Source organism: Erinaceus europaeus, chromosome 15 (genome assembly GCF_950295315.1).
Source record: "Erinaceus europaeus chromosome 15, mEriEur2.1, whole genome shotgun sequence".
Classification (NCBI taxonomy): Eukaryota; Metazoa; Chordata; class Mammalia; order Eulipotyphla; family Erinaceidae; genus Erinaceus; species Erinaceus europaeus.
In genome coordinates this window covers 23,204,982-23,339,568 of record NC_080176.1, presented here as the reverse complement: position 1 = coordinate 23,339,568, position 134,587 = coordinate 23,204,982, and the positions used below count along the sequence as shown (strand labels likewise).

Sequence of the window (134,587 nt, the reverse complement as noted above, 5' to 3'; positions counted from 1 at the left end):
GAGAGGAGGGAAGACAGAGAGGGGGAGAGAAAGACAGACACCTGCAGACCTGCTTCACCACCTGTGAAGCGACTCCCCTGCAGGTGGGGAGCCAGGGGCTCGAACCGGGATCCTTATGCCGGTCATTGCGCTTTGCACCACGTGCGCTTAATCCACTGCGCTCTGCCTGATTCCCAAATCAATAAAGTTAAAAATAATTTTTTAAAAAAGTTTTCAAAGGGGGCTGGTTCTGCAGGTGTCTGTCTTTCTCTCCCCCTCTCTGTCTTCCCCTCTTCTCTTGCTTTTTTTTTTTCTGTGTTCTATCCAACAACAGCAATAACAACAACAATAACAAGGGCAATAAAAGTTTTCAGAAAACTGTCACAATAGTGAGCAACTGACTGACTGATGGGAAGAAAAGGTCTATGTGATTATGTGATGACAATGTCCCAGGCAGGGTTGGTGGGAATGAGAACTGGTCAGTCCCTTACGGGAAAGCAATGCACCGTGTACAGAGACTTAAAAAACTCGGGGGAGATAGCACAACAGACTGAAACACAAGGCTGCTTGAGGGCTCAGAGATGCCTGGTCCAGTCAGCACCACCACCATAAGCCAAGATTTTGCAGCCCTCCTTAATTTCTGTCTCTCTCATCTAAAGAGATAAATAAAATGGGGCCAGGTGGTGGCGCACCTGGTTGAGCGCACATGTTGCAACGTGTGAGGACCCGGGTTCAGATCCCTGGTCCCCACCTGCAGCAGGGGAAGCTTCACAAGTGATGAAACAGGTCTGCTGCTTTCTCTCTGTCTCTCTCCCTATGTCCCCCTCCCCTCTCTCGATATCTGGTTGTCTCTGCCCAATAAATATAATTTAAAAAATAAAATAAGTGGTTTGGGAGGTGGTGCGGTGAATAAAGCATTGAATTCTCAAGCATGAAGTCATGAGTTCAATCCTTAGCAGCACATGTACCAGAGTAATGTTTGGTTCTTTCTCATGAATAAATAAATTCTTAAAAAATTAATAAAATTAAAAAAGAGAGAAATCTTAAACGGAAACAAAAATGTGGTGGTGGGGGGGTCACGCAGTAACACAGCTGGTTAAACCAGGTCCTTGTGAGGGTCTCCTTGTGCTCTGCTCTGCACTATGTGCGTTTAACCTGGCGTGCCACTGCCCGGCCCCTGGATTTCTTTCTTAATCCATTTCTCCATATTAAATCGACAGTTTTGTAGTTCTTCAAATTTCATGACCATGTAACTCTTAGACAAATTTTCCTCTCGATTTGACTCACTAACTGCCTGTCCATCTTGATTTCCCAGCTTGGAGCTTTCCCTAGGTAGGCCCGTCTGCTTTTGTCTCTGTTATTGGTCTGTATTTGGTGCTGGGTTCTGCTTTGAGTTATGGGTGGACAGGAGACATGATGCAGAACTGTGATTGCCTGATAGTCCTTAAACATGGCCCATGGCTGCGGGGAGGAGGGCCCAGAGCCTCTCTTCCCAGACCCCTTCCTGCAGGAAACTCTGCTGTGAGGTCACAGTCAGTCCCTTTTCCAGCTGCAGAGCCGTCTGACCTCGATCACCAGGCTCTCTATGGCAGCAGAACACTTGTGAGTTTGGTTTGTTCTCCAGCTGCCTCAAGGGTACTGTTTCCAAATTCTTAGCTAGTATCCCACAAACGCTAGAAGAAGAAGCTAGTATCCCTGAAGTTCCCCTAAAAAGTTGCTTCAGCTCTAAACAGCAGTCTCCCTCCCCTCCCTGTTTTTTGTTATTATTATTGTTGTTGTTGTTGGATAGGACAGAGAGCAATGGAGAGAGGAGGGGAAGACAAAGAGGGGGAGAGAAAGAGAGACACCTGCAGACCTGCTTCACCGCTTGTGAAGTGACTCCCCTGCAGGTGGGGAGCCAGAGGTGGGGAGGCTCGAACCAGGATACTTAGGCTTCGCGCCACGTGCGCTTAACCTGCTGTGCCACCACTGGACTCCCCCTTCCCTGCTTTTTAAGCCTCTGATGATTGCAAAGGCAGTGCTGTTATTTATTTATTTATTTATTACACTAGAGCAATGCTCAAGTCTGGCTTATGGTGGTGTGAGGTATTGAACCTGAGACCTTGGAGCCTCAGGCAGGAAAATCTCTTTACATAACCATTGAGCTATCTTCCCTACCTCAGTGCTGTGTTTCTACATGAGTCCTTTTCTCCCTCCCTTCCAGCTTCCATTGCTGACATGTAATCTCCAACCTTCAGATAATGGCTTTTTTTTTTTTACCTTTACCAGAAATCCCAGCTGTTCTCTGATGAAATTTGTTGAGTTATTTTGCTGTAATCAATACTTCATTATTTAAAAACTCAGTACAGGGAGTTGTGCGGTAGCACGGAAGGTTAAGCACAGTTGGTACAAAGCGCAAGGACCGGCATAAGGATCCCGGTTTGAGCCCCGGGCTTCCCACCTGTAAGGGAGGAGTCACTTCACAGGAGGTGAAGCAGGTCTGCAGGTGTCTATCTTTCTCTCCCCCTCTCTGTCTTCCCCTCCTCTCTCTATTTCTCTCTGTCCTATCCAACAATGAACGACATCAACAACAACAATAACCACAAGACTACAACAAGGGCAACAAAAGGGGAAAAAAAAAGGCCTCCAGGAGCAGTAGATTCATAGTGCAGGCACTGAGCTCCAGCAATAACCCTGGAGGCAAAAAAAAAAAAAGAATATTAAAACATGTCAAACACCGGAGAATGTTCAATGCATGTTTGGCTGAACTGTTACTGTAAAAGGCAGTAGCCTTGAAATTCCCTTTTTATGCAGTTGTTTGTTAAGTGCTTTTAGTATGAGTTGCTTGTAGTATGAGGTGTAAAATTCCTTGCCCCTTCCCCCTTGAATAAGCAGGACCTAATCAGTTAAGGCCACCCATTGTTCAAAGGACCCTGCCTGAGGACAAGCCTTATCAGGACCTTATCAGTGAAGGCCACCCATTGTTCGAAGGACCCTACATGGGGACAAGCCTTATCAGGACCTTTGAACAGACTTTGTGGTATGCTGCCTACCAGATGGGTGGTCATAGCCGATGGCAGGAGGATGTGGCGACCCTGCCTGGTTGAATTCTATTGGTTGTGTGATCTTACTATATTTGAAACTAGCCCGCGCTTTGCTTTGAATGGATCATGCTTTTGCTAAGTTTGAAATGATTGGATCTTGTGTTTGCTATAGCCTGTTATTGGATGTAGGTTGATAAGGTGATGTGCTCCCCCTCCCTGAGTGTAGTCTGAATTCCTATAAATTGTATGGTTTGAGCCCTGTTCGGGGCCGAGCTTGGTAGACTAACACCAGTCACCATCTCGGCCCGGATTGCAATTCGTCAATAAACATCTTTGCTTCCTTACAGTGGATGGTGGTTTGATTTATGCTCGCTAGCAGTTACCATTTCTCTTAAAAGTGGTAAGTTAGTAGCGGGTTAAGCCCAGGGTGGCTCAAAGCACAAGGACTGGTGTAAGGATCCCAGTTCGAGCCCCCGGCTCCCCACCTGCAGGGACGTCACTTTACAGGCAGTTAAGCAGGTCTGCAGTTGTCTTTCTCTCCCCCTCTGTCTTCCCATCCTCTCTCCATTTCTCTCAGTCGTATCCAACAGCAACAACATCAACAACAATAAAACAAGGGCAACAAAAAGGGAATAAATATTTTTTAAAAAAGTGGTAAGTTAGAAGTGACCCCTCCCTCCCTTCCTTCCTTCCTTCCTTCCTTCCTTCCTTCCTTCCTAGATAGGCATTGAGAAGGGGAGGTGGAGATAGAGAACAACAGAGACACCTGCAGCCCTGCTCCACCACTCCTGAAGCTTTCCCCCTACAGGTGGAGAACAGGAGCTTGAACCTGGCTCCTTGGGCACTGTAATGTGAGTGCTTAACCAGGTTAAGTGCCAAGGCCTGCCTCCCTTTTTTCCTTTTTTTTTCTTTTTAACTTCCTTTTTAACTCTTGTACAAATTTATTATTAGGTTTTGTTTGTTGTTGTTTTTAACCATAACACTAGTCATCTCTGGCTTATAGTGATGTTGAGGTCTGAACCTGGGACTTTCATTTTTTATTTTTTTGTATAACCACTTTGCTACTTCCCTAGCCCTAGATGTGATTATGGTGGTGCGAGGGATTGAACTTGGGACTTTGGAGCCTCAGGCATGAGAGCCTCTTTGCAGAACCATTATGCCCCTAGATGTGATTTTTTAAAAATAATTTTTGATGGCGTATTGCACCAAAGTAAAAGACTCTGGGGTGGATGGGGCGTGGGGGAGAATACAGGTCCAAGAATGATAACAGAGGACCTAGTGGGGGTTGTATTGTTATATGGAAAACTGGGAAATGTTACGCATGTACAAACTATTGTATTTACTGTCCAATGTAAAACAATTCCTCAATAAAGATATTAAAAGCCAAAACCTGGAAGCAACCCAGGTGTCCAACAACAGATGAGTGGCTGAGCAAGTTGTGGTCTATATACACAATGGAATACTACTCAGCTGTAAAAAATGGTGACTTCACCGTTTTCAGCCGATCTTGGATGGACTTTGAAAAATTCATGTTGAGTGAAATAAGTCAGAAACAGAAGAATGAATATGGGATGATCTCACTCTCAGGCAGAAGTTGAAAAACAAGATCAGAAAAGAAAACACAAGTAGAACCTGAAATGGATTTGGCATATTGCACCAAAGTAAGACTCTGGGGTGGGTGGGTGGTGAGAATACAGGTCCATGAAGGATGATAGATAACATAGTGGGGGTTGTGTTGTTATATGGGAAACTGAGGAATGTTATGCATGTACAAACTATTGTATTTACTGTTGAATGTAAAACATTAATTCCCCGATAAAGAAATAAAAAAAGAAATAAAAAAATTGGGATCAGGGGCAGATAGCATAATGGTGATGCAGAGACTCTCATGCCTGAGCCTCCAAAGTCCCAGGTTCAATCCCCAGCACCATCATGAGCCAGAGCTGAGCAGGGCTCTGGGGAAAAATTAAATAATAATTATTATTATTTTGTGGTCGGGTTAAAAAACTAATTTCAGGGTTCAGCTTTTCAAGCAGGTTCACGTCAATACGTAAGCTACGATGAGCAGGTGGAGAATGACAGACGACAAGGAGCTGGTGGGGACGCAGGAGGATGGCGCCAAGGCCCAGGGCACATCCCTTGGGGAACCCGGCCCCGGCGCCATAGAGGAACACCAAGATGGCGGCCGGCGCGCCCTCAGCCGGAGCCGAGCGCGGCCGAAGGTTCCCGAGCGCTCCCGAGAGTTGCCGAGCGCGCGCGAGCGTTCCCGAAGTCGTGCTTCCCCCCCCCCCCAAACCCCGCCCTGAGCCTGGGAGCGCCGCGCGCGCGCACGCGTGCGGGGGTGGAGGGGCGGCCGGATGTGAGTGGAGCGGCCATTTCCTGTTTCTCCGCAGTTCTCCTCAGCCCTGGGTGGTGGCCGCCGCTGGGCTCCGGCTTCGCGTCGGCCGAGGCAGGGCGAGGCGTCGTGGACAGCGGCCCCGGCTCCCCGCGCCCCGTCCCAGACCCCGGCCCCGGCCCCGTCCCCGGCCCCGCGCCCGGCTGCCGGCGCGACCCCGAGCGGCCCGATGCAGGCCATCAAGTGTGTGGTGGTGGGCGACGGGTGAGTGCCGAGCGGGGCCTAGGCCGCGCCGAAGCCGCGGGCTCGCGTGGGGCGGGTGGCCGGGCCGGGCGGGCCGGGCGGCGGGCGGGCTTCTCCTTCTCCCGCCTGCCCTGAGTGGGCCGGCTCCACCCCGGCACCCCCGTTTCTGCGCTGGGGCGGCGGCGACGGCGATGGCAACAATAATGGGCATAATAATACTGCCCTGACCGCCCCGCCCTGCCTTCCCGGGATCCCCGGGCGCCCCTGGCGTCTCTCCGTCTCTCTGTCTCTTTGTTCTCTGTCTCACTGTTCTGTCTCTGTTTTCTCACGCTGCCTCTGTCTCTGTTCTGTCTCACTGTTCTGTCCTCAGTCTCTGTCTCTTGTTATCTCTCACGTTCTCTGTCTCTGTTCTCTCTCCCACTGTCTCTGTCTCTCTGTTCACTCACTCTGTCTCACTGTTCTCACTGTCTCTCACTGTTCTCTCATTGTCTCTGTTTTCTCTGTCTCGCTGTTCTGCCCTCTCAGTCTCTGTCTCTGTTCACTCTGCACTGTCTCACTGTTCTCTCCTCACGGACTCGCTGTTCTGTCCTCTCACTGTCTCTGTTCTCTCACTGTCTCTGCCTCACTGCTCTCACTGTTCTCTCTGTCTCTGTCCTTTCTGTTTCGCTGTCACTGTTTCTCTGATTCTGGTTGTGCCCATCTTTTCTGGCTTTCTCTGTTTCTGTCTGGATATCTCTGTCTCTCTCCGTTTCTGGTTCTGGTTGTCTCTGTCTCTGTCTCTGTCTCTGGTTCTCTGGAGGAGAAACTGCCCGGGTCTCAGCAGGCCAGGCGGGGAGGAGGAGCCGACAGTGTCAGCCGGCGCCTGCCACGGCGGGTGGCGGGGTGGCACCTGCGTCTGAAGCGCGGCGCGTGGCGGGCCTCCCGCGGACTGTTAGCCTCCCAGGGTGCCCAGCTTGTGCCGGGTGTGGGGTGCCCAGCCGGCCCCCTAGCTGGTGCCCTCTCTCTCTCACGGGGGGCTTGACTCCCGCAGCTGCGTCAGGGGTGACAAGCAGGTCCGCCTGGTGCCTGGTTCCCACTGGTCCGCACCCGGAGCAAGCTCCCCCTCCCTTACCTCTCCCCCTCCCTCTCCCTCTCCCCCTCCCCCTTCCCCCCTCCCCTTGGGGGCCTGGCCACAGTTGCTTATAGGGAGCTGAGAGGAGGGGTCTGGCTTCTGGAATTGCTTCTCCGTGAAGGACATTTATTTTTTGTTTGGGCTTCTGTGACTTAAAATTGTTGAAAGGTTTCAGTCGGGGGATAAGGGTGCACAGCGAGCGTCTGCTGGCTGGGTGTAGACTGTCTCTGAGCCCCCGCCCGCTGCGGGCTCCTGGACCCGAGCCCCCCAGCGCCCTTCCTCGCCCAGGTGTCCAGGGCTGAGCCCCAGCCGGCCACCTCCTGCTCCGAGCCCTGGAGAGGAAGCAGGGCTGAAGGCGGGCTGGTGGACGGGAGGAGCTTTCCCCTGAAGCTAATGGAAACTAGGCGCCTCCCACGAAGCGAAGTTCTCCTCTCCCTTCCCACAGAGCCTTGTTGGGCTGGGGCTTACTGGGAAGCTGGGGCTGAACCCGGGGCCTTTGGAGCCCCCAGGGAAGTTCTGGGCCTTTTGTAGGAGAGTGGACGTGCACATGGTGTCCCCGCAACATTAAATCACCTGAGTTTCCCTTCAGAGCTGAACGTGCTGAGTCAGTTAAGCATCTGTAACTGCTTTTTGATTTTTATTTCTCTATTGGGGGATTGATTAATGGTTTACAGTCGACAGTAAATAGAGTAATTCATACGTGGGTGACATTTCCCGGTCTCCACATGACAATTCAGTCCCCACTAGCTCGTCCTCCACCATCCTGTTCCAGGACCTGAACCTCCCCCACCCCAGAGTCTTTTACTTTGGTGCAGTACACCATTTATTTTAAAATGTTTTTTTAAACTGTATTTGACAGGACAGAAAATTGAAAAGGAAGGGAGAGACAGAGGGAGAGAGACACCTGCAGCCCTGCTTCACGGCTCCTGAAGCTTCCCCCTGCAGGCGGAGACCGGGGCTCCAAGGACAAGGACTTGTCCTTGTCCATGCTAACACCAGCACTCAGCCAGGTGCGCCACCACCTGGCCCCTGATAGTTTCTGTAAAGTTGTGGTAACTTGGTATCCAACTTCAGCAACTATTTTTGAACTTACACAGAGGGACTTAAGCACTGGCCGGCGATTTGGGGGCACTTGTTGGCATTGAGACGCGTCAGACACCTGCGTGGCGGGCCACCCTCTGGGTCCTTCTCCTGACCCGTGTCCAGCACCTCCCTCTCCTGGCTGGGCAGGCGGGTACTGCAGCAGGTGCCTCTGCCAGCACTGTCCCTACTGCGGCTGCTTCCCCACACGCACGGAAGGGTCTGGCTGAGGAGCGCTTTTTGTTTTGTAATCAGCGGTGAGGTGAAGGGCCAGAGCTCTGACGTGGCTGCTGGGACCTTGGCGCACAGAGCCCGAGGCAGGGCTTCTGCACAGCCCTCAGGGACACTTTTGACCTGAGCGCATGGGTGTGGCCTGGGTTTTTTGGTCCTTCCTTTTTGCTCTCTGCAGACACAGGGAGAGAGTCCACAGCGATGCTCCACCCTGGGAGGTTCTCATTGCGGAGTTCCTTGGGTGCTGGGGGCTCGAGCCCGGGCCCTTGGGGATGTTGGGATGTGTGTGGCCCCCCACTTTAGTGTTGTGTTGCTACTGTATCTGACACGGGTGGTGGAAGTGAGAGGTATCTTCTTCTGTTTCTTTTTTTCAATATATTTGTTACTGCATGGAAACAAATTGAGAGGAGAGGGGGAGACTGAGAGGGAGAGAGACAGAGAAACACCTGCAGCCCTGCTGCACCACTTGTGAAGCTTCCCCCCTGTAGGTAGGGACTGGGGACTCGAACCCAGGTCCTTGCGCACTGTAGCATGTGAGCTTAACCGGGTACACAACCACCAGGCCTGTGCCTCCCATTTCTGTCTTTTTTTTTTTTTTTTTAATAGTTTATTTACTTATGAGAAAGATAGGAGAGAGAAAGAACCAGATATCACTCTGGCACATGTGCTGCCGGGGATCGAGCTAGGGACCTCATGCTTGAGAGTCCAAAACTTTACCACTGCACCACCTCCCGGACCACCTCCCATTTCTTAAGCTGTGTGCAGGGAGTTGGGCGGTAGCGCAGGTGGCGCAAAGCGCAAGGACCGGTGTAAGGATCCCAGTTTGAACCTCCCGGCTCCCAACCTGCAGGGGAGTAGCTTCACAGGCGGTGAAGCAGGTCTGCAGGTGTCTATCTTTCTCTCCCCCTCTCTGTCTTCCCCTCCTCTCTCCATTTCTCTCTGTCCTAACAATGATGATGTTAATAATAACAATAACTACAACAACAATAAAAAACAAGGGCAACAAAAGGGAAAATAAATAAATAAAAAAATTTTTTTTAAAAGAAGCTCGTGGTCCAGGATGTGGCGCAGTGGTTAAGGAACTAGACTCTCAAGCATGAGGTCTTGAGTTCAAGGCCCGGCAATACATGTACCAGAATGATGTCTGGCTCTTTCTCTCCTTTATTTCTCATTAATAAAATAAATAACATCTTTAAAAAAAAAAGAAGCTGCATGCAGCATCGGGGAGAAGGAGCCCTAGACCCTGCCCCGGGGTGACTGGCACTTAAGCTTGTTAAGCACCCTGCCCCTAGTGGCTGGCACTGGGCTCACTCTCTGATAGTTGTGAATGCCTCTGCTTTGGCTCTGGTTCCCTGGGGCCTGCCCAGCCGTGGGAGAGGTGACTGCCACAGTGCTGTCCTCTGCTGCACCTGAGTTAGTGGAGGCAGCCTGTGAGTGTGCCATCCGGGCTCAGCCCCAGCTGGCCCAGGTGGCACACCCTGGGAGCTCGGACCTTGGGACCCGGGAGCCTCAGGTCTCTGTCTCCCCTGCACCAGGAGCTTTGGGTGTAAAGTGAGGTCTGTGTGCTCCGCAGCGGGGCTGGGGGGGGGGGTCAGTGGCCGTGCCTGTTGACTCAGGTGCTGGCCGCTGTGCAGGCTCTGCTTGGGCGGCTCTGCGCTGGGGCCCAGCCCGAGTAACCTGCCTGTTCGGCGCCAGTCCTTTCTGCACTTCTGCTTTTTTCCTCTCGCATCAGAGTTCCCCGCGGGTGTGTCCTCTGACTTGGCGCGTGTAGTCCGAGGGCAGTTTCCCAGCACTTGCTGCGTGCCATAGATGTTGTCCTCGCAGGGTGGTGCCGGGACCTCGTGATGCAGAGGGTGGCAGAGGGTCCACGCCAAAGGGGAGTGGGGCGTTGGGTAGCCCAGGGTGGGACCTGCCGGCTTCTAGGGTCTTGGGAGTGAAAGCTGCCTCAGGCTGGGACACAACCTGAGTTTGAGAAGCTTTCCACAGAAACCCGGCTTACTGAGGGCTGGGCGCCGATGCCAGCAGGCTGGGTGACCCCTGAGTGGCACGTTTCCCACCCCCCATCCTACTGTGGAGTGAAACTTGAGTGAGTACAAGCACACCTGGCACTTCCGAGCTCACGTTCCACTGATGGGGTGTGTGTGTGTGTGTGTGTCCGTCTGTCCATACATCCATGTGTCCGTCCGCTTGCCCACCTGCCAGAGAGCCCTGGTGGTCCAGGGGTTGACCCTGAGCAGCCTCAGGCATTCAAGTCTTGCAGAACCACTGTGCTGTCTCCCCCCCATTCTGCTGTCTTGGGGTCCCATCTGGGCTTTATCTGGCTGGACAATTCTAGGGGAGAAGTCTGGTCTTTTTTCTTTTTTTTGCCTCCAGGGTTATTTTGGGGCTTGGTGCCTGCACTGTGAATCCACTGCTCCTGGAGGCCTATCACCTCACCACTGAGTTGCATCTTGGCTAGATTTAAAAAAATACATGCATGTGACTTTTGCTAGACTTTTTTTTTCCCCCCTTCTGTTGCCCTTGTTGTTTGTCCTTGTTGTTGTTGTTGTTAGAGAGGACAGAGAGAAATGGAGAGAGGAGGGTGGGTGGGTGGGGAGAATACAGATCCAAGAAGGATGACAGAGGACCTAGTGGGGGTTGTATTGTTACATGGAAAACTGGGAAATGTTATGCATGTACAAACTATTGTATTTACTGTTGAATGTAAAACATTAATTCCCCAATAAAGAAATTTTAAAAAATAAGCAAAACAAACGAACAAAAAAATAAAAATAAAAAAGAAATGGAGAGAGGAGGGGAAGACAGAAAGGGGGAGCAAGAGTTTACCGCTGCGCGCAGAGAAAAATCTTTGGAAGTTGTTTTCTGGGCTAAGGTACATTTTAGATTTTTAAAGAAACAAATAATTAAATTTCTATCAAAAGTGAAAAAAAAAGAAAGGGAGAGAAAGACACTTGCAGACCTGCTTCACTGCTTGTGAAGTGACCCCCTTGTAAGTGGGGAGCTGGGGGCTCAGAGATCCTTGAGCCGGTCCTTGCGCTTTGCACTATGTGTGCTTAACCCGCTGCACTACCGCCCAGCACCGCCCCCTTTTTTAAAGAATTATGACATCTTGCAAAGAGGTTCAACTAAGTAAACACTGGGAATTCCAGAGCACATGGTAACTTCCAGAGACTTGCAGCAGCAGCAGCCAAAGCTGCTCCCACTTATGCTCTGGGCAGAAGCATCGCTGGGGCTTGGGGCCGGCACTATGAATTCACTGCTCCTGGAAGCCATTTTTCCCATTTTTGTTGCCCTTGTTGTTGTCGTTGCTGTTGTTGGATAGGACAGAGAGAAATGGAGAGAGGGTGAGAGAAAGATAGACACCTGCAGACCTGCTTCACTTGTGAAGCAAATCCCCCTGCAGGGATCCTTGAGCAGGTCCTTGCACTTAACCATCCAGCCCCCTTAAAGTGCTTTCTACAGAACATAGATACTAAGCAAGTTCTTCTTCTAGCATTTGCCATTAAGCAAGTAAGTGTTGCTGACAAAATATCAGTCCGGCAAGCTGGGAGATGACTCCCACCTGGACTCAAACCCCCAGCACTAATATGGGTACCAGGCACAGGTGGTGAAGCATTGCTGGGCAGGCTCACCTTCCCTCCTCTCCCTCCCCTCTCACTTCCTCTCTGTCTCATGGTCTATGGGGGTGTGTGCTAGGAGCAGTATAACAGTTCGGATCCCTGCAAGAGCCCTAGTGGTACACACACAACCCCGGTCACTATCAGATTTTCCAGTCTCTTGAATTGCTTTGCAGTTCATAAACGTCAAAAAACCAAAATTGAAGTTAAAAAAAAAAAAAAGATTTATTGGACAGAGACAGAAGTCAAGAGGGAAGGTGGGAGATTAGAGAGAGAGAAACACCTGCAGCCCTGCTTCACCACTTGTGAAGCTTCCTCCCTACAGGTAGGGACTGGGGGCTCAAACCCGGGTCCTTGTGAATGGTGATGTGCACCCCCACTCGGCCCCTGAAGTGTGAAGTTGTAGGAACCGAGCTTTTAGAGCATTTAAGATAAGGTTGGGTCCAGGAGGTGGCACAGTGGATAAAGCACTGGACTCTGAAGCATGAGGCCCTGAGTCCAATCCCCGGCAGGACCTGTACCAGAGTGATGTCTGGTTCTCTCTCTCGCTTATCTTTCTCATGAATAAATAATAAATAAATTATTTTTTTATAAATATTTTTTTAAATTTATTTTTATTTATTCCCTTTTGTTGCCCTTGTTGTTTTATTGTTGTAGTTATTATTGTTGTCATTGTTGTTGGATAGGACAGAGAGAAATGGAGAGGGGAGGGGGAAGACAGAGAGAGGGAGAGAAAGATAGACACCTGCAGACCTGTTTCACCGCTTGTGAAGCGACACCCCTGCAGGTGGGGAGCCAGGGCTTGAACCAGGATCCATATGCGGGTCCTTGTGCTTAGTGCCACCTGCGCTTAACCCGCTGCGCTACAGCCCGACTCCCAAATAAATTCTTTTAAAAAATATTTACTTATTTATAATCCCTTTTGTGGCTAATATTGTTATTGATGTCATTGTTGGATAGGACAGAGAAATGGAGAGAGGAGGGGAAGACGGGGAGAGAAAGATAGACACCTGCAGACTGCTTCACCACCTGTGAAGTGACGCCCCTGCAGGTGGGGAGTCAGGGGCTCGAACCAGGATCCTTACGCTGGCAGTTGAGCTTTGTGCCACCTGTGCTTAACCTGCCGTGCTACCGCCTGACTCCCAATAAATAATTCTTTTTTTTTTTTAAGATGTTATTTTTCTATTTTTTATCTTTATTTATTGGATAGAGAACCAGAAACTGAGAAGGTATGGGAAAATAGAGAAGTAGAGAGAAAGAGAGACACCTGCAGACCTGCCTCACCGCTTGCAAAGCTTTCCTCCTGCAGGTGGGGACTGGGGGCTCAAACCTGGGTCCTTGTGCACTGTAACATGTGCACTCAACCAGGTAGGTGCGCCACCACCTGACCCTAATAAATTCTTTAAAAAAGGGAGTCAGGCTGTAGCGCAGCGGGTTAAGCGCAGGTGGCGCTAAGCTCAAGGACCGGCGTCAGGATCCCGGTTCGAGCCCCTGGCTCCCCACCTGCAGGCAGGTCCCTTCACAGGCGGTGAAGCAGGTCTGCAGGTGTCTGTCTTTCTCTCCCCCTCTCTGTCTTCCCCTCCTCTCTCCATTTCTCTCTGTCCTATCCAACAACAACAACATCAATAATAACTACAACAATAAAACTACAAGTGCAACAAAAGGGAATAAATAAATAAAATAAATAAAAATTCTTAAAAAAAAAAAAAGATGGATTCATTACCATGGCGCTGCTTCTCTCGCACATGGAAAGGAGATTGGAGCAGGGCCTCACGGGAAATGCAGGTTCTTGACCAGCCAGAACCTTGAGGGCATCTTCGGTAACTTCAGTAATCAGTGCTTGGGACCTGCTGCTGCTGCGCAAGGCTCGCTTGCGGCACCCCTGCACCTCAGCCTCCTCGACCCCTCCACATCCCTGGCCTGGCCAGCTCTGCCTCTGTCTAAGACCAGTCAGTTTATTTTGTTCCTTAAAGATAAATTTTGCTTATGACAGATGATAAACTCACACAAGACAGAAAGATGGGAGCACTGTTTCCAGTCTCTGTTGCATGTGATGCCAAGGATCAAACTCAGGACCTCAGGCCTCCAAGTGCCCTGGGCCAGGTCTCTGTAACAGCAGCTGCAGGCCCCGCCCAAACAGAAGCTTCCAAGTAGGCACCCTGTCCTGAGAGGAGCACGAGGTGCGAGTTGAGCTCACGGGCTTGCCTGGGGCCACACAGCCTCTCCCAGAGCTGAGGCTCCAAGCCAGCTGCTCCCAAGAACCTGCAGCTTTCTCCACTCTCAAACTTAGACAGATCAACAAAGCAGAGAACCAACAAATACCAGAGAAACAAAGAAGACATGGAATGTATCCTCAGTGGAGTACTACTCAGAAGTTAAAGACTGTTGTGTCCTTTGGAACAAGATGGATGAAATGGGCTGTAATTCTGCTTAGTGAAATACAGAAGGGGGTGAGAGACAACCAAGGGGTGGTCTGACTCACGTGGAGTACAGAGACTGGAAACACATGACCCTGAAAAAAAAGAACTATGGTCAGCCAGTCCCTGACTGGGAGTCGTGGGGGTTCAGCATGGGGGTAGTGGAGAGTCACAGCCCACGGGCCTGTGGTTTTGGAAGCGGCTCCTGTCACTCATTAGCATGCACATCAAGAACTGCTTGTCTTGTCCTTCTGTCCTTTCATTCCTTGGTGACTGTGCTGAGGCCACCCGTGTGCTGGCCCGAACTGGGGCTTTGAGGGGTGCTGTCGGTGATTCTCTTTAAATGGGGGGGCTACCTGGTGGAGGAGGGTCAGACCTTCCTGCACGGGCCCCGCCTGTCTCAAGCGATAGGCTCTGCTCCTGTGTGAGAAGATTGAAAGCATCCTTAAAGCATCTGGGAAGCCAGCCACAGAAGGGGCTTGTCTTCGATGCTAAGCTTTTGGTGTACATGGCTGGATCTACCCCTTGAGTCTTTAATAGAATAATGCAAGTTGGATATTGGTGTTGACACCTCTCTCTCTCTCTTTCTGTCTGCAGAGCGGTAGGTAAGACATGCCTGCTGATCAGCTACACGACCAATGCGTTCCCCGGAGAGTACATCCCCACCGTGTGAGTACCTGCGCTTCAGAGGGGCACCGTCTGCAGCCCCAGCTTCATGGATAAGCTTGGAGTTTGTCTCTAAATACCTGCTGGGAGGGCAGTGAGGAATCGGGGCTGTGAAGCGCCTGGTCCTGTTCTGTCTGCTGTCAAGTCTCCAGGTCCATCGGGCCCAGTCAGTTCTGCGTGTGTGGAGGCTGACGAGCCCCTGACCCGCATTGTGCTCTGAGGAATTCCTTACCTGCCTACTTGTCTCCCTGCCCCGGACTTCACCGCGTCCTCATCGACCTCCTTTGGGGAGTGCTCACTGACCCCACGAGGCTGCTGAGTTAGGACTTTGAGCAGGGGTGTGGTGCGGGGCGGACCGTAGGCAGAGTGGAATCACTGCTGAGATGCCTACCCCTGCTGGCCGCAGCCCCATAGGCTTCGGGATGCTCAGCCTTGCTGCTGTCACCCCGGCCGTCACCAAGGGCAGAGCCCTGTTTCATTGCTTACAAAGCTTCGCCACTGCAGGTGGGGACTGGGGGCTTGAACTTGGGTCATTACGCACTGGGATGTGTGTGCTCAACCAGGTCGCCGCCTCCTGGCCCTGGCTGTTTCCCATCTTGAGAGACAGGCCACTTGCTGGGGAGCTGTGTCCTCCGCTCTTGCTGAGAAAAGCTGTTTGTCACTTATATCTCGGGTTTCCAGGGAGGGGACTTTTATTTCTGGATGTTTACTGTCCACTTTTAGTCTTCTGTGCATTGTCTGTTAACACTTCGCTTTTGGAACTGAAAATTTCCCTCCTGATAAAATTCTCGTGTGTAAGAAATAGTGATTCCTGGCTCATTGTCTTCAACCACTGTCAGGGTGTGTGCTGCCTTAAAGAAGCTTAACATTTTTTTTAAATGTTTATTTATTTCTTTTTGTTGCCCTTGTTTTTTATTGTTGTAGTTATTATTGTTGTCGTCGTTGTTGGATGGGACAGAGAGAAATGGAGAGGGGGAGAGAAAGATAGACACCTGCAGACCTGCTTCACCATAGGTGAAGCAACTCTCCTGCAGGTGGGGAGCAGGGGGCTCAAACTGGGATCCTTACGCCAGTTGTTGCTCTTTGCGCCACCTGCGCTTAACCTGCTGTGCTACTGCCTGACTCCCTTTTTTAAAAAAAAAAAATCTATTTTCCGTTTTGTTGCCCTTTTTTGTTGTTGTAGTTGTTGTTGCTGTTGATGTTGTTAGATAGGACACAGAGAAATGGAGAGGAGGGAAAGTCACGGGGGGAGATAGACACCTGCTGATGTGCTTCATCGACTATAAAGCGACTCCCCTGCAGGTGGGGAGCTGGGGGCTCAAACCGGGATCCTCACACCAGTCCTTGCGATCTGTGCCATGTGCACTTAACCCACTGCACTACTGCCTGACCCCCCCCCCCTTTTTTTTTTTTACCAGAACCCTGCTCAGCTCTGGTTTATGGTGGTACAGGGGATAGAACCTGGGACCTTGGAGCCTCAGACATGAGAGTGTCTTTATATAACTATCATGTTTTCTCCCCGCCCTAGAACATTATTGTTGTTATTATTATTAATATTATTGTCTGATATGAGAGACATCTGACTGCTTTTTTCAGATGGAATAAGGGGGTCACAATAGCATTTGTTGAGTAATGAGGCCTTTTCCAATGGAAGCAGAACCACAAAACACAAACACCAGATGCAGCTAACTTGGTCAGTAGACCTACCAATGTCCACGTTGACATCTCGGTTAGTCCTTGGCTTTCACGCTGTGGTGCAACCCTCAGCCTTGGTCTTGAAGAGTAGCACGTGCAGATGCATTCAGGAATAAGCCTGGAAGCCCAGCACTGTCCAGTGCGGGCTTTCCTTTTCAACAGCTGCCCAAGGTCATGCAGCCACGCAGCCGGGCCTCCTGCAAGCAGCCAGTGTGCACGGGCTCCTGCCGGCCTGTTCTCCAAGAACGCTGCCTGAGCTGGCTTCTGAGACCAGGTTTGCTCTCTGTCTCTGCTGCACCATGGCCACAGGCCCCTGCACTCAGGACAGGTGTCATCTGTGCCTGGAAACTCAACAGGTGGTTTTCAGATTCACTTTCAGTTCTGGGGAGGAATTTTTTTTTTTTTACTATTTATTTATTTATTTATTATTTTTTTTTATTAAAATCCCATTTAACAATACAACCCCCACTATGTCATTCATCATCTTTCATGGACCTGTATTCCTGGGGAGGAATTTTTAATTTAGGTTTTTTTTTTTCTTTTCTTGCCTCCAGAGTTATTGCTGGGGTTTGGTGCCTGCATTAAGAATCCACTGCTCCTGGAGGCTATTTCTCATTTTTATTGGATAGGACAGAGAAATTGAGAGAGATGGGGAGGTAGGGAAAGAAAGAGACACCTGCAGACCTACTTTAACACCTGTGAGGCCTCCCCCCCCCGCAGGTGGAGAGCTGGGAACTCTAACCCGGATCTTTGTGTGAATCCTTGAGCTTGTTCTGTGTGCGCTTAACTGGGTGTGCCACCACCAGGCCCCCAACTTTGAGTTTTTTTAAAGCAGAGCACTGCTGAGTTCTGTCTTACTCAGTGCCTGCCAGGGATTGAATCTCTGGCCCCAGGCATGGAAGTCTGTGGCATAGCCAGCACCATCCCCCACCCCTGCAGATGAAAACCCTGACTCCAGCCTGTGCCAGAGGAGCACAGAGCGACCTCCTTGTTTGGGTTACGTCGCTTATCCTGAGCTGCTGTGGCCTTTTCCTCCACTCGCACCTTGGTTTCCCTCCCACTGAGTAGTTGGGGCTGTGCTTGCCCCCAGCTCCTCTGCAGCCCCTTCTCGGGGAGCCTAACCTTGTCTTTCCCTCTGCAGCTTTGACAACTACTCTGCCAATGTGATGGTAGATGGAAAACCAGTGAACCTGGGCCTGTGGGACACGGCTGGCCAAGAAGACTACGACAGGTTGCGCCCCCTGTCCTACCCGCAAACAGTAAGGATCGCGGCTGTGTTCATGTCCTCGGGACAACTGTCTACACGTCGTCTCTGTAGCTTACTTACCGCCACCCTGGTCGTGAGGGAGAGCAGAGCAGGTGGGGTGACCCAGTTAGAAAACATGGCATTGTGCATTTTGGGAGAGCTACTGAGAGAAAGCCCAGAGCATGGCTCAGCTCTGGTTTACAGTGGGGCTGGGGATTGAGCCTGGGACCTTTGGGGTCTCAGCATGTAAGTTGTTTTGCAGAGCCATTATGCTGTCCCCAGCCCTGGAGTCTTCCTTTTTTTAAAGATCGATACACATCTGTCGATGGGAGATGGTGTGGTGGATTAGGCGCTGGGCTTCCAGGCATCAGGTCCCAAGTTCAGTCTGCAGCACTGAATGGACCCGAGTGATGCCCTCTCACTGAGTAACACATCTTTTCAAGGATTTTCTATTTCACGCAAAAAAAAGTCAGAGCTCAGCTCTGGCATGAAGTGGTCTCAGATGGAAGCTGGAGCCTGGCGCCATGACTGAGCTCTTCTGCACCCTTTATTTTTTAGACAGTCCTGTGAGACAGGCACCATCAGAAGATGGGAACAGCATTTTCAGGATGTGTGCTCTGTATCAGACATGTAAAGCATCTGTTAGCTTGAATCTGGATATTTGGACAGCGATGACTGGAAGCCAGTGTTCTTTTGTTCCTTTTTCTTTTTTTTTTTTTTTTTTCCCTTTACCAGAGCCCTGCTCAGATCTGACTTATGGTGGTGCAGGGGATTGAACCTGAGACTTTGGAGCCTCAGGCCTGAGAGTCTCTTTGCATAACCATTATGCTCTCTACTCCCTCAGGAAGCCAATTTTCTTTAAGCAGCTGTTTGATAGTTTTTCCTTGTCTCCATACACCTTTGTTTGTGTCAAAAGTAAACTCGTTGATGACTTGGGGGCTCATGGAGGAGCACTGTGCTGGTTCCCGGGTGGGGTAGAGGGGCACATGGCAGTATGAGCTTCTGTCAAGAGCTGCACCCCCCCCCCCATACTTCTGTCGGTTTATGGATAAATCCAAGGGGCGCTCAAGCTGTGTCCAGAGAAGTTTCTCTCCCTTTTGGGCTCCAGTGGGGAGGCAGGGCCAGGAGACACCCCAGGAACTTACCTGGCACTTTGTCTTGGGGGAGCCGTGAAAATAATGAATTGCTTCCAGTCTACTTGGGTTTGATTTTCTTTCCCCCGTTTATTTACTTAATTTTTGTTTTTCCCAGAGCACTGCTCAACTCTGGCTTATGGTGGTGCTGGGAATTGAACCTGGGGCTTTGGAGCCTCAAGGCAGGAGAGTCTCTTTGCAAGCAACTTTCTCTCTTTTTAATTATCTTTATTAATTGGATAGCGACAGCCAGAAATCGAGAGGTAAGGGGGTGCTAGGGAGAGAGAGACACCTGGAGCCCTGCTTCAGCATTTGCAAAGCTTCCCCCTTGCAGGTGGGGCCCAGGAAAGCTATGCAAGTGGTGAAGCAGGGCTCTAGGTGCCTTTCTGTCTCCCTGTCTCCCCCTTCCCTCTCGATTTCTGACAGTCTCTATCCAATAAGTAAACAGCAAAAAAGAGAGAAAGCCACCAGAACTAGACACAAAGACAGTGCACAGGTTCCGCCCCCAGTGCCACCATAGCAGGTCAATCCGTGCCCTGATCTGAAGCCAGAGGCTGGACTGTGAAGCAGGCGGCTTGAGTGCAGCGTCTGCTCGTTCAACTCAGCTGTCAGCCACTCGCCAGCACTCATTCTGAACCTATGTAGGACACTGTAGGGTGGGGGGTGTTTATCTGGATTGCCAGTGGGTCTGCAAACACCGGTGGTAGAGTGGCAGCCCCCCCCCCCCCAGGGTGTGGCATCACTTCTGAGAAAGGAGACTCACCTCCGTGACTCAAGGGTCCAGGGTGTGGCCTCCTCTGAGCGAGTCACTCAGTAAGTCAAAGGTGAATTGGCAAGTTTGTGCTGAGTGCTGAGGAGACGGTGCCCAGGTGGGAGGCCTGGACCCGGGGCCTCTGTCCCTCCAGGGCCAGGCTGTCAGCTCCCTATCCCCTTGGAGGTGGGAGCGACTTCCACCACACCTTCAGTGCTGTGCCAGGTCTAGTGCGGCTGGCTAGGTGCTGAGGGCAGAGGACACCCCCCCACAGACCTGCTTGCTGGGCCCCTGTGGCGGGGACATTGGCACAGCCAGGCAGGCTGAATGCCCATCCTGGTGTCCTGTCTCGACTTCTGTGCACCAGAGTGGGCTCTGGACTTGGCACTTGGGGGCCGTGGACTCCAGGTGTTGGTGCTGTGGACCCCGTGGCTCCTCCATTCCTGTTCAGCCCCACGGGAGCTTTCCCTGTGGCCATTTATACCAGAGTACTACTCCAGAGTACGACTAAGCTCTGGATTTTGGTGGTGCAGGGGATTGGACCTGGGACATCAGAGTCTTGGGCACTAAAGTCATTTTGCAGAACCATTATGCCATCTCCCCAGCATCCCTGTGGCCATTTAATACTGGTGTTCTCTGCAGGGTGATTCCATGTAGTTGGGTTGAATCCACTTAAATCATCTGTTTAAATTGAGAGGGGAGGAGGAGACAGATGTAGAAAGACAGACACCTGCAGACCTACTTCACCATTTGTGAAGCATCCCCTTGCAGGTGGGGGACGGGAGGGCTCAAGCCCTTGTGCAGGTCCTTGCACATAGAGCTGTGTGCGCTTAACCAGGTATGCCGCCGCCCGGCCCCTGTAGTCACAGTTTTTATGATGAATCGCCCAACAGGATTAAGACTCTTCTGTCTTTTTTTATCAGTCACTGGCGTGTATAGTTTGTAAGGTTGGCGTGGCCGTCTTGGGTGGAGTGGGGGTGGCAGCACTGAGAAGCAGCACAGTGGGCACAGCCTGCAACTGCAGGTGCCAAAGTGCCCACACCCATTGGGAGCCCGGCTGGGCTCAGCCCATGGAGGTGAGGGGGCACCTGCGCCTTTGTGGTGAGGTCTGCTCTTTCTTCAGATGGTTGAGGGCTGGGGAAGTGGGGTTTGCTCTGGATGTTGGCAGGAAGCTGGGTCCCATGGTGGGCGGCGGGGGCGGGGGGTGAGATTTGCAGAGCTCCTGGGGAGAAGGGGAGATGGAGGGGGCTCATGGTCATCCCCCAGCCAGGGCGGAGGGCAGCTTGGCTTGCTTGTCAGCTGTGTTCACATCACGGCCCGTCCCTCCCTCTGCCTGCACTTGGGAGAGAAATGCCTCTGCTTTCTAGCTCACCTCTGCCTTCCAGCTCCTTGGGCTTGGGGGTACAGGGAGAGGGGACCCTGGGGCCTGGGGTGGGGGGTTACCCTCTGGGTCTGGGTGAGAGTGCCCTGCCCTCATTGCAGCCTTGTTCAGCCAGGGGGGCCAGGAGCCTGTGTCTTCTCGTGGGAGCAGGGGCATGGCTGGTAGCTGTGCTTCGAGGTCCCGGAGCATCTAGTTCCTGGGCAGAGCCCGGGGAGTCTTCAGAACAGCAGGAGTTCGCCTGGATAGCTGGGGAGCTGGGAGAGCCTCGCTGAGTGAGAAGAGATGAAGACAGACAGAGAAATGCTGTCACTCTGGGTCCTGTGCGGGGCTTGGGTGTGGGCTCCCCTGTGGCTCACCCTCCTCTTCCAGAGCTGGGGAGGCAGGACCAAGACAGAATTCTGATGAGGACTACCCGGTTGTCTGTTTCTCATCCTATTTTCAAGTCACTCAACTCAAACCGCGTTCTCATGCCTTGCTAGGTTGGGGTCGCGCACGGTAAGGATAAGCCTTCCGGGGGCAGAGACGAGCCACTAGCCGTATGTAACCTTCAGCCTCCTCGGCCCGGCTCCCCCCCTTCCCCCCCAGTCAGGGTGTGGCCTCGCTTGACAACAGGAGCTTCCAGGGGCCTGAGCCGGAGCCTGTGGCCTGAGCCTGCCTGGGACTGAGCGGCCGCTGGCCTCTCCCGCCCCCGGGTGTCTAGCTATGTGCTGAGCTCACCCCACTGCTGCCGCCGGTGATCTGGACAAGCTGTGCATGGGTGTCCCCTCAGGTGTGCGGTGCGGCTGGCAGCTGTGTGCAGCTCGCTGACTCGCTTAAGGCCTTTTTCTGGGGAGCGGTCTAGAGACCCAGCAGTCTAGAGGCCCCTGGGCGTTTGTCACTAAAAATATCCGAGTCTGGCCTTTTACTCAGTGTTAGTCATATCCAGCCGCGAGGTTTGCCAGGTGTCTCTTCTGCACTCAGTGACGGCAGCCCGTGCGGTGTCCCAGAGGTCCCTGGGTTGGCAGACGAGGACCAACACAGCCCGTCTCTGCTGGGGACAGACCGTGGGCTCACACCGCAGTGCTTAGTTATGGCAGAGGGCTTCTAGCCCCAAGTCCCCTCCCCAGTCAGGCCTCCTCACGTGACCACCTCATGCCGCTTCTGCTCGGGGCCACCTGTGTGCTCGGGTGCATTGGCTGTTAAGGCCATTTTCTGAGCGTCTCTGCGTTTCATTTTTACAGGACGTTTTCTTGATCTGCTTCTCTCTTGTGAGTCCCGCATCGTTTGAAAATGTCCGGGCAAAGGTAAGTGCGTCTTCACCACTTGTCACTCAGGAGGAAGCGTCACTGTGTTTAGGGACTGTCTGTCACTGAGGTGGATGTTGGCAGCTCTGCTTTTGAGGTGGGCTGTCGTGCAGTAATACCACTTGCGGCAGACTTTGCAAGTCTTCAGCCCCGGAGTCCTGTGCTGCTTCTCACTAAGCAGTGAAGCACTTTGGGTGCTAGCAAACATGGCTGTTGGCTTCTGTGTCCTCGGAACACTTTAGGGCGAGAGTGAGTGAGCAGGGACGGGTGGGGAGTCTGCCTGGGAGACAACCTGCTCGGTTTGACCAGTGGTGGTGATGGGGGAGGGAGGGGGAGGGACTGCAGGAATCCCCTCTTCCTCTGCTTTTTCCCCTTATCTTCCAGAGCACAGTTCAGCTCTGGTTGTCGGTGGTCTGCCAGGCCTGTCACTGTCTCTGACACTTACTCTTACAGACCCACAGGCAGTGGAGGTTGTGGGCCGGGGCCTGGTCCTACAGTGGTGGGGGTGTGTGTGTGTTTGTGTGTGTGTGTGTGTGTGTGTGGTGACTGTCCCCCTTTCTTCACACCCAGTGGTATCCTGAGGTGCGACACCATTGTCCCAACACTCCCATCATCCTAGTGGGCACTAAGCTCGATCTGAGGGATGATAAAGACACGATCGAGAAGCTGAAGGAGAAGAAGCTGACGCCCATCACCTACCCGCAGGGCCTGGCCATGGCCAAGGAGATCGGTAGGGATGGCTCCTGCATGGGGAACAGCCGTGGGGAGGGCGGCCCGCATGGGGCAGGGTTCCTCAGAGGCGCATGTCTCCCGACAGGTGCCGTAAAATACCTGGAGTGCTCTGCGCTCACGCAGCGGGGCCTCAAGACCGTGTTTGACGAAGCGATCCGAGCGGTGCTCTGCCCCCCGCCTGTCAAGAAGAGGAAGAGGAAGTGCCTGCTGCTGTGAGCCACTCCTGTGCGGCCTGGGCCTGGGCTACTCCACCCGCTCAACGGAGCCTGGAGCCCTTGCACTCAATGCCAAGTTTTTGTTACAGATTAGTTTTTCCATGAAGCCATTTTTGAACCAATCAGTAATTTTCAGGTTTTGTTTAAAGTGTAAGAGTCTAAACTTTCACATTCTATTAAAATTTAGCCCTAAACGACACGCTTTCTTAAAGCCTTATTTTTCAAAAGCCCCATTCCTGCTCGCATTTCAGAGTTGCCAAATGACCTTGTAAACTAAATCGCATTGTCGTGCTAATAACACTAAGCACTGAACTGTCAAAAGACCTTTTTCTTAAGCTTCTGCAGCTAGAAACTGCAGGCACCTAACTGGATGTAAGAGCAGAACTCTGTTCTCCCCAGATGTTGCCACTGTTCTCCCCAGATGTTGACGCACGGCCACCGCGGGCGGAGCAGAGCAGCTCTGCTCTCTGGAGTTTTTATTTTTGGTTTCATAGTGAGAATTTTTTTTCCTTTTTAAATCGAGTGTAGTTGCTTTTGCGGAGAATTTGGACAGAACTCTTCCCCGAGCAGCCCTCCCTCCTGCCTTCTGCTACCGCGGGGTGTGGTCGGGATGAAGACAGTATTCTCAGCATCTGGAGAGATTAACTCGCACTGCATCGCACATCCAACGGTTAACCGAATACAGACGTCCCTCCCGGTGACAGTGATGCTGCGCAAGGGCCGACCGGGGTCAGGTCAGCAGCGTCCTCTTCCCTTTTCCTTACCTTGCCGCTCCACCCACCCAAGTTGGACGCTTCTAACTGGTCACCCAGCTGGTCGGCCACGTAGTTCTAACCCAGTTAGTGCTCTTCTATGTGACGGGCCCTTCCTAACGAGCAGTGTGTCCTGTGCTGCGAGAGCTCGGGTGATGCCCCAGGCTGCCTTTCCACGGGGAGAAGCGCACCCGACCTCATAGCTCAGGGCGCTCTAGCTACCCAGTGTAATACTAGGTGTAAAAATCACGTGTTGCAGCTTTACAGTTTTTAAAGTATTTTAGCTATTCTGAATCAATGAGCCTTCTAACCTCGCTGTCTTGCCAGATGACGCTGTCCCTGACTAATACTGCTCTTCGCCTCCACCTCCGGGCGGCTTTTCCGGTGCCCGCGGCCAGTGCCGGTGGACCTTTTCTAATTGACAGATGCAAATTGTGGAGTGTTTTTACATTGATCTTTTGCTAATGCTGTTAGCAGTCTGTTTTGCATGTATGACTTAATAAACCCTTGAATCACGTGACTGGCGGGACTGAATTCTTGAGAGCTGGGCGGGTGCCCTCCCGCCGTCCCCATTTGGCGCACAGTGCTGCCTGGCGTGTGAGCGGTGAGCTGGTGTGGACATGTGGCTCCAGGCCCACCTCCGGATCCTCCTGCGGCCCAGAATGGCACTAGGAAGCCTCAGCTTGCGCTCCAGATGGCCCGGTGGGAACCGAGCTCTTAACCACCTCCCACTATCACAAGCCATGTGCCTCTTTCCCGTACCAGGTGACCCTGTTGTGTGAGACGGACCTAGGAAACAGCATGGGACACTGAGGGCAGGTAGGATGTGTAGCTCCCGTCTAGCCTATTGCCCTGAGAGACTTCCAACTTTGATTCCCCAGGCTTCGGCCCTCATATCCTGCCCCTCCGAGAGCAGGGCTCTGCTTATGGGGAGAGGTTCTGAACGCTTAGTGTGCTCAGTGACTTCCCAGACACTCCTGGCTGTGCCGTATCATTTCCTTAGTCCTCCGAGGCGAGGAGGCAAGGCTTGTACTCTACCCACTGAACTATCTCCTGTCCCGGTTATTTCCTGGAGCCCTGCTTGGCCCCGGCTTCTGGAGGTGTGGGGCTGGACTCTGAGCCTTAGACAGAAAGCCCTCTTGCACAGTCATTACACTCTGCTTTGTTCACATATTTTTGTGGTGTCAGAGCTTGAACCCAGGGCCTCACATGTACAAGGCTTTGCTCGCTGAGCTGCCTCCCTTGCCTGCCCCCACTAGCTCAGCAGATGGTCTGAAGGCTTCCAGGTGTGGCAGAGGAGGGTGCCTGAGGCCTCCTTTGAGAATGCCTTTAGGCTGATACTGTTCAGCTGCATCTAGAACCAGGTGGGAAGGGGCAGGTCTCCCCGTTACCCTGCTGTGCGGAAAGGAGGTGCTGGAGTCCAGGCCGCCTATCAGGTTTCTTTCCTCCCAGTCATCATGGGCTCAGTGCTGGCACTACCAAGCCGCTGCTCCTGGAGGCCTTTTATTCCTCCTCGGCTAGAACGGACCTGCGTAAATTGCCACTTGTGAAGCATCCCCTGGCAGGTGGGGAGCCAGGGGCTTGAACCCAGATCCTTTTGCTTCACAGTATGTGCACCAGCACCCAGCCCCTCCCACACACTTAAGTGCACACCTGCCAGGCAGCTATCCTAGACACAACCATTACCGTGACGGCCTGTTGCCTACAGAATGTGCAGACACAAGATTCCAGGGGAAGACACTCAAGTTTATTCTCCGCCCTGAGCCAGAACCTCGCTGGGGTTCAACAGTCACCGTCCGACCGCATGGCGGCTGCCTCCTCTCCGGCCAGCCCGCGCCACGCCCCACTCTTCTGGGACCGGACCCGTGGGAAAAGGCTCTCTGTTCCCCAGAGCACTTCCGCCTTCTGGCTGCACTAACCGAGGGGTGTCACTTCCCAGCTGGCGGCCACCACGGTGTCTCTAGGGCTTCGGTCAGTTTAAGGGGCTCCAGGAGCCTGGTCAGACCGAGGCCAGGCCGGGGCCTCCCTGAGCAGGGACTCGGGCAGCCACCACACTGTCCAGCGCCCTCAGCAGCACGTCTGGCATGTGGTCCGTCAGCATCTTGGGGCTGATGAGGATCTTGCTGAAGCGAGCCTCGTGGGACCAGGTCGCCCGGTACCGAGCCGCAGAGCAGTCGCACAACCTGGGGGGGCATGGTGCTGTAGCCCACCCACGGGGCCCAGCGTGAGGGGCCCGCCCCGCGCCACTACGCACCTCCCAGGGGCACCGTCCTCCTCCAGGTGGATGATGCGGCCAGGAGGGTAGAGGGGCGGGTACTTGGGGGACTCCAGGGGGGAGTCGCCACAGTTGTAGGTGGGGGACCAGTGCGTCAGCAGGCTCTGCTCCCCGAGAAGCGGCTGTGTCAGGCCTTCCTGCTCACCGCCATCCAGTTCTGTCGGGAAGTTGTCAGGGCTCCCTCCAAACAGCTCGTACCAGCAGCCATGCAGCAGGATCTGGTACTGGGGGGTGTGGGGGGGCGTCAGTCCGGGCCCAAGGAGTGCCGGGAGAGCCACCCCTCGCTCAGGAGACAAGTACAGAGTGAACACAGAACCTGGAGGGTGTTCCTACTTGGGGGTTCTGGGGATTTGCAGCCTCCACTGTCAGGAGAGCCAGGCCCTCCCCCTGCCCTGCAGCCAGGGTCTTGGGCCACATGCACCCACTCACTGCACCGTGGCTCATTTTATTGCAGAGATCAGTCTGGGGTCCGGGCAGTGGGCACACCTGGCTAAGCGCACGCATTACAGTGCATTAGGACCTGGGTTCAAGCCCCCGGCACCACCTGCAGGGGGAAAGCCTCACAAGCGGCAAAGCAGGGCTGCAGGTGTCCGTCTCCCTCTACATTTTTCTATCTGATCAAGGTTTTTTTGTTGTTTTAAAGACCCAATTTGTGCTACTGCATTCCTTGCCTGCCCTGCTCAGCTCTGGCTAAACCCTGGGGTCTGGCAGAGCCCTGACGCCGTCTCCGCAGCCCGGCTGCCTAGTTCTTACAGTGGCCTCATCTGCCGCCCACCCAGCTTTCGTTGGGAGAGCAGGGCAGCCGGGCAGCTCTCTACTCCAGGCGGCCAGGAGCTGTCTCAGAGCCTAAGTCTAATCCCCAGCATCAGGAGCTTACAGGCACAAGACCGAATAGCCCGTCTGTGCGCTCTGCCATCTTCTGCCCGGGGCATCTTGGCTAGACGGTGGACGGCAGCGCTCCCTGTGCCCCCGCCCCACCCACCTTGGGCTTGTTGCAGTGGGCGATCACGCGCAGAATCCTCCTCTTGAGGTCCTCCAGGTTGGGCATGCTCAGCCTGCGGGGCAGAGGCTGAGTTGGGCTCCGTGCTCCAGGCCCCACCGAGGGCACGGCCTCCACTCACCTGGGGATGACGTCCTTGCCGAGCACGAGGGACACAACGAAGCTCTTGGAGTACTCGTGAAGGGACTTGCTGAAACAGAAGGCGCCGGCAGGGGCTCAGGGAGAGAGAGCAGGAGCGCGAGGTTGGGTGCATGTCCCGCCCCCGGCGCTGCCTCACGCACAAACATCTGCGTCGGGCGTTAAAGTCTGGTGCAGAACCACCGTGCCACCTCCCCAGCCGACATTTCATGCCCACTCGGGAGCCATTTAAACGGGCAGAACGTAAAGGAGCGGCCCAGGAGGTGGCACAGTGGGTAAAGTTAGCAGCATGTGCAGGACCTGGGTTCAAGCCCCCGGCTCCCACCTGCAGGGGGGAAGCTTCACAACCAGTGAAGCAGGTCTGTAGGTGTCTTGTTCTCCCTATCTCCTCCCCTCTCAATTTCTCTGTCCTGTCCAACAAGAAAAGATCAGGGGGAACAAAAGGTGGGGAGATAGCCCAACCCGGGGTAGGGGCAGCAGTTAGACTAGAGCTGCGAGCCGTGGTGAGGGGAGGCCCCAAATGAGTTCCCAGCACCGTGCTATGAGAGCAATGCTCCTCCCTGCCCGCCCCTTCTGTCTCCTGCCAGAATCTTTAAAAGCGAGACAGCATCAGGGTTCTGCAGAGACTCCAAGGCCCCTGAGCGGGCTCGGGAGTGTGGGGGAGCTGGTGCCTCACCTGAGCAGCCCCCGGGGCGGGGAGAAGGCATAGCACCGCAGCTCGGGGTGGGTATCCCTGAGCATGAGGGCCAGCAGGGCCGCGGCGCCCGCCCCCAGGCTATGTCCCACCAGCACCAGCCGGTACTCCTAGGAGACAGACGGATGGACAGACAGACAGTGAGTGCTGCCCACGGCCCCGGCAGAGCCCAGGTGAGGCGTGGGACGATTCTCACAGGAGCAACGCTGAACGCCTGGCTCAGGATCCCATCGCTGATCAGTCGCCGGTGGATGTATCTGGCGGCCTGAGCGATGCCCTGGGGGGGGGGGGCGGGGGGTCAGGCATCACGGCAAGGCTCTCACCACCCACGGCACAGCTGCTGGCCCGCGGGCAGCAGCACAGCACACACATCTTCACGTCCATCTACCGCGAGCAAGCGGGAAACTTGTTTTAATTCCACAATGCAATAAGCTTCCTGACAATATGGTCCCACAGGGCAGGAGACAGTGTCGCCAAGAACAGAACCCTGGGTTCGAGCCGAGCTCCCACACAGCAGCACTCCCACACTGCTGGCCACTGCATGTTCTAGGCAGGTGATCCGGTGCAGCCGGCCTGCTGCGATCATCTGGGGGACCAGCGACCGTGGTGCTGGCAATCCTAAGGAGCCCTCCACCTGGCCTGCCTGTGCAGCCCGGGCACCCACCTTGTGGGCTGAGCAGTCCTGCACCTCACACGCCAGATCCAGGGGCTCGCTCTCCGCTGACAGGTCCGTCAAGATGTCCTGAGGGAGGGGTGAAGTGGGGTGGGCACACAGGGGCCCCAGCACATAGGGGACACAGGTCTCATGCCCTGCAGCGAGGTTTTCCAGGGCTGAGCAGGGCAGGGAAGCTTCTTGGAGAAGTGGCTTTCAGGAAGCAGAGGGGCCTGAGCTCCCAGGTGCAAACCCTGGACCCCAAGGACCCCCAAGGCTCAGGAGCACAAGGAAGCAGGTGTGAGGCACGCCGCCGCTCGAGGAGGCTTTGCCCCTTGTTCTGGAAGGTCCTGTGCATGGCAGGGAGCACACACTGGGAGGGTAAGGGCCAGAGACCCCACACAGCCAGCTGCCGTGGGCCGGACAGGCCCATGTGGCCACGGTCACTTCAGCCGTGTGGTGACCATGAACAGGAGAGCAGCCCAGAAGCGGGGGTGAGAGGAACAGTGCTGGTTCAGCAGGAACCCAGGAAACACCCAGAGGAAGTTCAGGGGAGGGGCCCCTGGGGATGGAAGGGGGGCTCCCCAGCTGGCAGGAGTGGCCACGAGCTGGGCTAGGCTGGTGACCACAGCGGCTTTAGTCTGGTGGACGGAGCCCAGGCCTCACAGTGCCTCCAGTGGATGGGACACCATACCTGCCAAGGACCAGAGTTCAAGCCCCCGCCTGCCAAAGCTTCTCCTATCTGCTGCCCTCCATCAAAAAGGGACAAACAGACACCACAACACCCCCACACACACACATAGAGCTGCCAGTTGTTGCTCCAGCAACAGGGAACTCCTTGTCCCACTCCCACTCCAGGACAGAAACAGAGCGCTGGGGCCTGTGGGCGTGTCGAGGGAGCCGCATGGGGGCCGCGGGCAGCCCCTGGAGCAGGGCCCAGCCCTGCAGGAAACACTGGTTCTGACTTCCTAGATGAGATGGGACCTCTTCCCTCTGGGCTGCAAGTATTTCTCAACCTGCACTCACTTCCTCATACAGCTCCCGGGCAGGCACCCTGTGTTGGGGCTGGAGCCTGGGAGGATCCCCTACCCAGTCGCAAGGCCTCCCTGCAGCCTCCCCCCCCTCCCCCCCTCCCCCCCCCCCCGCTCCTACCTGGAGGGACATGGTTCCTCGCACAGCCACCACCACCGCCTCCTTTCTGTGGTCCAGCGCCACCAGGAAGGGTAGCTCATACACCTGGGGGAGGCGGCAAATGGGGCTCAGCCCCCTCCCCTTGGGGTGACCCCTGCCCACCTCGACATTCTGACTTGACGGCCCTCAGCGACCCAGGAGACTGCAGTGGCCCCCAGAACTGTCAGTGCTTGGGAAAACTCCTGGGGGCTCTGCCTGGGTGACCGGGGTAACCTTGGGGTGGAGAGCCCTCAGTGCCTAGGCCAGAGCCCCCAGAGCCTCCACCCCTCATCACACACACACACACAGTGTAGCCAGAGCTCAGGGCGCTACCAGGGTGATACCAAGCAGGGGTCAGTGCCGCTGGCTGGCCACAAGGGTGCTGCCTGAGGCTCCCACCCACACGCCGTGGGGTTGACGTGGCCCACATGGCCCCACCTTGTCGTGGAAGCTGACGTGGATGAAGTCTCTGTACTGCAGGCCCGTTGTGTGCAGGATGGAGCCCAAGTGGCAGTGCAGCTGGTCACCTCCCACCAGGTCGTACTCCGGCGCCTGGCTCCTGCAACTGGTAAGCGGGAAAGGCTCTCGTCATCAGTGTCTGTGGGGTGCCTGCCAAGGGACACTTGGCAGCAAGAGCACAGGCTGTAGTCTGGCAACGCCCAGGAGACGGGCTTCGTTTCCGTCTGTCAAGAGCCGAGGCCCTGCGTCTGCATGTGCCATGGCTGCCAGGATGCTCTTTCATTCACAGACAAGAGGCAGAGACAGAGAGAAAGAAAGGTCAGGGAGACAGCACAACGGCCACCAAGAAGTCTCTCTGGCCTGAGGCTCTGAGGTCCCAGGTTCAGTCCCTGACACTGTCATGAGGCAGAGCTAAGCAGGGCCCTAGGAAATGAAAAAAGGAGGGAAAAAAGAAAAGATGATTTCCTACTGACAGGAGGAAGAGGGGGAACCAGAGCAGCGGCGCCGGGGACACAGCTCCCTTGTGACGGTGCCCCGACGGGGGCACAGTGCCCGCCCGTGACTAGGGGAGCCGGGTGAGGGATGCAGACACTGGCACTGCCTCTCCGGGTCCAGACCTACCAGTCCCCGCCGACCCTGCAGAGCCCCGTGAAGGGATTCCGGTAGACGAACAGGGGCCACCCGTAGGCGGCCGCCGCAAACTGCATGAAGTGCTGGCAGTTCTCCAGCTCCGCATCCAGGTCGGCCTCCTGCAGGAGGAGAAGCCCTCCGTCAGGGACTCCGCAGGCCGGTGGGGCCTGTGTGATGGGATGTGGCACCTGGGGCCAGCCGCCTGGGCGGGTGTGGGAGAAGGCACCGTGGCATTCAAACAGACCCCCGTGCCTGAGGCTCCCAGGTCCCAGGTTCAATCCCCTGCACCACCCAAAGCCACAGCAGATCAGAACTTTGGTTAAAATAGAAGCTCAAACAGATGAGCCACTATAGTCTGGGAGGTGGCACAGGGGATAAGGCACTGGACTCTCAAGCAGGAGGCCCCAAGTTCTATCCCTGGCAGCACATGTACCAGGGTGATGTCTGGTTCTCCCTCCCTCTCTACATCTTTCTCATTAGTAATAATAATGAGGTAAATAATAATGAATAGAAGCTAGGGCCTCCGCCAGAGGGTGTGCAGTGGGCAGGGCCACCCCAGTCAGAGCGATGCCCTGGGGAGGTCTGGTTCTCTCACCAAACACTGAAAAGCAAGAAAATCTGGCAGGAAAACCTCTGGGATGAGGGCGGGGGGAGGCCAACCACGAGTGAGGGCCCCGCTCCGCAAGGTGGCTTCCCGAGTGGGGGACACCACAGTTCATCTCTTTCTCTTCCAGAGGCAGAGAGAACGAGAGACCACCACACCAGGGCTCCCTTCAGCGCAGTGGGGCTGGGCTTGAACACGGTGGAGCACGTTCCAAGGCGGTGTGCACTGCCCGAGCGAGCTATTCCAGGGCCCCAGCTTATCAAGTGAGGGTGCCTGAGGACACACAGGGCCGTGGGACGTACCTGGGAGGGTCCGGGACAGTGGCTGGCCACCTCATCTGGCTCCTGGGTGGCACCGACGTCCTGCTGCTGGTGGAGGAGGGCAAGGCCGGCTGCGATGTCGCTGGGCACCAGGTCCGTGTCCTGAGGGGAGCACGGCCCGTGTGAGCCGCACACTCCTCTCAGGACCCTGCGTGTGTGAGCTCCTCGGCCAGACGCGCCTGCACCACGGCACGGCCGGGCAACGGTTGGCACCAGGGAGGGAGCCCAGGACCCCGAACACTGCTCGTGCCCAGCCCAAGCTGGCGTGGAAGTTGGGCTGACCGGGGAGCGAGGGCCTGGAGGTGAGGGCCCAGGGTGACTTCCTCAGGGCCCAGGGTGGCTTCCTCGGCACCCTCTTGAAGTTAACTGAATGGATCTCTTTTTTTTTTTTTCCCTCCAGGGTTATTGCTGGGCTCGGTGCCTGCACCATGAATCCACCGCTCCTGGAGGCCATTTTTCCCCCTTTTTTGTTGCCCTAGTTGTTGCAGCCTCGTTGTGGTTATTATTGCCATTGTTGACGTTGCTTTGTTATTGGATAGGACAGAGAGAAATGGAGAGAGGAGGGGAAGACAGAGAGAGAGGGGGAGAGAAAGATAGACACCTGCATACCTGCTTCACTGCCTGTGAAGCAACTCCCCTGCAGGTGGGGAGCCGGGGGCTCGAACCGGGATCCTTACGCCGGTCCCTGCGCTTTGCGCCACGTGCGCTTAACCCACTGCGCCACCACCTGACCCCCTGAATGGATCTCTAAAGCAGTGCTGGTCTTGACCCTCAACCTCACACCAGGGTTCAGCTCTCTCTAGGCTTTATCCGCTGTGAATCGGAGGGTGCGTGTGGCGTGAGCACATGGGGCGCTGCCAGGGCGGCAGGCGGCGGGCCAGGCCAGGTGGCGCGGGGTCCTAGCTCTGCTTCTCTCCCACCCCCACCCCCCCAATCACAGGCCCAGTGGCACGGCCACTTACTGAGAAGTACGTGGAGAACAACTCGGCCGAGCTGGAGAAAGCCGCTCGGGCATGGACATCGCTGCCCACGCAGCAGCACAGCAGCTTCACTCGTGTCTCCCACACGCTTGTGGCCGCCGTCTGTAACCCGCTGAGCAGCTGGCCCCGGTCCTGGGCGTCCAGGTGGCTGGGCCCGGCCGAGGGGTGGGGAGCCTTCCCCCCCAGGGGGTCAAAGACCACCAGGATGGTGACCGCGGCGGAGACGATGATGATCCAACTGTCAGGGAAGGGACAGACAGACAGACTGACGGATGAGGCGCGGTGAGCATGGGCATGACACCCCCAGGCTCCGAAGCCGGCCCTCCTGGTCTCGGCTCCAGCATCCACATGGCACTGGCTTGATTGATGCCGGGACCTGGGGTCTCCTCCAGAAGCTACGGCCGGCAGGCAGCTCATTGCTTCCCGGTTCTTAGGAGTCCATGGAAGACACGTAGCGAGACAGCTCTCCCCGGAAGGGGCCTGCCTGGCCACTGCTGTGACCCAGGGTCAGTCCCTCTTGCACCAGGGCAAGCTTTGGTGCTCAACTGTCTCTCCCTCTCCACTCCTGTCTGCCTCTCCAGTTCTTTTCTTTCTTTTTTTTTTTTTTTGCCTCCAGGGTTATTGCTGGGGCTCAGTGCCGGCACTACAAATCCACTGCTCCTGGAGGCCATTTTTCCCATTTTATCGGACATGACAGAGAGAAATTGAGAGAGGAGGGGGAGACAGAGGGAGAAAGACACCTGCAGGCATGAACCCAGGTCCTTGCGTGCTATAATATGCCCTGTCTCTCTAAAGAAGTCAGCCTAGAGTGGTGAAACCCTGCTGGCAGCCATGTGGTGGGCTCCCTGGTCGTCACTTGGGCCCCAATTCCTTCCGGCTTCAGGGTTCTTGGTAAACCTCCAATAATGCTGGGAGCTGTCATTATGCTATCTACTCCCACTACATAGAATGGTTTCCAACAGCTGTCAGGGAAACTCCCTAGGTGGAGAGAGGATTGCAAAAGAAAGGGGGCGGTGGCGCAGTGGGTTAAGCGCACATGGAGCAAAGCCCAAGGACCGGCGTAAGGATCCCAGTTTGAGCCCCCGGCTCCCCACTTGCAGGGGAGTCGCTTCACAGGCGGTGAAGCAGGTCTGCAGGTGTCTATCTTTCTCTCCCCCTCTGTCTTCCCCTCCTCTCTCCATTTCTCTCTGGCCTATCCAACAACGAACAGCATCAACAATGGTAATGATAATACCCGGTAGAGTGCACATCCTCCTGTCCCCAAAGCCCTGGCTTCTAGCTCTCAGAGCACATGGGAGCCCTGTAGGCACAGAGTAGTGCAGTGGGCTCTCCCGTTGTCTGTCTGTCATCTGGAGTGGGGAGTGGTGGAAGACTCAAAGTCCTGGAAAGATGCCCTGAGTGCTGCCACGACTGTCTGAAAGTTTCCAACAGCTTGGGGTGTGTGTGTGTGGTGCTGTGTGTGCACAGGAGGAGGGCAGGGAGGATGGGAAGGTGGAAGGGGCTTGGGACAGGCAGCCCATCCATCTGTCCATACATCCGCTTCCTTCCATGAAACCCGATTAGGCCAAGCATCACCTGGACAAGGCCCAGCCCTCTGTCTAGCGGCTCAGCCACTCTGCGGCCCTGACACTGTCCCTCTACTGGCTTGTTAATGAGGAGGGGAAGGGCTGAGAAACATGTGATGCCAGAGGCAGCCAGCGCCTCCCCCACTGGACCCCGCTCCCAATTTCTCTCAAGCAAAAAAGGGGAAAAAGAAGCCGCCAAGAGAGGGTGGGCAGCGGGGCCTCACCTGACAACGACGGTGGCGAGGATGCCGTTCATGACAGTCCTGTCACACTGCATGTCATTGGCCACCCAGACGGCTCCCACGGAGGCCCAGACCGTTTCGGGCAGGAAGAGTGCCAGGCGCACGTACAGCAGCTTGGGCATGGCCTTCCGCGGCCCTGGGTTGCAGATGGTTCCTGGGAGATGGGCAGTGGGAGGGGCTGAGAGGAGCCCAGGTTCAGGCCCCAGCCCTGGGGGGCTCCCTCCTGCCCCCGCAGAAAGCCAAAGTGGCCTGGACTCACAGGGAGGACCATCTGAACTAGATTACTAGCGAGTGACACTGGCTGCCGCCAGCACCAGGTCAGGACAGCTCCAGAATGACGGACAGCCTGAGGGCAGGAGGCACCATGTTGGAGCGCAACCCAGAGCCAGGCTGGCACTGAGTGTTCCCAGGAGAACTGAGACCTGACATGTGGATCAACAACCATCTACTGTAAGCCATTAACCCCCAGTTAAAAGGGGGGAAAAAAAAGGCTCCCAGGTGGACGGCGCCCTCAGTCCAGCGGACACAGCTGAGAACAGTCCTGGTCCTGGACCCACAGGACTCTGTCGAAACCCTCCACTCCACTGCTCATTCTTTTTTTCTTTCCTTTTTTATCCTGCTCTGGAGTATGGTAGTGCTGGGGATTGAACCTGGGACTTTGAAGCCTCAGGCATGAAAGGCTTTTTGCAGAACCATTATGCTGTCTTCTCCTGTCCCTATTTTTAAGATTTTATTGATGGTGGGAGACTGAAAGAGACAACTAGAACATCTCTCTAACACATACCAGGAATCAAACCTGGAACTTCCTGCTTGAGAGTCCGATGGTTCATCTACTGTGCCACCTCTTGGGCTACTGTTCAGAGACAGAGAGGGATATTCATCTGCGAATGAAAGACAGGTCCAGAGCCTCCCTCCTGCACAGGTAGTGCTCGGGCTGGAACTCGGGGCTGTGGCCACAGCGCCCTCTCCTGGGCCACACAGCCCATTTCTGAAACTATAACCCAGGGCTGGGGAGACAGCATCATGGTTCTGCAGACAGACTCCTGCCTAAGGCCCTGAGGTCCCAGGTTCAATCCCAGCACCACTATCAGCCAGAGCTCAGCAGGGCTCTGGGGAATAAAATCAAACATCTTGGCAATGAGATACTTAAAATAAAAAATTAAAAAAAAATCTCCATTGGAATTAGTCACATTTTAAAATCAAAGGAATAGGGGTCAGGTGGTGGCCCATTCAGTTGAGTACAAAAGTTACATCTGCAAGGAACCAGGTTCAAGTCCTGTTCCCCACCTACAGGGCTCCCTGTCTCCCTCTTCCCTCTGTGTTACTTAACAGCAAACAAAAATAAAGAAAAAAGATGTGAAGTGCCAAGGACCGGCGTAAGGATCCCGGTTCGAGCCCCCTGGCTCCCCACCTGCAGGGAGGTCACTTCACAGGTGGTGAAGCAGGTCTGCAGGTGTCTATCTTTCTCTCCCCCTTTCTGTCTTTCCCTCCTCTCTCCATTTCTGTTTTATCCAAGAACAATGATATCAATAATAGTAACCAAAACAACAATAAAACAAGGGCAACAAAGGGAAAAAAAATGGCCTCCAGGAGCAGTGGATTCATGGTGCAGGTGCCGAGCCCAGCAATAACCCTGGAGGCAAAATAAAATTAAAATAGTTACATTTAAAGAAAAAAAAAGAAGGGAGTCGGGTGGTAGTGCAGCGGGTTAAGGGCATGTGGCGTGAAGAGCAAGAACCAGTATAAGGATCCTGGTTCAAGCCCTCGGCTCCCCATCTGCAGGGAAGTCACTTCACAGGCGGTGAAGCCGGTCTGCAGGTGTCTCTCTTTCTCTCTCCCTCCCTGTCTTTCCCTCCTCTCTGTCCTCTCCAACAACGACGACAAAAACAATAATAACTACAACATCAATAAAACAAGGGCAACAAAAGGGAAAATAAGTAATAAAAAAAAATTAAAAAAAAAAAAAAAACCATATCAGGAGACAGCACACAGCACAGTGGTTCTGCAAAGAGACTCTCAGGCCTGAGGCTGAGGTCCTAGGTTCAATCCCCTGCACCACCATCAGCCAGAACTGAGCAGGGCTCTGGGAAACAAAGAAACCAGCTCTCAGGCACTGGGATGGTGGCTGTGCCGATATGCTGGGGGGGGACACACAGCCCTTCTGGGACGTCACACACATCCCTGCTAACGCTCTAAGGCACTGTCTGGATGGCTGAAAAGCAAAGACCCCTGGGTAGCGCAGCCATGGGGAGAGCAAGGAGGGGACACCCTGCATGAGCTGAGCCCCGTGCCGTGCCCCTCACCTCTCATGCTGACACACACGATGGCCGACACGGTGCAGATGACGACGGCCAGGAGGAGCAGGAGGACGATGAGGTAGCTGCCCAGCCGGCCCCCGGCGCAGTCGAGCTTGTCTCTGTGCACGGCGTACAGTGTGAGGATGCCAAGCCACCTGCCGGGAGACATGGGCGGGTCACAGGCTCGAACCCGGCTCCCCCCCAAATGGGCAGCTCTGCTCTGGACCAGAACCCTCAGCCACAGACGAGCAGGGCAGCCTCTTGGGCATGGGGCCCTGAGTTTGATCCCCAGCACCGCATGTGCCAGCATGATGCTCTGGTCTCCTCTCTTAGTGATAAGTAAATCAGTCTTTTTTTAAAGTTCTCATTACATTTATTTATTTATTTATTTTCCCTTTTGTTGCCCTTGTTTTTAGTTATTATTGTTGTTATTGATGTTGTCACTGCCAGACAGGACAGAGAGAAATGGAGAGAGGAGGGGAAGACAGAGAGGGGGAGAGAAAGATAGACACTGCAGACCTGCTTCACCGCCTGTGAAGAGACTCCCCTGCAGGTGGGGAGCTGCGGGTTCGAACCAGGATCCTTACACTGGTCCTTGCGCTTTGCGTCACGTGCGCTTAACCCGCTGCGCTACCACCTGACTCCCACATTTACTATTTTTTTATATTTAATTTTTTTTCTTTTTATTTTCCCTTTTATTGCCCTTGTTTTTTTATTATTGTTGTAGTTATTGACGTCATCACTGTTAGATAGGACAAAAAGATATGGAGAGAGGAGAGGGAAGACAGAGAGGGGGAGAGAAAGATAGACACCTGCAGACCTGCTTCACCACCTGTGAAGCGACTCCCCTGCAGGTGGAGAGCTGGGGGCTTGAACTGGGATCTTTAAGCCGGCTTTTCGCTTTGCGCCACATGCGCTTAACCCGCTGTGCTACTGCCTGACTCCCATATTTTATTTTATTGAGAGAGGGAGTGATAGAGAAAAACACAGAGAGAAGACCAGAGCACTGCTCAGCTCTGGCTTATGGGAGGGCTGGGAACCTGGCACTTTGGAGCCTCAGGCATGGGAGTCTATTTGTTTGCATAACCATTATGCTGTCTCCTCAGCCCATAATAAAATCTTAAAAAAAAAAAAAAAAAGGACCAGGAGGTGGCATACCAGGTGCCACAAGGCTCCGGGTTCTAGCCCCTGATCCCCACCTGCAGGGGGAAAGCTTCATGAGTGTGAATCAGGTCTATAGGTGTCTCTCTCCCTCCTACCTCTCAATTCTACTCTGTCTCTATCCAATAATAAATAAATAAAAATATTATAAAAATATGAACTGGGAAGCCCAGGTGGCTGTGGGGTGTGTGTGTGAAACACTAGACCCTAAGCGAGAGTCTGCAGGCTCAGTTCCCAGCATCCCGTGTGCCAAGGTCACACTCTTTGTTCTCTTATTAAATCTCAGACAAAACAGACGGCCATAAACCTGGAGCTGGGAGCCACGTTAGCCTGTCAGAGCAGGCTGAAGCTTCAGTCCCCAATTCCTCCTCAAGCAAAAGCTGAGAAGAGCTCTGGTCTTCTCTCTCCATCTCTCGTCCTCAAATAGAAAGTAAGCAGAAGGGTGGTGTTCCCGCCTGCCTTGGCATAGCAGGTGTGGCTGAGGTTCGAGTCCCCCGGTCCCCTCTCTCTGAATGGAAAGGGGCCCGACAGCAGTGAAGTCAGTCCATTAGAGAGTGTGACCTGTCTTCCCGGATGTGATTTTTAGATGTTTTGCACTTGGCCGGTGCTGGCCGTGGTACCCGAGAGGTATTTTCCAGCCGTCCACAATCGTCTCCCCTTCGTGAGCATGGGCCTCTGGTCCTGCGGCCCAGCCAACACAGGCACCCTGCACCCACACAGTTGGAGAGGTGGCTGCGGCCACTGGCCCCTGGGGTCTCAGGGCTGGAGAAGCCACGGGCTCACAGCTCACCCAGTGGAGTGCAGGACCTGCAGCCTAAGGTTCCTGGTTCAATGCTTGGCGCAGCAGGTAGCAGATGATGCTCTGACCCCCCCCCCCCCCCAATGTAGCATGTGAAGTGACTCCAAAATGGCACTTATTCCACAGAGCGGCGAGGGGGCCCGGTACCTGCGAGCCAGGAGGTGGGCAGGAAGCTCTGAGCTTTCAGATTCATTTGACTTGAAAGCCCGCCTTCTCCAGCAAGGCACCACCCCTCCGGTCTTGGGGTTCAGTCACCAAGCAAAGGTCACCCGGGAGAGTCCAAGTCCCGCGCTTCCTGGGTGCTGTGGGGTGTCCCGGGGTGCCGGCCAAGCAGGGGTGCAGCTGTGTGTGTGGGTGGGGGACTGCAGGACCCCGACGAACCTGAGGGGGCTCGGTGGGTGACTCCGGGCTCCCCGCGCCAGCGCGGCCCAGGTGTGCACCACGGACCCAGGTGTGCGCTCTCGCATGCACCTGCGCGGCCCTGGGCCCAGCTCTGCACCCCGCAGGCCCAGGTGTGACCCCGAGGACCCCAGGGGTGGGACCCCAAATGCACCTGTGCGAACCCGATCTGCACCCCCCTCCGGCCCAGTGTGAGCGCCCCCGAAGCCGGCGCTCGGGCCTTGGTTCCCCTCCGTGCAAAGGAGTCGGGGTCAGGGTCAAAGTGGGGGGTTCGGTGCCCCCTCACCGATGACAACGCCCCCCGGCCCCGCGCTCACCACAGCACCCGCAGGAACAACTCAAAGAAGCCCGGGAAGACCAGATCATCGCTGGCGATAGCCCAGCGCCGGCCGAACAGCACCATGCCCGGCATGGTGAACGCGAAGGCGATGGCCCGCGCCGTGCACGCCCGGACGCCGTCAAAGGCCCGGCGCAGGTGTGATTGACGTTCCGCGCAGGCGCAGGAATGTGACGATTCCCTCAGCCGCAGGAATGTGACGCTATGTGCAGGGCGTGGCCGCCAGCGGGGCGTTTGCGCCTGCGCGGACCCTGTACCCGGAAGTCGCTGTCTGGCGGCCGCGCGCGTCTGTGCAGGTGTGTAGTCGGGGTGCCAGTTGTGGACGTGGCGGGCACGGGGACGGGCAGGCTTGCGGTTAACATCTGGATGTGTGGACCCATGCGTCTCGGAAGGGGCATTTCTGTGCCCCGCGCGGCCAGTGTATCCCCCACCCCGTCTGCCGCGCCCCGGGTCCAAGCTGCCCACCTGCCCGTTGCCTGCACCCCTGCTCGGTGCACCGCCCCCAGGCCTGCGGCAGACCTGCCCGGTCCCTCCACGTTCGATCCTGGGCAAGATTAGGGAGACAGCACAGGAGTCTGCCCAAGACTATCCTGCTTGAACCCCCAACACCACCATCAGCCAGAGCTGAGCAGCGCTCTGGTATTTCTCTCGGTATCTCTCATTAAAATAATGTTTATTAAATAAAGAGCAGGGGAGACAGCACAGGGTTCTGCTGAAGACTACTTCTTGAAGCTCTAAGGCCCCGGGTTCAACCCCCAGTACCACCATCAGCCAAAGCTGAGCAGGGCTCTGGCCTTTCTCTCTGTGTCTCATTAAAATTAATAAAATATTAATGTTTCCTACTCGGAGGCTGCAATGGTGGCGCACCTGGTTGAGCACACACATTACAGTACGCAAATACCCAGGTTCAAGCCCTCAGTCCCACCTGTAGGGGGAAAGCTTCATGAGCGGTGAAGCAGGGCTGCAGGTGTCTCTCTCCCAGTTTCTCTGTCCTATTCAATAATGAGAGAGAAAAGATCCCTACCCTCGCAGATACATACTCCCTTTTGCTGCCCTTGTTTTATTGTTGTAATTATTGTTACTGATATCATCATTGTTGGGTAGGGCAGAGAGAAATGAAGAGGGGAAGACGGAGAGAAAGACACCTGCAGACCTGCTTCACCGCCTGTGAAGCGACCCCCCTGCAGGTGGGGAGTGGGTAGCTTGAACCGGTGCAAGGATCCGGGTTCAAGCCCTGGCTCCCACCTGCAGGTGGCTATCTTTCTCTCTCCCTATCTTCCCCTCCTCTCAACTTCTCTGTCCTATCCAAAAAAATGGCTTCCAGAAGCAGTGGATTCATAGCATAGGCATTGAGCCCCAGGGATAACCCTGGAGACAAGAAAGAAAACTACTAAGCAACTTAGTAGTAGCTGGGTTTGTTTGTTTTTTAGTTTAGCACTGGGATTCACTGTCTGTGTGATTAATCCACCGCTCCTGGAAGCCATCTTATCCCCCCCTTTTTTCTCCTTTCTTTTTTATTTGATAGAACAGGAATTTTGAGAAGGGGGGGTGATAGAGAAACAGAGCCACCTGCATCTCAGCTTCACCAATTGTGGAGGTTCTCCTCTGCAGCTGGACGCTGGGCTTGAACACAGGTGTCTGCTTTTGGTAACACGTGATCTCAGTCAGGCGTACCACAGTCCATCCCGTATGTTGAAGTGGAGCCCAGGAGAGATGGCCTGAGGTAACAGGTCGTTGGCTCAAAGTTCAGCACCACTTTCTGCCGAGCAGAGTAGTGCTCTGGTCCTCTGACAGTAATGTTTTCGATCTGTCTATCCCCTGGGGGAGTTGCACACGAGACAGACAGGAGTTAAGCCACAGCACTGCTGGTTGGTACACACAGCGATGGAGATCCAAGCAGGAGCCTCAGACATGCAAGTCCAGCACTCTACCATTTCATAAATCTCCCAGCCACATCATTTTATTTCTACCCCATTTTCATTTATTTTTTAACATAGAGGGTACCTTTTTTAATATTAATTTATTCCCTTTTGTTGTCCTTGTTTTATTGTTGTAGTTATTAACTGTTATTGTTATTGATGTTATTGCTGTTGGACAGGACAGATATGGAGAGAGGAGGGGAAGACAGAGAGGAGGAGAGAAAGATAGACACCTGCAGACCTGCTTCACCGCCTGTAAAACAATCTCCCCTGTAGTTGGGGAGCCGGGGGCTCGAACTGGGATCCTTACACCAGTCTCTGCTTTGCGCAACCTGCATTTAGCCTGCTGTGCTACACCCGACTTCCCTATTTATTTTTTTTAACATGTAAACATGGGCAGGTAGATGGCTCACCAGGAAGAGTGCCCACTTGACCATGCTTGAGCCTTGGGCAGACCAGAGCACCAGGTTCACGGGCCAGTGGAGTGGTGCTGTGTCTCCCTGCTCTGTCTGTGACGGAAAGTAACAGCCGGCCAGGAATAGTGGAATCGCACAGGTACGATGCCCAGTGGCAGAAAGAAGCAAACGTGCTCAGTATGGTTCCTGTCACTCCTGGTCCACTCAGCCTTGTGCTATGGTGTGTCACTGCACTGGGCTAGGTCGGCTTGCGCCTCAGAAGCTGGCAGCGATGTTCTGCCGGAGCTAACGATGGTACCACGGAAATGGACTCCGGGGCACCTTTCAGAACCACCCGAGGCGGGCCCAGCTGCCACTGTAGCCTCTCAGAAAGGCGGGCCCAGGTCAGGGCTCAATTCGGGCAGAAGCCAATACCAGGCAGGGCAGCTGCCCTGGCGATTCCACTTTTAGCCGTTGGAGGGAGAAGCGCGCACCAGGGACTGATGAGGGGCTCACCTCTGTAGTACCTCTCCTAAAAGGCTCAGATAGGCCAGTGGGAGCCAAGAGGGATTCTTGCCAGGGCTCATTCATAGCCAGCCCTTGAGACACCTGTCCAAACCTAGCGGGGGGGGGGGGGGGGGGAGGGGGGGAGACCGGGCCACTGAGGCTCAATGCTGTCGCCAGCCTTGCTTCAGAGGTTCACAGACCTGCATGAGTCCCATGGCGAGAGTCCGAGGGGAGGGAGAATGGACTCCTACTAAACCCAAGGGCAGAGCTGGCGAGTGGGGACACAAACTTGCCGGAAGTCTGCCCCGAAGCTCGTGCTTCTTTACACGAGGCTCCACAAAGCTCTAGATCTTGGCTCCATCTTCCCAAGGGGCTGTCCTGCCCCACGGCCTCTGCTGGGCCAGCTGTGAACCATTTCTGCAAGAGTTTTCTCGCACAAACTGACTGTGGCCTCCCCTCTCAGGAGGCGGCAGGGAGCAGAACTGCGCGCAGCTCACCTGCATGGGGAGCCAACTGGCATCCACACAGCCAAGAGCCTTTTTGGGACCTGAGCCCCGAGGTGCCGACTTGCTGACCTCACTTCATGGACTTTCTCTTCATGGCTCATGTTAAAAAGATTCACACAGGGGCTGGGCGGTAGCACAGCAGGTTAAGCGCACATGGCGCGAAGCACAAGGACCGGCGTAAGGATCCCGGTTCGAGCCCCTAGTTCCCCACCTGCAGGGGAGTCACTTCACAGGCGGTGAAGCAGGTCTGCAGGTGTCTATCTTTCTCTCCTCCTCTCTATCTTCCCCTCCTCTCTCCATTTCTCTCTGTCCTATCCAACAACGACATCAATAATAATAAAACAGGGCAACAAAAGGGAAAATAAGTAAATATAAACAAATAAAAACTCACACGGGGTCAGGTGGTGGTGCACCTGGTTGAGCGCACACGTTGCAATGCTCAAGGCCCTGGGTTTGAGCCCCTGGTCCCCACTTGCAGGGGGAAAGCTTCCTGAGTGGTGAAGCAGGGCTGTGGGTCTCTGTCTCTCTCTCCCCCTTCCTCTCAATTTCTGGCTGTGTCTATCCAATAAATAAAGATATATATTTTTAAAACCTGAAAAAAAATATTCACACAAATCAAACAGCTCAGTAAGAAATATTAATTACCTGATAATCTTTATTCAGGAAGTGAAAGTAACTCAAAACAGTGCTTCATAAGTCGGGTCACACAAGGCCTTTGCTTCCCACATGTGCCAGGGCTCTGCCTGGCACAGCACCCCACCGGACACCCTGGCCACAGGGTGGCGGCTCAGTCCTGGCCACAGGGCTGAAGCCTGGCAGGAGCTCAGGTCCTGGGTCCTCGTCGTAGGAACAGTGCCCTCCGGGGAGTGCCCCAGCCTGTATTTGATTACATGCGCAGAAACAGCTGTATGCCCCCCACCCACCCCGTGCAGGCAGGCAGCAAGCAGTCTGCACACTCACGATGGGACCCGTGGCCTTTCTCTACACTCTTCGGGTCTTCTGAGGAGCCACACCAAGACTGGGGTGCGGAGAAGACAGATACTGAAACAGTGGCTGGATCATGGGGCGTGGGGCAAAGCGAGGTGAGGGAGAGGCAGCGCTGCTAGCAGAGAAGCAGCCCCAAGATGCCCCAGATGCCAGCAGAGCCCACAGCTCCCTCCCACACTGTCTGAGTGCAGCAAGCAAGCACCATGCCCTTCCTGTGGGTAGCACTGCTAGGCTCCAACACTCAATGGTGACAGCACAGCGTACACAAGCAAAGCGCTATGCTTCCACAGGAATCGCAAAATGTAGTCAGTCACTAGAATGAAACTCATGTGGAAAAATTCCAAAGCTGACACTCGATAAGGAGTTTGAGGCTGGAGTTAAGTGGATACAGCTTGCAGCCCACTCACTATAGCTTTCATTGCCAGGTGGTTAAAAAGAAGTCCTGGCAGAGGCTGTTTCAAAAGTCTAATTTAAAAGAAGAAAATGTATTCTATGTTTACTGAATTGTTTACTTAAGATAGTAACAAAAATAAACCATAAAGAGCTCAATCAAAAAAGAAAAAGTATATTAAAAAATTAAAAAAAAAAAAAAAGTATAAGATGACTGGGGGCCGGGCAGTGGTGCAGCGGGTTAAGCGCACATAGTACAAAGCACAAGGACCCTCACAAGATCCCAGCTGAAACTCCAGCTCCCCACCTGCAGGAGGGGTTGCTTCACAAGCAGTGAAGCAGGTCTACAGGCGTCTTTCACTCCCCCTGTCTGTCTGCCTGTCCTCTCTCAATTTCTCTGTTCTGTCCAATAAGAAAAAGAAAAGAAAGAAAAAATAGCCCCAGGAGCAGTAGATTTGTAGTGCAGGCACCGAGCCCCAGCGATAACCCTGGAGGCAAAAAAAGAAAGAAAGAAAAAGAAAAAAAAAAGAATGAGCATTGGTGCTGCCGATTAAGGAAAGACGGAATCACTCACTACCCAAAAGTCATGCGAGAGAGATTTGGAAGCTGAGAGCAGACATGGTTGTGGTACTCTTCCAGAATCTAAAGCCAAGGTCCCAGGTGACTTCTTTATTTCTGTTCCTCGGAGGAGCACAGCCCCCATCGCAAGCCACAACCATCGGTGTCCCTCCAGCAGCAGCCTGGGACCGGCTCCCGGGACTCTCCTGAGCAGGGAAGAGGGCAGGCACCTTTGGTGACTCTTACAGGAGACTCCATCTACATTCACAATCTGGATTTTGGTGACGAAAACTGTAAGACTCGGAAGCCATCCTCACCGGCCTCATGCGTAGTGTCGTGATATCCAAGGGAGGATTCCCACTTCAGGTGGGGAAAAAATCTGAACAGATCTGCTGAACTGAACGTAGTGTCTCGGATTTTAAACCAATACAACACAACTTTTGGCAAAGAAAAATAATAATAAAATAAATATAATGGAATGCAGATCTGATAGATGGAAGAATATATAATCTACCAACTTTCAAGGAGTACAATTTCACTGCAGATACACATACCAAAAAAAAAAAATCAATTTCAAAGAATTAAAAAAAAGGTTGCACATATTCCTCACCAAGTCTTACTTTGAGAACTACCCCAATTGAAGCTACACATTGGATTTATTAATACGGCATTAAGTTTCTTTGTGTAAAAAAATCTTTGTACATAGTAATAAAAAAAGGTAAGGCGAGATGCGATAAACAGAAACCTTCTGGGCCTTTCCCCGGGTCCCCCGGAGCTGGGGTGGCCATCTGCAACCAAAGGGAGTTTCTGCCCCTCCGCATCAAGCATCTCGGGCCTCTGCTCGGGGAGAGCTCTGTCCGAGCACCTGAAGGACAGAGGCTGGTGACGCGTGGCACTTACGCCGGCAGACTGAGCTTCTTTCCCTTGAGTACTGCGGGGGAGAGCGGGAGAGAGCCGGTCAGGTTTGCCTGGGCAGGCCGCCCGTCCTCCTCGCCCTCGCCCTCACCCCCACCTGTCAGACAAGGCGCACGGCGAGCAGGCAGGCCGCATGCAGCCCCACATACCTTTTGTGACGTACAAGTAGAAAAAGTCGCAGTAGAGGATGGTCTGGACCACACCGGCCACCACGGCGATGAGGTCGAAGAAGCCCTCGAAGTAGAAGCGCCAGACCCAGTTGACAAGATAGAGAGCACGGTAGAGGCCCAGGAAGAACAGGTAGTGAGTGGTGATGGTCTCTGCTTCACCGGTCTTGCTGATCATGAAGAGCTGTGGCAGGATGGCCACCGACTCCAGGTAGATGGAGAAGGTCCACAAGATCTGTGGGAGAGATGCTGGGTTGGCGTGGCGACAGATGTGCCTGCCTCCCCAGCGTCTGGGCACCCGGCACATACGAGGGCTGCCTGGGAGGGAGGCTGACAGCGGGGACTGGACGGCCGCTCCTCTTTGATCCCGGGAGCGATTTCTGTGGACCTACACCGCTGCCCCTGCACCTGCCCAGCCCACCCGGAATCTGGCTTGATTTCCAGTCCTTGGCTCCTTCCACACCCCAACCCTTGAGGCACTTCCCTCCAGGCAACCGACACAGCCTCAAAACATGGGTCTCCACTGCACCTTCTCCCAGCCCACCACTCCTGTAGCCTCAGGTCTCTGCACTGGGGGTGAACCAAAGGCATCAGACGGAGGGGCTGTGGTCACACCACCTCTGCCCGGTCAGATACTTGCTGCTGCAGACAGAGCCCTGGCATGTGTCCTGGGAGCGCTCTCTACACGGCACAGTGCTGAAGGCTGGGGAGCCACACAGATCACTTCTGCCAAGTGCAGCAGCTCTGCTCAGGAACCCGAGATGTAGCTCAGGGGGTGATGCGCATGCCTAGAGACAACTGAGTCCTGTGAGCAACTGGCCAGGCAGGGCGCTCAGAAGCCCCTTTTCATTCCCTGGCCACAATACTGTCATGTTGCCCCAGAAGCTGGCTAGCGTGAAACAAAAGATAAAAGAAAGAGAACTGGCCCGCGTTACCTGCCAATTGGGGAGACTGACCGTGACCACTACACGGACGCCTAACTAACCTCGAGGGGGGAGAAGTCGTGGTTGACCAGAAAGGACAGGCCCCCCACGGGGACCACCAGGAACTCCACTCGGAAGGTGTCGTGGTTCCCGTCGTAGGTGGCCTTGAACTTCATGTAGATGAGGTACACGGTGGCGTATGAGCAGGCAATGTAGATGAGCTGAGAACAGAGGTCGGGCTAAGTCACCAGGGCCGCCACCCCTCCAGGTCACCCGAGCCCCCTGCAGTGTTCCTTACACGTCACACACGCACGGACGCTAAGGCCAGGTGGCAGCACACCTGGCTGAGCGCCTTCACTGCAGTGCACGATGACCTGGGTTTAAGCCCCTCGACTTATTTTCCTTTGTGTTGCCCTTGGCTGTTTTTGTTCGTTTGTTTTACCTGCAGGGAGAGAGCTTCACGAGTTGGGAAGTAGAGCTGCAGGTGTTTCTCTCCCTATCTTCCCCTTCACTCTCAATCTTTCTGTCTCTATCCAGTAATAAATAATTTTTAAAAACAGACACTTTATGGGGGTCAGGAGGTAGCGCAGCAGGTTAAGTGCACGTGGCGTCAAGCGCAAGGACTGGCATAAGGATCCCGGTTCGAGCCCCTGGCTCCCCACCTGCAGGGGAGTCGTTTTACAGGTGGTGAAGCAGGTCTGCAGGTGTCTATCTTTCTCTCCCCCTCTCTCGATTTCTCTCTCTGTCCTATCCAACAACAAACGACATCAACAACAACAATAATAACCACAACAAGGCTACAACAAGGACAACAAAAGGGGGGAAAAATGGCCTCTAGGAGCAGTGGATTCAAGGTGCAGGCACTGAACCCCAGCAATAACCCTGGAGGCAAAAAAAAAAAAGACTATATAATACATATTATAAAGCTTAAAATTTAGATATAGAAAAATTCACTTTTTTTGGGGGGGAGGATATAGTTCTGAGTCATAATTCCAATCAAAACACAGAGGATCCTAACAGCCCCAATGCCCGTCCCACTGCCCGTCTGTGCCCAAGACTTCTCCTGGCCAGGCCCCCTGGCAGCCACCAATCTGCCCGTGGTTGCTCAGGCTGGCCCTCCCTCCCAGAGTGCTAGAGAAATGAGATCACATGGCAGGCTGCCTCTGAGGCGGCTTCTCAGTCAGCATGAGGCGTCAGCCTTCAGTATCTGTGACCGCTGTTGGGGCAGCGTGCTGACGCTCTCCCCAGGGAAGGGCTGGCTGCCTCTGCTCAGGGCTGCCTGGACACCTGCACAGCTCAGTGTGAAGGGGAATGTTCACTTCTCTTGGATAATCCGCCTGTTGACAGGAATGCCAGCATGCTGAGTGAGACAGCCGGAGAGAAAGACCGGCCCTGAGTCATCTCGCTAAGAGGAAGAATAAAGGACAAGAGGGGAGACACAAGGTGAGACTTGGACTGGGGTGGCCATCACACCAAAGCAAAGGACTCTGGGGGAGCTGGGAGAGGGCCAGGATAAGGGGACACTGGGATCCTGGTGTGTCCCTAGATGCTAGTCAAGGGGAGATGAGAGTCTGTTGGGTCCCTGTCTATGGTAATGTGTGTTCTCAACTGGGATTGGCACCACCCGGTCCCCTCAATTTTTTTTTTACCAGAGCACTGGTTTATGTGGTGCGGTAGATTGAAGCTGGGACTTCAGAGCCTCATCCAAAACCATTTTGCTATCTATCCCCACTCACCCCACCCTCAGCTGCTCCTCTTGACCTGAGAGAGCTACGCAGTATCTGTCAGCTCACCAAAGTGGTGAGTCATACCACTACCAAACTGTCAACTACTGTCAGTACCCAGACATAAAGAACACCCCTCTAAGAGGTCACTTGTCCACACATGTATTGTGCATGTGTCTATGAAGAAGAGAACACGTGACCAGCGTGTAAGTAGAAGAACACAAATATACAGGACTATACACAGTCTCCCTCAAGGGAACACGTGGCCCTTGGTTAGTGAGACTGCAGCCACCGAGGCCGAGGCCAGCAGCCGGGGAGAGGGCCCGCTCACCTCCCCTCAGCACTGCAAACCTTGCTCTCGCCAGATGTTCAAGACTTTCTGCCTAGAAACTGGAGCTCAGCAGGGACTCCTCTGGGAGCCAGGAGTCCTGGGATGCCCCCCACACACATGCCTGATGCCCACATTCTAACATGCCCAGGCGACAGCAGGGACCAGCTGTGTGAAGCGAGCTGGTACAAGGCTTCTGTCATGCAGCACCAGGGTGCCCAGAGGCAAGTGCCCACAACAGTACCTGGTCGGCATTTGTGGAAGAAACAAAAGACCCAGGACACACAGCCACAGAACCCTTCACAGCACCTGCCCCAAGCTCAGTCCTTGTGGTTTAATCCTCAGAACATGTATGTTCATGTGCTTTAAAAAATAAGGCCTCCAGAGAGAGAGCACAGTGGGTTAAGCACACATGGTGCAAAGTGCAAGGACCTGCATGAGGATCCTGGTTCGAGCCCCCAGGTCCCCACCTGCAGGGAGTCACTTCAGAGGCAGTGATGCAGGTGTGCAGGTGTCTGTTTCTTTCCCCGTCTGTCTTCCTCTCCTCTCTCCATTTTTCTCTGTCCTAGCCAACAATGATGACATCAATAACAATAATAACTGTAACAATAAAAAAATAGCAATGGCAAAAAAAGGGAATAAAGAAAGAAAGACCAAGAAGTTAAAAAACAAAACAAAACACAGTTGCCTACGTGGAGTACAGCAGATGCGCAGTGTAAGGAAATGTATGAGGCCCACACATGCCCTCACACAGCAGCCAGGAGCCCCCTTCCTTCCTGGTTCTGAACCGACTTGCTGGGCTTGTGGGGAGTCTGTGATTTCTATTGCTTGGCATCATCATCAGCCCTGCTGTTTCTCCCAGGGCTGCCACGCACTTCAGAAGTTAATCTTACTCAAGAAACTTAAGGTTTTAAAATCTCTAAGCATGAAGTACTTTAATTAAACAGATACTGCTTTGAAAAAGAAGAAACAAGCTTGATGATAACCTAACCCTGTCCCAGTTCTGGGTGGTCTTGAAGTGCCAATGTCAGGAACGGCATGTTTGGATATTCTTCCTTTTTTAAAAAATTATTTATTTATTGAATAGAGGAGGCCAGAAATTGACAGGGAAGGGGGTGATAGGGAGGGAGGGAGACAGACACCTGCAGCCCCGCTTCACCACCCGTGAAGCTTTCCCCCTGTGGGTGGGGACGGGGGGGGGGGGGCTTAAACCCGGGTCCTTGCACACTCAGCCAGGTGTACCACCATGCAGTCCCTGGATATTATTCTCGAGCTGTCCAACTGGACAGCTGACATGAACCCACAGACTGGACATGTCCCCAGGGTGCCGCCGTACCTTCATCGAGGTGTTGTATAATGAGATAAAGGACGTAAAGAGATCCAGGTAACGAGTTGTGAAGACCAGTGCAAACAGAAGCTGGCTTTTACCAGAAATACCTGAGGGGAGAAAAAAGGAGAGGGTCAGAGAAGCCTGGAAGTTTATGCTCAGTGCTGACAGATCACATGGCAGAACGTGCAGACGCAGAAGGTAGGACAGAGCCAGCCTGGGGAGGTTCTGGCAAGGCCTCTCCTGGATTCACACGCTTTTACTACAGCACCAGGAAGCATACATTCAAATGAACTTCTGTCTCTCAACTACATCCCTCTGAGAAAGAACACAGTTCTTTCAGGTCTCCTGCTGGTCACTGTTGTAACTGGACATACAACATTCACCATCTTTCTTTCCATTCTGAACTAGCGCTTTACAGGGACGGCATGGGGCCAGAAGTCCACTAGGTGAGGAACAGACTCAGACTCCTACTCGGACCAGCAGTCGCCCCCCCCCCCCCCCAACAGTGACAAGACAGCCCCAGGTGACTTCTCCTGTGAGGGCAGTACTCACTCACATGTTCCTGGGTGCCAGACTTCAAAGCAGCGGGCTCTGCCTCGGCCACCTCCAGGCACCAGCCAGCCCCTGGAGCGTGAGAGAACCCCCAGAACGGGAGGACTGCCCAGATGCCTGAACCTGCCTAGCTCCCCAGCTCCCCCAGTGGGGAGCTTCACCCCACTAGACACTAAGTGGGAAGTCAGCAAAACGGGGCTGCCCTGCCGGGACAGCAGTCACTGGCCTTTGATGGCCCTCTCCACAGCAGTTCACAGCATGCTGGAATGCCGCTTCCTTGGGCTGTTCCAGACTGTTCCCACGCAAGGGACCCCGGGTCCGTTAAGCAACAGTCACCGAAGAACAGTCAGGCCGATCCTTCAGCCTTTGCGCCACCAGTGGAGATTCCTTCTTCCTTCCTTCCTATTTTTTGCTATCAAAGATCAGTGTTCTGTTGCTGACAGAGAACGTGAGGGAAGACAAGGTGGGGCAGAAAGACCACCACTTGACATTCACACTGGTTATTTGTCGAGGCCTCCAGAGACCATTCCATTTTCTTTGTGGTTCTTTCCACATTTTAGGTTAAAAGCTCAAAGGTGCAGAGCTGGAGAGACAGTAAGTGGTTCTGCAAAAGGCCTTCAGGCCTGAGGCTCGGAGGCCCCACCCCAGTCATAAACTGCAGCTGACCAGTATTCTGGTAAAAGACAAAACAGAACTATGGCATACGTATGAGCCGACTTTGTTAGAGGCTTTATTGAATGATACCTTTGAAAATATTTATTTACTTATTTAGGAGAGACTAGAGCACCACTCTGGCTCATGCAACACCAGGGACAGAGTGCAGAGTCCATGCTTGGAGACCCAGTGCTCTGGCCACCTCGTCACAAACCAGGGCTGTGCCAGCAGGGTCTTGTCCTCTCCGATGCCGGAGGTCGGGGGCCATCCCGTCGCTGTTCCTCCCAGCCCTCTCGGCAGCCCAACCTTCTCTGGGAAGTCCTCTTTGAAGACAGCCTCCCCTGGTGCCCATCCCTTCAGCGAGCGTCAGCCTCTCAGGAGCTGCGCCGCCAGCTGTTACAGGGCCTATAAAAGCACCCCTGCCCGCCTTGCCTTCTGCTCTGAGCCACTACTGGGCCAGACAGGCAGCAGGGCTAAGAAAGTGTGTGCGGGCAGGGCAGTGGCGACACAGGGCTGCAGGTCTCCCTCCCCCTCTCAACTTCTGTCTCTATCTAAAATAAATAAGACATATTAAAATATATGTATATTTGCTGAATGAATGAACTCATGGACAAAAGTAAATGGAATTCATTGTAACTGCCTGTCAAGGGGTGAATCCCATTCTGTGATGTTTTGGGGCAGCACTTCTCAAGCGACCCAAGTCACATTGCCTCCCTGTGACTGTAAGTGACAGAAGTAACATGAGCTCTGGGCTATGCCCTGACTCGCAACCAGCAGAGCCTGGGCACAGGAGCAGGACAGCCAGCCTGGCGTTTGCCACGGGGGCCGCCACTCGGGGAGTCTGAGGTGCGCAACCGCCTGGACCTCCCTTCCTCCCTTCAAACATCTGCATATCGCACACGACTTTTCCCCAAATAATCTCACTGGGGGCCATACTTATGGTGTGACTGGCACATGGGTGCAGCTTTCCGTGTCCCTGTGACAGGTGTCTGGCAAACATACTCCACCCCAACTTAGTACTTTTTGTTTTTTTTCCGTACTTTTTGTTTTTTTTCCCCAGAGCCCTGCTCAGCTCTGGCTGATGGTGGTGCGGGGGATTGAACCTGGGACTTTAGAGTCTCAGGCCTGAGTCTCCTTGCAGAACCATTATGCTACCCACCCCTGCCCAACTTAGTACTTTTTCCAACACCATCAAGAGGACCCCAACGTCTCTCCCCCCACCCTGTCCCCAGAGTCTAGCAAAAGGCTGCCAGTTCTTCTTTGAGAAGGAAACGACTGCTCCCTGCTGCTTGGCACAGCAGGCCAGGGACAGGAGGGTGGAGAGGGCAGCAAAGGGAGAGACAGACAGACACCTGCAGCCCTGACTCGCCTCTGGAAGCTTCCCTCTGCAGGTGGAGGCCAGGCATGGTAATGTGTGCCCTATCGGGTGCGCCCCGCCCTCCCCGCCCCTTGGTGCGGTTTCCATCTCCAGGGTTTCCAGAGCACAGCACCAGCCGCTTCCATGACTACTCGCAGGGCCACCACCACCTCCCCGCAGGCAGGAACTGCCACCCCGACCGACCGACCCCTCGACATCTGGAGGAGACACGTGCACAGGAGAGGTCCTGACACACTCTACCGGACCCTCACACACACAGTGCCCGGCGAGCAGGCCCTGCCCACACCCTGCCCACAGCAGAGGCTGCAGACCTCTTGCCTGACTGCAGCTGGAGCCCAAGCCCTGCATCCAGAGAGGCCAGCAGCCTCGCCTACCTGCTCCACTCTGCTCTCCCTACCTGCCCTCCCCTCCCAGCAGATTGAGGCCTTGCTGGCCCTGTTCACTCCAGCTGCTCACCATGTGGCTCAGCCATGTATGTGCGCTTTCACCTTGCCGACACCGATGAGTTAGGCACCGGGAGAGGCGTCCTGCCTATCACCCGCAGGGTGACACCGAGACCACACCGAGACCTCGGGCAGAGCATAGCCAACTAGGCTGTGTCCAGTGGATTCTGATGTTCCGCTCTGCAGGGTACTCACTCCCTGGCAGGAGGTCCAGGGCTTTCCTGGGGCCTCCCTGTCACATCCAGACTTTTTATTTTTATTTTGTTTTTTATTATCTTTATTTATTGGATAGAGACAGCCAGGAATCAAGAGGGAAGGGGGTGATAAAGAGAGAGAGACTTGCAGCCCTGCTTCACCACTCGTAAAGCTTTCCCCATGCAGGTGGGGACCGGGGACTAGAACCCAGGTCCTTGTGCATTGCAATACATGCGCTTAACCAGGTGCACCACCACCCAGCCCCTTTACACTGCCCACGCTCATTGGGGCCCGGATGTTGACCTTTCCACACAAGTCTTGTTACGCCCACTAAAATACAGCCTGTTTGACAGCAGGACCAGGACAGGCTCCGAGCTGTGCCCCGGGGCTGCAGAGAACCATGCTGGGTGATCAATAAACAGAGAAAGGGACAGAGGTGAAGCGCTGCAGACAAGGAGCCAGGGAGGGATGGGGACAGGGAGGCAGCCAAGAGTCCACTCTGGATCTCAGCACAGTTCACCTAGCTTACTAATGACTGCTGGCCTCCAGGAAAACGGAGAAAAGCTACTCGTCCAGACCAAGGCTACTTCTCTGAGCCCACCCAAGGCGTGCGGAGGACAGCCACCTGAGCACGCCACGTCATGCCATACCACGCCACAGAGGCAGGAGACGGGCAGCCCACCCGTCTGCACATTCTGCCAGAATGAGGGTGGAGGAGGGACACAGCTAAACAAGGCCAAGTCCTGTAAGGCAGTCGTTCTCAGATCAGTCAGGAAAACACAATCTCCATTTTCCCCAACAAAAAGGAAGGTCTGCCTCTTCCCTTATGCCGAGGGGAAACAGACCCACACCACAGCTGCAGGTGTTCAAATCAGGTGTCCATTAGTGCAGCCTGGAAGGTTCCTAGCCATGACCACAGAACGCCAGCTAAGACCCACAGGGATGCAGGGGTTACACAGGCTCCTGTGCTGACTATGGGCCCCAGGTCAGGTCGATGGGGTTTACAGTTAACAATATTTATACACTTTTCTCATATTTGGGAGCTACTCTCTTCCCTGAGCCAGCTTTCTAGTCTTTTTTCCAACTCTGACACCATCTCCCCGGGCAATAGCTTGGGTTCACCTGCAAATTAGCTGTCAGACTCAGGCAAAAACTAGTAAAGTCATGGGCCCTTGGAATATACCTAAAATAGGGGGTTGGGCAGTAGTGCAGTGGGTTAAGCGCATGTGGCACAAAGTGCAAGGACCAGCGTTAGGATCCCAGTTTGAGCCCTGAGCTCCCTACCTGCAGTCGAGTGGCTTCACAGGCGATGAAGCAGGTCTGCAGGTGTCTATCTTTCTCTCCCCCTTGTCTTCCCGTCCTCTCTCCATTTCACTCTGTCCTATCCAACAATGACAACAGCAATAACAACAACAATAATAACCACAACAACAATAAAAAAACCCAAGGTCAACAAAAAGGAAAATAAATATTAGAAAAAAAAAAAGGAATATACCTCAAATTTTCAGTTTGTTTGACTCTATATGTTAACTTTGTTTTTCGGCCACCAGGTTCCAGATGCCAGCATGATGCCAACCCGACTTCCCTGGGCAAACGACCCCACCATGTGTCCTGGAGCCCCGCTTTCCCAGAGCTCTGCCCCATTAGGGAAAGAGACAGGCTGGAGTATGGATCCACCTGCCAATGCCCATGTTCAGCGGGGAAGCAATTACAGAAGCCAGACCTTCCACCTTCTGCACCCCATAATGACCCTGGGTCCATGCTCCCAGAGGGATAAAGAATAGGAAAGCTATCAGGAAAGGGGATGGGATACGGAGCTCTGGTGGTGGGAACTGAGTGGAATTGTACCCCTACCCCTCTTATCCTATGATCTTGTCAGTGTTTCCATTTTATAAATAAAAATAAAACTCTAAATAAATAAATAAATAAATAAATAAGCTGGTGTCTAAGCCCTAGCCTGCGGCGTTTCCGGGGAGAATGCAGCCTGCACACCAGAATCTCCTGTGCCAGTTATCTGAGCAACTCCTATCCAGTTCTTACTCTTTCCAAAATCTCTAAACAACTTCTATAATTTAGAGTGGAAAACAAGGTGGCTAGTCAGATTCAGCACTTCATTCTGCATCAATGACCTTGGTGACTTTGACATTTAAAAGCTTAAGAAACGATTCATAGTCTGGACATGAGAGCAAGCTAAGAGTGTTCTGTGACCTTACGTTAGCTGTAGGAATACTTGGCAAACACAAACTCAGCTCCTGCGTTTAGTCCTACTCAAGTGTTATATACTCTCTTACTGCCACTACCCAGGACTCCCTTAAGGATCCTATTTTGTGTTCCGGGAGGTGGCACAGTGGATAAAGCACTGGATTCTCAAGCATGAGGCCCCGAGTTCAATCCCCGGCAGCACATGTACTAGAGTGATGTCTGGTTCTTTCTCTCTCTGCCTATCTTTCTCATTAACAAATTCTTTTAAAAAAAAAAAAAAAAGAATCCTATTTCCAGGGGAGGGGGGCGGTATAACTATTATACAAAAAGATCTTAACACCTGAGATTCCCAGGTTCCAGGTTCAATCCCTGTAAGCATCATTATTAAGAGCTGAGTAGTACTCAGGTAAAAACAAACAAGAGGAGAAACACAGATCCAGGGGCTGCAACGTAACTACAGCTGACAAAATCACACTGAGCAGTGGGCAGTTGCTAGAAAGGGGCTGGACAGTGGCGCACCTGGCTGAGCACACACATTATAGTGTACAAGGATCCAGGTTCAAGCCCCTGGTCCCCACCTACAGGAGGGAAGCTTCTGCAGGTGTCTCTCTCCCAATCTCCCTTCCCCCTCTCACTTTTGCTCTGTCTCTATCCAATAATGAATGATGAAATAAATAAATAATAAAGTAAATAATTTTTTTAAAAAACCACTACCCAAACCAAGAGACCCCTCACAGAATGGAAGAAGATCTATACATGCCATACATCAGATAAGAGTTTAATAACCAACATATATAAAGAGCTTGCCAGACTCAACAACAAGACAACAAATAACCCCACCCCAAAATGGGGGGAGGACATGCACAGAATATTCACCACAGAAGAGATCCAAAAGGCCAAGAAACACATGAAAAAATGCTCCAAGTCTCTGATTGTCAGAGAAATGCAAATCAAGACAACAAGGAGATATCACTTCACTCCTGTGACAATGTCATACATCAGAAAAGGTAACAGCAGCAAATGCTGGAGAGGGTGTGGGGTCAAAGGAACCCTCCTGCACTGCTGGTGGGAATGTCAATTAGTCCAATCTCTGTGAAGAACAGTCTGGAGAACTCTCAGAAGGCTAGAAATGGACCTACCCTATGACCCTGCAATTCCCCTCCTGGGGATAGATCCTAAGGAACCCAACACATCCATCCAAAAAGATCTGTGTACACATATGTTCTTGGCAGCACAATTTGTAATAGCCAAAACCTGGAAGCAACCCAGGTGTCCAACAACACATAGAGTGGCTGAGCAAGTTGCGGTATATATACACAATGGAATACCACTCAGCTATAAAAAATGGTGACTTCACCATTTTCAGCCGATCTTGGATGGACCTTGAAAAATTCATGTTAAATGAAATAAGTCAGAAACAGAAGGATGAATATGGGATGATCTCACTCTCAGGCCGAAGTTGAAAAACAAGATCAGAAACGAAAACACAAGTAGAACCTGAAATGTAATTGGCGTATTGCACCAAAGTAAAAGACTCTGGGGTGGGTGGGTGGGGAGAATACAGGTCCATGAAGGATGATAAATGACATAGTGGGGGTTGTATTGTTAAATGGGAAACTGGGGAATGTTATGCATGTACAACTATTGTATTTACTGTTGAATGTAAAACATTAATTCCCCAATAAAGAATTAAAAAAAAAGAAGAAAGTTGCTAGAAAGTTGACCTTAGGGTCTTCGGAGGTAGCACATGGTTCTGCAAAAAGACTTTCATGTCTGAGGTTTCAAGGTCCCAAGTTCAACTCCCAGCACCACCAGAAGCCAGAGCTGAGCTGAGCAGTGCTCTGGTCTCTTTCTCCCTGTGTGTCTTTCTGCTTCTCTCTCTCTCATGTTAAAATAAAATAAAGGACTTTTTAGTGGTAGGTCTCAAAAGTTCTCATGGCAGGAGAAACGCTGGCACCAATGGGGGGGGGGCGGTTAAGAGGAAGAGGTGTGGGGCTGGGCGCTGCGGGTGAAGCGCTTGTTGTGCAAAGCACAAGGGCCAGAGGAAGGATCCCAGTTCGAGCCCCCGGCTCCCCACCTGCAGGGGAATCGATTCACAAGCGTCTTTCTCTCCCCCTTTCTGTCTTCCCCTCCTCTCTCCATTTCTCTCTGTCCTATTCAACAACGAAAACAATTATAGTAACAACAACACCAATAAACAAGGGCAACAAAAAGGAAAAAATGGCCTCCAGGAGCAGTGGATTGGTAGTGCAGGCACTGAGCCCCACCAATAACCCTGGAGGCAAAAAAAAAAAAAAAGAGGAAGAGGTGGCCTACACTCTGTGGAAACTAGAGGATTGAAACACACCACACGAACGTGCAAACAAGCAGAAGCCAGTGAACTTTTTAAAAGACGTGGTGAGAACCACCATGGTTATCATGGTGGGAGGTGGGGAGAAGCACAAAAAGGCAGTGGGGGGGCAGCTCGGAACTATTCCCTGGAATCTACAATCCTGCAAACTACTGTTAACCACAAATAAACAATGCCTGGACCAAAAAAACAAAAAAACACAAACCAAATCCGATATCCTTTTCGATTTTCTGGCAAGGTTTAAGGTCACAGCGCCTCACACGCAGCACAGACCAAACCCAGGAGCCCAGGAGCTGGGATCCGGCGCTCTACCCGCCACCTGGCTGGCAGCAAACACTAAAGTGTAACTGTGCCTGCAGCCCCCTGCCACTTGGCCCCCAGGGCTCGATCCCCTCCACCTGGAAGGCCATCTGGACCCTCAGCCAGACTTCCCGGCCTGGCGCTGGGACTTTGGAACATCTGCCCTGATGCTCAAAGTCCTGCCTGGTTCCCGGATCTCACGGCTGCTAGGGATCCAGAGGTCAGCCGTGGGCGAGGCCTCTGCTCCGGGCCCTCTGAGTGGGGGACACACCTCTGCTCCGCGGGCAGCAGAAAACCAACTTCTCCAACTCGTCAGAAGTCTGCCCCAGGGAGGCAAGTGAGCAAGGCCAGACCCAGAAGGACGATCGGCAGTCTGTCCATCTGCACCCGAGGAGGGAAGCCAGGGCCTTCCGGTGGCCGGTGGCCCTCGTGAAGTGGAGCCAGAATCACGGGGACCGCTGAGGCCATGGGGCTGGGCCTCCAGCCGCTGGAGCTGCAACGCCCCCATGTCACTCAGCCCCCGGACCAGGCGGGCGAGGCCACTCCTGGGTGACGGGAGCACGACAGCCCTGGACGCGCACCCTACCCGGGGCCTCCGGGCGGCGGGGTGAGAGGCTCCCCACCTGCAAGCGGGTCGGCCGCCACGTCAGGCCGCCCGGGCCGCCCACCCGTAGATTCTTGCGCAGGCCCAGCCCGGCTCCCCCGGGCGGCGCCCGGGACCCACTCCGACTCCGATCCCGCGGGACCCAGCCCCGCGCCGCAGACCAGGACCCATTTCCCCGGCCCCTAGCTCTCCACACACCCTGCGCCCCAGGCCCCGAACCCCCGTTTCTGGAACTCCGCGTTCAAACTCCTGAGCCCTGCACCCTCTCCCCGGCCGCCTGTCCGGGCCCGGGCCCCACTTCTTAGCTCCCGTCCAGGCCCTGGGCCCCCACCCCCGGCCCCCACCGCTCCAGCTTGTTAGACACAGCGGGGCCGCAGGCTGTGCGCCCAGGAGCGCCTCCCCCGCTGGGGGGGTGCAGATATGGGTGCAGACAGGTTGCAGGCCGGGGTGTAGACGAGGGTGCCGAGTCGGGGATGCAGACCCGGGTGTAGACGGGGGTGCAGACGGGGGTGTAGACCGGGGGTACCAAGCTGGGGGTGCAGGCCGGGTGTGCAGGCTGGGGTGTAGAGGGCGGTGCAGACCCCGGTGTAGACGGGGATAGCAAAGCCAGGGGGTGTAGACGGGGTACCGAGCCGGGGGTGCAGACCGCGGTGTAGACAGGGTGCCGCGCCGCTCCCCCGCCCCCCGCGGCCTCCCCCGCGCTCACCGGCGCAGGAGCGCGTCTTCCAGATCTTCAGCAGCAGGATGACGATGGCCGCCAGGTGGGACAGGTCCCCGGTCAGCCGGAAGACGTTCATGGCGGCGAGACTGCAGCTGGACGGCGGCGGCGCCTGAGGAAGCGGCGAAGATGGCGAGGCGGCGCGACGTGGCCGCGGACGTGGCCGAACTGCCGGCGCGCGCGCGAGGCAGCCTGGGAGAACGCTGAAGCCACGCCCCCAGGGCACGCCCCTTAAAGGCGCCGATCCGCCCGCGCAGCCTCCTGAGCGCCTCTCAGTGCATCCCGAGTCCGCGCCCACTTCCCGCGGACAGGTTTCCGGCTCCCCCTCCCGGGTGCCAGCGATTTCCTTCGGGGAGCGAGGACACTTCGTGGCAGGGACTCGTGCCCCCTCCCACTGCGCCTGGAGACTGCGCGAAGCCAATCAGAACGGTGGATTGGGGCCTGGGGGAGCCAAAAGGGGGTGTCCGGAGACCCTACCCTCCTGGGGACAATCTGGGCAAGAAAGTGCAAAATGGGGAGTCGGGTGGGAGCGCAGTAGGTTAAGCGCACGTGACGAAAAGCACAAGGACCGACGTAAGGATCCCAGTTCGACACCCCCCCCCCCGGCTCCCCACCTGCAGGGGAGTCGCTTCACAAGCGGTGAGGCAGGTCTGCAGGTGTCTGTCTTTCTCCCCCCCTGTCTTCTCCTCCTCTCTCCATTTCTCTCTGTCCTATCTAACAACGACGACATCAATAACGACAATAACTACACAATAAAACAACGAGGGCAACAAAAGTGAATAAATATTAAAAAAAGAAAAAGTTTTTAAAAAATGCAAAATGAGCTAGAAAGGGGAGCCCGTCTTCAGGAGGAGAAGAAATCACAGGAGGTGGCAAGCTCAAAGGATGCTCACTTGGCGAAGACCCCTAAAAAGTGGCATCCTGGGTCCAAAGCCCACGCGGGGGGGGGGGACGGGTGGTGACATTGGAGGGGCGGACATAGGAGAGCTCTCCACCTTTCTTTTTTTTTTCCTCCAGGGTTATTGCTGGGCTCCGTGCCTGCACCATGAATCCACCGCTCCTGGAGGCCATTTTCCCCCCTTTTGCTGCCCTTGTTGTTGTAGCCTCGTTGTAGTTATTATTATTACCATTGTTGATGTTGTTCGTTGTTGGACAGGCCAGAGAGAAATGGAGAGAGGAGGGGAAGACAGGGGGAGAGAAAGACAGACACCTGCAGACCTGCTTCACTGCCTGTGAAGCGACTCCCTGCAGGTGGGGAGCCAGGGGCTCAAACTGGGATCCTTACACCGGTCCTTGGGCTTTGCGCCATGTGCGCTTAACCCACTGCGCCACCGCCCCCTTTCTTGTGCAATCCTCTCTCCACCTAGGGAGTTACCCTGACAGCTGTTGGAAACCATTCTATGTAGTGGGAGTAGATAGCATAATGGTTAGGCAGACAGACAGACTCTCATGCCTAAGGCCTCAAGGTCCCAGGTTCAAACCCTCCCCCCCACCATCAGCCAGAGCTGAGCAGTGCTCTGGTAAGAAGGAGGAGGAGGAGGAGGAGGAGGAGGTGGAGGAAGAGGTGGAGGAGGAGGTGGAGGAGGAGGAGGAGAGGAAAGAAAGAATAACGTTGAAAGTGACGGTGAATCTGACATAAGGCAATGCAAAGGTATTTATTTGTTTGTTTAATATTTTATTTACTTGAATGAGAGAGATACAGAGAAAGACACAGACTGAGAAAAACGACCAGAGGATGGGGATTGAACCTGCGCTCTCAAAACTGTTCCACCCCCCCACCCCCACCCCGTTTGCTTTTTTTGTTTGTTTTTTGTTACCAGAGCAGTGCTCAGCTCTGGCTTATGGTGATGCAGGGGATTGATTGCACCTGGGACTTTGGAACCTCAGGCATGAGAGTCTCTTTTCATAATCATTATGCTGTCTACCCCTGCCCATTGTTTGCTTTCTCAAAGATGTATTTTGGGGACCAGGTGGTGGCACACCTGGTTGAACGCATATGTTACAATGCACAAAGACCTAGGTCTGAGCCCCACACGCAGGGGGAAAGCTTCACGAGTGGTGAAGCAGGGCTGCAACTGTTTCTCTGTCTGTCTCCCTCTTTTTTTTTTGCCTCCAAGGTTATTGCTGGGGCTCAGTGTCTGCACTAGGAATCCACTGCTCCTGGAGGCTATTCTTTCCCTTTTGTTGCCGTTGTTGTCTATCGTTGTTGTTAATATTATTGTTGTCGTTGTTGTTTGATAGGACAGAGAGAAATGGAGAGAGGAGGGGAAGACAGAGAGGGAGATAGAAAGACACCTGCAGACCTGCTTTACCGCCTGTGAAGCGACTCCCATGCAGGTGGGGAGCCGGGGGCTCGAACCGGGGTCCTTATGCTGGTCCTTGAGCTTTGCACCACTTGTGCTTAACCTGCTGCGCTACCGCTGGGCCCCCTCTCTCTCCCTCTTTGCCTCCCCCATCCTCTCAATTTCTGGCTGTCTCTATCCAATAAGCAAATAAAGATAAAAAATGTATTTTGTGGGGGGAGGGCAGTGATGCACTTAACATAAGTCCACATATTACCAAGCACAAGCTTCTGCACAGAGACCCAGGTTCAAGCCCCCCAGCTCCCCACCTGCAGGGGGGAAGCTTCACAAGTGGTGACACAGATCTGCAGATGTCTCTCTGTCTCTCTCCCTTTTTATCTCCCCCTCCTCTTTCAATTTCTCTCTGCCCTATCCAATAAAATGGGGGGGGGGTGAATTCATAGTGCCGTGCCGGCACCGAGCCCCAGCAATAACCCTGGAGGAAACATAGATTATTTTGTGGGTTTCACGTGGAAGACAGAGTGAGAAAGTTGCCTATGCAGGTAAGAGCAGAGTTAGTGCTAGGCAGTAGTTACTAGTAGTCAGTGGGCTAGTACGCCTCTGCCTCTGGGATGTAGCCTCAGGCATGCAAGCTCTGGGCTCCCCCAGATGAGCTGTGCCCCCACCCAGCGCACCTCACAGCCATGCTATAATTCCAGGAGCACTTGCTTGCTTTTTTTCTTAGCACAAGCTAGAGAGGGGGAGAAAGAAAACAAGAGCATCATGGCACATGGCACATGGGATCGAACTCAGGACCTTGAGTACCAAGTCCCAGCGATAACCCTGGAGGTAAAAAAAAAAAAAAAAAAAAAGGTGGAGCGGAGGGTAGATAGCATAATTGTTATGCAAACAGACTCTTGTGCCTGGGGCTCCAAATTCCCAGGTTCAATACCCCGCACCACCAGAAGTCAGAGCTGAGCAGTGCTCTGGTTAAGAATAAATAAATAAATAAAAAGGTGGTCTGGTAGGTGGCACAGTGGATAAAGCACTGGACTCTCAAGCATGAGGTCCTGAGTTCAATCCTCAGTGCACATGTACCAAAGTGATGTCTAGTTCTCTCTTTTTTCTCATCAATAAATAAAGTCCTTAAATAAAAAAATAAAGAGAGAGAGAGAGACATCTTCAACCCTGCTTTACCACCCGTGAAGCTTTCCCCCTGCAGGTGGAGAGCAGCGGCTTGAACCTGGGTCCTTAGCCAGGTACATCACCTCTTGGCCCCTGTTGCTCTGCCTTTCAGCCATCTGCAGACACCGCCAGTTCTCTCCTCCGTCCATTTCGATCTGTGTTCTTGCACCCTGACCTCTAGTGCAGCGACTGCCTCCAAGAGACTGCCCTTTGACTCCTGTAAGTGGCTGGGGTAGGGCTGTGCCGTGACTGACCTCTGGCCCTGCACCTGCACCAGGTGAGTTAGCACAGACACTGCTGGAGCTGCACGTGCTGGCTGTGAGCCTGGTACTAGAGCAGCTGCTCTAGTTACTTTTTTTTTCTTTTAATTTTACTTTATTAGTGATTTAATAATGATCAACAACATTGTGGGACAAGACGGGTACGATTCCGCACAATGCCCACCACCAGAGTTCCGTATCCCATCCACTCCACTGGAAACTTTTCTATGCTTTACCCCTCTGGGAGAATGGATCTTTATGGGGTGCAGAAGGTGAGAGGTCTGGCTTCTGTAACTGCTTTCCTGCTGGACATGGGCATTGACAGGTTGATCTATATCCCCAGCCTGTTTCTAGCTTTCCCTAGTGGGGCAGGGCTCTGGAGAGGTGGCGTTCCAGGACACCTTGATGAGGTTTTCTGCCCAGAAAATTCACGTTGGCATCATGGTAGCATCTGCAACTTGGTGGCAAGTGCAACTCTGAGTCTCCATTGCTACTGCCCTCAGAATCTGGAGCAGCGGCAGGGAGGGACACCGGGGGACAGACATCTAACCAGGAAACTCTCTAGTTACTTTTTAATATACTTTTAATATTTTATTTATCTACTCATTTGTTTATTGGATAGAGATAGAGAAATTGAGAGGGGCTTGGGAGAGAGAGACAGAGAGACACCCACAGCCCTGCTTCACCACTTGTGATGCTTCCCCCATGCAGGTGGAGACCTGGGGCTTGAACTGGGGTCCTTGTGCAAGGTATCGGGTGTGCTCAGCCAGGTACACCTCCACCTGGCCTCGTGTTTATTGTGCCCTGCACAATTCCACTGCTCCCAGTATATTTTTTTCTCTCTTCTTCTTCTTCTTCTTCTTTTTTTTTTTTTTTACCAGAGCACTGCTTGGTGGCTCTGGCTGAAGGTGGTGCGGGGGATTGAACCCATTGTGCCGCTGCCCGACTCATACACTTTTTTTTTTTTTAAGGTAAGAGGGTGAGAGACAGGAGGCACTAGACCACAGCACAGCTCCTCTGCCCTTGAAGTTCCCACTGGGACAGATGTTCCCATGTGACAACTGGGGGACTTGGACCCACATCCTTGCACAGGACAAAGTACATGCTCCTGCAAAGTACTTTTTTTTTTTAATATTTTATTTGGGCAGGGGTAGATAGCATAATGGTTATGCAAAGACACTTTCATGCCTGAGGCGCCAAAGCCCCAGATTCAATTCCCTGCACCATCATAAACCAGAGCTGAGCAGTGCTCTGGTTGAAAAAAGAAAAAAAAGAGGTCCGGGAAGTGGCACAGTGATAAAGCATTGGACTTTCAAGCATGAGTTCAATCCCCAGCAGCACATGTGCCAGAGTGATATCTGGTTCTTTCTCTCTCCTCCTATCTTCCTCATTAATAAATAAAATATATTTTTATAAAAAATTTTAAAAAATGGGAGTCGGGTGGTAGCGCAGCTGGTTAAGTGCAGGTGGTGCGAAGCACCAAGGACCGGCTTAAGGATCCTGGTTCGAGCCCCTGGCTCCCCACCTGCAGGGGAGTCGCTTCACAGGCGGTGAAGCAGGTCTGCAGGTTTATATCTTTCTCTCCCCCTCTCTGTCTTCCCCTCCTCTCTTCATTTCTCTCTGTCCTATCCAACAACGATGACATCAATAACAATAATAGGGAATCGGGCGGTAGCGCAGCGGGTTAAGTGCAGGTGGCGCAAAGCTCAAGGACCGGCTTAAGTATCCTGGTTTGAGCCCCAGGCTCCCCGGCTCCCCACCTGCAGGGGAGTCACTTCACAGGCAATCACTTCACAAGCAGGTCTGCAGGCGTCTTTCTGTCTCTCTTCCTATCTCCCCCTTCTATCTCCATTTCTCTCTGCCTCTATCCAATAACAAGTTAAAAAAATTTAAATAACAATAATAGCTACAATAATAAAACAACAAAGGCAAAAAAAGGGAATAAATATTTAAAAAAAGAAATAAAACCTACCATTATTTAAAAAAAATATATATATATAGAGAGAGATATAGATATTTATTTATTCATGAGAAAGATAGGAGGAGAGAAAGAACCAGACATCACTCTGGTACATGTGCTGCCAGGGACTAAACTCTGGACTTCATGCTTGCAGTCCACGATTTACCCACTGCGCCACCTCCTGGACCATCCAACTTTTTACTACTCATTTTTTGGGAAGTGAGAGAGAGAGGAAGAGACAGACACAGAGAGACAGTACTACTCCATCACTCCTGGGACTGCATGCAGTGCCAGGCCAGAAACCAGGACCTCAGGCGTGACAAGGTGTGCACCCTTGGGCCCCCATCTTGGCTGCTTCTGAGGACTCCCAGGAGCAGCCCAGCGCCTCATGGAGGGTGTGTGTCCGAGCGTGCTTACTCCTCATTTCCTTGCAATCGTGGGGGACCTGTCCCACCGGAGTGAGGATGCCCAGATGGTTTGTGGGTGACAGCGACCCTATGACTGGGGGAAGTCTGGCCTTGCTCCTGGGCTTCCCTCACCCAGGAGCCTCTGGGGGTCCCTAAGGGCTATGGATTCTGCCCTCAGCGGGATTCCCTGCCCTGAGTCAACACTTCATCCACTAAACCAATTCCCTCCTCCTCCTGTTTTTTCCCCCCTTTCTTTCTCTTTTAGATTCATTTATGTTACAGCCAAGGAGGAGAGCACCAGACTTGCATTCTGAGCTCTACCCCTGGTATCAGAGTGCCAGTGTGATGATCTGGTGTTCTCTCTCTCTCTCTCTCACTCTCTCATATTAATAAAAATCAGTCTTGGGCTTCAGAGATAACATAGGGGTTATGCAAAAAGATTTTCATGCCTCAGGCTCCAAAGTCCTAGGTTCAATCTCTGCACCATCATAAGCCAGAGCTGAGCAGTGCTCTGGTAATAATAATAGTAATAATGATGATGACATAAATAAATAAATAAATCCTGGAGTCCAGGTGGTGACGCACCTGGTTGAACGCACCTGTTACAATGTGCAAGGACCCAGGTTTGAGCCCCCGGTCCCCACCTGCAGAGGGAAAACTTTGTGAGTGGTGAAGCAGGGCTGCAGGTGTCTCTCTTTTTCTCTTCCCCTCTACCTCCCCTTACCCTCTCAATTTCTGGTTGTCTCTATCCAATAAATAAAGATAATTTAAAAATCCATTTAAAGACATATAGCTACCATTTTTTGCTGCCACAGTTTTGTGCTCTCACAACTCTACCATGTCTTACCCTAACAATCATGAAACTTCCTCTTTGCCGTGCTCCCCTGTTCAGAGGGCTTGAACCTGGGTCCGTGAGCATAAGGTGTGTGCTCTACTGGTGAGGCCTTCTCCCCCCCCCACCAGTCCACTTTTCTTCTCCTTTTTTTTTTAAATATTTATTTATATATTTCTTTCCTTTTTGTTGCCCTTGTTGTTTTCTATTGTTGTAGTTATTGTTGATGTCGTTATTAGATAGGACAGAGAGAAATGGAGAGAGGAGGGGAAGACAGGGAGAGAGAGAGAGAGACACCTGCAGACCTGCTTCACCACCTGTGAAGCGACTCCCCTGCAGGTGGGGAGCCGGGGGCTCCAACCGGGATTCTTACGCCAGTGCTTGAGCTTTACACCATCTGCACTTAACCCGCTGTGCTGCCGCCGACTCCCTCTTCTCCTTCTTTATTCTAGATTTATTTGAGAGGCACACGGGGTAGCGTGCCTGCCTGCCACACATGAGGCCCTCCATTCCAATTTCAGTACCACATGGGAGCTTCGTGGACAGAGAGCTGCTGCTTTACCCTCCCTTTCTAACATAAAAGAACAAGAGAGTTGGTTTGGGGAGGGTTTCTTGGTGTGAGAATAGCATCTGTGTGAGGCTCTGAAGTCACATTAAACTCCCTTTGTTTTATGAGCAGGGAGGGTGGGTCAAGTGCTGGCTCTGAGCTCTCGGCCCAGAGCTGGATCCCCACCACCACACGCACAGTGTGCTTACTGCTCTGGCGTTTTGCTTTGCTTTTTCTCCCACCATCTCATTGATAAATTTTCTTTTTATATATATATAAGATTTTATTTATTAATGAGAAAGTAGGAGGAGAGAGAGAAAGAACCAGACATCACTCTAGTACGTGTACTGCCGGGAATTGAACTCAGGACCTCATGCTTGAGAGTCCAATGCTTTATCCACTGTGCCACCAGGACCATGATAGTTTCTTTAAAGAGGGAAGTGGGTGGTAGTGCAGCGGGTTAAGTTTACATGGCGTGAAGCTCAAGGACCGGTTTAAGAATCCTGGTTTGAGCCCCCGGCTCCCCACCTGCAGGGGGGTGGCTTCACAAGCGGTGAAGCAGGTCTGCAGGTATCTATCTTTCTCTCCCTCCTCTCTCCATTTCTCTCTGTCCTATCTAACAATGATGACATCAGTAACAACAACAATAATAGCTACAACAACAATAAAAAAACAAGGGCAACAAAAGGGAAAATAAATAAATATTTTTAAAAAAATTTTTAAAATGGTGACTTCACCGTTTTCAGCCGATCTTCGATGGACCTTGAAAAAATCATGTTAAGTGAAATAAGTCAGAAACAGAAGGATGAATATGGGATGATCTCACTCTCAGGCCGAAGTTGAAAAACAAGATTAGAAAAGAAAACACAAGTCGAACCTGAAATGGAATTGGAGTATTACACCAAAGTAAAAGACTCTGGGGTGGGTGGGTGGGTGGGGAGAATACAGGTCCATGAAAGATGATGAATGACATAGTGGGGGTTGTATTGTTAAATGGGAAACTGGGGAATGTTATGCATGTACAAACTATTGTATTTACTGTTGAATGTAAAACATTAATTCCCCAATAAAGAAATAAATTATTTTTAAAAAATTTTTTTAAAGTTTCTTTAAATGTATTTCATGGGGGGGGGGGCATGTGTGGTTCCAAAGATCTAACCTGGGACCTCAGAAATGCACATCATTTCATTTTATTTTTATTTTTGCCACCAGGGTTATTCCTAGGGCTCAGTGACTACCTGACAAATCCACTGCTTTTTTTTTTTTTTTGTCTCCAGGGTTATCACTATCAGGGCTCAGTGCCTGCACTACAAATCCACTGCTCCTGGAGGCTATTTTTCCCTTTTGTTGCCCTTGTTCTTTATCATTGTTGTTGTTGTTATTGCTGTGTTGTTGTTGGATAGGACAGAGAGAAATGGAGAGAGGAAGGAAAGACAGAGAAGGGGGAGAGAAAGACACCTACACACTTGCTTCACCACTTGTGAAGTGACTCCCCTGCAGGTGGGGAACCGGGGACTTGAACCAGGATCCTTATGCTTTGTGCCATGTGTGCTTAACCTGGTGCACTACTGCCCAGTCCCTTTCCTCTTCTTTTTTTAAAAAATAAATACAGACAGACAAAAGGGAAAGGGATAGTGAGAGAGACAGAGAAACCTGCAGCACTGTTTCCCCAAGTGTGAAGCTTCCCCCATGCAGGTGGGGACCAGGAACTTGAACCCAGGCCTTTGCTCACCGCCGGGCATCTGGAACGCAAGTCTCGCATTCTGCCCAGTGTGATTCCCCCCTGTTGAGTGTTGGCACCATACAGGCTCACAGCCAGAGGGAGAGGTGCCAGCATGGCCACATGGCGCTGGACTCAAACCCGGGGCCTCAAACATGGTGAGGCGTGCACTGTGCCAGCCGAGCCACCTCCAGGGTCTCAGGACTTGTGCTTTCCTTGAGTGCCTGCCCCACGGGCTTGATCCAGGAACACTGCTGACCCTGTATGGGGTGCGGGGTGAAGGGCTGGCCAGGTTGGGCCAGTGGGGAGCACCAGGGGCTCCGAGCGGGGACCCACACAGGTGGCTGCTGCAGTGGGCAAGTGAGCATTTGCCAAGGGAGGGTACTTGGCTGAAAGGCTGGGCCAGGGAGATAAGGACTAAGGACAGGGATGCTGGGGGTGACAGCAGGTGCCTTTGGGGCGGGAAGGGCAGGAAGGCCCAGGGCAGCAAAGCCCACTCAGGCTGGGCTCCACTTGGCATAGACAGAGCCCAGCTCCCTGTCCCCTTCCAGGGCTTCCACCTTAGACTGTAAGAGGGAGCTCACAAAGCCCACCCTGGGGACCCTCATCAGGTGGCCATGGAGGCCAGCAGGGTTGTGGGGGTCCTGCCTGTGGCTCCCAGAGAGCTGGGACCCCAGGAAGCCGAGCTAAGGCGGCTGCACCAGCACCTTGCCCGGCACCAGTGGCCAGCAGGACCACAGCTCTGGGGCGTTGTCTCATCAACCTCCTCGATGCCACCAGGGACAGAAGCCTGTTCAAACCAGTCCAAACCAAAGTGCGATTAAAATAAACTCTGACAGTTTACAAATGGGGGTAGGGTGGGGGTGGGGCTTGGAAACAAATCCAGAATCTGCTTCAGGAGCAGCTGGATGCAGGGCCCGAGGACAGTAAGGAGGGGCCCCTCTTCTTGTTCGGTGTGGGCTTTCCACCTGGACATGCCCTCCACGGGGCGGTGCTGGCTTCCTGCCCCTGCCGGCACAGAGGGCCTCCCTTTCCAAACAGTGCTGAGCTGTCGCCTGAGTCACCCAGCCAGGGTGGGGCTGGGAGAAAAGGCCAAGAGAGTTTCCCTGGGGAGACTCGGGGAGCCCGCAGCCCCGGCCTGGGTGCCTCTGGCAGAGTCAGCTCGTGGGGATGTGGCAGGAGAAGGCAGAAAGGGGAGGCGGGGGGGGGGGGGGCGCTCCCCCTGATGGTCACTGAGTGTCTTCATAGGTGGGACTTTGCACCCAGAACCAGGGCATGGGCGTGTGCTGGTCGAGCCCGGGATCCCCGCCCCAGCAGCCACGTCCTCAGCAGGGGGACCCTGCCCACACCTTGTCACCTCCTGGTGAGGTGAGGCTGCCAGGCTACTCTGGTCTCACTGTGCACCCTCCTGTGAGGCTGGGCACGGGGAGCCCCAAGAAGCCCCCTCTGGCCTGGCCTGGGGACACTGGGCTCCATGGGCTGAAGTGGGGGCACATAGGCACTGGGGGGGGGGCTACTGGAACCTGGTGGGTGGGCCAGCTGCTCCCAGGCCTGGGCAGGTCTTGCAGGAGGGGGTATCTGCTGTCAGAACACCCCCCCCAACCACGTGAGGCTGGGGTGCTGTAGATGTCACATGGAGCTGGCCTTTGGGGACTTGGGGGCTGCACAAAGCCAGCCTCCTCGGGACACCCCCTTCCCCCCCCAAACTGCAGGCTCTGTTTTGCTTCTTTATTGACTATTTGGTGGTGGTGGTAAGACAGAACATGCAGAAAGGGCGGGTGGGAGGCTGGGAACAGGGAGGGATCCCCAGGGGCCGGGAGGTGGCTCACTAGGTAAAGCACATGCTTTACTATGCACAAGGACCTGGGTTCGAGCCCCTGGCCTCCACATGGGAGCACCTGCACCAGGGAAGCTTCAGGGATGATGGAGCCCTGCTATAGTGTTTCTCCTCTCTCTCCTTCTCTTTCTGTCTGAAAAAGAAAGAAAGAAAGAAAGAGAGAAAAGAAAAGAAGAGCCCCAGCAGTGGAATCCTGCAGTCTCAGAGCCCCAGCAGTAACCATGGTGGCAAAAGAGAAGGGGGGGGTAGCCCCAAGCCCTGCCCTGGAGCCATGTCAACCACCTGCTCTGGAGACAGAGTCCTGGAGGTGGGGGCCAAGCCTGTCCCTCCCAGACTCTTCAGCAAGGGAAGGGGTGATGGTGGGAGAGGTAGCAGAGCAGACAGCAACAGGGTGAGACAAGGTGCCCGCCCTCACCTGTCTGTCTCCCCCCACCCCCCGTCTGCTCTGCCAAGCCCCCATGCGAGGGACTGTCCTTCCAGCCATCCAGGGCTGGAAGGACAGCCACAGAAGCTGTCCCCTCATAGGTCCCCTCAAACACAGCTGCAGTTCCGTCCAGCGCGAAGGTCCAGGCTGCCCCCCAGGTCCCGCTGGGCCCCCCAGGCCTGACCTTGCCTGGTGGCTCTGAGTTCCAGGGGGCCTGTCTCCTCCTGCAGGGTCCCGGGGCTGGAAGTAGGTGCCCTGGAGGCGCTGTGCGGCTCCAGAGGGAGGTTCAGGTGTCCTTGTGTCAGTCTCCACAGTATCAGACAAGCCACCCAGGGGTTGGAAGCAGTCTGAGACCCCCAGGGAGGCCACCTCAGCCTCCACCTGCTGGCGGCTGTACCTTGAAGTCCGTGAAGGCTGGTGCAGGGCCACGCCCCAGGGAGGGAGCCCCCTACAGGTAGCCGGAGACGCACACCCCACTTCTTGAACCTGGGAGCCTCAAGGTTCCTTGGGTCTGTTGTCCAGGGTGCTCAGGGTGCAGGGAGTGCAGGGCTACCTGTGTCACCAAGCCAGGGGTGACACCATCCCGGAGCTGCGCAGACCCTCCCCAGCCTGCAGGTCGCTGAGTGATCGCTGGGGAGTAAGGGGTGAGGGGCGTGAGTGTCCCCCGCCTCCCCCCTCCATCCCAGGAGCCAGCCAGAGTGTCCCCACTCCTGGGACAGTGGTTCACGGAGGCCCTGTGGCCCCTTGGGCTCACCTCAAACTTGCTCATGAACTCTGCAAAGATGCCGAAGAAGGCCTCGGATGTGGTGGCCTTGGAGTCCTCCCCGAAGAAGGCCAGAGCCCTGCCCAGCTCATCCACTGCCTGCCGCTGTAGCCCGTCCAGTGTCCGCAGCACCGGCTGTGCTGACTCCAGGAAGGACTGAGGGGCCTCAGCTAAGGGAGCTGCTTCTCACAGTGACCTCCACCCCGCAGAGGCCCCTTACCTCCTGACACCTGACGCATCCAGCCCCACCCCACCCAACCCAGCCTCAGGCTGCCTCCTCTGGGGTCACCCCGACCCAACTGCTCCAGGTGTCTCACTCAGCCCCACCTGGGGTCACCCCCACCCGGCTGCTCCAGGCGTCTCACTCCCTGTGCTTGTGGCCAGGGTCTCCTCTCCTGCCTGGACTCTACAGGGACCCTGCTCTTAGCTTTGCTGTTTTTTTTTTAAATATTTATTTATTTCCTTTTTGTTGCCCTTGTTGTTTTTATTGTTGTTGTAGTTATCGTGTTGTTGATGATGTCGTTGTTGGATAGGACAGAGAGAAATGGAGAGAGGAGGGGAAGACAGAGGAGGAGAGAAAGACACCTGCAGACCTGCTTCACTGCCTATGAAGCGACTCCCCTGCAGGTGGGGAGCCGGGGGCTCAAACCGGGATCCTTCAGCTGGTCCTTGTGCTTTGTGCCACATGCACTTAACCCACGGTGCTACCGCCCAACTCCCATCTTTGCTGTTTTTTAAACAGAGACAGAAAGGCAGAGTAGTGCATCTGATTAAACGTACACATCACAGTGCGCAAGGACCTGGGTTCATGCTCCCAGCCCCCACCTGCAGGAAGGAAGCTTCACCGGTGGTAAAGCAGGGCTGCAGGTGTCTCTCACTTCTCTACTTCTCTAGGTCCCCTTCCCCCTCTCAATTTCTGTCTCTATGCAAAATTAATTAAATGTCTTTAAAAGAGAGAGAGAGAGAGAGAGAGAGATAGACCTAGGCACCAAGGCTTCCTTCAGTGTGGTGGAGGGTGGGCTAAAACCTGAGTCAAGCACATGGCAGGACAGTGCACTGAGCTACCTTGCTGGCCCTGTCTCTCACCCAGGGACTGCAATCCAGGCTTGCGGTCCACAAGGACAGAAGGACCGTGCAGTGATTTTGGAATAAGCCCTTGCCTTCCCATACACAGACTCAGCCCAAGCTCAGGGATTCTGAAGGCCCCATGTGGGACCCTTCCCTGGACCCCATGACTCTGCCTGGAAATGAGGCCGCAGTGGCCTCTGAGCTCAGCCTGAGGACCGCGGTGCCCACTGGGGACAGACTGTGGGAGGATACAGCCATGACCACAGCGAACTTGTCCTCGCCTGAGGGTGCCATGACCTGGCAGGCGGCCTGGATCTCGGCGATGGTGCCATGGAGCTCAGCCAACTCGCTGCTCAGAGCCCTCTGGTTCACTGCGGGCCAGGGACAGATGCCTGGGTGCTGCCCACCTCTCAGGCCCTGCCCACAGTTCCCCTGCTATCCAATGCCCTCTCCTACCTTTGGCCGCCAGGGGCACGGTGGGCAGGTCCTGCGAGAAGCCCAGCAGCTCTGGGAAGTGCTGGCTCAGCGACTTGGCCAGGATGTGCAGGAAGGTGGACTTCCCATCCACTGTCTTGGTGGAGTTGAGCTGCAAGGAAGCCCAACACAGGCCCTCCTCTGGGTCCACCCCATAGGAGAGCCCCCAGCAGACCACTCCTCCAACCCAGGGATGTTCTAACAGGGTGCCCTGGACCTCCTAAAGCTTGGAGGGCCTTGGCCCAGATCTCAGAGACCCCCAGAAACCAGACCCATGGCCTCCTGCTAGCAGAACCCCCCAGCCTTTTCTGTCCTGCAAGTTTGTGGTGGGCAGGCTGTGAGTCCAGGGGCAGGCCGTGGTGTTTCATTCTCTCTGTCACACTGTCTCTCTCTGAATGAAAAGGTTGGTCTAGAAGCAGTGAAAGCTCTCACACACAAAGCCTCAACTCCCCTAAAAAATAAAAATTAAGAAAATGAATAAAGCAACACAAGGGACCCAAGAGGTGACACCACTGGACTCTTGAGTCATAGGTCTCCTGTTCGAGCCCCAACACCCCATGTGTCTGAGTGATGGTCTGATCGATCTCTTTCTTGTTTGTTAACAAATAAATATATATTTTTAAAAGAAATAAGCTGGGTGGAGTCGGGCGGTAGCACAGCGGGTTAAGCGCAAGGACCGACATAAGGATCCCAGTTCGATCCCCCAGCTCTCCACCTGCAGGGGAGTCGCTTCACAGGTGGTGAAGCAGGTCTGCAGGTGTCTATCTTTCTCTCCCCCTCTTTGTCTTCCCCTCCTCTTTCCATTTCTCTCTGTCCTATCCAGCAACGATGACATCAGTAACAACAACAATAATAACTACAACAATAAAAAACAACAAGGACAACAAAAGGGAAAATAAATAAATAAATAAATAAATATATTTTAAAAAAGGGAACAAGCCGGGGCCCTCACAGCATATTGAAGGAAACTTCAGTGCTGTGGTTTCTCTTACTCTCTCTTTGCATTTCTGCCTCTGCATGCTGTCTCTTCCTAAAATAAATAAACAATGGGCCAGGTGGTGGCACACCTGGCAGAGGACACACATTATAGTGCATAGAGATTCAGGTTCAAGCCCCCAGTCCCCACCTGCAGGGCAGGAAGGTTCATAAGCAGTGAAGCAGGGCTGCAGGTGTCTGTCGCTCTCTCCCTGTCTCCCTCTTTCCTCTTAGTTTCTGTCTCTATCCACTATAAATAAATAAAATATTAAATAGGCAAGTGAGTAATAGAAGGTACCACGAGGATATGTTCCAGAAGTACTGAGGAAGGCCAACTATCTGACCCATCCTTTCTCTGACCTTAGATCCCCTGGGGGGGGACGGGGACGGTAAGATGCCTCACCACGCTGGTAGAGGAACTGCTCGGTTAAGTCTCCTTGTCCTTCTGGAATCTTCTTTCTCTGCCCCATTGTAAGGGTCAGGGCCCTCCATCACTGCGGCCTCTCCTCTCTACTACAGCTGGGGCCAGGCCTCCCCAGCCCAGGGACAGAGCAGGCCCGTACACACCTGCTGCCCGCCCCCCTCACCTCGGTTAGGAAGTTGATCTTGAAGCCCGTAGTCTTGTTGGTTTTGGGCTGCCCATCGTTGAGGTAGTTGCCCATAGCCAACACGAACTGTAGAGAGGAGGGTGCCAGTGGGTATCTGCCTCTGGGGCTCCCCACTCTGGGGTGGGGGGCTGACCTCCAGGATCTTGGCCCACTCTGGGGTGGGGGCCGGGGCGGGGGGCTGACCTCCAGGATCTTGGCCAGCTTTCGGCTGTTCCTGAGCTCCAGAGAGGCCTGGCGCAGGCACTCCAGGCTGGCATGGATCTCCTCTGTCTTCTCCTGCAGGGTGGCCTGGAAGTGGAGGCTGCGTAGACGGGTCTTGTACTCGGGGACTGACAGCATCTGCCGTGGAGACAGGGTGGGGTTTCTCCATGCCCCCCACACCCACCTGGAGACCCCCACTGCACTGCCCCCCTTCCCCTCAGGAGAAGTAAGCACCACAGACCAGGTGGCAGCCCAGGTAGCAACCCGGGACCTTCAGTGGTGCATTTGGTAGAGTACAGATGTCATCATGAGCAAGGACCTGAACCCAAGTCCCTGCCTCCATCTGCATGGGGGGGGGAGCTTTGTGAATGGTGAAGCGGTGCTGCAGCTGTCTCTCCTCCTTGACTCTCTCCCTCTGTCTCTTGCCTTTCATCCTCTGAAACAATCAAACAAAACTGGGTGGTACAACCAGTATAATGCATGTTACCATGCTTGAGGACCTGGGTTCAAACTTTCGGTCCCCAAATTCAGGGGGGGAAGCTTCACGAGTGGTGGAGCAGTGCTGCGGGTGTCTCTGTCTCTCAGTCCCTGGCTACGTCTCTCCGTCTCTATTGGACACTTTACTAATTATTATTAGCAGATCAATGCGAGGCTCTGGCTTATGTTGGTGCTGGGAACTGAACCTGGGCCCTTTAGTTCCTCAGATATGGAAGACTTTTTTGCATAACCATGGTGTTGTCTCTCCAGACCTCTATTAGAAAAACAAATAGCGGGGATAGGATAAAGTCGTGCAAACACCATGCCCCAAGGATAGCCGCGGTGGCAGGAAAAAGAAGTCAAACTGGGACTCAGAGCTGGGGAGCTAACTCAGCTGGCTCAGCCCCCGGCACCACAAGTGCAGAAGCCACCGGCTTTTCGTAGGTGGAGTCGACGGGCGGGCAGGCACCTGCAGGACGAACTGGTCGGGCTCGCTGAGGCGGCCGGGCGCCTCGCGGAAGGCCTGGTAGCGCTGCTCCTCGTCGGCGTCGGGCGCGAAGAGCAGCAGCTGCGCCAGGTGCGCGGGCTCCAGGCGCCGGGGCTCCATGCTCATGAGCACCTGCCGCAGCTCGGCCGGGCTCAGCTTCAGGTGCGCCAGCAGGATGGCTGCGGGCGGGGCCGCCAGGTGAGCCCGACCAAGGCTCCAGCTGGGAGGTGGGCGGGGCCCAACGGGAAGAGTCACCCCCGCCAGGTGGGCGGGGCCGGGAGGAACTGGGTGGTGCCTCCAGGTGAGCTGGGGCGGGGCCTGGCATAGGGGGCGGGGCCTCCAGGAGAGCCAGGGGCGGGGCCTAAGAGGGGAGGGATCCAGGCAGGAAGCGGGTGGGTCCGCTAGGTTAGCCAAGAAGGAAGTGGGCGTGGCCCAGATGGAGGGGGCAGTCCCCAGACAGATTGACGTGTCCCAGACAGGAAGTGGAGGGGAAATTCAGCGAGCCGGGGGCAGGGCCCAGGTGTGACTGGGCGTGGCCTCCAGGTGAGGCGGGGTGGGACCGAGAGGAGTGTGCTTGAGACTGGGCAGGTGGTGGGGCCTCCAGGTAAAGCAGGGACGGGACCCGAGCAGAGGTAAATGGAGGGGTATCCAAAAGAGGGGGCGGGGCCCAACTGGGAGGAGGGCGGACCCGGACAGGAAGTGTGTGGAACCCCCCCCAGGTGAGCTGTGGGTGGGGCCTAAAAGTGAGGTGGGCGTGGCCTCCAGCTATCCTGGGGCGGGTCCTGATCGGAGTGTGACAGGGACTCGGGGACCCTCTCTGGGGGAGGGTCTCAGATGGGCTGGGGGCGGGGCTCCAGGTGGCCCGGGGTGGGCTCGGGCGGGCAGGGGCGGGGCTCTGTGCTGCTCCCCGGCTACCGGAGAGAAGAGCTGGGGCGGGCCAGGAGGCGGCTCAAGGACGGGGAGGGTCCTCCTCGCGACCGATTGAAAGGCGAAGGGGCCCTGGAGGCGGGGAGCCTAGACTCGGGCGGGGCCAGCGGGGGTTGGGACAGGGAACTGGGTAGGGTCCGGCGAGGGGCGCCAGAGCTGGGGAGACGGCAGAGCTGGGGCGGGGCCGGGCCGAGGGGGCTGGAGCCAAGGCCAGCACCTGCGCCCGGGGGCGCTCGGCCTGGCTGCGCGGCCTGGGAGGGGGTCTTCACCCAGCCGGGCGGCAGGTGCCGGGGCCCCCGCGGCCTGGGTTCCGGCATCCACCAGGGCGGCTCGGAGGCCCTGCGGCCCAGAGGGAGGGTTGTCTCCTGCCCCCCACAACCCCTCGGCCTCCCCGGGCCCTCACAGGTGTTGTAGGCCTTCTTGTGGGACAGGATCTCCACCACCTCTTTCTTCCTGAAGGGCTCGGGCCGGGGCACCGGCTCTGGAAGGGGGACGCAGGGATGAGGCCACCCACCCAACAACCTCGACAGTCCCGCCACCCCCACCCCCTAAGAGCTTGAGCAGACTCAGCCCTGGGGCCTGTCCATCCCCCACCCTCTCTGCCCTAGGATGGAGCTGGACCGGCAGGGGGCCCAACCACCTGTCACCCTCCCCCGCCCCTCCCCGCAGTGCGGCTGCTGCAGGGTCATCCCCAGAGAAGGGAGGCTTGGTGAGGGAGAGACCGAGGGATGCGGAGAGACTGTTGGGGCCTCCCGACCTCCAGCCGCTGGCTTGGAGCAAAGGGCTCGGCTTGTGTGGATATCCCCCTCCCAACCAACCTCCAGGGAACTGGGTGCTCAAGGTCCCTTCCTCAGACTTGTCACAGGGGAACTTTTGAAACGGGGGGTGGGGGGAGTCTGGCCTTTGTTCAGCATTGTCACCATCACCTTCGTCTCCAGGCTCTGAACCATGGCTAGTGCCAGCCTGGGGATTTGGGGTGGGGTGGCCCAGAGGTCGGTAGAGGCCCTCCAGGGCCCGCAGGCCACTCACTGGCAGGTTTCTGGGTGCCAAAGTGCAGCTCCAGGTCCAGGTACTTCACCATGTCGCTCAGCTTGTCATAGTCAGAGTCCTCCCCCAACTGTGGGGGGAGTGAGGGGAGACGGTGCTGGGCTCAGGGCAGTCCCTCAAGCCCTGGGACCTGGGGCAGGAGGGGCTAAGGACCCGGCTGTGGAGTGTGGGGGAGACAGTATAGTGGTTATGCAGAGACTTCCACACCTGAGCTATGACGTCCCAGGTTCAATCCCTAGCACTACCATCAGCCAGAACTGAGCAGGGCTCTGGTCTTTCTGGTGCCATTTATTATTTATTTATTTTTACCAGAACACTGTTCAGTTCTGGCTTATGGTGGTGTGGAGGATTGAACCTGGGACGTTGGAGTCTCAGGCATGAGAGTCTGTTTGCATAACCATTATGCTATCTACCCTCAGGCTCTGGTCTTTCTGTATCTCTCTCACTAAAATAAATATATAAAACACTGAAACAAACAAACAAATACCCCATGGGGGCCAGGCAGTGGTGTACCTGGTTGAGCACACATATCACTGCACTCAAGCACTGAGGTCCCCAACTGTAGGGGAAAAGCCTTGCCAGTGGTGAAGCACAGCTGCAGGTGTCTGCCGCTCTATCTTCCCATTCCCTCTCGATGACTCTCTACCCAAATCAATAATATATATATATATATGTTCTTTGGACTGCCTTGTGGACACCAACACAGTCACCTTTGGGTAACTTCATGCGGGAGTCAGGAAGACTGTGTACGCGTGTGCGTGTTAGGGGGGGCATAGAGGGACCCTGAGGGCTGAGCCTCCCCAAGGTGCTTCCCATGGCTCGCAGCCACCCACCTGCCCCCAGATGGTGCCTTCCGAGTTCTCCACCTGCTCCCAGCGCAGCCGCTTCACGCTCATGTGGCTGGTTTCGCCGCGGCGGTGGCCCAGACCGCGGGCCTGCAGCGGGGGCGCGCAGGGCACTGGCGGGGGCAGGGGCGGCGGCGGGGGCGGCACAGGCTGACCCAGCTGGGCCAGGGGCTTGGCCAGCGTCGGAGGGGCGCCCCGGGGCCCGTCGGGGGCGCGCGAGCTGGGCTTGGGGTCGTGGAAGGGCAGGGGCGGGGGCGGCGGAGGGCTGAGCGGGGGCGGGGGGATGTGGTCGGAGGCTGAGGAGTAGGTGAGGGAGCTCCCCTCCTCGCTGCTGCTGACACACTCGCTGGGGCTGCTCCTCTCCACGAAGCTGCCCTGGTCCTCCAGGAAGCTCATCTGGTGGGGGCAGAGCAAGGCCAGGGGAGGGCGAGGCCGGGGTGGGGGTGCAGGGGGTGTGCGGAGGACAGAAGGAGGCTAAGGCAGGGCAGTGGATGAGGGCGGGGGTTCTGGCAGCTTGTTGGGAGTTATAGTCTGGGTGGTCTGGCCGCCCTCGTCCTCAAGGGCCCCCCAGACCCCGTCATCCCATGGCCTGCCTGCCGGCTCACCTCCTCATAGTCGTTTTCCGGGCTCAGGAAGTCATCTACGATAGAGACCCGGGGGCCCAGCTGCTCACTTAGCACGTCCAGGAAGCGGTCAGTGTCCCGGCTTCGCACTGGCCGAGAGAAGGTGAAGAGTTTCCTCCGGCTGCTGGCACGGAGGCCCGGCTCCAGGCTGGGTGGGCTGGTTGGCCCCAGGGGGCCCCCAGGGCTGGGCTGCGGGGAGGGTGCACGGCTGCTGTCCAGGCTGGCGTAGGGGTGCGACTCGGAGCTGCTGGGGGAGGCTGGGCCCTCGGAGCACAGCGGGTAGTAGCAAGATGAAGGCAGCAGCCGCTCGCTGGACCACGAGATGCTGGACAGGCTCTTGGGTGCTGAAGAGAGGGGGCATAGCTGAGTCAGCACCCGGGCAGCAGGGTCCTCCCTGTGGGTCCCCCCAAGGCCAGAGGGGTCCAGGGGTCACGCCCCAGCCCTGGGGATGTGCCACAGGTGAGGGGCCTTCCCAGGGGCCCAGCCACAAGACCCCTCTGTCACCTCTCAAGGGTCCTGTCTGCTGTAGTTCAGAGATACAGAAAGAATGAGAGAGAACCTGCTCAGCTCTGGCTGATGGTGATGCTGGGGATTCAACATGGGACTTCAGAGCCTCAGGCAGGAGAACCATCATGCTGTCTCCCAGCCTCTTTCTCTCTTTCCCTTCCTCCCTCCCTTCCTTCCTTTTTCTTTCTCTTTTGTTCTAGAAGATGAGAAACAGAGACCTGTAGCACTGTTTTGCCACTTGTGAAGCTTCTTCTCTATAGGTGGGGTTGGGGGCTTGAACAAGTCCTGAAACACGGGAATGTGAGCTCTGGCACGAGTCACCACCCAGCTACATAGGACTGTGGTGTGTGAGCGGCCCACCAGCCCAAGCTTCTCATTTTCTAGTTTCAAAGAGTGAGAAATAGAGGGGAGCCGTGGGACTCTCCTGGTCAACCATGGTGCTCCTACGCAGTGTAGGGCTTGGACCCAGGGCCTCACACCTGGTAAGGTGCACACTCTACCGGGTGAGCCATCTCCTGCCCCCTTTAAGACTGGGCACAGAGGTTCGAGCCCCCCAGCTCCCGGCCTGCAGGGAGGGACACTTTGAAAGCGGTGAAGCAGGAATACCAAAGGAGACCACCCGGACCGAAACAAGACAGGACTAGAATGAACACAGAAACCCAGTAAATCACCCGTGAGTACAAACATGCGTGGCTGGTGACAGAGAGGAGAGAGGGGCCTAAGGAGAGATTAAGTGACTGCTAACAGTTCGACAGTTTATCAGTGGAGACACCACCTCCAGTCTGCTCCACAACAAGGGGACAGCTGAAGGGAGGAAAGGACTCCCCAGAGACTCACCAAGTGCAACTCTGAGTCTCCATTGCTACTACCCTCAGAATCTGGAGCAGCAACAGGGAGGGACACCAGGGGACAGAGATCTAACCGGGAAACTCAGGAGAAGACCTATACCTCGGTGGCATAGCTGAGGGGCTGTGAAAGTCTCTTTGCATAACCACTGGATTATCTCTGCCACACCCTGCTTTATCTCTTGGTCAGGAGTCAGTGATTAAGCTAAGAAGCCTATTGATAGTTTAAAAGCCCTCAGGCTCCCATAGCCTACAGGGAAGAAAAAATAAGAGGCTTTTACACTACTGAGCTCCAACTCAGGGATTGAAAAAACTGTTAACTTCCACCACGGTAAACCCTTTAATTAAATTACTTGGATACAAGTCAATCCAGGCGATAGTGATCAATAATTCGAAAAGTACTGATAAAGGGAACTCATAACATAATATATAAAATGGTTAAAACAACAAGAAAAAATATTGGAGACTCGAACCAGGACAAGAGTCCAGCTAAAAGTCCTCCAGAGGGTGAAGCACAAAACAACGAGTTCAATATCCAAAGATTAGCTAAGGAAATAATAACAGGAGTGAGTAAAGAATTTGAAAAAATTGTAATCAGAAATGCAGGAACAACAAATGAGAATATGGAAGAAAATTCTAATTATCTCATGGTTATTAGAGAGCTGAAAGCTGAAATCGCTGAGCTAAGAAGGCAACTAGCTGAACAAGCTAAAACAGTATCAGAGCAGGGCAACAAAATAGATGAACTCCAGAAAGCAGTAGAGGGCAGAGAGAATAGAATCTATGAGGCTGAAAACAGAATTAGCAAGATTGAGGATGAATTAGAGACAACTAAAAAAGAACTAAGAGATCTCAAAAAGAGACTAAGAGATGCTGAAAACAACAACAGAGTCCTATGGGATGACTTCAAAAGAAACAATATAGGCATTATTGGCATACCAGAGGAAGAAAGAGAAGGAGAGGAAGAAAGCATTCTCCAGGCCATAATAGCTGAAAAATTCTCTAGTCTAGACAACACCAAAGACATAAAGATTCAAGAAGCCCAGAGGGTCCCAAACAGAATTAACCCAGACCTAAAGACACCAAGACAAGCCATACTTAGAATGGAAAGGAAAAAGGATAAAGAAAGGATCCTCAAGGCTGCAAGAGAAAAACAAAGAGTCACCTACAAAGGAAAACCCATAAGATTAGCAGCAGACTTCTCCATACAAACACTACAGGCCAGAAGAGAATGGCAAGATATCTATCGAGTGCTCAATGAGAAAGGCTTTCAGCCAAGAATACTATATCCTGCTAGACTGTCATTCAGACTAGATGGAAGCATCAAAACCTTCTCAGACAAGCAACAGTTGAAGGAAGCAACCATCACCAAGCCTGCCCTGAAAGAAGTTCTGAAAGGTCTCCTATAAACAACCAGACCACCACAAATAGGACATATATCAAAACACTCTAAAACTCTACAAGAATGGCGTTAAAATATCTTCAATCTTTGATATCAATAAATGTCAATGGCCTGAATTCACCTATTAAAAGACACAGAGTAGGAAGATGGATCAGAAAACACAACCCAACAATATGTTGTCTACAGGAAACTCACCTAACTCAACAAGACAAACACAGACTTAAAGTGAAAGGATGGAAAACTATCATACAAGCCAATGGCCCACAAAAAAGGGCAGGAACAGCTATTCTCATATCTGACATGATAGACTTTAAAATAGATAAGATTTAAAAAGATAGGAATGGACACTACTTAATGCTCAGAGGATCAGTCAATCAAGAGGACTTAACAATTATTAATATCTATGTACCCAATGAGAAGCCATCTAAATACATCAAACTTCTACTGAAAGAGCTACAGCAATATATTAACAGTAACACAATCATAGTAGGGGACTTCAACACCCCACTATCTCAACTTGACAGATCATCCAGGAAGAAAATCAGTAAAGACATAAGGGAGCTAAATGAAGAGATAAACTAGAACTATTGGACATTTTCAGAGTCATTCATCCCAAGAAACTGGAATACACATTTTACTCAAATCCACATGGATCATTCTCAAGGATAGACCATATGTTAGGCCACAAAGACAGCATCAGCCAATTCAAGAGCACTGAAATCATCCCAAGCATCTTCTCAGACCACAGTGGGATTAAACTAACACTTAACAATCAACAAAAGATTAGTAACAGTCCCAAAATGTGGAAGCTCAACAGTACACTTCTTAACAACTTCTGGGTCAAAGAGGAAATCAAGGAAGAAATCAAAATGTTTTGAGAGTTCAATGAAAATGAAGACACAAGCTATCAAAATATTTGGGACACAGCTAAAGCAGTCCTAAGAGGGAAGTTCATAGCTATACAAGCACACATTAGGAAACAAGAAAAGGCACAAATAAACAGCCTGACTGCACATCTTAAAGACCTAGAAGAAGAACAACAAAGGAATCCTAAAGCAACCAGAAGGACATAAATCACTAAAGTTAGGGCAGAAATAAATAACATTGAGAATAGGAAAACCATACAAAAGATCAATGAAAGTAAATGTTGGTTCTTCGAAAGAGTAAACAAAATCGACAAACCTTTAGCCAGACTCACAAAACAAAAAAGGGAGAAGACCCAAATAAATTGGATAGTAAATGAAAGAGGAGATATCACAACAGACACTGCAGAAATTCAACATATTATGTGAGGCTTCTATGAACAACTATATGCCACCAAGCTAGAGAACCTGGAAGAAATGGATGATTTCCTAGATACCTACCAACTTCCAAAACTAAGTAAAGAGGAAGTGAATAACATGAACAGGCCCATCACAGCTAATGAAATTGAAACAGTTATTAAAAATCTTCCCAAAAATAAAAGTCCTGGACCAGATGGTTTTACAAATGAATTCTACAAAACTTTCAAAGAAGAACTAATACCTCTACTTTTAAAAGTCTTCCAGAAGATTGAAGACACTGGAATACTCCCTGCCAGCTTCTATGAAGCCAACATCACCCTGATACCAAAAGCAGACAGGGACACAACCAAAAAAGAAAACTACAGACCAATATCTCTTTTTTTTTCTTTTTTTTTTTTTAGGTGGGAAACCAATATCTCTGATGAACATAGATGCGAAAATATTGAACAAAATTCTAGCCAACCGGATACAGCAGTATATCAAAAAGATTGTTCATCATGACCAAGTGGGGTTTATCCCAGGCATGCAAGGTTGGTTTAATATACGTAAATCAATCAGTGTGATCCACCACATCAACAAAAGCAAGACCAAAAACCACATGGTCATATCAATAGATGCAGAGAAAGCCTTTGACAAAATACAACATCCCTTTATGATCAAAACACTACAAAAAGTGGGAATAGATGGAAAATTCCTGAAGATAGTGGAGTCTCTATATAGCAAACCTACAGCCAACATCATACTCAATGGTGAAAAACTGGAAGCATTTCCCCTCAGATCAGGTACTAGACAGGGCTGCCCACTATCATCATTACTATTCAACATAGTGTTGGAAGTTCTTGCCATAGCAATCAGGCAGGAGCAAGGAATTAAAGGCATACAGATTGGAAGAGAAGAAGTCAAACTCTCCTTATTTGCAGATGACATGATAGTATACATGGAAAAACCTAAGGAATCCAGCAAGAAGCTTTTGAAAATCATCAGGCAATACAGTAATGTGTCAGGCTATAAAATTAACATTCAAAAGTCAGTGGCATTCCTCTATGCAAACACTAAGTTAGAAGAAATTGAAATCCAGAAATCAGTTCCTTTTTCTATAGCAACAAAAACAATAAAATATCTAGGAGTAAACCTAACCAAAGAAGTGAAAGACTTGTATACTGAAAATTATGAGTCACTACTCAAAGAAATTGAAAAAGACACAAAGAAGTGGAAAGATATTCCATGTTCATGGGTTGGAAGAATTAACATCATCAAAATGAATATATTACCCAGAGCCATCTACAAATTTAATGCTATCCCCATCAAGATCCCAAGCACATTTTTTAGGAGAATAGAACAAATGCTACAAATGTTTATCTGGAACCAGAAAAGACCTAGAATTGCCAAAACAATCTTGAGAAAAAAAGAACAGAACCGGAGGCATCACACTCCCAGATCTCAAACTGTATTATAGGGCCATTGTCATCAAAACTGTTTGGTACTGGAACATGAACAGACACACTGACCAGTGGAATAGAATTGAGAGCCCAAAAATGAGGCCCCACACCTATGGACATCTAATCTTTGACAAAGGGGCCCAGACTATTACATGGGGAAAGCAGAGTCTCTTCAACAAATGGTGTTGGAAACAATGGGTTGAAACATGCAGAAGAATGAAACTGAATCACTGTATTTCACCGAATACAAAAGTAAATTCCAAGTGGATCAAGGACTTGGATGTTAGACCAGAAACTATCAGATACTTAGAGGAAAATATTGGCAGAACTTTTTTCCGCATAAATTAAAGACATTTTCAATGAAACAAATCCAATTACAAGGAAGACTAAGGCAAGTATAAAGCTATGGGACTACATCAAATTAAAAAGCTTCTTCACAGCAAAAGAAACCACTACCCAAACCAAGAGACCCCTCACAGAATGGGAGAAGGTCTTTACATGCCATACATCAGATAAGAGTTTAATAACCAACATATATAAAGAGCTTGCCAGACTCAACAACAAGACAACAAATAACCCCATCCAAAAATGGGGGGAGGACTTGGACAGAATATTCACCACAGAAGAGATCCAAAAGGCCGAGAAACACATGAAAAAATGCTCCAAGTCTCTGATTGTCAGAGAAATGCAAATCAAGACAACAATGAGCTATCACTTCACTCCTGTGAGAATGTCATACATCAGAAAAGGTAACAGCAGCAAATGCTGGAGAGGGTGTGGGGTCAAAGGAACCCTCCTGCACTGCTGGTGGGAATGTCAATTGGTCCAACCTCTGTGGAGAACAGTCTGGAGAACTCTCAGAAGGCTAGAAATGGACCTACCCTATGACCCTGCAATTCCCCTCCTGGGGATATATCCTAAGGAACCCAACACATCCATCCAAAAAGATCTGTGTACACATATGTTCTTGGCAGCACAATTTGTAATAGCCAAAACCTGGAAGCAACCCAGGTGTCCAACAACAGATGAGTGGCTGAGCAAGTTGTGGTATATATACACAATGGAATACTACTCAGCTGTAAAAAATGATGACTTCACCGTTTTCAGCCGATCTTGGATGGACCTTGAAAAAATCATGTTGAGTGAAATAAGTCAGAAACAGAAGGATGAATATGGGATGACCTCACTCTCAGGCCGAAGTTGAAAAACAAGATTAGAAAAGAAAATACAAGTCGAACCTGAAATGGAATTGGCGTATTGCACCAAAGTAAAAGACTCTGGGGTGGGTGAGTTGGTGGGGAGAATACAGGTCCATGAAAGATGATGAATGACATAGTGGGGGTTGTATTGTTAAATGGGAATCTGGGGGATGTTATGCATGTACAAACTATTGTATTTACTGTTGAATGTAAAGCATTAATTCCCCAATAAAGAAATAAATTATTTAAAAAATAAAGACTGGGGCATAGGGGAGTGAGAGCAGGCTCTCCTGCAGGCACAGCACCAGCACTGCTGAGGCACCTCCAAGGCTACTTTTCTGTTGCTTTAGACATGGAGATGAGAGAGGGAGAAGTAGACGGAGAGAAGAGAGACACCGTGGTGCCCCCATCCTAGGAGCACCCTGGAGCTCTGTCCAGGGCCGCAAGGACACAGCCAGCAGGCCGCACAGTGAGCCCTCTCTGGTTCAGGATCAGCGGGGGTGGGGTGGGGGGGGAGGTCCTGTCAGCTGAGCCCTCCCATGGAGTCTGCATCCCCAACTCTGTCTTGTGGCTGTGCAACAAAGAAGGGCCCCAGGGCTGTGCCTGGATGTGGGGGTCACACCCAGGCAGACAGTGGGGAGGCTAGAAGGCCTTGGGCCTAGGCCTGGTGGAGCCCTACCTGCTGAGGCTGCCAGGCTGGGCACTGGAGGAGAGACCCGGGACTTGGACGTGGTCCCCACCTTCCCTTTGAAGCTGCTGTTCAGCCTGGACTCCAGCTCCGCGTAGACGGCTGACATCTGGGGAGCAGCACGCAGGTGAGTCTATTTACCCCCTGCTCCCCCACAGCTCTATGGGGACTCACAGACTGGCCTGGGGGTCTGGGAGGCAGGGATGTGTCTAGCGTCTGGGGCCACCCACCCATTCCCCACCAGCAAAGAAGGTCAGTGCTGTCTTACCATCTTGGGGTTGGGGGTCTCGGGGAGGGAGGTGCCATCTCCGGCCTGGCGCTCTCCTGGGATCAGAGGCAGAGGCATGTCTGGGCAGTCTGCAGGCCCTGGGGAGTGAGGGAACAGTCAGGCAGGGGTAGGGCAGGCATGGGGCCCAGGAACCCCAGAACCACGGCAGGGAGAAGCAGCAAGTTCTGTGGACACCCTGCTCCAGCCTCGGCCTTGGGAGAGAGCCTGCATCTCACAGCCCCCTGGTGCCCAGGAACCTGCCACTATCGCACCAGGCGGTCTGCCCGGACCCTTACCACAGCCCAGGCTGGTGTCCAAGCCCTGTGAGCGGAGGCTGAGGCTGCGGCGGCACATGGAGGAGGCCCGCAGGGAGCTGTGGCGGTGGAGCTCTGGCACTGGCTCAGGCTCCGGCTCCGGCTCTGGGTCCAGCTCGGGCTCAGGCTCTGTAGCGGACAGCGTGTCATGGGGGGTGGGTGGGTCAGAGGGTGTGGGGTCCCTGGGCTAGGAGAGGGGGTGCAGGAGCCCAGGGATCACACCATCCTGAACAGGACACTAGTGTCTGCAGGCCCAAAGCCAAGGACCCCAGACTTCCAAATCTCAACCCCGAGTCCTGCTGCCCATGGTGGTGGGGATGGGAGTGTGACAGGCTGAAATGGAGGGGACCCTGTCATGGCAGGGGTGGGGACACACCATCCCCAAGATTATGGGCCCTAAAACATGGCAGATTGGGCACACAGACCCATCAGGTGTTTCAAGTCCAAGGTCATAGGGCCAAGGAGACAGCAGTAGTTCTGCAGAAAACTATCATGCCTGAGGCTCTGAGGTCACACACTCAATCCCAGCGCCATTGTAGACCAGAGCTGAGCTGTGATGTGATTTTAAATATTATTATTGTTAAATAATAATAATAGCAACCCAGAAGGTGGCTCAGTGGCTAAAGTGTTGGACTCTTAGGCGCGAGGTCCTGAGTTTAACGCATGTGCCACAACAGTGCTCCAACTCTCTCTCTTGTGAAATAAAAAAAGGAAGTAAGTGGGGAGGCTGATGTTAGGTATTTGGAAGTGGGAGATAACCACATCCCAGTACCAGTACCCAGTGAATTAAGTGTCATTCCCCAAAGCACATATCTGAGACAGGACCATAATTACTGTAGCCCTACCAAGAAAAATCAATGTGAAGTTCAGCCAGACTCACTAGCAGATAATGCTTCTGTTAAAACATTGAACTTGGAAAGTTCCATGAAAATGGATATTTTCGATGAGTTTTTTTCCACTTCGGCACTAAATTATTTAGCAGATGGCACCTTAGACTTACCTCATTTTGATGAGTATCTGTTTGACAGTTGAATGTTTGATAACTTTTTTAGTTTAATATTTATTATCACTCTTGGGCAAATGTACTATTTTTTTAAGGTAGTGTTTATAGTATTGTCATGAACAAAATGTAAACTACTAAAGGTTTTGCTTCTGACTCTGCTCACAAAGTAATCTTTCATAAATTAAATGATTAGGAAAAAAAAAAAAAGGAAGTAAGAAGACCCAATGTTGGAGCTGGGTGGTGGCACACCTGGTTAGGCGCATGTCACTACCATGCGCAGGGACCCAGGTTTGAGCCCCTACTCCCCACCTAAAAGGGGGATGCTTCATAAGTGAAGAAGCAGATCTGCAGGTGTCTCTCATCTCTATTTCTCTGTCTCCTCCTCCCCTCTCAATCTCTCTCTGTCTTATAAAATACAATAGAAATAACAATATTTTTAAGGGGGCCAGGTGGTAACACACTGGGTTAAGCACACATAGGACCCGTCCAAGGATCCAGGTTCGAGCCCCACCTGTAGGGGGGTGGCTTTGCAAATGATGAAGCAAGTCTGCAGGTGTTTATCTTTCTCTCCCTCTCTGTGTCCCCTCCTCTTTCAGTTTCTCTCTGTCCTGTCCAATAAAATGGGAAAAAATGGCCACGAAGAGTCAGGTGGTAGTGCACCAGGTTAAGCACACATAGTGCAAAGCACAAGGACCACACAAGGATCCTGGTTTGAGCCTGACTCCCCACCTGCAGGGGCGGGGTTGCTTCACAAGCAGTGAAGCAGGTCTGCAGGTGTCTATCTTTCTCTCCCCATCTCTGTCTCCCCTCCTTTCTCCATTTCTCTCTGTCCTATCCAATAACAGCAATAACAGGAAAAAGATGGTCTCCAGGAGCAGTGAATTTGTAGTGCAGGCACCGAGGCCTAGCAATAACCAACCCTAGAGGCAAATATATATATACATATAAATTTTTTTTAAAGGGGAAAAATGGACACCAGGAGCAGTGAACTCAAGTGCTGGCATTGAGCTCTAGCCATAATCTTGGTGGCAATAAAAAAAAATAGAAAAAGGTGTTGAAAGTGTTAAAATTCAAGTCCAAGAGCACTCTGAAGGAGCTGCCTCTCAGCTGAGCCTGCAGGGTACCCAGAAGGCTCACCCGTCATGGCCGAGTAGCCCAGGAAGCAGGCGATCTTCTCGCGGCACAGCTCCTGCTCCTCGTAGGTGAGCAGCTGGTAGATGAACTGCCACAGCACCTGCTTGGTGGGCGTATCAAGCACTGGGAACACGTCCACGATGAGAGTGTCGATGTTCCTGGGGGGGGGGGGGCAGGAAGGTTGGGGGAGCACTTCTGGCTCAAAGGATTCATCCTTGTTCAGCAGGTGGGCTCTGGGGACCATGTGACCTCGACTTCTGGGACCACATGACCTTGACTTTTGGGGACCATGTGACCATGACTTCCTGGACCTCAGTTTCCCTGTCTGTGAAATGGGGATGAAGGTTCCCCTTGACCTGGGAGGCTCACAGTGGGTAGAGCTCCTGGCTTGCATGCATGTTGTCCTGGGTTTGATTCTTTTTTGATTTTTAAAAAAATATTTATTTTCCCTTTTGTTGCCCTTGTTTTTTTATTGTTGTTGTAGTTATTGTTGTTATTAATGTCATTGTTGCAAAAGACAGAGAGAAATGGAGAGAGGAGGGGAAGAGGGAAGACAGACAGGAGGAGAGAAAGATAGACACCTGCAGACCGGCCTCACCATTTGTGAAGCGACCTCCCCCCCACACACAGGTGGAGAGCCGGGGGCTTGAAGCAGGATCCTTAAGCCAGTCATTGTGCTGTATGCCAAGTGCGCTTAACCCGCTGCACTACCACGCGACTCTCCTGGTTTGATTCTTGGTGACACTCTGGTTCTCAGCTCCACCCCTCCACCCCATTTAATAAATATATATATTTTAAAAACCATCAGGTGCCGGGTGGTAGCACACCAGGTTAAGCACACTTAGTGCAAAGCACAAGGACCACACAAGGATCCCAGTTCAAGCCCCCTGCCGGGTGGTAGCACACCAGGTTAAGCACACTTAGTGCAAAGCACAAGGACCACACAAGGATCCCAGTTCAAGCCCCCAGCTCCCCACCTGCAAAGGGGGTTCACTTCACAAGCAGCGAAGCAGGACTGCAGGCGCCTCTCTCTCTCCCTCTCTCCCTCTCTGTTCTCCCCCTCTCTTCTCAATTCTCATCTGTTTTATCAAGTGAAAAAAAAATAGCGGGAGTTGGGCGGTAGCATAGTGGGTTAAGCACGCGTGGCTTAAAGTGCAAGGACCGGCATAAGGATCCCGGTTCGAGGCCCTGGCTCCCCACCTGCAGGGGAGTTGCTTCACGGGGTGAAGCAGGTCTGCAGGTGTCTGTCTTTCTCTCCCCCTCTTTATCTTACCCTCCTCTCTCCATTTCTCTCTGTCCTAACAATGATGACATCAATAACGACAATAATGACAACAACAATGAAAAAAAGGGCAGCAAAAGGGAAAATAAATTAAAATAATAATAAATAAAAAATAAAAATAAAAATAGGGGCCAGGTGGTAGCGCAGTGGGTTAAGTGCACATGGAGTGAAGCACAAGGATCCTGGTTCGAGCCCCCCGGCTCCCCACCTGCAGGGGAGTCGCTTCACAAGCAGTGAAGCAGGTCTGCAGGTGTCTGTCTTTCTCTTCCCCTCTCTGTCTTCCCCTCCTCTCTCCATTTCTCTTGGTCTTATCCAACAACAACAACAATAACAACAGTAATAATAATACGAACGATAACAAGGACCACAAAATGGAAAAAATAGCCTCTAGGAGCAGTGGATTTGTAGAGCAGGCACCAAGCACCAGCAATAACCCTGGAGGCAAAACTAAATAAATAAAATAAATAAAAATAGGAAGGAGAAGGAGAAAGAGAAATGGTCACTAGGCAATGTGGATTCGTCTTGCAGATGACAAGTCATAGTGATTGCTGTGGTGGAAAAACATAAAATAAAATAAAAATCGAATGAGTAGTCAAACCCTGCTCCGCCCATGTGATGGAATTTTCTTTAGTTACTTCTTCTTATTTTTCTACCAGGGTTATCATCGAGGCTAAGCAGTGCTCTAGTCTATCTGTCTGTCTCTCTCTATAGAATAAAACAAACATACATTTAAAAGGAGAAGAGGAGCCGCCACAGCACCTGAGCTTCCTCTGCTGCCAAAACACCACACAGGTGGAGCCAGGGTCTTAGCCTATGCTGCAGGTGGCAAGGCCCAGCTTCGACCTCCTGGGCTCGCTCTTTCTGGCCAGGGACAAACCTTTCTTCCTCCCCCACCCCTCGCCCTCTCTCTCTCCTCTTTCTTTCTTTTTAATTTTTTAAAATATTTATTTATTTTCCCTTTTGTTGCCCTTGTTGGTTTTTATTGTTGTTGTAGTTATTGTTGTTGTTGTTTTCATTCTTAGGACAGAGAGAAATGGAGAAAGGAGGGGAAGACAGAGAGGGGGAAAGACACCTACAGACCTGCTTCACCACCTGTGAGGCAACTTTCCTGCAGGTGGGGAGCCGGGGGCTTGAACCGGGATCCTTACCGGTCCTTGCGCTTTGCGCCATGTGCGCTTAACCAACTGCACTACCTCCCGACTCCCTCTTTCTTTTTCAAAGATTTATTTACTAATGAGAAAGACAAGAGGAGAAAAAGAAACAGACATCACTCTGGTACATGTGCTGCCGGGGATTGATCTTGGGACCTCATGCTTGGGGGTTTGAACCCAGGTCCTTGTGCACTGTAACATATGCACTCAGCCAGGTGCGTGGCGCCACCCCTTCCTCCTTCCTGCCACCAGGGCTATGGCTGGGGCTCAGTGCCAACTGCTCCTGGTAGCTATTTTTTAAAAAAATATTTATTTATTCCCTTTTGTTGCCCTTGCTGTTTTATTATTGTTGTTGTTATTGATGTTGTTGTTGTTAGATAGGACAGAGAGAAATGGAGAGAGGAAGGGAAGACAGAGAGAGGGAGAGAAAGATACCTGCAGACCTGCTTCACTGCTTGTGAAGTGACTCCCCTGCAGGTGGGGAGCCAGGGACTCGAACTGGGATCCTCACGCCAATCCTTGTGCTTTGTGCCGTCTGCGTTTAACCCGCTACGCTACTGCCTGACTCCCCTGGTAGCTATTTTTTACTTTTACTTTTTTTTTTCTATTTTATTTAATAGGAGAGAGAAAGAAGTTGAGATGGGGGGGGAGGGTAGAGAGGATGAGAGACAGAGAGACACCTGCAGACCTGCTTCACCACCTGTGAAGCTTCCTACTGCAGGTGGGGAGCAGGGGCTCAAACCAGGTCCTTGCAGGGTGATTTGTGGCCTAACCTGGTGTGCCACCATGCCGCCCCCAGTACAGACACTCTAAGACCGGAGTGTGGGGACAGTGACTGCTCCAGGGACAAGGCTGTCCTTTGGCCTGGACACTGGCGAGCAGGGTTCAGAGTCACTGTGTGATGACCCGAGGGCAGCACCAGCTGCTGTTTCCTGGGTGCCTGCCCTATGAGCAGGGGACCCAGCAGGACAGGAAGACCCTCGATGAGTGGGTGGGATCAGGCCCCCTCCACGCAAACCCGCCCGGCCGCCAGCACCTGTGCTGGAAGAAGCTCTCCAGGGCCCGGCAGACGCCATAGCGCTCGGGGGGCGTGAGCAGGTGCTCCAGCTGCTGGCTGAAGGTGAGGCCCTGCACACGGATGCTGCCTGGCAGGATGTCCGCCACCCACTGCAGGGAGGTGAGCGCCGAAGACGGGTTGGGCGAGTCCAGGGAGTCTGTGTCTGGAGGGAGGGGACAGGGAGGAGAGGCACGGGTCACCCCTCCCTGTGACTATGGAGCTGGGGAGGCGAGCACGGGGGGGGGGGAGGGGGTCGGCTGGGAAGCCCCATGCGTGGAAGCAGGGTGGCAGGGGCGGGGCGGGCTCACCGCTGGGGAACGGGACGAGGCCCTCCTCCACCACCAGTGTGGGCATGGCGCCACTGCCCTGCAGCATGGATACCACCTTGTCGTGAGAACAGCTCCTGCCAATCACAGAGGCCACTCAGCCCACAGCCCCTCCCACTCGCTCCTCTCTGGGGGGCCCATGGGGGGGAGGGGTACAGGAGGGCCCCCTGTCACTCTGAGGTCCAGTCCCCCTCTGGATATCAGACAGGTGGCCCCGGGACTCGGGGTCCCTGGCATGGAGCTGGCGCATTCTGCTTGGAAGGATGAAGGGACATGCAGGCCTGGACAGACTCCGGAGTTCCCAGAGGGGCTGGGAGATAGCGCAGCACAGAATTATAAGCCCAAGGCCTCCAACCACCCAGGTTCGATGCCCCATATTGCATATGCCAAAGTTAGCAGGACTCCAATATCTGTTTCTCTCTCTGAAAAATAAGGTGTTCTTCTTTCTTGTTTTCTTTCTTTCTTCCTCTTCTCCTTTTTTTTTTTTCTTTTTCCTCCAGGGTTATTGCTGGGCTCGGTGCCTGCACCATGAATCCACCGCTCCTGGAGGCCATTTTCCCTCCTTTTTGTTGCCCTAGTTGTTGCAGCCTTGTTGTGGTTATTATTGCCGTTGCTTTGTTGTTGGATAGGACAGAGAGAAATGGAGAGAGGAGGGGAAGACAGAGAGAGAGGGGAGAGAAAGATAGACACCTGCAGACCTGCTTCACCACCTGTGAAGCGACTCCCCTGCAGGTGGGGAGCCGGGGGCTCGAACCGGGATCCTTACGCCGGTCCCTGCGCTTTGCGCCACGTGCGCTTAACCCACTGCGCCACCGCCCGACTCCCTCTCTTCTCCTTTTTTAAAAGATCTACTTACTTATGCATTGAGGGAGCGAGAGAGAACCAAAGCACCAACCAAAGCATGGCACACATGATGCTGGGGATGGAACTCAGGATCATGCCTCAGGCTTTACCCACTATGCCACCACCTGGATGGCTCTTATAAAAATAAAAGAGAAGGAGACATCATAGTGGTTCTGCAAAAAGACTTTCCTGCCGGAGGCTCTGAAATCCCAGGTTCAATCCCTGCCACCATCAGCCAGAGCTGGACAATGGTCTAGTTAAAAAAAAGTTTCGGAGGGCTGAGGGGTCATTCAGTGGATAGAATGCATGATCTGCCAAGAAAGGAGCCAGCTTGGAGGCCCTGGCATCACACACGGCAGATGTCAAGGTTTTCCTTCTTCCTCTCTCTCCCTCCCTATCTTGAGAGACAAGAAAAGGAAAGAGACTTTGCCAGGAGCCGTGGAACCACACAGGTAGGAAGTCTAGGCTCTGGTGTGAATGTCCACATGTGTACACACACACACACCCTAACAAACAAACAAAGGAGTTCCAGGGATTGGGGTGGTGGTGCACCCAGTTGAGTGCCCGCATTGCTATGTGCAAGAACCCAGGCATGTGGTCCAGGAGGTGACACAGTGGATAAGGCATTGGACTCTCAAGCACGAGGTCCTGAGTTCAGTCCCCAGCAGCACATGTACCAGAGTGATGTCTGGTTCTTTCTCTCTTTCCTATCATTTCTCATGAATCAATAAATAAATAATAAAAAAAAGAACCCAGGCACCAGACCCTGGCCCCCACCTGCAAGGGGGAAGCTTCCTGAGTGGTAAAGCAGGGCTGCAGGTTTCTTTCTCCCTCTAGATTTCCCCCTTCTCTCTCAATATCTGTTTCTATCCAAAATAAACAAATCAGTTGAAACATGCAGAAGAATGAAACTGAACCACTATATTTCACCAAATACAAAAGTAAATTCCAAGTGGATCAAGGACTTGGATGTTAGACCACATACTATCAGATACTTAGAGGAAAATATTGGCAAAACTCTATTCCACATAAATTTTAAAGACATCTTCAATGAAACGAATCCAATTACAAAGAAGACTAAGACAAGCACAAACCTATGGGACTACATCAAATTAAAAAGCTTCTGCACAGCTAAAGAAACTACTACCCGAACCAAGAGACCCCTCACAGAATGGGAGAAGATCTTTACATGCCATACATCAGACGAGAGGCTAATAACCAGAATATATAAAGAACTTGCAAATCTCAACAACATGACAACAAATAACACCATCCAAAAATGGGGGAGGACATGCACAGAATATTCACCACAGAAGAGATCCAAAAGGCCGAGAAACACATGAAAAAATGCTCCAAGTCTCTGATTGTCAGAGAAATGCAAATAAAGACAACAAGGAGATACCACTTCACTCCTGTGACAATGTCATACATCAGAAAAGGTAACAGCAGCAAATGCTGGAGAGGGTGTGGGGTCAAAGGAACCCTCCTGCACTGCTGGTGGGAATGTCAATTGGTTCACCCTCTGTGGAGAACAGTCTGGAGAACTCTCAGAAGGCTAGAAATGGACCTACCCTATGATTCTGCAATTCCTCTCCTGGGTATATATCCTAAGGAACCCAACACACCCATCTAAAAAGATCTGTGTACACATATGTTCTTGGCAGTACAATTTGTAATAGCCAAAACCTGGAAGCAACCCAGGTGTCCAACAACACATAGAGTGGCTGAGCACATTGTGAGATTATATATATATATATATTACTCAGCTATGAAAAATGGTGACTTCACTGTTTTCAGCCGATCTTGGATGGACCTTGAAAAATTCATGTTAAATGAAATAAGTCAGAAACAGAAGGATGAATATGGGATGATCTCACTCTCAGGCAGAAGTTGTAAAACAAGATCAGAAAAGAAAACACAAGTAGAACCTGAACTGGAATTGGCGTATTACACCAAAGCAAAAGACTCTGGGGTGGGTGGATGGGGAGAATACAGATCCAAGAAGGATGACAGAGGACCTAGTGGGGGTTGTATTGTTATATTATATGGAAAACTGGGAAATGTTATGCATGTACAAACTATTGTATTTACTGTTGAATGTAAAACATTAATTCCCCAATAAAGAAATTTAAAAAATAAAATAAAATAAACAAATGGAATATATATTTGTAGTAGTGCACACCTTACTATGCCTGAAGCCCGATTCATGCCTGGGCACTAGGTGGGAACACCACTGCTCCAGAGGAAGCAGTGCTGTGGTATATGTGTGTGTGTGTGTGTGTGTGTGTGTGTGTGTGTGTGTGTGTCTCCCTCTGACATAAAAGAATGAAAACACTGGCCTGGGAATAATGGGCTTGGGATTGCAGGAGGCTTGGATACTGTCAAAGTAAAAACCCTGTGGTGGGGGGAGGGTAGACATTCAGCTTCCCGGGGCGGAAGGGGGTGAGGGGGTGAGGGGGTGGGGGGGTGGGGGGGTGGGATGGGACACAGTCTTTTGGTGGTGGAAATGGTGTTTATGTACACTCCTATTAAAATGTAGTCATATAAACCACTATTCAATTAATATGAGATGGGAAAAATTGATCATATGCCTAGAGTCTTTTTAATACATAGGATGAGTCTTTGGTATGTTGACTTTCTCAAAAGCCTAGACAAGGGAGAACAGAAGCAACCAGTGGCACTGCTATATACAAGATGCTGGGTATTATACAGCAAACCCTAACAAAGGGACTTTCCAAAGTTAACCCAATTACCAAATAATGTGATGATAACAATCCATTGTCCCTAAGACAGCAGGAACCTCACTTTCCACTATAGAGCCATATTTCCCCCAGTTCTGGAACCTTAGGGTGGGTCCCACTTTCCTGCATGCTTCTCTCAATTCATATCAAATAATATTGCATCCGCCGATCGCAACCTAATCAACGCAACGGGTGCCACCCCAGCATGCTTCACTTCAGACTGTGTCCAGAGACTTCAGGTGTGGAATGACAATCCTTCAGCTTCATCACTCGGGTGAGACCTTTCCTTTCATAGTATTCTCTAATTCCATTCCAGGTGGTCCACTCCCCAATAAAGTCCCCAAACCTAGATATAGACCAGGTCCCCTGAGATAGAGCAAATGTTCACACGTGTCCATAAATCAGGGAAAAATATATACCTGAAAGCAGAAGTACACAAGAGTTTGCAGAGAATACCCCCCAATATTTCATCTGCATGATTCCAGCCTTTAGGTCCATGGTTGTTCAACAATTTGTTTGGCTTTGTATGTTAACTCTCTTTTCAGCCACCAGGTCCCAGATGCCAGCATGATGCCAACCAGACTTCCCTGGACTGATGACCCCACCAACGTGTCCTGGAGCTCCGCTTCCCTAGAGACCCACCCTACTAGGGAAAGAGAGAGGCAGACTGGGAGTATGGATTAACCAGTCACCGCCCATGTTCAGCGGGGAAGCAATTACAGTAGCCAGACCTCCCACCTTCTGCATCCCACAATGACCCTGGGTCCATACTCCCAGAGGGATAGAGAATGGGAAAGCTATCAGGGGAGGGGATGGGATATGGAGACCGGGTGGCGGGAACTGTGTGGAGTTGTACCCCTCCTATCCTATGGTTTTGTTAATGTCCCCTTTCTTAAATAAATAAAAAATTAAAAAATAAAAATTCCTCCAGGAAGTGACAGACGCCCTCCCCCCCCCCCATGTCCTGCTACTCCACGGGCAGGAGTCTCACAGACACCTTGCCACTTGGCTGTGTGTCCCCGGGAGCCTCTAACCTCATGTCCAGCCCGTTGAGGAAGAGGATCCGGTCGCCTGACTTGAGGGAAGCGTTCTCAGCGGGGCTCCCTGAAGACAAGGAGATGGGGTGCAGGTCAGGGGGGCATCAGGGCTGGGCAGGGTGGTGGGGGCCCCATGGAGCATCCACTCCTCCCCTCCCCTGTGTCCTGGGGGTGAGCGTGCCCAGATGTGGTCTCTGTATGTCTCAACCCTGTGTCACTGCCCCCCCACACCAACTAGGAACAGCTCTTGAGCCCTGGGCCCACAAACTGGTTTCCCAAACAGATTTATTTATTTATTTTACTGCTACTGGGGTTATCGCTGAGCCAGCACTAGGAATCCTACAAATCCACCTATCCTGGTGGCCATCCCCCCCCTTTTTTTTGTAATTTCATTTGATAGGACAGAGAGAAATTGAGAGAGGGAGGGGAAGGGGAAGATAGGGAGAGAGACGAGAGGCACCTGCAGACCTGCTTCACTGCTCATGAAGCTTCCTCTCTGCAGGTAGGGAACGGGAGCTCAAACCCAGTTCCTTGTGCATGGTAATCCAGGTGTGTCCCCTAGATTCATGAATGAGAGGGAGGGGGCCTGGGGAGAGAGCTCACTGGGGAGGGACGTGTGCCCTGCTGTGTGTGGGTCCTGGGTTCGAGCCCTGGTCTTGCATGAAAAGTGCCGTGGCACTGGAGTTCCCAGGCTGTGGTGTCTCTCCCTCCCTCTTCTCTGTCTAGAACCATAAGAGCACTCACACATGAGGCCTGACTCCACAGAACAGGGGAAGAACTCTGGCACACTAGGACCTCCTCACTCAGCTGCCCCTGCAGGAATCAGCCCCGCCTCCCGCGGCCTTGGTGCTTCCCCACGCCGCCCCACACGCCACCCTCTCTCTCACCCTCCACCTAAAACATTATCATCATAAACAATGATAGTCCGCCAGGAGTGGAGGAGTCCTCAAGCCCCCACGCAGACGCGGAGCCCCAGGGAAGGTCCTGGTGGGTGGATATAGAATATATATGCTCTCAGATGGGGACTGGTGCTCTTAGGCCTTGAGGACGACTGGGGGAGGAGGGGGAATGACCAGGGAAGGTCCTGGTGTGGGTGGATATAGAATATATATGTTCTCAGATGGGGACTGGTGCTCTTAGGTCTTGAGGACGACTGGGGGAGGAGGGGGAATGACCAGGGAAGGTCCTGGTGGGTGGATATAGAATATATATGCTCTCAGATAGGGACTGGTGCTCTTAGGCCTTGAGGACGACTGGGGGAGGAAGGGGAATGACCAGGGAAGACTTGGGGCTGGGGGTTGTCCTTTCTCTGGGGCTGAAAATGAAGTGGTGGATTCATGCTGACTAGTCTAGATGGTGTAGCATAGGATTAACAATTACGGGGGGGGGGAGTGGTGGCGCACTTGGTGTAGTACACACATTACAGTGTTCAAGGACCTGGGTTCAAGCCCCGGGTCCCCACCTGCAGGAGGAAAGCTTCACGAGTGGTGAAGCAGGTCTGCAGGTGTCTCTCTGTCTCTCTCCCTATCTCCTCCTCTCCTCAATGTCTCTCTGTCTCTATCCAATAATAAATAAACAAGGAGTCAGACGGTAGCACAGCCAGTTAAGTGCATGTGACACAAAGCGCAGGGACCAGTGTAAGGATCCCGGTTCGAGCCCCCAGCTCCCCACCTGCAGGGGAGTCGCTTCATAAGCCGTGAAGCAGGTCTGCAGGTGTCTATCTTTCTCTCCTCTCTGTCTTCCCCTTCTCTCTCCATTTCTCTCTGTCCTAGCCAACAACGATTACATCAATAACAACAACAATAACTATAACAATAAAAAACAAGAGCAAAAGGAAATAAATAATTTTTTTTTTTTTTTTTTTTGTCCTCTGCACTACCATCACCATATGCCAGAGCTGATCATTGCTCTGGCAAAAAAGAGATGAAGAAAGAAAGAAAGAAAGAAAGAGAGAAATAAAGAAAGAAAGAAAGGAAGGAAGAAAGGGAGGGAGAGAGAGAGAAGAAGGGAAGGAGGGAGGGAGGGAAGGAAAAAATTCCCTAGTGGTCTGGGAGGTGGTCCAGTGGATAAAGCATTAGACTCTTCAAGCATGAGGTCCCGAGTTCAGTCCCCAGCAGCATATGTACCAAACTGATGTCTGGATCTTTCTCTCCTCCTATCTTTCTCATTGATAAATAAATAAAATATTTTTTTAAAAAGGAAATTCTTTATGCATTTCATGACTTCCCCACTCTCCATACCCCCCCCCCCAGCACTGCTCAGATCTGGTTTATGGTGGTATGGAAGATTGAACCGGGGACTTTGGAGCCTCAGGCTTGAGAGATTTTTGCATAACCATCGTGGTATATACCCCCCACCCCCCTCAACATTTCTTTTTTTATTTTTTTATTTTTTTTATTTTTTATAAATAAATATTTTTAAAAATTAAATAAAAAATAAATAAAAGAATCTGGATCCTGGGGGCCGGGTGGGTAGGTGTGTGTGTGTGTGTATGTGTGTTGTGTGTGTGTCTTTCCCTCTATATCTCTCTCACCAAAATAAGAAGATGAGGGAGTCGGGCGGTAGTACAGCAGGTTAAGTGCACGTGGTGCCAAGCACAAGGACCGGTGTAAGGATCCCGGTTCCAGCCCCCGGCTTCCCACCTGCAGGGGAGTCGCTTCTAGGCGGTGAAGCAGGTCTGCAGGTGTCTGTCTTTCTCTCCCCCTCTCTGTCTTCCCTTCCTCTCTCCATTTTTCTCTGTCCTATCTAACAACGATGACATCAATAACAACAATAATAACTACAACAATAAAACAATGTCAACAAAACAAAAGGGAATAAATATTTAAAAAAATAAAATAAAATAAATAGATGAATGGGGGGCCAGGTGGTAGCACAGCAGCTTAAGTGCACATGGCGCAAAGCACAAAGACCGGTGCAAGGATCCCAGTTCAAGCCCCCAGCTCCCCACCTGCAGGGTGGGTCACTTCACAAACAGTGAAGCAGGTCTGCAGGTGTTCATCTTTCACCCTCTGTCTTCCCCTCCTGTTTCTCTCTGTCCTAGCTAATAAAATGAGGGAAAAAATAAAAGAGAATCTGGGTTCAAGCCCATGCTCTCCACTTGCTGAGGGGGGAGCTTTATGAGCAGTGAAGCAGGTCTGCAGATATCTCTTTCTCTCCCACCTTTCTCCCCCTCTCCCATTTCAACTCCTCTCTCTCTCTCTCCCCCTCTCTTTTAACCAGAGCCCTGCTCAACTCTGATTTATGGTGGTGCAGTGCAGGGGATTGAATCTGGGCCTTTGGAGCCTCAGACTTGAGTCTCTTTGCAGAACCATTATGCTGTCTAACCCCGCAATCCCTCACATTTCAATTTCCCTATGTCTCTAATATTAAAAAAAGAAAGAAAGAAAGAAAGAAAGAAGCAATCATTGAGTCAGGAGCCCCGCCACCAGGTCCTGCTCCGTGACTGGCCAGAGCCTTCCTCGACCAGTTTCCCTCACTCTGTGGACGCCCCTATCAAAGCATCCATTTGGCTTCTGATGACAAGGCAGGCCTGGGGCTGCCAGCCTGGAGAGGTGGGGCCTGGCTGGTGGCAGATAAGGGAGGGACACGCCAGAAGAGGAAGGGTGAGTCAGTTCTAGAGGCCGATGCTGGACAGCAGCCTCCAGGCCTGTCTCTGAGATGGCCGTTCACAGAGCAAGAACTGGAGCATTGGGCTCAGCAGGCAGAAAGACACCACCTTCCCGGGAGCGGTGCAGCTTCCTGGGGTGAGGAGAGGCCAGAGAAAGAGGCTGAACAGCAGAGAGCAGGGGGCACTGGAGGTCTGGGTCACCAGGTGCTTAGGGGCAGGCTGTGGATCTTGCAGGTGACTCAGCTCTGCACGGGAGTGTGGGTGTGGTGGAAAGGGGTGTGTGTAGGGGCTGGTGGTGTCACACACAGTTAAGTGCATATCTTACCATGTGCAAGGACCCGGGTTTGAACCCCTGCTCCCCACCTGCAGGGAGGACTCTTCATTTTTATGTCTCCCTTTCTCTCTCCTCTTTATCTCTACCTCTTTCTCTTAATTTCTCTCTGTCCTATACAATGCAGTAAAAATAACAATGAGGGGGAGCTGGGCAGTAGCGCAGCGGGTTAAGCGCAGGTGACGCAAAGTGCAAGGACCAGAGAGTAAGGATCCCATTTCGAGCCCCCAGCTCCCCACCTGAAGGGGAGTCCTTTCACAGGTGGTGAAGCAGGTCTGCAGGTGTCCGTCTTTCTCTCCCCTTCTCTGTCTCCCCTCCTCTCTCCATTTCTCTCTGTCCTATCCAACAACGATGACAGTAGTAACTACAACAATAAAACAAGGGCAACAAAAGGGAATAAATAAGTATTTAAAATAAGTAAATAAATAAATAACAATTATAATAATAAGATAAAGGGGGAAAATGGCCACCAGGCGCAGATTTGTAGTGCTGGCACTGAGCCCTGGTGATAAACCTGGTAGTAATGAAAAGAAAAAAAGAAAGAAAATGAAAGGGCGGGGGGAGAGAGAGAGAGAGAGAGAGAGAGACTGAGACTCAGCAGTGACCCCAAACTCGGAGGGCTTAGTCCTCAATCTGTAAAGGCCAGAGGGCGCAGGCTATTTGGGGTTGGGACCTGGGGAGGGGAGCAGCACTGAAGCCCCTCCTCCCGGGATAGGGGACCATCAGGCCAGCCGCCTCCGAGCCCCCGCTCACCAGGCAGCACAGACTCGATCCAGACCGGTCCATGGCCGCGCAGCGTGAAGCCAAAGCTCTTGCTGCCCTTGTAGATGCGCACTGTCCTGGGGACGGAGAAGAGGTTGGGGTGCGGGCAGGCGAGAGGCTGAGGTGTCCCTCCGCCCCGCCCCCAGACCTACCTGCGGGCGCCCCCCGGGCAGGCGCGGCCCCCCAGCAGCGAGGTGGCCTTGCGAGGGGGCGGCGGCTCGTCCGGGCGGCGCGGGGGGGCGCTGGCCCGCGTGGACACCAGCAGGCGCTCTGGCCGCTCCTCGCTCCGGCTCCTGCGCAGTCTCTGCGCGCCCTGCGCCCGCCGCGCCCAGCACAGCTTCCCTAGCAGCCCCTGAGACACCACCTCGTCGAAGCGCGCCCGGTGCTTCTTGGGGATGAAGATCCTGCGGGGGAGACCCGAGTTCGAGCCCCCCCTCCCGCTTCCCACCTGCTGGGCCCTCGCAGGGTACCTGGGGGGGTACTCGAGGCAGATCTGCAGGTGTCTGTCTCCTTCCCTCTCTACCTCCCACTCCCCTCTCAATTTCTCTCTGTTCTATCTAAAGACAAAACAAACAAACAAACCCCTGGGGCCGGTGGTGGTGCACCTGGTGGAACGCACATGTTGCAGTGCACAAGGACCCCGGTTCTAGCTCCCAGCCCCCACGTGCAGGGGGAAAGCTTCACAAGTGGTGAGGCAGGGCTGCAGGTGTCTCTCTTCCTCTCTATCTCCCCCTCCTCTCTCAATCTCTGGCTGTCTCTATCCAATAAATAAATAAGATAAATTCAAAAAAGCAGGACCAGGCGCACCTGGTTGAGCGCACATGTGACAAACCTCAAGGACCCAGGTTCCAGCCCCCAGTCCCCACCTGCTGGAGGGAGAGCTTTGCAAGTGGTGAAGCAATGGTACAGGTGTCTCTATGTCTCTTCCTTTCTATCACCCCCTTCCCTCTAGATTTCTGGCTGTCTCTAATAAATAAAAATAAAGATAATAAAATTTTTAAAAAGCAACTTGCCTATTAAAAAATACTCTGAGTATGGGAATACTCCAATATCACACCCCTGCTGCCACCCAGCTTGGTCCATGGTCATTCACCAGGGCTGGGGGCTAAGGGCTCAGTGCCCAGACCTTCAAGCTGTCCTGCTAGCTCTGACCACTGGGCACACCCACGTCCCTGAAGCCAGTCCACGACCCGTCCTCCTCTAGCATCCACCCTCTGCAGCCCTCCAGGCCAGCTTGTGCCCTCCCTCCTGCCAGGCCTGCCCAGTGTGTCCAGAGTCAGATGCTCTGGGCCCTCAGCTTGCCCCCACCCACCTAGGGCCCCTGCAGTGGCTGCGGCCCCCACACACTGTCCTCTATTGGTCCCTTCCATAAGCACTTGCACACACTTATTCAACTAGCTGGACTCCCCTTCTGCCTCATGCCAGCTCCTTCGATTTTTTTTTTTTTTTGCCACCATAGTTATTTTTGGGGCTCAGTGTCTGCATGAGGATGCCACTGCTCCCAGTAGCTAGTTAATTTTATTAATTATTATTGTTATTATTTTACCAGAGCATTGCTCAGCTCTGGCTTATGGTGGTGCTGGGGACTGAACCTGGGACTCTGGAGCCTCAGGCACGAAAGTCTCTTTGCAGAACCATTATGCTATCTATCCTCTGCCCCCAGAAGCTACTTTTAATTTTTATTTAGTAGGACAGAGAAATTGTAAGAGGAGGGGAAGAGAGAGAGGGAGAGAGAAAGACAGACACCTGCAGACATGCTTCACTTCTTGCAGGTTGGTGCTGGGCTCCAATCTAGGCTGTGCACATGGCAAAGCAGTGCACTATGCTGGTGAGCTATCTCTCGGCCCCTTCAGTGAGACCTGCGGTGCCCCCCCCCCACGCCTGCCACAGGCCCTGGGCTTCCTGCTATGGGGGGGGGGAGCTGGGAGTCACCACGCTGTGAATTCTGAAGTCCCCAAGTGACCATCAGCCCCTGGTTCAGCCCAGGTTCAAGTCCAGCCCAGGCACCTTGGCTGGGTCCTGAAGGTCGGTGGCCACCCCAGGCTCCCTTCCTCCATCTCTGCACCCACAGCTAAAGCCGGGGCCTGCTGAGGGGAGGAGAGGGCAGGGTGGCCCGCTGCCCTCCTTGGCAACACACAGTGGTCCCCACTCTGCCCCCTGACTTCTGTGGGTGGCACTAACAAGACCCAACACCCCTTTACCCTACCCCACCCCCAGGAGCTCTGCTAGGTTCCAGTGTTCCAGGCAACCAGGCGGGTTGCCAAGCCAGGGCTCCTGGCCAGCTATGCCCACTCGTGTTGACTTTGCCCACCCATGGATACCCTGCCACCCGTGGTCACTCTACCCGCTCTTGGCCAGCTGCAGAGATTCCCCAACACCAAACTGAACCACCCTCCCAGAAGGCCACTCCACCCAGGAGTCTGGCGCGACACACGTACCTTCCTGGGCCCCCCAGCTGCCCGATGCCCTGGCAAGGTCTGCCAGGAGCACCAGCCGGCCAGGGTGGCTGCAGCTTGATCCCAAGGCCCGGGTCACCGCTGAGCCGGGGCAGGGGGTCCACCTCGTGGCCCTCCGCCCCTGCCCCAGCGGGCGCGCAGTGGGGGGGGTCTGTCCTCCCGTCTGATCCAGAGGCAGGTTGCCATCGGGGGCTCCCCGCACCTGTCCCAGCAACCCCCCCCGCCCCCGAACCCCTCGCAGTGAGTTTCCGCCCCGTCCAACTCGGCCAGGTCTATGGGCTCCCACCCCGGCCAGGGGACCCCCCCAGCCCTGGCCCCACCCCCGTCGCCGGCCCTAGGGAGGCGGGGGGCGCGCGGTGAGGTCGCGGCAGGGGAACTACCGAAAGTGCCGAGAGAAGCCCTGGTCCTTCCCCATCTGGAGCTGTCAGCCGGGAGAAGAGGGCGATAGTGGGGGACAGAGAGGAGAGCAGAAGGGGCGCAGCACTCCCCGCGCTTCTGCCCGGCCCCGCCCCGTCCCGACAGGCCCCGCCCCGACAGGCCCCGCCCCGCCCCCACCACCACCACAGCAGAGGCCTGGGGGGCGGGGAGTCAGCTGGTGGCTTTCCCCGGAGATGCCGAGATGCGCTCGATCTTCCTTCAACCCAGAAGAAGGGGGGCCTCCAGACTGCACAAAGAGAATGAGTGTGCGGGGGCCAGAGGCTAAGGACTTAAGGGAAAGGGACCCCCAAAAGCTTGGGAGACCAGAGGGGGCTCAGCCTGGGAGGGGAGCGGGGTGGGCCCAAGGCCACGTCTAAGCGAGTGGAGCAGAGGGTTGGGGGCAGTCGAGGGGGCCCCCATCGCTGTGTCCTCCCTCCCAGGAGAGAGTGAGGTCCAGCCCAGGGGAGGAGAGGCAGAGAATCAGAAAGCGGACACCCCAAAAGCAGGGACCCCGAGCCCTGCAACCCCCACCCCTTGAAGCTGCCCTAGGGGAGCAGGTCCATGCCAGTCCTCCCCAGGTCTCCTCTCCCTTGCAGGGGAAAGTCTGGAACCTCTGACAGCTGGAACCCCGGCTGTCCCTTGTCCCAGCTGCAGCGAGCCAGCGTTTGGCCCAGGGACAACCGAGGACACAGTCCCCCAGACCCGGGGCCTCGGAGCAGCACGCAGGGCGGGCGGCCATTGCAGTCAGCGGTGGTGGGGGGGCAGTTGGCACCATCTAGGTCAGTGTGGGTTGTCTGAGAAGGACACCTGGCAGGAGCCAGCACCACTAGCTTAAGCAGGGATGGACTGGCAGCCCCCCCCCCCACCACACACACAGTGGAGAACTAGAGTCACAGTGGAGAGACCTCCCTGACTGGAGATGCCCAGGAATTGAGCATGGCCACTTCCGGTTTCCCAGATGGTACCCAGGCACAGAGGGCTAGGGTGGTCTTAACACTTGTCACTCAAGCAGGGGGCTGGCGGTAGGCCTGGGAGGTGGTGCAGTGGCTACAGCATTGAGCCCACGAGGCTGAGGTTTAATCCCTGGCACTGAATGTACCAGCAACATTCCGGTCCCCTTGCTCTCTTTCTCTCTCATCCTCTCACTAATAGATCTTTAATAAGTAAATAAATGAGGCCGGGCAGTGGTGCATCCAGTTGATCACACGTTTTACCATGTGCAAGGACCCAGATTCAAGCCCCTCACCACACCTGCAGGGGGAGCTCTGCCAGTGGTGAAGCAGGGCTGCAGGTCTCTGTCTCTCCCTCTCCCTCCTCCTTCCCTTTCAATTTCTCTCTGTCTTTATCCAATAAATAAATAATTAAAAGTCAAAACATAGACGGGTAAAAGCACGTCAGAGGAGCTGGAAGGGAGGCACGGTGTCCACGCAGCCCCATTCTCATCTCCCAGGCAGAGCGCTCTCTGAGTGGCTTCCTGTCGGGTGCCAGGAGGGACTGGGGACCCGGCATCCCAGATGACCCCGTCAGGCTGCTTAAGTCCAGCAAGGATCTTGGGGCTCACAGTAGGTACTGGGGAGTACTGGGGCTCGAGTCCAGTCCCTGCCCCACTCCTGTCCCCTCCACTCTCGGCTTCGTGTCCCTGAAACACCAGCTGGCTTGGCTTCCTGTCCCTCCTGACCCTGTCATGTGTCCCGACTGTCCTAATTATAAAGTAATTTACCACTTCATCAGGCCGAGGTCCCTTTGGGGACAGACCCACATTAGGCTGTTGCTGACCCACATCCTCTGCATGACGCCCTCCCTGCCTCCTCCCCAAGCGCTGCCCTAGGGGAGCTACTGGGGTATGGGGTGCCCACCATGACAGTAACCACTGGGCTACAAGGCCACTGAGCTCCTTACAGGGGCTAGGGAAGCACTTTAATTAAGGTTCTTCCTTTCTTTCCTTTTCTCTCTCTTTTTTTTTCTTTTTCTTTTTATTGCCACCAGGGCTGTCATAATGGCTTGATGCCAGCACCATGAACCCACTGCTCCTGGAAGTCATTTTCCCTTATATGATGGGACAGAGAAATGGAGAGGGAAGGGGAGATAGAGAGGGAGAAAGACAGAGAGACACTTGTAGACTTGCTTGACCACTTGTGAAGAACCCCTCCTACAGGTGGAGATCAGGGACTTGAACCTGGGTCCTTAAGCACTGTAATGTGAGCACACAACCAGGTACACCACTGCCTGACCCCCCTTTTTTCTTTTTATTTCCCTTTCTTTTTATTTATTTCTTTCTTTTCTTTCTAAGTGAGGAGGGAGAAGCAGAGCAGGACATACCACAGCGTGGCTCTCCAACACCTGTGCAGCCCCTGTGCTCCCACAAAGAGCCAGAGTTCAAACCCCCGCTCACCCTTGCCCTGAATTAAAATTTTGAGTTTATTCTAGATTCATTGAATTGAACTTTCTCTTTCTTCTTAAATTTTTTATTACATTTTATGGTTTTTTAAATTATCTTTATTGGATAGAGACAGCCAGAAATTGAGAGGGTAAGGGAGATAGAGAGGGAGAGAGAAAGAGAGACACCTGCAGCCCTGCTTCACCACTTGCAAAGCTTTCCCTCTGCAGGTGGGAACTGGGGCTCCAACCCGGGTCCCTGAGCACTGTCACATGTGCTCTCAACCAAGTGTGCCACCACCCAGCCCCTGAACTTTCTCTTTCAACCAGAGGAACACCCAGCACTGGCTGCCGGTGGGAGCTCTGGAGTGCAGGACTCCACCACCCTGCACCCTCCACCACCCTGCGCAGGCCCTGCTGCCCAGCTTCTCCCCCATCCCACCCCTCCCCTGCCTTCTGTGTGGGCCACTAGGACACCCCCCCACACACACACAGAGGTCACATGCCAACTGGGGGGGTCTCAGCCTCTGCTGAGCTAATGTGCTTGCAAGCTCTCCCTCTCCCTCCCCTCCTCCCCTTTCCTTCTCCCTCCCCCTCTCCCTCTCTCCATCTTCCCTCCCCCTCTCCCCCTCCCCCTCTCCCTTACACACACACACACACACACACACACACACACACACTTGCCCTTTGGCACCTCACCCTCTCATTTATACTTTGTCTCCTCTGTGTGGTGGGGATCCCCAGTTCTTCCTGGTCCCCACTCCATGTGGGGTGGTTCCTGCTCAGGCCCATCCAGGTAAGGCTGGCCGCTGGGAACCCTGCTCTCATTTTATAGTGCACAGGCACCTCTGAATGGAGGCGGGACCCTGCTGAGCCCTGGGTGGGGGGGTCTTCCCACCTCTGCAGGGATAAGGCACCAACCCCCATAGCTCAGGCCTGAAACACCACTCTGGACCTGATGCCACCTCCTCCTGTGAGCCTTCCCTGATGCTCTTCAGCTTCTGGGGTCACAGATCATTGTGTCTGTGACTGCACCCCCCGCCAAGATGCTCTGTGGGGCTTCCCAGTGCATCCGGGGCATCCTGGCACCCCAGGGTGGGTCGGCAGCTGGGTAGGGGTGGGGAAGGGCAGAGAAGAAAGGGGGGTAGGGTAGCAGGGAACCCCTCTCCCGCAGAGCCCAGCTGGGCGCCGCCCCTCTCCTTCCGCAGCCATCCCAATTTTCCTGTCGCTCTTGACACGCTGACTATAGAGGCTGCGGCCCGCCCCAGGCAGGGTCCCTGCCCAGCTGTGCCGACCCTCCGGCTGGACCCGCATCCCAGGCGGGGAGGCACGGATTGAGGCCGACCGGCGGCGAGGGGGCGCGGGCACCCGAGGTAGGGCCTCCTGCCACCCCGGCCACCCCGGCCACCGCCCGGGGAACATGCGACAACAGGGCGCGGGGCCGCCCCCCCCTCAGCACCCCAGGACCCCGGGACCCCGTCTCTCCGCAGCGAGAAGGAACTTTTCTTTTTCTTCCCGCTCCGCCTCGCTTACCCCAGGCAGCTCATCTCGCCCGCGGATACTGGCTGGGCCCTGGGAGGGGCAGCCCGGGGGAGGCAGCCGCCTGGCCCGCTGAGCCCCAGCGGAGGGAGGAAGGGAGGCAAATAGGGGTTGGCAGGCCCGCGAGATTTTTTTCTTTTCTTTTCTGCTAAAGAACCTTAGGGCTCTGGACTCAGCACAGCAGCCGGACTCAGGACCAGGAGCCCACCCCCACCCCCACTCCACCCCACCCCTCCCCTTCCCTCCCCTCGCGCCACCATATGCCACAGGGGAGCCCTGCCTGCTCTGGTCTCTCTTGCTCGCTCATAACAATTAATTCTTTAGAGCTGGGGAGACCTTGTCAGGGTTCTGCCTCAGGCTCCGAGGTCGCAGGTTCAATCCCGGGCACCACCATCAGCCAGAGTTGAGCAGGGCTCTGGCATTTCTATATCTTCCTCCCTTTCGTTAAAATAAAATAGATATGATATTTTATTTAAAAAATGAATGGATTTTAAAAAAATATTTCTTTTTTTATTTATAAAAAGGAAACACTGACAAAACCATAGGATAAGAGAGGGACAACTTCACACAATTCCCACCACCAGAACTCTGTACCCCATTCCCTCCCCTGATAGCTTCCCTATTCTTTATCCCTCTGGGAGTATGGACCCAAGATCATTGTAGGATGCAGAAGGTTGAAGATCTGGCTTCTGTAATTGCTTCCCTGCTGAACATGGGCATTGACAGGTAGATGCATACTCCCAGCTTGCCTCTCTCCCTCCAGAAAATTAATGGATTTTTAATAAACAATGAGTTTAAGGGAATGGGATGAGGAGATAGCATCAAGCATCATGATTATGAAAAAAAAAAAAAAAAAGACTTTCATGCCCAAGGTTTTGAGATCCCAGGCTCAATCCCCTCCACCCCCCGCACACCACAAGCTAGACCCCAACAGTGTTGTTCTGGTTCTTTAAAAAATCATTCTGGGGCCAGGCGGTGGCACACCTAGTTAAGCGCACACACTGCAGTGCACAAGGACCCAGGTTCAAGCCCCTGGTCCATATCTGCAGGGGGAAGGCTTCATGAGTGGTGAAGCAGGGCTGCAGATGTCTCTCTGTCTCTCCCTCTCTATATCCCCCTCCCCTCTCAATTTCTGTCTGTATCCAATAATAAATTAATAAAATAGTATTTTAAAAAATCATTCTTGGAGTCTGGCAGTAGCGCAGCAGGTTAAGTGCACGTGGCGCAAAGCGCAGGTACCAGCTTAAGGATCCCAGTTGGAGCCCCCGGCTCCCCACCTGCAGGGGGTCGCTTCACAGGCGGTGAAGCAGGTCTGCAGGTGTCTATCTTTCTCTCCCCCTCTGTCTTTCCCTCCTCTCTCCATTTATCTCTGTCCTATCTAACAAGGATGACAACAATAATAACTACAACAACAATAAAAACAAGGGCAACAAAATGGAAAATAAATAAAATAAAAAATTATAAATTAAAAATAAATAAGTCATTCAGTCATGGTCCAGGAGGTGGCGCAGAGGTAAAGCTTTGGACTCTCAAGCATGAGGTCCCGAGTTCGATCCCTGGCAGCATATGTGTCAGAGTGATGTCTGGTTTTTTCTCTCTCCTCCTATCTTTCTCATTAATAAATAAAATCTTTAAAAAAAAAAGTCATTCCGGGAGTAGGGCGGTAGCGCAGCAGGTTAAGCACAAGTGGCGTAAAGCGCAAGGACTGGCATAAGGATCCCGATTTGAGACCCCAGATCCCTACCTGTAGGGGAGTCGCTTCACAGGTGGTGAAGCAGGTCTGCAGGTGTCTATCTTTCTCTCCCCCATCTGTCTTCCCCTCCTCTCTCCATTTCTCTCTGTCCTATCCAACAATGATGACAACGATAATAACTACAATAAAACAACAAGGGCAACAAAAGGGAATAAATAAATAAATATTTTTTAAAAATCATTTCGTAGAAACAATGCATGTAGGGGCCAGTGAGTTGTGCACCCAGTTAAGCTCACACTTTACCTGCGTTCGAGCCCCCACTCCCCACCTGCAGGGGTGGCGCTTCATGAGCGGTGAAGCAGGGCTGCAGATGTCTGTCTTTCTCTCTCCCTATCTCTTTCTCCTCTCCTCTCCCCTGTCTGCTCACATAAAATAGAAAGAAAGAAAGAAAACAAAGAGGAAAAAATGGCCACCAGGAGTACAGACACCAAGCTCCAGTGATAACCCTGGAGGCAATTCAAACATTAATAATAATAATAATATTTCTACTGGCCTGGGAAGGGGTACAGTGGGTAAAAGTTGGATTCCTAGGCATGAGGTTCTGGGTTTGATCCTGACATTGCATATGCTAGAGTGATGTATGGTTCTCTTCTTTCAATAAATTAATAATAATAATAATGCTTTGTTTAGGGAGTTGGGTGGCTGCTCAGTGGGTTAAGCGCACATGGTGCAAAGCGCAAGGATCGTAGTAAGGATCCCGGTTTGAACCCCTGGCTCCCCACCTGCAGGGGAGTTGCTTCATAGGCAGTGAAGCAGGTCTGCAGATGTCTATCTTTCTCTCTCCCTCTCTGTCTTCCCCTCCTCTCTCCATTTCTCTCTGTCCTATCCTACAACAGAGATCAATAACAACAACAATAAAACAACAAGGAAAACAATAAGGGCAACAAAAGGGAATAAATAAATAAATAAATAAATAAAATAAGTGGTCTGGGAGGTGGTGCAGTGATAAGGCTTTGGATTTTCAAAGCATGAGGTCCTGAGTTTGATCCCCAGCAGCACATGTGCCAGAGTGATGTCTGGTTCTTTCTCTCTCCTCCTATCTTTCTCATAAATAAATAAATAAAATCTTAAATAAATAAATAAATAAAATGCTTTGTTTAAAAGGGACAATATACTTTTGGAGGATCTAAAGCCAATGTACTGGGCGGCTGGGTGGTGGCGCACCTGGTTGAGCACTCATGTTACAGTCCACAAGGACCCAGGTTAGAGTCCGTGGTCCCCACCTGCAGGGGGAAAGCTTTGTGAGAGGTGAAGCAGGGCTGCAGGAATTTCTCTGTCTCTCTCCCTGCCTACCTCCCCCTTCCCTCTTGGTTTCTGGCTCTCTCTATAAAATAAATAAATATTTAAAAAATTAATTAAATAAATAAAATAAAGTCAAGACTGAACAGTTGACATTGCTCAGCTGACCTGGCCCTCATTGCTGTGTGGTCCTGACCTGGCCCAGCTCTCAGAGCTGTGTTCTGGCACCTTTCTTTCTCTCTCTGTCTCTCCCTCTCTTCTCTCCCTCTCTCTCTGAAAGAGAGAGGAGAATTGGAGGTGGCCCATGGGGGGGAGGGCACACACTGAGTAGGGCATCAGACTTGCATGTATGAGGTCTGTAGTTAGATTATTAATGTTTAATACTCCAGACTGATGTGTTAGTCTGTGTTCCCTCACACTCTCTCTAATAAAAATCATTAAGAAGAACTCACTCTCTGTTGGGCTGGGAGGTGGCACACTCGGTTAGGTGCAAAGGCCCAAGTTCTAGCCCCTACTCCCCAACTGCAGGGGCGATACTTCACAAGTGGTGAAGCAGGTCTGCAAGTCTCTCTCCTTCTCCTTCCCTTCCTGCTTATCATCACCCCCGCCCCCCATAGCACTTCTCAGCTCTGGCTGATGGTGGTTGGGGGACTGAACCTGGGACTTTGGAGCTTCAGGTATGAGAGTCTCTTTGCACAACCATTATGCTCTCTATCCCCTAACCCCCGTCTCCCCTCCCCTCACAATTTCTCTCTGTGCTATCAAATAAAATAGAGAGGGGGGAAAAAAAGGCCACTAGGAGCAGTGGGTTTGTAGTCAGACATCGAAGAAACTCCAGCAACAACCATGGTGGCAATAATAATAATAATAGTAATAATAGGGAGCCAGGCAGTAGCACAGCAGGTTAAGTGCAGGTGTTGCAAAGCAAAAGGACCGGCATAAGGATCCCGGTTTGAGCCCCTGGTTCCCCACCTGCAGGGGAATCGCTTCACAGGCAGTGAAGCAGGTCTGCAGGTGTCTATCTTTCTCTCCCCCTCTCTGTCTTCCCCTCTTCTCTCCATTTCTCTCTGTCCTATCCAACAATGACAACGTCAAGAACAACAACAATAATAACTATAACAACAATAAAAAACAAGGGCAACAAAAAGGAAAATAAAATATTTTAAAAATTAAAATAATAGTAGTAATAGAACTAAGCTCTGAAATTAAAGCCGTTGAGGCATTTTGGTGTGTGTGGGGGGGTTTCTTTGCTGTGGGTCTGAGGAGGGCAGGGCAGACGGGGCCTCCAGGTGGGAGCAGGCCCCAGCCGATGGCCCAGCCTCTCCTCCCACCCCTGCGCGGGATCCAGCCTGAAGGCAGGCGGGGGCCTGGCTGAGGCGAGGAGGACCCTGAGGAGACGCACCTGAGATTGTCCAGCACCGGTCCATGGGCCTCTCTGGGCAGCACCTGTGTGAGTACCCACACCAGGTCGTCCACCCTCTGCTCCGCTGCGAACTGCTTCAGGGCCGAGAACACCCTCTCCTTGGCCATCGGCTGGTCCCCCAAGACTTCGTCCACCTGGAGGAAGGGTCCCGTATGGATGGGCAGAACAACGGGGTGTCACTCACTGGCCTCAGTTTACCTCTGGCACTGCCAGAGGCCTGTGGTGAGCCCCTTATCCTCATGGGGTCCCTCCAGCCCTCACAGCAGCCTGGCAAGGGGGAGGGGGTGGGGTCGGGGCCGGTAGGAGCCAAGCTATGGCCCAGGCGTGTGCTCAGAACCCCAGAGGCGGCCCCCGTGGCTGTGCACGGCAGGGGCTGGGCAGGAGCGCTGGGCTCCCGCCAGGCTGGCTAATTGCTAGTCTCTCTCACCTCAGCACGCCCCCCCCCCCCACTGGCCCAGAAACTCCTCGGAGAAGAAGATTCTGGTTGTACTGCCAAGCCCCCAGGAGTGCAGGCCTCACCCCATTTCCGGTTCCCTTTGTCCACTCCCTGGAGGTAAATGTGCAAATGGGCCCCTGGCTCTTGGGGAGGGGGGGCGTGGGCGCTCAGCCACACGGCCTGGAGCTGATCCCAGTACCCCATAGACCACAGATGCTCCCGGCCTCTTTCTCCATCTGTAATTAATCAACATGGTGGGTCTGCAAAAGACTTTCCCACCTGAGGCTCTGATGGCCCAGGTTCAAACCCAAGCTCCACAAGAAGCCAGAGCTGAGCAGGACTCTGGTTTCTCTCTCATTAAAATAAATAAACGAGGGGGCAGGTAGTGGTGCACCTGCTTGGGTGCACATATTACAGTGTGTAAGTACTGGGGTTCAAGCCCTCCCAGTCCCAATTCCACTCATGGCGGAAGCTCCATGAGTGGTGAAGCAGGGCAGCAGGTGTCTGTCTCCCACCCTCTCTAGCTCCTCCTTTCCTCTCAAGTTTTGGCTGTCTTTACTGAATAAATAAAGATAATAAAAAATAAAAAAAATAAAAATAAAATAAAAGCTTCAAAAATAAAATAAATAAGTGAATCCTGCTGCTAGTTTTTACCCAGTGGCCTGGCCCCCAGGGCTTCTCCCAGACACCTGACAAGACAGGGCGAGGGTCTGAGGGTGGGACAGACAGGAGTGAGAAGCTGAGTTGTGGGGGGCTCTGCCAGCCAGAGCTTCGTCCTGGGGTTTCCAGTGACCCAGCCTAGTCAGCGTAGCTCCAGGGAAGACATAGGAGCAACGCAGCCCCGGTCAGCTGGACAGGGCGAGCCCCGGGGCACCCTGAAAGGAGCACTACAGCCGCTGCACGCAGGAGCATCCTGTGGCACGTGAATCCTCTTGCACGAAAGCTGCGAGGAAATTCCTGGAAAGGTGCTTGTGGTGAGCAGAGCAAGCTGATGGGTTCCCTGTTCAGATGTGTGCCCTCCCAAGGTCTGTGACAGGGACCGGTGGTGACATGAAAGTGTGAACCTCTACAGACCTCTACAGCAAGGGCAGGGGTAGACAGCATAATGGTTCTGCAAAGAGACTCTCATGCCTGAGGCTCCGAAGTCTCAGGTTCAATCTCCTACACCACCACAAGGCAGAGCTAAGCAGTGCTCTGGGAAAAAAAAAAAAAAAAATATATATATATATATATATATACATATATATATATATATATATATATTAAAAAACAAAAACAAAACACCTCTACAGCAACCAAGCTGTGGGGCCGAGGGGCATACCTGGTCAAGTGCACACGTTATCATGTGCAGGGCCCTGGGTTCTAGCCCTGCTACCTGCCTACCACCTGCCTACAGGGAGGAAGCTGCCTGCAGATGAAGCAGGGCTGCAAGTCTCTCTCCCTCTCTCTCTTTTTCCTCCTCTTCCTCCTATCTCTCTATCTTAAAATTTTTGGGGGGTCGGGCGGTAGAGCAGTGGGTTAAGCACACATGGCTCGAAGTAAGGACCCATGCAAAGATCCTGGTTCGAGCCCCTGGCTCCCCACCTGCAGGAAGGTTGCTTCACAGGTAGTGAAGCAGGTCTATCTTTCTCTTGCCCTCTCTGTCTCCCCATCTCTCTCAATTTCTCTGTCCTATCCAACAACAACAACATCAATGGCAACAATAACAGCAACAACAAGGGCAACAAAATGGGGAAAAAATGACCTCCAGAAACAGTGGATTTGTAGTGTAGGCACTGAGCCCCAGCAATAACCCTGGAGAAAAAAATATTTATTTAATAATAAGAAAGACAAGTGGTCCAGGAGGTGGCACAGTGGATAAAGCATCGGACCCTCAAGCATGAGGTCCTGAGTTCAATCCCTGGCAGCACATGTACCAGAGTGATGTCTGGTTCTTTCTGTCTCTCTTCCTATCTTCCTCATTAACAAATAAATAAATACTTTTTTTTTTCCTCCAGGGTTATTGCTGGGCTCAGTGCCTGCACCATGAATCCACCGCTCCTGGAGGCCATTTTTTCCCCCTTTGTTGCCCTTGTTGTTGTAGTAGCCTCGTTGTGGTTGTTATTATTATTGCCATTGTTGATGTTGTTCGCTGTTGGATTACCAGGTTTACTGCTGGGGCTCGGAGCCTGCATGGGGGAATCTACTACTCCAGATAGCCCCTCCCTCTCTCCTTCCCACCCCCTGGCTAGAGACAGAGAAATTGAGAGGGAAGGGGGAGGTTGAGGGGGACAGAGAAAGGGGTAGATTGAGGGAGACAGAAAGCCAGAAGACTGGCTTCAATGCTTGTAAAGCTTCTTCCCTGCAGGTGGGGGTCAGGGGCTTGAACTCGGGTCCTTGCTCATGGTAACTTGTGCACTTTACCTGTTGTGCACCACCTGGGTCCTCCTATCCCACCCTCCTTTTGTTCTCAGCTGCCACCAGGTTATTGCTGGCACTTGGTGCCTGTTCAATGAATCCTGGCAGCCATTTTTAACTATTTTCATTTTCTCTATTTGATTGGACAGATAGAAGTTGAGAAGGGAGGGGAAGCTAGAGAGGGAGACATTTGCAGACCTGCTTCAGTGCTCCTGAAGAAAGGAAGCCCAGCCCTGTCTCCTCCATTTTTAGAGAATTTATTTATTTATCTTTGTAAGAAAGAGAAAAGTGGGCCAGGTGGTGGTGCACCTGGTTGAGCACACATGTTACAATGCACAAGGACCCAGGTTTGAGTTCCCAGTCCCCACCTGCAAGGGGAGAAAGCTTTGTGAGTGGTGAAGCAGGGCTGCAGGTGTCTCTCCCTCTCTATCACCCCCATCCCCTCTCAATTTCTGGCTGTCTCTATCCAATAAGTAAAGAACAATAACAAAAATGTAAAGTAAAATAAATAAAAAGGTGACAATAAAAAGAGAGAGAGAGAGAGAAAGAGAGAGGAAAGCAGAAACACTGCTCAGTACTGGCTTATAGTGGCCGTGGGGCCAAGCCTGCATGCAACTGCTGTGTGGGAAACCGAGACATCACCCAATTCATTTCCCCTGCTCGCTTGCTTGCTTGCTTTCTTTCTTTCTTTCTTTCTTCCTTCCTTCCTTCCTTCCTTCCTTCCTTCCTTCCCTCCCTCCCTCTCTCTCTTTCTCTCTTTCTTTCTCCCTTTCTACCAGAGCACTGCTCAACTCTAGATTATAGTAATGCAGAGGATTGAACCTGGAGCCATGGAGCTTCAGTCATGGGAGTCTCTTTGCATTATGCTATTTACCCCTTTCCCCCTGCTCCTTCTCTCTTTCTACCTTCTTCTTCTTCTCCTTCTCCTCCTCCTCCTCCTCCTCCTCCTCCTCCTCCTCCTCCTCCTTCTTCTTTTTCCAGAGCACTGCTCAGCTCTGGCTTAGGGTGGTGCAAGGGATTGAACCTCAGATGTTGGAGCCTCAGGCATGAAAGTCTCTTTGCAGAGCCATTATGCTGTCCTTCTCTCTTTCTACCAAAGCACTGCTCAACTCTGGCTTATGGTGGTGTAGGGAGTTGAACCTGAAACCTTGGGGAGCCACGGGCATGAGAGTATTTTTTTTATTATTGTTGTAGTTATTATTGTTGTTGTTGGATATGACAGAGAGAAATGGAGAGAGGAGGAGAGGAGGGGAAGACAGAGAAGGGGAGAGAAAGACAGACACCTACAGACCTGATTCACTGCCTGTGAAGTGACTACTCCCCTGCAGGTGGGGAACTGGGGGCTTGAACTGGGATCCTTATGCCTGTCCTTGTGCTTCACACCACATGCACTTAACCTGCTGTGCTACCGCCTGACTTTTTAAATTAAAAAAAATTTTAATTTTAAAATTTAAATTTTTAATTTTTTTAAAAAATTTAATTTTAATTTATTTTCCCTTTTGTTGCCCTTGTTTTTTTTGTTTTTGTAGTTATTATTGTTGTTGTTCTTGATGTCATCGTTGTTAGGACAGAGAGAAATGGAGAGAGGAGGGGAAGACAGAGGGGGAGAAAAAGACAGGCACCTGCAGACCTGCTTCACCGCCTGTGAAGTGATTCTCCTATAGGTGGGGAGCTGGGATCCTTATGCCGGTTCTTGTGCTTCATGCCACATGCGCTTAACCTGCTGCGCTATTGCCTGACTCCCTGAGTCTCTTTTTTTAAAAGGTGAATTTATTTAATTTTTAAAAATATTTGTTTATTATTGATAGAGACAGAGATAAATCAATGAGAGGAGGAGGTAGAGAGGGAAGGAGACAGAGAGACACCTGCAGTCCTGCTTCGCCACTTATGAAGCTTTCCCTCTGTTGGTGGGGACCAGGGGATTGAACTTGGGTCCTTGTGCACTGTATGAGCTCAACCAGGTGTGCCATCCCGCCTGGCCCCCGAGAGTCTCTCTGCATAATCATTATACTATCTACCCCTGCTCCCTTGCTCCCTCTCTCTCCTTTCTTTCTTTCTTTCTTTCTTTCTTTCTTTCTTTCTTTCTTTCCTTTTCTCTCTTTCTCTTTCTTCCTTCCTTCCTTCCTTTCCCTTTCTTTCTTTCTTTCTTTCTTTCTTTCTTTCTTTCTTTCTCTTTTTCTTTCTTTTTCCAGAGTACTGCTCAGCTCTGGCTTGTGGTGGTATAGGGAACTCCTGAGACCTTGGAGCTTTGGGCATGAGAGTCTCTTTGCAGAACCATTATGCTGTCTCCTTGTTCTTTCCCTTTGTTGACCATCATCTGAACTATTAATAGCTGGTGGACTGGCTCACCTGCGGCTCTGTCTCCTGCCCCACGGGAACGTCCGTCTGCCTGCTCAACCTGTCACCCTGAGCATCTCGGTACCCGTGCCCTCTTCCTGTGTGAGTCTCCTGCACCTGCAGACAGCCAAGCTGCAAAGTCTTCCTCTGAGCCTGCAGCCCTGGCACCCAGCACTACCCACACCCCACCCAGCACCAGTGTCTGGGAAGGAGCCTGGGTGCTAATTGTCAGCTCTGGACATGCTGCTGAGCCTTAGTATCCCCAGACATTCCAGAAGCTTCCGGAAGGGGCTCCAAGGAGCTCTCTGGAGGAGGTGACACCATGGGGAGTGAGAGCTTATCAGCAGGGGCTCAAGGGTGTCTGGTCAGAGACCTGAGTATCCATGTGTGTTGCCTCACGGGAGGCCAGATCTGGCAGGCAGCCAGCACTGCAGACACCCCCCCACCCCCCCATCCCCCCCACCCCCGGGCCAAGCTGCGCCCGCTCCCATCCCACCACACCCTCCAGGCCCTGGAAGGTTAAGGGCTTTGAAATCAAAGTGGGCAGCAGCCTGGATTCAAAGCAAGCATGGCAGGCCGGAAGACGCTTTATGTAAGGAAGAGGGAAAAATAGCTCCTTCCTCCTGGGGCCGCGGTGTGTGGCTTTGGTGTCAGCGTCCAACCTACATCCTGGCTGGAGGTGCCATTGTGGAACTGATGGGTTTTCTTTTTTTTTTTTTAATATTTATTTATTTATTTATTTATTTTCCCTTTTGTTGCCCTTGTTGTTGTAGTTATTATTGTTGTTGTTCTTGATGTCGTCATTGTTGGATAGGACAGAGAAATGGAGAGGGGAGGGGAAGACAGAGAGGGGGTGAGAAAGATTAGACACCTGCTTCAACGCTTGTGAAGTGACTCCCCTGCAGGTGGGGAGCTGGGGGATTGAACCGACTGATGGGCTTTCTTTCTTTCTTGCTTGCTTTATTTCTTTTACCAGAGCACTGCTCAGCTCTGGCTTATGGCAATGTGTGTGTGTGGGGGGATTGAACCTGGGACTTGAAAGCCTCAGGCATGAAAGTTTCTTTGCATAACCATTATGCTATACCCCCACCCGACTGATGGGTTTTCTATTAAATATCAGATCCTTCAAGGAGGCAAAACTGGGGCAGGGAGTGTGCTGGCGGGGATCTCGGCGGGCTGCACAGACACCTCCATCTTCCAGGGTGGTGGGCTCTTGGTGGAGATTTGCTCTGACCAGAGTCCTCTGCTGTTAACCTGGGCCTGGGGGCCAGCTTCCTGGTCTGGAGGCTCGGACCCTTAGTTCTTAGAAGGTCCTGTGGGAGCTTGTGAGGCTGAGGAAACACTTCTGTGTTCTCCTGTTCGTTCTTTCTCTCTCTCTCTCTCTCTCTCTTTCTTTGCCTCCAGGGTTACCTCTGAGGCTCGGTGCCTTCACTAAGAATCCACTGCTCTTGGAGACCATTTTCTCCATTTTTGTTTCCCTTGTGCTCTTTGTAGTCATTATTGTTATTGTTGTCATAGCTGTTATTGCTGTTGGATAGGACAGAGAGAAATCAAGACAGGAGGGAAGACAGAGAGGGGGAAAGATAGACACCTCAGACCTGCTTCACCGCTTGCGAAGCGACCCCCCTGCAGGTGGGGAGCCAGGGACTCAAACTGGGATTCTTCAGCCGGTCCTTGCGCTTTGCGCCATGTGCGTTTAACCAGCTGCACTACTGCCCAGGCGCCCACTTGTCCTTTCTTTCCTTTCTTTTGCATTTTTCTTACATCTGGCAGCACACAGAGAAAGCAAGAGGAGGAGAGATAGAGAGACATAGAAAGAGAGACACCTGCAGACCTACTTCACCACTCGTTTAATTTACCCCCTGCAGGTGAGGGCTAAGGGCTTGAACCCAGGTCCTTGTGCATGGTGATGTTAGTGTGTTACCATGGGACCCCCACGTCCACATTAACTCTATTCTGTGAGTCTGAAATCTGAGCTGTACACTTGGTGTGCTTTCCGTCTATCTACCTCAGTCACAAAAGCAGTTTCCATAAACCCAGCAACAAAATCACAAACTTTGGGACAGAGCCTTGAAGCTGGATTATATAGACATATATATTTCATTATTATATCAAAGCAGTTCTCTCAGGACTCCCTATTTTCAGGTTGTGGCATCTCATCCGCTGGTACCCCAGAGAGACTGTCCACCAGTCTGGTTCAGGCAAACGCAACCCTACCCGCACAAGCCGGGTCCAACTAGAAGTCCTGCTAACCTGCAAAGCCCCGCCCACACACTTGCGAATAAACCCAAAACTCCACCTGCCTCAAAACACGCCTCCCTGTGGCCCCGCCCACATTAGGATTCAACCAGCAAAGTCGTCCCCTTCCATGCAAATCAACACAACTAAGCCCCACCCACACAAGCACAAACCCCGCCCACCTAAGACCACGCTCACAGGTTATAGGCCACTTAGGTTCTATGAAGCACGGCTCCGCCCACAGAAAGCACAACCCCCCACCCACCTCCGGACGTGCCCGTGAAGCCCCACCCATGCCCATGCAGATCAGCCTTATAGCCCCGCCCACCGACCGAGTCCCGCCCACAAGGCCCCTACCTTGAGGCTGAACTCTTGGGCCTTGCGCCTGCGCTCTCGGTGCACGGCCTCAGGGCGCTTGCGGCCTGCCAGGCGGAGCAGTTCACCGCCCAGGGCGAGGCCACGGGCGCAGCGCGGGGGACACGGGGCTGCGGGGCAGGGCGCGGGGCCGCCATCTGGGCCCGGGAGCACGCCAAGGCTGGGCGGCACCCGCGGGCAGCGGCGGGCCAGGCGCACCAGCTGCTCCCAGCCCAGGCCACCCACCGCCTGCCCCTCCACCTCCAGGATCTGGTCCTCGGGCCGCAGCCCCCCCGCGTGCGCGCTGCTGCCTTCGGCCACCTCCAGCACGAAGCAGGGGCCCGAGCCGCCCAGCCGGAAGCCGAAGTCCTCGGGCCAGCCCTGGTTGGTGGCCGGCATGGTGGCCGCGGGGCTGTGGAGGGAGAGGGGTGCTCAGGGGACCCCTGCAAGCCTCTCAGAGCCTCGGGCATGTCCCTACTATTGTCTCTTTTTTCTGAGAAGCTCTCTGAATCAGGGCCCCTTTCAGCTGCCTGTCTGAGCTGCTGGATGCATCCGTACCTGCAACCCGCGCAACTTCCATGAAGCAAAAGGACTGTGACCTCTGCTGACAAATTCTTCCACTCCTCCTAGCTGTGCTGTTTTTTTTTTGTTTTTGAGGGGATGGGGTTGCATGTGTTCACTGAGTCCCAAGCTCCTTCAGTGGGGAGGCAGCATGCTGGGAGAGGCTGAACTTCAGAAGAGTCTGTGGGGCTAGAAGTTGAAGGCCTTGGCCTCAGGTGCCCCTCAGTACCCTCTGCTGCCTGATGCCCCTGCACCTGTCGGATTTTCTTTTTTTTTTTTCCTTTTTTTTTTTTTCCTCCTCCAGGGTTATTGCTGGGCGCGGTGCCTGCACCATGAATCCACCGCTCCTGGAGGCCATTTTCCCCCCTTTTGTTGCCCTTGTAGCTTCGTTTTGGTTATTATTATTGCCCTTGTTGACGCAATTCATTGTTGGATAGGACAGAGAGAAATGGAGAGAGGAGGGGAAGACAGAGGGGGAGAGAAAGATAGACACCTGCAGACCTGCTTCACCGCCTGTGAAGCGACTCCCCTGCAGGTGGGGAGCCGGGGGCTCGAACCGGGATCCTTACGCCGGTTCCTGCGCTTTGCGCCACATGCGCTTAACCCACTGCGCCACCGCCCGACCCCCACCTGTCGGATTTTCTTCCCACTGACTGGCTGGGACATCTGGGGAGCCTTGGTGGAAGCCGGGGCCGGGGGCAGGGACGAAGCCCAGGGTACCAGCATCAGGACCAGGCACACTGAGAGCCCCCCACAGTGATGGAGGCAGAGGCACTGGCTGCTAGGCATGGGGCTTCAGGGACTTGGCAGCAGCGCTGGACTCCTGGGCCCGCTGATTCCAGACTGGGGTGGGGCCTCACCATGCTTGGAAGCGCCTTGGGGTCGGTCCTTGTCCCGTGAGGGCAGTCAGCCCCCCTCCATGATGAAAGGGGGTGAGCTGGAACTGAGTGTCGGGTGTGCACCCCTGTGCGGGCACACCTGTGGTAGGGTTGGTGGGAAGTGGGAGGAGTAGGCCTACCACTCCTAGCACCCCTGCACCTAGCTGGCAGGGCACAGAGGGGCTGCCAGCCCTAGGACCCAGGCTTCTGATCCACATCCCCAACATCCCTGCCTGCACACTGTCCCAAGCCCCCCTCCCCCCCACCTACCTAGGAGTCCTGTTCTGGGTCACTCCCTGTGCTCTCGCCTCACCTGCAGGAGGATCCAGGCTTCCCACAGTGCACTGGGCTGTCTGGGCCACACAGAGTGGCCCCCGAACTTCCAGGCTGGCTTACCTTCCTCACTGGTGACCGCAGTGGCTGTGGTCACAGTGCTCCCCTGCTTGTGGCCGGCTCTCTTGCTGCCCAGGACCCTCGCCTCGGTGACTGAAGTGTCCCGGCAACAGCTGGGGCTTCCAAGGCAAAGCGATCCCTGCAGTAACCCGAGAGGCCTGTTACCAGGCAGACCAGCAGGACGGCTGGACAGCTTGGCAGGGACCCAGGGTGTGTGGTCCTGGGGCGGGGGGTGGTGCTGCTGGGGCAAGTGCAGACTTGAGTTGGGTCCTGGTGGAGAGGATCCAGTGGGTTGTTTGGGGGTGGGTGATGTGGTGTCACTAGGTTCTGTGGGGATGGACAAGACTCACAGCCCTAGTGTCCTGTGGTGCAGAGGTCTTCAGAGGCTGGGTTGTGGACGGGGGCGGGGGGGCAAGAGGAGGTGGAAATGGGAGAGCAGAGGCGACCCCAGCAGTTTGAGAAAGGGGGGAGCTCTCAGGCCAGAGGCAGAAGGAGCAGCTGGAGCACTGGACTCTAGCTGGAGGACAGGATGGGACATGCACTGTCAGCTGAGCAAGAGCGTCCCCAGGCAAGGCAGCCAGGGGTGTGAAGCTGTGTGGAGTCCAGCATCAGGCACGCTGCCTCCAGGGGCTGCCCGCCTGCTGTGCTTGGGCTGGTCAGAATAGGCGGGGCGGCCGCGCAGAGGTGACTGAGACTGCTTCTCGTCCAGCAGCAAGTGGGAGTCTCAGCAGGAAAATGGGGTGGCAGGGCTAGTTCACACAGGTACCACCAAGTGTGTTTAAGCAATTTCCCTCCCTCCCTCCTTTCCTCCCTCCCTTCCTTCCTTCCCTCCTATCTTTCCCTCTCTCTCTCTCTCTCTCCCCCCAGGTGCTATTGATGGGGCTAGGCACCTGTGTGGCTCCACAATTCCCAACAGCCATTTTTAAAAAATCTTTTAAAAAATATTTATTTATTCCCTTTTGTTGCCCTTGTTGTTTTATTGTTGTAGTTATTATTGTTGTCATTGTTGGATAGGACAGAGAGAAATGGAGAGAGGAGGGGAAGACAGAGAGGGAGAGAGAAAGATAGACACCTGCAGACCTGCTGCACTGCTTGTGAAGCGACTACCCCTGCAGGTGGGGAGGCTGGGGCTCGAACCGGGATCCTTAAGCCGGTCCCTGCGCTTTGCGCCACATGCGCTTAACCCGCTGTGCTACTGCCCGACTCCCGGAATGATTTTTTAAAATACTATTTTATTAGTTTATTATTAGATAGAGACAGACAGAAATTGAGAGGGGAGGGGGATATAGAGAGGGAGAGAGACAGAGAGACATCTGCAGCCCTGCTTCACCATAAAAAGGCCAGCATCAGGCTTGGAAAATTGTATAGTAGTTATGCAGAAAGACTTTCATGCCTGATGCACGCAAGGACCCAGGTTTAACCCTCCGTGCTGTCAACAGTGCTGTAGGGAAAAGCAAAGTGAAGCAAAACTCAGCAGAAAGACCAGACAGCGTCCTGTGCTGATAGCAGGGAATGCCACTCAGTGATCCAAAACAAAGGTCTAGACAGATAGTAAAAGAAGGGGGCCAGGCAATGGTGCACCCAGTTAAGTGCACATAGTGCTAAGCACAAGGACCGGATGTGAGTCCCTGGCTCCCCACCCACAGCGAGGACACTTCATGAGCAGTGATGGTGGAGCTGGGAGGGGGTGCGCAGCTGAGCTCAGTAGCTTGTTCTGTTCGTTTCTCCTTTATTCTAACCAGTGCACCACTCAGCTCTGGCTGGGCCCTGGGAGCCCAGGCGTGAAGGTCTTTCTGTGCTGCCTGCCAGCCACTAGCAGGGCAGCACTCCTGGATCTGGCCAGCATGCCGACCCCATTCAGAATGTGACCAAGCCCCAGGAGTGGCCTTGGCCCAGGAGCTGGAATACCAGCAGACAGAGAGTGACTGGAAAACCCAGACGTGGGCTTACGGTTGGCTGGTACTGTCCCCTCTCACTGCCAATTCCTGCTGTCACGTCCAGACAGGGGACATGATCCAAACTGCAAATTAATATGCCACACTGGTGGACAGCTACACCTCTCCAAAGCCTCAAGTGTCTCTGTGCTGTATCCTGTAGGGCCTAGATGACAAAGCCCGGGGTGGGCGGTGGGAGGTGGGGGTGGGAGGAGGGGACCAACTGCTGTTGACGGGTGACTGGCCCGTGGCTGGCCTGCATCCTCCCACCGGCTACATCAAGGGAGCCTTGTGCCCAGGAAGAGGGTTAGGGTTAGGGTCTCTACCACCAGCTTTCCTGCCCAGCCCCTGCCCTTGGGCGGAGGGCAGATGTTGGGACAGGTGCTGGGCGAGGGGAGCTGGTTACAGCAATCACTTCAATCAAAAAGAGAGTGGGAGACTGAGCTGAGCAGGAGACAAGGCTGGGACCGGGAGACAGCTCACCTGGTGGGGTGTGTGCCTTACCGTATGTGCAGGCTGGGTTTGGGCCCCAGAACCACATGAAAGTGCCACAGCACCAGTGGAAGCTCCCTCTATGGTGAGATCTCCTCTTCTCTCTGTCTTTCTGAGATAAAAAGAATGAATTGGTCAGTTTGGGAGTGGTGAACTGGTGCATATGTGAGATGACACTGCTCTCTTCAACCCTGAAAAGGTGGGGACAGGGCTTGAGGGTCAGGAAGTGGTACAGTAGATAAAGCACCAGCCTCTCAAGTGTTAGGTCCTGAGTTCAATCCCTCACATTGTTTGTGCCAGGCTGGTGCTCTGGTTCTTTCTCCCTTCATCATTAAATCAGTCATTTTTTTTTCTTTCTTCCTTTACAGGGGCCCATGACCTGGGATGTGCTGTGCACCCAGGAGGGGCCTGAGGAGCAGAGCCTGGGGAGGTAGGTAGTATCCGGGATCGTGAATGTCCTAGGATGCACTGATGTTGCCTCCAGGAGCAAGAGCTGCCCTGCTGACTCAATGGCCCAGGGAAGTCCCCACTCCCTGGTAGGCTAGTCCATGGCCACTGCTGGAGCTGGGAAGGGCCCCTGGGACACAACAGGGAGCAGTGTGCCCCTCCTTGGCCCCCCGGGGGGTCTGGGAACATGCTGCCCTCAGTTCCCATGCTGACCCTCCTCCTCCCTGCCAGCCTCCCTCTGCTCTGTTCCCATTCCCTCCTCTCTCCCCACCTCTGGCTGTCCCAGGCGACCTTGCGGAAATAAGTGACTGCAGCTTGGCGGCTAAAGTTTCCTCCTTCTCCCTTTGGACTCAGCTCCTTGAACCTGCCCCAGGAGCCGCTGCCAGGAAGGCGTTTTATTAATAGATCTGCCTTTGGATCTAGGAGGTGAAGGCGCCCCCCCCCCCAACAGTAGGTGGAGGGTTTTCACCTTCAAGGAAGATCAATAATGGTGGGGGACGGAGGTGGCTGTCCTGTCAAGCCAGACCCAGTTGGGGTGCCCTTCTACTGCCCCCCCCCCAGCCTCCAGGCTCCCTTCTGTGGCCTCCCCTCCCCAGCAGCTGAGTGATCTGGGAGGGAGGGAGCCCCCTTGCCCGTGCCCTTGCTGAATTCCAGTGACAATGCGCTGAGCCAAGGCAGAGTCAGTTTGTGTGCTACTACTTGGAACACCACACAGACCTCCCAGTCTCCCCTTGGTGGCCATCACCCTAACAGTAGGAAGCCCCAGAAATGGCCAGCCGCCATCCCACCACCAGTCATGGGGCTGGCCCTCTTGCAGGCTGAGTGAAGGACATGAGGGAGCTCTGATCTGATGATGCCACTGAGCTGCTAGTTCAAGCCATTCCTGAAGCCCACCCATCTCTCAACGTTCCAGCGCCAACCTCCCACAAGTCCCCTTGGCAACTGAATCTTGAGTCTTGCTTAATATTTCTTGCAACATAAAGAACTCCAATGCCACCAACCCTCTTTTCTTTTTGTCCCTCTTCCTTCCTTTCTTTCTTCCTCCCCCTACCCCCAACAGCACTGCTTAGCTCTGGCTCATAGTGGTACTGGGAACTGAACCTGGTACCTTGGAGACTGAGGCATGAAAGCCTTCTGCAGAACCACTCTGCTGTCTCTTGGATCCACTCAAAACCTCTTGCATCAGAAATACTTCTACTTTTCTTCTTCTGAAATGATCATAGTTGTCAGATTTGAGGATTGCATCTGTGATATTGGTGGTCAAAATTTTTTAAATTTTATTTATTTATTTTACCAGAGCACAGCTGCTCAGCTTTGGTTCATGATGGTGAACTAAAGCACTAATCAGCTTTGGTTCATGGTGGTGCAGAGGATTGAGCCTGCCTTTGGAGCCACAAGCATGAGAGTCTCTTTGAATAACCATTATGCTACCTACCCCCCTACAGGTGGGGAGCCAGGGCCTTAAATTTGGATCCTTGTGCATGGGAATATGTCAGCTTAACTGCCACCACCTGGCCTCCAAGTCTTTTCTATTTACTTTACTTTATGTATTTATTTATCTTGCCTCCAGTGTTATCACTGGGGCTAGGTGCTGGCATTATGAATCCACTGTTCCTGCAGCCAATTTTCAATTTTGGATAAGACAGAGAGAAATTGAGAGGAATGGGGAAGATTGGGAGAGAAAGATAGACACCTGGAGACCTACTTCACCACCTGTCAAGCGACCCCCCTGCAGGTGGGGAGCTGGGGGCTCGAACTGGGATCCTTATGCTGGTCCTTGCACTTTACACCACATGCGCTTAACCTGCTGCGTTACTGCCCGACTCCCAATGATAACTCTTTATTCACTATCAGGTCATCTCATCACCTGGGGCCCTCCTCAGGGTGCCCTGGGGTTCCCACACAGACATGATGGGCTTCTAACAGATTCCTCTTGACACTCACTGGTCATCTCCATCAGAAACAACATAATGGACCCCTCTGTGGGCCCCTATAGGACCTTGCTCTCTATGTGGATCAATAATGGTAGCATTGGGGGTCGGGCGGTAGCGCACTGGGTTAAGCGCACGTGGGACAAAGTGCAAGTACAGGCGTAAGGATTCGGGTTCGAGCCCACCCCCCACCCCCACCCCGCTTTCCACCTGCAGGGGAGTGGCTTCACAGGCAGTGAAGCAGGTCTGCAGGTGTCTATCTTTCTCTCCCCCTCTCTGTCTTCCCCTCCTCTCTCCATTTCTCTCTGTCCTGTCCAAAAACGAACAACATCAAGAACAGCAATAATAACCACAACAAGGCTACAACAACAAGGGCAACAAAAGGGAAAAAAAAATGGCCTCCAGGAGTAGTGGATTCATGGTGCAGGCACCGAGCCCCAACAATAACCCTGGAGGTAATAAAAAAAAATAATAATGGTAGCATTATGTACTGTTAGCCAGAGGAGACACAGGCCCCAATTCATAGTCTAATTCCTGGTCCCAGCCACAGTAGACAGCTGCCTTACTGGGAAGGCTGGTGGCTGCAGGAGGTCCTCCATTTAACAAGACACCATGAGCCAGGAGGGTGGCACAGCAGGCAGAACCCAGGATTTGCAAGCATGCGGTCCCAGACACGAGCCCAGCATCGCATGGGCTAGTGATGCTCTCGCTATGTTTTCCCATAAATAAATCCATTTGCTAAATGTCCAATTGCTAAAAATCATTAAGATGCCCCAGGAAAGGTGGACTTTAGATGAACAATAAGTTCTTAGTACATGTGTGAGAGAAAGCTCGCATTCTCTCTGGCGGCCCCATTGAGAGCAGACCAGAGACAGAGCAGCGCGGCTGGGTGCTGCGCTAGGCGTGGGGTCTGCTCACACATGGTCAGGAGAGAGACATCCTGGCCCGGAAATGATGCCCCTTTCCCTAGTCGCAGAGCACAGTCGCTATCAGGGAAGCAACTGAGGGAGCCCAGCAGACTGAAGCTCCAGAAATGGAAGCTGAACACAGGGGCTCAGTGCTCCGGCCAGCAGCCCCACCTACTGGCCGTGGCCAGTTGGGATAGGCAGCCTAGGCAGCCGCTGGCACTTTGTCTCCCTCAGCACTCTCCTCTCCCCTCCCCTCCCCTCCTCTCCCTTCTTCTCTCCCTGCCCTGCCTCTCCCCTCCCCTCCTCTCCCTTCTTCTCTCCCTGCCCTGCCTCTCCCCTCCCCTCCTCTCCCTTCTTCTCTCCCTGCCCTGCCTCTCCCCTCCCCTCCTCTCCCTTCTTCTCTCCCTGCCCTGCCTCTCCCCTCCCCTCCTCTCCCTTCTTCTCTCCCTGCCCTGCCTCTCCCCTCCTCTCCTCTCCTCTTCTCTCCGCTCCCCTCCCCTTCTCTCCCCTCTCCTCTCCCCTCCCCTTCTCTCCCCTCTCCTCTCCCCTCCCCTTCTCTCCCCTCTCCTCTCCCCTCCCCTTCTCTCCCCTCTCCCCTCCCCTCTCCTCTTCCTGCCCTGCCTCTCCCCTCTTCTGTTGTTCCCTCCCCTTCCCTCTCCTTGCGCTGCCTCTCCCCTCCCCTTCTCTCCTCTCCCCCACCTCCCCTCTCCTCTTCCTGCCCTGCCTCTCCCCTCCCCTTCTCTCCTCTCCCCCACCTCCCCTCTCCTCTTCCTGCCCTGCCTCTCCCCTCCTCTCCTCTCCTCTCCCCTCCCCTCCCCTCCTCTCCTCTCCCCTTTCCTCTCCTCTCCCCTACCTTCCCTTCCCTTCCCTGTCCTTCCCTTCCACTCCTCTCCTTCACCCAGCACACCTTAGTGAGCATCTAGGGGGTGGGCTACTGAGACCACAGACTGCAGCCACAGACCGGATGGATCCCTGCCCACCACCAACAAGCACTTGTGTCGTTCCTTTTCATTCCCCTCTTCTCTCTCTCTCCATGGTCAGCCTCTTCCTGACTGACAGCTCCCGGCCGGTAAGCCGGCACTGTGAGCTATGTGTCTCTGGCACTGGGAGCTCTGACACCCAGTCTCCTCTCTTAGCAATTCCCTGGGGGTAAAGGAGGTAGAGATGGCGGTGGGTCCTGGCAGCGGGTCTGGAGGCACAGGCCCACTTTCAGTGGCTCCACAGAGTTGCAGCGACAGGATTCACACGTGGCACAGCCCTTTCTAGCATACTGGACACACATGCTGGGCTTTAGGCTTAAATAGTGTGTGCTCTCCTGTGTTATTTACTTATTTTTGCCTCCAGGGTTAGCACTGGGGCTCAGTGCCTGCACTATGAATCCACTGTTCTTGGCGGATATTTATTTATTTATTTATTTATTTATTTATTTATTTTACTGGATAGGATCGAGAGAATTTGAGAGGGGAAGACAGAGAGGGGGAGAGAAAGATAAGACACCTGCAGACCTGCTTCACCACTTGTGAAGTGACCCCCATGCAGGCGGGGAGCCGGGGGCTTGAACTGGGATCCTTGAATGGCTCCTTGTGCTGAGTATTATGTGAGCTTAACCCAGTGTGCTATCGACTGGCCCCTTCCTACGCTATTGATAAAACACAAGTGGTGGGAGTTGGGCTGTAGCGCAGCGGGTTAAGCGCAGGTGGCACAAAGCACAAGGACCGGCATAAGGATCCCAGTTCGAACCCTGGCTCCCCACCTGCAGGGAAGTCGCTTCACAGGCGGTGAAGCAGGTCTGCAGGTGTCTATCTTTCTCTCCTCCTCTCTGTCTTCCCCTCCTCTCTCCATTTCTCTCTGTCCTATCCAACAACAACAATAATAACTACAACAATAAAACAACAAGGGCAACGAAAGGGAATAAATAAATAAAATAAATATTAAAAAAAACACAAGTGGTGAGGTTTGTGTTTAGAAGTTTAAAGTCTACGGGGGGGGGGATGGATGCACATGCCAACGCCCATGTCCAACAAAAAAGCAATTACAGAAGCCAGACCTTCCACCTTCTGCACCCCACAATGACCCTGGGTCCATACTCCCAGAGGGGTAAAGAACAGGGAAGCTTCCTATGGAGGGGATGAGACATGCAATTCTGGTGGTGGGAATTGTGTGGAATTGTACCCCTCTTATCTCACAATCCTGTTGATCATGATTAAATCACTAGTAAAAGTTATGAAAAAAAAGTTTAAAGTATGAGGGGGAATAAAATGCCAGAAATTGATGATCTTCAGACACTGAACTCAGATAAAACTGCACAGGCTCATTCTAAGACTGCACGGTAGAAAGAAGACAAACGGACAGTCAGTATGTAAAGGGCTCAATCTCAACAGGAACTGGGCGGCTTTGAGCCGGCCTAGAAAAAATAGCCCAGAGGGTGGGCTATAGCACAGCTGGTTAAGTGCACATGGCTCAAAGCACAAGGACCAGCAGAAAAAATAGCCCGGTGTAAGGTGCAGCCTGAGCAGCACTGTCACAGCCATGCTGTCTGTGACAGCAAACACTAAATCAGCCTAATGCTTGAGACTATAATTACACACCTTAGAGGCGGCAAACTGATGGCCCTTGGGGGCATTTGTCTCTCCTGTATGTTACATTTAGCCCACGCAGTGCTTTTATTACTTGCCAATGTTGTACAGAATCAGGTGTTACTAAAAATCAGATTTTCAAAATAATAATAATAATAAAGCAGATTTCCCCCCAGAGCCCTCTCCCACTAGGGAAAGAGAGAGACAGGCTGGGAGTATGGATGGATCAGTCAACGTCCATGTTTAGCAGGGAAGCAATTACAGAAGCCAGACCTTCCACCTTCTGCATCCCACAATGACCTTGGGTCCATACTCCCAGAGGGGTAAAGAATAGGAAAGCTGTCAGGGGAGGGGATGGGATACGGAGATCTGGTGGTGGGAATTATGCGATGCTGTACCCCTCTTATCCTATGGTTTTGTCAATGTTTCCTTTTTATAAATAAAAAATTAAATAAAAAATAATAAAACCTAAGTGAATAACTATATTAAAAAAGCAGATTTTCAAGGGCTGGGAGATAGCTCACCTGGCGAAATCTACATCTTCTGATGTGAAGCCCCAGAGGCTGAGCCCTGACACCACAGGGGGCACCATGGACGCTGCAACAGAGGAGCTCCAGGGGTGGTGAGATGGTGCTGTGATCCCTCCTCTCTCTCTCTCTCTCTCTCCATCACTCATCCTAAAACATTTAAAAAATGATTTTCAAATACTTTTAAAAGTATTTGAGGCTGGAAGGTGGCGCAGCGCGTTAAGCACACATGGCACAAAGTGCTATGATTCCAGTTCGAGCCCCCGCTCCCCACCTGCAGGGGGGTCGCTTTACAGGCAGTGAAGCAGGGTCTGCAGGTGTCTTTTTCTCCTCCTCTCTGCTTCCCCTCCCCTTTTAATTTCTCTCTGTCCTATCCAACAACAATGACAGCAATAACAGCAATGACAAACAGCAAGGGCAACAAAAGGGGAAAATAAATAAATAATACTTTTAAAACACTGGAATTCACATCAACAACAATCCTTTGTTCTGTATAAGTTTCTTCTTCTTTCCTCAGCTCTGGCTTATGGTGGGGCAGGGGATGGAACCTGGAACTTTGGAGTCTCAGGCATGAGAGTCTCTTTGCAGAACCATTATGCTATCTACCCCGCCCTAAATAGCTACCTCTGCTTAGAGTCAAGCAACCCTGTTGCATGACACTGACACTTCCACGGTATGACCCATGTAGGACAGGACTCTTGACAGGTGAGTCAAGGCTCAGCTGTGGCACAGGTGCAAACAATGAAATGAATACAGTGTAGCTTGTGATATGCATAGTGGTGAGCATGAACCAGAGATGTGCTGCGGAGAGGTGCTGGGTCTGAGAGAGACAGAGACTGGACTGGGAGGGCGCGTGGGGGGGTCTCCACGGACAATAGAGTGGTGCTACGGTTTCTCTCTCTCTGAAATGAAGAAAAAAATAAATCTATCCTAAGCAGTGGAATTGTGCACTAGCAAGGTCCTGGGGAAAACAAAAGGAAATCAAAAAGAGAAAAAGCAAGATGGAGACTCTGTCTGTCTGTCTGTCTGTCTGTCTGTCTGTGTAAGTTAAAGCCGGCTCTGCAGCCAGATAGATAATCTCCGCATTCACGGGAATGTAAACCCTCGCACCGTGCAGGAACTTCCCTGGGGAAAAAAAAAGGAAATCAAAAAGAGAAAAAGCAAGATGGAGACTCTGTCTGTCTGTCTGTCTGTCTGTGTAAGTTAAAGCCGGCTCTGCAGCCAGATAGATAATCTCCGCATTCACGGGAATGTAAACCCTCGCACCGTGCAGGAACTTCCCTGGTTCATTGTTCTGTTCCTGTGCCTAAAGCAGTGCCTGGCTCGTACCGGGCAGTCAGGGAGCGTTTGCTGAAGAGGCCAACATGTTCAGGCTAATGCAAGGCCTGGATCACACAGACTGCCGCCCAAAGACTCTTTCAAGATGTTTTCTTTGTTTTTTTTTTTGCCTCCAGGGTTACTGCTGGGCTCGGTGCCGGCACCAGGAATCCACCGCTCCTGGAGGCCATTTTCCCCCCTTTTTGTTGCCCTTGTTGTAGCCTCGTTGTGGTTATTATTATTGCCACTGTTGATGTTCGTTGTTGGCGAGGACAGAGAGAAATGGAGAGAGGAGGGGAAGACAGAGAGGGGAGAGAAAGATAGACACCTGCAGACCTGCTTCACCGCCTGTGAAGCGACTCCCCTGCAGGTGGGGAGCCGGGGTTCGAACCGGGATACACACCGGTCCTTGCGCTTTGCGCCACGTGCGCTTAACCCACTGCGCCACCGCCCGACCCCCTCTTTATTTTTTTTTAAGATTTTAAAAATTTTATTAATGAGAAAGATATGTGAAGAGAGAGAGAGAATGAACCAGACATCACTCTGGTATATGTGCTGTTGGGGACTGACTCAGGACTTCATGCTTGAGAGTTCAATGCTTTATCTTTTAAAAAAAAAATCTCTATTTATTAGACAGAGACAGCCAGAAATAGAAAGGGAAGGGCATGACAGAAAGAGACAGTGACACCTGCTCCACTACTCATGAGGCTTTCCCTCTGCAGGTGGGGACCTGGGACTCAAACCTGTGTCCTTGCTCACTGTAACGTGTGCTTAACCAGGTGCACCACCACCCAGCTCCTCCCCAATGCTTTTTCCATTGTGCTATCTCC

General features: G+C 53.0%; 4 protein-coding genes and 2 long non-coding RNA genes across 16 annotated transcripts; 3 read left to right on the top strand and 3 right to left on the bottom strand.

Annotated features, from left to right (window-relative positions):
• Positions 1-5,346: 5,346 nt before the first annotated feature.
• Positions 5,347-24,410, top strand: RAC1 (Rac family small GTPase 1). Of its 2 annotated transcripts, XM_060173295.1 has the most exons (7): positions 5,347-5,601; positions 14,634-14,705; positions 17,539-17,656; positions 21,388-21,444; positions 22,129-22,191; positions 22,762-22,921; positions 23,009-24,410. In XM_060173295.1, the coding sequence occupies exons 1-7, from the start codon at positions 5,567-5,569 to the stop codon at positions 23,137-23,139; spliced, it is 636 nt and encodes a 211-aa protein (XP_060029278.1). In that variant the 5' UTR covers positions 5,347-5,566; the 3' UTR covers positions 23,140-24,410. The 2 variants fall into 2 exon arrangements, with proteins under 2 accessions (XP_060029278.1, XP_060029279.1); XM_060173296.1 differs by lacking the exon at positions 21,388-21,444 and having other exon boundaries at positions 5,349-5,601.
• A 1,205-nt stretch (positions 24,411-25,615) lies between these two features.
• DAGLB (diacylglycerol lipase beta) lies at positions 25,616-39,757 on the bottom strand. Of its 4 annotated transcripts, none has more exons than XM_060173282.1 (15): positions 39,593-39,756; positions 36,923-37,071; positions 34,602-34,773; positions 32,795-33,050; positions 31,815-31,934; positions 30,900-31,027; positions 30,258-30,384; positions 29,802-29,885; positions 28,686-28,739; positions 28,194-28,274; positions 27,980-28,107; positions 27,287-27,355; positions 27,148-27,220; positions 26,145-26,389; positions 25,616-26,073 (listed from the first exon to the last, which is right to left on the bottom strand). In XM_060173282.1, exons 1-15 carry the CDS (start codon positions 39,685-39,687, stop codon positions 25,890-25,892), a joined length of 1,965 nt encoding a protein of 654 aa, XP_060029265.1. In that variant the 5' UTR covers positions 39,688-39,756; the 3' UTR covers positions 25,616-25,889. The 4 variants fall into 4 exon arrangements, with proteins under 4 accessions (XP_060029265.1, XP_007525145.1, XP_060029266.1 ...); XM_007525083.3 differs by having other exon boundaries at positions 28,662-28,739; positions 39,593-39,754; XM_060173283.1 differs by lacking the exon at positions 28,194-28,274 and having other exon boundaries at positions 28,662-28,739; positions 39,593-39,757.
• A 64-nt stretch (positions 39,758-39,821) lies between these two features.
• LOC132533126 (uncharacterized) lies at positions 39,822-55,462 on the top strand. The gene is made up of 3 exons (XR_009545017.1): positions 39,822-39,908; positions 48,227-48,322; positions 55,034-55,462. It is a non-coding gene; the product is annotated as an uncharacterized LOC132533126 (long non-coding RNA).
• Positions 45,512-59,827, bottom strand: KDELR2 (KDEL endoplasmic reticulum protein retention receptor 2). The gene is made up of 5 exons (XM_007525045.3): positions 59,646-59,827; positions 50,268-50,368; positions 46,942-47,100; positions 45,939-46,191; positions 45,512-45,805 (listed from the first exon to the last, which is right to left on the bottom strand). The coding sequence occupies exons 1-5, from the start codon at positions 59,734-59,736 to the stop codon at positions 45,771-45,773; spliced, it is 639 nt and encodes a 212-aa protein (XP_007525107.1). The 5' UTR covers positions 59,737-59,827; the 3' UTR covers positions 45,512-45,770.
• Positions 59,828-70,564: 10,737 nt separating this feature from the next.
• GRID2IP (Grid2 interacting protein) lies at positions 70,565-123,796 on the bottom strand. 3 transcript variants are annotated; one of them, XM_060173251.1, is made up of 23 exons: positions 123,503-123,796; positions 121,797-122,205; positions 114,011-114,165; positions 102,981-103,232; positions 102,820-102,905; positions 98,123-98,192; positions 93,487-93,581; positions 93,158-93,341; positions 89,692-89,846; positions 87,534-87,680; positions 87,238-87,335; positions 86,961-87,078; positions 79,589-79,950; positions 78,972-79,379; positions 78,121-78,208; positions 77,495-77,572; positions 76,147-76,343; positions 75,183-75,338; positions 74,979-75,065; positions 73,399-73,528; positions 73,195-73,313; positions 71,866-72,030; positions 70,565-71,741 (listed from the first exon to the last, which is right to left on the bottom strand). In XM_060173251.1, the coding sequence occupies exons 2-23, from the start codon at positions 122,190-122,192 to the stop codon at positions 71,670-71,672; spliced, it is 3,618 nt and encodes a 1,205-aa protein (XP_060029234.1). In that variant the 5' UTR covers positions 122,193-122,205; positions 123,503-123,796; the 3' UTR covers positions 70,565-71,669. The 3 variants fall into 3 exon arrangements, with proteins under 3 accessions (XP_060029234.1, XP_060029231.1, XP_060029232.1); XM_060173248.1 differs by lacking the exons at positions 114,011-114,165; positions 121,797-122,205; positions 123,503-123,796 and adding an exon at positions 105,665-105,767; XM_060173249.1 differs by lacking the exons at positions 73,195-73,313; positions 114,011-114,165; positions 121,797-122,205; positions 123,503-123,796 and adding an exon at positions 105,665-105,767 and having other exon boundaries at positions 71,866-72,044.
• On the top strand, positions 76,215-88,707 carry LOC132533125 (uncharacterized). Of its 5 annotated transcripts, XR_009545015.1 has the most exons (5): positions 76,668-76,796; positions 79,545-79,709; positions 86,632-86,750; positions 87,035-87,096; positions 87,476-88,707. It is a non-coding gene; the product is annotated as an uncharacterized LOC132533125 (long non-coding RNA). The 5 variants fall into 5 exon arrangements; XR_009545014.1 differs by lacking the exon at positions 76,668-76,796 and adding an exon at positions 76,215-76,326 and having other exon boundaries at positions 86,632-87,096; XR_009545013.1 differs by lacking the exon at positions 76,668-76,796 and adding an exon at positions 76,242-76,362 and having other exon boundaries at positions 86,632-87,096.
• Positions 123,797-134,587: the final 10,791 nt, after the last annotated feature.

Coding starts and splice junctions, on each gene's coding strand:
- RAC1 (XM_060173295.1), top strand. CDS start 5,567: ATGCAGGCCATCAAGTGTGTGGTGGTGGGCGACGG. Junction 17,657..21,387: donor CCCTGTCCTACCCGCAAACA/GTAAGGATCGCG, acceptor ATGCCTTGCTAG/GTTGGGGTCGCGCACGGTAA. Junction 21,445..22,128: donor GCAGAGACGAGCCACTAGCC/GTATGTAACCTT, acceptor TCATTTTTACAG/GACGTTTTCTTGATCTGCTT.
- DAGLB (XM_007525083.3), bottom strand. CDS start 39,687: ATGCCGGGCATGGTGCTGTTCGGCCGGCGCTGGGCTATCGCCAGCGAT. Junction 31,028..31,814: donor ACTGTCCCGGACCCTCCCAG/GTACGTCCCACG, acceptor CTCCTCCTGCAG/GAGGCCGACCTGGATGCGGA. Junction 28,275..28,661: donor AGGACTGCTCAGCCCACAAG/GTGGGTGCCCGG, acceptor CCCCCCCCCCAG/GGCATCGCTCAGGCCGCCAG.
- KDELR2 (XM_007525045.3), bottom strand. CDS start 59,736: ATGAACGTCTTCCGGCTGACCGGGGACCTGTCCCACCTGGCGGCCATC. Junction 50,369..59,645: donor GAAGACGCGCTCCTGCGCCG/GTGAGCGCGGGG, acceptor TTCTCCCCTCAG/GTATTTCTGGTAAAAGCCAG. Junction 47,101..50,267: donor TATACAACACCTCGATGAAG/GTACGGCGGCAC, acceptor CTCTGTTCTCAG/CTCATCTACATTGCCTGCTC.
- GRID2IP (XM_060173251.1), bottom strand. CDS start 122,192: ATGCCGGCCACCAACCAGGGCTGGCCCGAGGACTTCGGCTTCCGGCTG. Junction 93,342..93,486: donor CCTCGTCCCGTTCCCCAGCG/GTGAGCCCGCCC, acceptor CCCTCCCTCCAG/ACACAGACTCCCTGGACTCG. Junction 79,951..86,960: donor CAGCCTGGCAGCCTCAGCAG/GTAGGGCTCCAC, acceptor CCCTCTCTTCAG/CACCCAAGAGCCTGTCCAGC.